Here is a 144179-nt window from a genome sequence, read left to right as displayed (position 1 = left end):
CGCTGATTGGATCCTGATCCCCACTAGAAGTCTGCCGGAGACTTCCGTTTCACGTGCTGAGGGTGTCGCGTGACTCGTTAGTAAAATAGTGGGAGCATATTAAGATAGAAGTCCATATCTTGATAGTTTATTTCTTGCAAAATCTGCATGTTATTCATTTTTGCTACATCTTTATTTTCAGAAAATGTCGCTTTCAAATCCCTTACGTGGCATACTTGATGTCAACCGCCTCACTGGTCCAAATTATACGGATTGGCTCCGTAACTTGAGAATTGTTCTCACAGCGGAGAAAATCGTGTACGTCCTTGATACAGTGATGCCTACGCCCGAAGAAGGGGCAAGCGAGGATGAGATCGCTCGCTACGTGAAGTACATTGATGACTCCACTCTTGCTCAGTGCTATATGTTGGGCTCTATGACTCCAGAGTTACAGAGACAACATGAAAAGATGGATGCCAGATCCATTCTCCTACATGTCCGTAAATTGTTTGAGGAACAGGGAAGGACTCAACAATATGAGATATCCAAGAGCCTTTTCCGCGCTAGGATGACTGAGGGGACACCGGTTCAGAACCATGTCCTAAAGATGATTGAGTGGATAGAGAAACTCACAGGTCTAGGAATGGTCCTAGAGGATAACTTGTGTGTGGACATTGTGCTTCAGTCCCTATCAGATTCCTTTTCACAGTTCATAATGAATTTTAATATGAACAAGCTTGAGGTGACTCTCCCAGAGCTCCTCAATATGTTGAGGGAGGCAGAGAGTACTATTAAGAAAGAGAAGCCAGTTCTCTACACTGGTGAGACCAGAAAGAAAAGGAAAGCAGAAAGGTCCCTTAAGAAGGGAAAGGGCAAGGGCAAACAAGGTAAAGCAAAGGTTGCTAAGAAAGACCCAACAAAGGACAAAGGCCAGTGCTTCCACTGTGGTAAAGATGGGCACTGGAAGAGAAACTGCAAAGAGTAGCTTGCAGAAAGGGCGAAACAAAAGCTTGATGAAGCTTCAGGTACATTCATGATCAGTCTCCATTTGTCAGACTCTTATGATAACACATGGGTATTAGATACCGGTAGTGCTTATCATATATGCAATTCGTTGCAGGTTCTGGCAAGGCCTAGGAGACTAGAGAGAGGCGAGATGGACCTCAAGATGGGTAATGGAGCAAAAGTTGCTGTATTAGCTGTTGGCGAGGTCGCCCTACATCTGCCTAGTGGAGCTTTTATTGCATTAGATGCATGTTATTTTGTTCCTTCTATTATCAAAAACATTATCTCCATTTCATGTTTAACAGTTAGTGGATATAAATTTGTTTTTGAGAACAATGGTTGTTCGATATTATTAGATGATAAGATCATCACGAAAGGAACATTGCATAATGGTTTATTTATGTTAGACACCACTCCACATATCATGAATATAAATGTGTCCAAAAGGAAACGAGATGAGTTGAACAGTGCATACCTGTGGCATTGTAGGCTAGGTCACATCCATGAAAGAAGGATTCAAAAGTTGCTAAATGATGGATATCTAGATCCATTCGACTATGTGTCATATGCAACTTGTGAGCCTTGCATTCGTGGAAAACTGACCAACTCTCCATTTAGTGGAACTGGAGAGAGAGCCACTGAGTTGTTGGAACTCATACATAGTGATGTATGTGGACCCATGTCAACTCATGCCATTGGAGGTTACTCCTACTTCATTACATTTACTGATGATTTCTCAAGGTATGGATATGTGTACTTAATGAAGTACAAGTCCGAGGCCTTTGAGAAATTCAGAGAGTATAAGAATGAGGTGGAGAACCAGACTGGAAAGAGTATCAAAAACTCTTCGATCAGATCGAGGAGGTGAGTACTTAAGTACAGAGTTTACTCACTTCCTCAAGGACCATGGGATATTATCCCAATGGACACCTCCTTATACACCTCAGCTCAATGGTGTCTCAGAAAGGAGAAATCGTACATTATTAGATATGGTACGGTCCATGATGAGTTTCGCTGACCTACCCATCTCATTCTGGGGATATGCCCTAGAAACCGCAGCTTACCTTCTGAACAGAGTTCCAACTAAGTCGGTGGTGTCTACACCATATGAGATATGGAAAGGGAAGAAGCCTGATCTTAAGGTTGTTAAGATTTGGGGCTGCTCTGCCCATGTTAAAAGACACAACCCCGATAAGTTAGAATCAAGGACAGGGCGATGTAAATTTGTGGGATACCCCAAGGAAACTTGTGGGTATTACTTCTATCATCTCGAGGACCAAAAGGTCTTTGTAGCTAAGAGAGCAGTGTTCCTTGAGAAGGAACACATTCTTGACGGAGACAGTGGGAGAATGATAGAATTGAGCGAGGTTGGAGAACCAAGCTCAAGCACCACTCTACAGCCCGAGTCTGTTCAGGTATCTAATACACAAGTTTCAACTTTACGCAGGTCTGATAGAGTATCCCATCCTCCTGAGAGATATGTGGGACATATTAGAGCAGAGGATGTAGAGGATATTGATCCTCAGACCTACGAGGAGGCTATTATGAGTATAGACTCCGGGAAGTGGAAAGAAGCCATGAATTCTGAGATGGATTCTATGTACTCCAATAAGGTTTGGAACCTAGTTGATGCACCCGAAGGTATTGTACCCATCGGTTGCAAGTGGATCTTTAAGAAAAAGATCGGAGTAGATGGAAAGGTAGAGACCTATAAAGCAAGGCTAGTGGCTAAGGGGTATCGTCAAAGGCAAGGTGTTGACTACGACGAAACTTTCTCACCCGTAGCAATGCTAAAATCCATCAGAATTCTATTGGCTATTGCAGCACACTATGATTATGAGATCTGGCAGATGGATGTGAAAACCGCATTCCTCAACGGGAACCTGGAGGAGGAGGTGTATATGATGCAACCTGAGGGATTCGTGTCCAAGAACTGCCCAGATAAGGTGTGTAGGTTGCTTAGATCCATTTATGGACTAAAGCAAGCTTCCCGAAGTTGGAACATAAGATTTGATGAGGCAATCAGATCTTATGACTTCGTTAAGAACGAAGATGAGCCTTGTGTATACAGAAAGGTAAGTGGGAGCGCTATTAGCTTTTTGGTGTTATATGTGGATGACATCCTCATCATTGGGAATGACATAGGAATGCTATCCACAATAAAGGCTTGGTTATCTAGACACTTCTCCATGAAGGACTTAGGAGAAGCATCTTATATCTCGGGGATTAGAATCTATAGAGATAGATCCAAGAGGATGCTTGGCTTGTCCCAGTCCAGGTACATAGAAACCATTGTCAAAAGGTTTGGCATGGAAAATTCCAAGAGAGGTCTCATACCGATGAGACATGGGATATCGCTTTCTACGAGTATGTCTCCAAAGACTCCAGAAGAAAGGGCGAACATGGATATGATACCTTATGCCTCAGCAATAGGGTCTATCATGTATGCCATGCTATGTACTAGGCCTGATATAGCGCATGCTCTGAGTGTCACGAGCAGGTATCAGACGGATCCAGGCTTGGAGCACTGGAAAGCAGTAAAGTGTATCCTTAAGTACTTGAGAAGGACTAAGGATCTTTTACTAGTATATGGAGGTAATAGCCTTAAGGTTGAAGGCTACACTGACTCAAGTTTTCAGTCTGATGTCGATGATAGCAAGTCGAATTCAGGGTATGTGTACACCTTGAATGGAGGAGCAGTGTGCTGGAAGAGTTCCAAGCAAGATACCACTGCTGACTCGACCACAGAGGCGGAGTACATTGCTGCATCAGATGCAGCAAAGGAGGGAGTCTGGGTGAAGAAGTTCATCACATATTTGGGAGTCGATACAGATAGCGACAAGTCGACTTCCTTATATTGCGACAACTATGGGGTGATTACTCAAATAAGGGAACCCGGGTCTTATCAGAAGTGTTTTGAGGAGGTTCCAGCTTATAAGAGAGATCGTAACCCGAGGAGATGTAGCAGTGGAAAGAGTTCCATCCGAAGATAACATTGCAGATCCACTGACAAAGCCGTTGTCTCATTTTGTCTTTGAGCATCACAGGGGTCTGATGGGGATCAGACACATAGGTGATTGGCTTTAGGTCAAGTGGGAGATTGCTAGTCATAAGTGCCCAGCAAGCCAATCACGTGAGTGATGGCACGTGTGACTTGATACAGAATCTTTTTGCTTATTATATTTTGCCGTATATCACTTTATAACTATTGCATAAATGCATATATATTGTGATGTCCTTGGATTTGTGCAATGGGAATCGGATCGTGATGAGATCACGATAATGAGATCGATTCACCTTTAAACACATATCCTAAATAATCCCGGTCATAGGTTACTCGAGAGGGACATCGTGATAACCGGATAGACTGGTGTGCTGTATACCCGTCCATATGATGGATGCAGCTGGTCTCATAGCTGCTCGTGTAGGGACACTAGGGATACAGTACAGGTGCTCATTGGAGAATGAGTTCACTGATTGATCCGCTTACGGAATGCTGGATGGTTGATGATGCCTTATTGTCAGACAACGATTCCGTAGTCCTAGTGGTGTATCTGGTTCTTAGACTTGAGACACCAAGGATGTCCTGTATGAGTGCTCCACTCTTTGATACCAGACTTATAGGTTTGGCTGTTCCCAGATCTAGTACAGCTGGTCATTGGGAGTGGTAGTCGACCTTACGAGGGCTATTGAGTGTCGATAGAGGATCATCCACTCTCGGTATCATGAGAGGAATATCCCATGTGTTCTTGCTCAGACAAATCCCTGGCTAGGGTCATTCGGGTTGAGAGAGAAAGAGTTCCCCGGGAGAATCCGATTAGAGCAAGACTCGAGTAGAAACCGTATGGGTCTGACAGCACCATGCTCGATATACGGTCTCTGGGATATTAGATGGATGAGGGACTATAGGTACATGGTAACTGAGGACAGACAGGTCCAATGGATTGGATTCCCCTGTATCGTCTGGGGACTACGGCGTAGTGGCCTAGTACTTCCGTAGTCGATGAGTCGAGTGAATTATTACAGAGATAATAATTCACTGAGTTAGAAGGAGTTCTGACAGGTATGACTCACGGCCAGCTCGATATTGGGCCTAGAGGGTCACACACATATGGTAGGCATTGCGATGAGTAGAGGTTCGGATATGAGATATCCGACGGAGCCCTTGTCTTATTGGATGCAGATCCAATACCCACCAGGGAAAGGACCCATTAGGGTTTTGACACGGGATCTCTATAAATAGGAGGGATTCACAGCCTCATAGGCTAGAGTCTTTGCTTGCCCTTCCTATTCTCCTCTCCCTCTCCACCTCAGAGTAGGCCTGGAGTTTTGAGGAGCGTCGTCGCAACCCTGCTGTGTGGATCACCGCTAGAGAGGAGGACGCTTGACCTCCTTCACCCTCTCCTAAGGATCTGCAAGGAAACAGGGATATACGATCTCCCTAGGTAACACAATCTCTATACGCAGTTTTGTGTTTTTGCGGATTTTGCGCACCAATCTTCGCACGACGATGAACATCTTTTTGGGAATCGGGGATTTTTGTTTTCTTGTTCTTCCGCTGCGCATATGATGTCGCCCCCTATGATTTTCCAACATTTATAGGCTTCAAGTTTATTCAAACTTAGAGCCTAAAAACATCTCATCCTAGGTTTCCCGGGTACGGGCAGTACCGCTACCAGTGTTAGACTGACATTAGGCGGTACCACCACTTGACAGAGCTCGGAGACCGAGCTCTGGCGGTACCACTGCCTGACAGGGGTGGTACCACTGCCTGACAGGGGTGGTACCACTACCTACAGCATTTGCTACCGACGATACCACCGCCCAGACCACCTGGGAGACTAAGTCTCCCAAGTGGTGCCACTGCCGGCTAGGCTTTCAGCATCCTAGTTGGGCCTTGAATCCAAACCAAACTAGCCCAACTTCGGGCCCAGTTGACCCCTAACAGAGTTGATGGGATTACCTCCCAATCCCAACTCCAATTATTTGCTTACTACGATTCCTAAGATATATTCTAAGCATTCTAGTTCCAGTACGTCAATTGCTCTTCCAACGAGCTTCCAACGATCTTTCAGCGAACTTCCGACGAACTCCCAGCAATATTCCGATGGACTCCTGACAAGCTCCTAGACTCACGACGATCTTCTTGGTGAGTTCCGATGAGTTTCTTTAGCAAACTCCTGAACTTCTTGGTGGTTCTGGTGGAACTTCCGATGAACGTCCGGACTTCCGATGAACTCTCGAACTCCCAACGAAATCGTGTTCTTGACTCCAAAACTTTATTTTGCTTTATGCCTTGCTATCATAGTTAATCTTGCATACATAAAAACACACTATGATCTAGACAATTACTACTAAGCATGAATCATGTCATCCGGCGTGTCATTGGTCCATCGACGCTTCTTCTGATTCTTTGATGCATCGTCCTCTCTTGCGGCCTATTGCCCAATCAGCTAGTTGACCTCTACAACTCCGATATCCTTAGCACAATATGCCCAAAGCCTTTTGTCGATACATCGACCGATCCTCCGGCCTGACATCCAATCTTTTGACATGTTTTCCTCCGGCCCAACATGATTTTTCTGCTTTAATTGTCTCTCCCTGATCGAAGAATCTTGCGTCACTCAAAATGCAAATCAAATCATAAATACTTATTAATTGGTTTTATCATCAAAATCCTAGATTCAATATCAACTACCCTTGTTACAACTATTTCTGCATTTCACAAGCCTAGGAGAGAACCCTTACACCCCTCTTTTACAAAAGACCTCACATCTCCCTTAGAATGACTTCTAAACTCAATAAGGAAGAGACTCAACACTTTTCAAGAGTTCACAATACTTTAAAATCATAAGCTTTTCATTGTTTTATCAAGCAATCATAAGAGGGGTATTTGTAGGCCTTAAATGGCTTTAGAAATGGAGTTGAAAATTCAAATCCTTGGGTTTTCGGGGTACTATCGATATCACCACCTAACAGCTTGAGCACTGGCAGTACTACCGCTTGCTTGGGTGGTACCACCACCTACTTGGGTGATATCATCGCTTGACATAGCTTGAGAGACTGAGTTCTAGCAATACCACTACTAGTTTGGGTGGTACTACCACCTGATACTTGATGGTACTACCGTTGACCTTGGCAATACCACCGTCAGGTTTTTTGGAAAAGTATATTCCATACTTTTCAACTCACAAGCGGTTCCACCGCTTGGCCTGTCGATGCCACTGCCTAGTCCAACCTCAGGTCACTAAATTGGCCTTCGAATAGGCTCAATTCAACCCTGATTTAGGATCAATGGGCTCCTAATTAAGTTGGTATAGTTAGGCCCAAACCAACTCAATTAGACACTTAAACTACTTCGATCATGACACAACAATTATAATCATGAAGCCTATATTATCCGGCATGTTATTAGTTCATCCAGCACTTTGTTCGAACTTCCGATACGTCATCCTTTCATTTGGCGTATTGCTCGATCCATCGACTTGTTAATCTCCTGCAATGTCCAATCCTTTTGACCCAATGCCCAATCTTTAACATGATACACTCCGATCCAATGTTCAATTCTCCTCCTTCACTGGTTTGCCTTTCTATGATCGAAGTTTCTCCTACGTCACTTATCTTAAGTGATCATTAGTTCATAAACTCATTAATTGATTTTATCATCAAAATTCAGAATTCAACAAGCAGATAAGCTAACATGGGGCAAAATAATCCTTATCACACACCTTTTATGGTTTTATTTACTACGATCTCCCAAAATCTAGAAGAAAGAATGGTTTTTTTCATTTTTTTTCATCGCTCAATCTCGAATGCTTATAATCAAACCATTCCTGTGAGGTGACCATTGTCTTGAGGCCTTGTCTCTTTTGTTGTAACAATTTAAAGTAATGAAATTAGTAGCAAGCCAACTCTAGGTCGGAATATCTCATCGTTACATACTTTTGCATTAAAGAGTGGACCTAATAATGATTATAAATAAACTTTATAATTGATTGTGCTCGAGCTACATACTTGTTGATTGATGCTAACTCCTCAATATCCTTCAGCATTAGATCCATACAATGAGCTATACATTGAGTCAAAAATAATATTTTTTTTCATCAATTATAAATTGGCCCTCTTGAAATTTGCTACATTGTCGGTGACTATATGGATAATGTATTGTGGTCCAATCTCCTCTACTATTATGTCCATCAAGTTTTCAATATAGTTTATATATTGGATCTTATTATAAGCATTAACTGACTTATAAAACACCATTCTGTTGAATCTCAGATTTTGATGATGAAATTAATTACAAGTATTTATGATTTGATCTGCATTTTAAGTGACGTAGGATGCTTCGATCAGGGAGAGACAATTAAAGCAGGAAGAATCATATTGGGCCGGAGGAAAACATGTCAGAAGATTGGACGTCGGGTCGAAGGATCGGTCAACGTATTGACAAAAGACTTCGGGCTATGGATTCGGGCATCGGGCCAAGAAGATCGGATATTGTGCCAAGGATATCGGAGTTGTGGAGGTCAACTAGCTGATTGGACAATAGGTCGCAAGAGAGGACGATGTGCCGAAGAATCGGACAAAGCGTCGATGGACCAATAATATGCCGGACGACATGATTCATACTTAGTAATAATTGTTTAGATCGAAGTGTGTTTTTATGTGTGCTGGATTAACTATGATAGCAAGGCATAAAGCAAAATGAAGTTCCGGAGTCAAGAACGTAATTTTATTGGGAGTTCGAGAGTTCATCGGATGTTCGGACGTTCATCGGAAGTTCTACCGAAACCAACCGAGAAGTCCAAGAGCTTGTCAAAGAAGCTCATCAGAACTCACCAAGAAGATCATTGTGAAGTCCAGAAGCTTGCCGGAAGTCTGCTAGAACATTGCCGAGAGATCGTCGAAAGTTCACCAGAACATCATCGGAAGCTCGCCAAAAGAAATCAGACTAATCTTATGTAGAATATGTCTTAGGAATTATAGTTAGCACATAATTAGAGTTGGGATTGGGAGGTAATCCCATCAACTCAGTTAGGGGCCAACTGGGCCCGAACTTGGGCTAGTTTGGGCCGGATTCAAGACCCAACCAGGGTGTTGAAAGCTTGGCCAGCGATAGCACCGTTAGGGCCGATGGTGGCACTGCCTAGGGAATAGCGCCCTAGGAATTTTGGGCCATGGTACCACCTAGGCTAGGCAGTGGTACTGCTAGCAATGAATGCTGCCAATAGTGGTACCGCCCTTGTCAGGCGATGGTACTGCTCAGTGGCAGATCCTACGGTGATAGTACTACCTAGGAACGATGATGGTACCACTAGTACCCAGGAAACCTGGGATGAGACTTTTTTAGGCTCCAAGTTTGAATCAACTTGAAGCCTATAAATACTCCTCTCATCCCTGGTTAACTTACATAAGCACAAAGAATTTAAAAAGGAAAAAATGCTATCGTAATCTCTTGTGAGAATCCTTCTCTTCTAGTCTAAGTGTTAGTATAGTTTAAGATAGGAGTGAGTGCTTGTAAAGGTTGTCTCCTAAACCTATGAAAAAGAGAAAAGGGGTGTAAGAAGGAGATTGATCTTCGCCTATTAAAGGAAGATTGATAGTGGATGTCGGTGGCCTCGACGGAAGAGGAATCGATGGAGTGGATGTAGGTCAGGACGACCAAACCAGTATAAAACTCAGTTTACATTTTTGTTTGAGCAATTTATCTTTACTGCAAACTATACTTGCTTATTATTTCCAATACATTTATGAACGTGTTTCAAGTTAAGATCTTTACGAAATGGTTTTCATCAGAATCGGTTTTAATGTACGAAGATTTTCGAACCGAGGTAATTCTTACCGCTGCACTAATTCACCCCCCCCTCTTAGTGTCGACTCATTCCTAACAATTGGTATCAAAGCCTCATATTTCTTATTTGGTTTAATACCCAAGAGAAATGGCTCATTTCGGCTTTCAAGAGGGTCACTCTCTCATTTGTCCTCCCTTGTTCAATGGGATGGACTATACATATTGGAAAACTCGAATGAGAGTTTTCTTGCTTTCGTTGGATTTGAACTTATGGAATATTATCGAAAGTGGTTTTCAAAGGTCTTCTCTTCCAATGAACCATTAGAATAATTTGGAGAAGAAGACTTTTTCTTTAAATGCGAAAGCTATGAATGCTTTATTTTGTGCTTTGGATAAAACTAAGTTTAATTGGATTTCTACTTGTGAAACAGCTTTTGATATATGGCACACTCTCGAAATCACACATGAAGGCACTAGCAAAGTTAAAGATTCGAAAATCAACTTTTTAATACATGATTTTGAACTTTTTTGAGTGAAGCCAAGTGAAACCATTGTTAACATGTATACCCGTTTTACGGATGTCGTCAATGGTTTAAAAGCACTTGGTAGAAGTTTTTTGGATTTTGAACTTTTAAACAAGATTTTACGTTCTCTTAATAAGAGTTGGGATTAAAAAATAATGACTATTCAAGAATCAAAAAATTTAAACCATTTACCAATTAAAGAACTTATACGGTCTTTAATGACCTATGAAATGACGTGCAATGCACGTGACGAACTTGAGAACTACCTTCCAAAGAACAAGAAGGATTTCGGATTTAGAACAATTGAAGACCACTCGAGCATAAGCTCAAGTGATGGTGAACTTGAACTCCTCATGAAATTTTTAGAACAAGAATTGAAAATTAAAAATAAACTTAAAAAAAAGAAGAAGGCGACTTGGGACAAATTGAGTGCATCCGAAGATGAGGAGGAAACCGTTGAAGAAGAAACGACGAACTTCGCTTTGGTGACTCTCAACAATGAGGTAAACAACTCAAATGAAACTCCTTTAATTTATTTCAAAATTACATAATGCTTTTCATGAGTTGTTCTTAAATTAGATTGGATCATGCTTACCTTTCTAGTGATTTTAAAAATAATCATATTTTATGATAAACAAATAAAATAATTTTGATTAAAAAATACCTTATCATGATGAATGTTTGAAAATAAATATTTGTATCATACTTGATGATTTTTATGCATGAGGACTTGAAGCAATGATTTGAAATCATATGTTTTGGAATTATGTGTTACACTTTTTGATCTTGATGATTTTTTATCTTTCCGTTTTAAACATTGATGCATGGTTTTGACATAAGAATAAATATTTGAGCATACTAATATAAAGTCCATCACACAAATTGAAACTAAAGAAGTTTAGATATCTTCAAGAATTATTAAACATTATGTTCAACGAAACCATGCTTGATGTCTTAATGAAAATATTAAGAGGTTTGATATCATGCTTAATGTGAAATTATGCATGATGATTTTTGTGATTCATGACCTATTGATCTTTGTCACGATGAAAATTGTTTTTTTAGTTATAAACAAGATGGATGGTTTTTATAACGAAACTTATTTTTCGGCCCTAAACATTGATGCATGTTTTTTTTTTTGGCATAAATGAAAAAGGCATGCTTCTATGAAACCAATCTTATTAATTGAATCACTAAAAAGAAGAAAGCATTCTCCTTGAAAAATTTCTTTTTCTCTACTTCATCAATTTTCAAAAAGAAGAGATTGATAAATCTATTTATAATATTTTGAATCTCTTGAACTATGAAAGTGATTTTGATAATTTAAATTTGAATAAATTTTTTTTATCCAAATCATGATCTTGATTCCTTGATATTTACAAATTAATATTTATTATGAATCAAGATTTTTTATTAATTGTTCTCCTACGATTCTATATGGTATTTTCTTAAGAGGAAATTTTTCTAAATGAATCATGATTTTTCTTGTGAGTTCTTGGATTTATTACTTGAGATATATTTTTTAATCAAGATCTCTTCTTTGTACTCCTATGATTTTTCTTGGTATTTTACTAAAGAGGAGATTTTCTATGTGAATCATAAGATTTTATATGCATGAATTGAGATCTTGTTTTCCTACAAGATTAAATGAATTTTATCTATATCATGATCTCCTAAGAATTATTTTCGTTAATTATTTAAGAGGAGATTTGTTAAAATGAATCATGGTTTCTCTTGATTTCTTGAATTTTCATATTTAATGATGCACAAGCATATTGAAATAATAATTGAAACATTGATGTAATTATAAATGATGATTTGATATTATGCATGCAATACTTCAACTTATGATAATGATGCATGCAATTAAAAAATATTCATGATGAAAAATTGTTTTGACATTCATAACTTGATTTTTCATTCATCCTTTGTCATGATTTGAAAATTATTGTAAAGGGGAAAAAGAGATACAAAATTGTATTCTTCCCTTCTTTTTGACAATGACAAAGGGGGAGATACCTAGCTTGCTAACTAGCTTGTACAAGTCAAGAAGATGCAAAACATGTTAAACTTGCACATCTAGCAAAATTTACAAACTTACAAAACTCAAGAAACATTACTAGCTTGAATGATGATATATGGAGAAAAAATTGCTAGAAACACAAAAATGCTAGCTTGCACACTTTAAGTAGATGCAAAAACATGCTATCTTGCATATATCAAAAGGTGTAAAAAGTTTACAAAAAACTCACTATCTTGCATAATGCAAAACTTGTTAGCTTGTTTCATATAAAACATTGTATCTTGCTAGCTTGTTATCTTGCATTATTTTTCAAAAACTTGTTAGCCTTCATACTTCAAAGAGAAGTAACACTTGCCAAATTGCTAGCTTGCATATTGTAAAATAATGTAAAATTTTGCTAGCTTGCACTTTACGAAGGAAGCAAAAATGGCACTTCTCAAAAGAGAAGAAAGAGCTTGCTATCTTGCACATCACCAAAAAAAATTGATAGATTGCCTATCTTAAGAAGCAAAAATGTAAACTTGCATAATTTGTAATCTTGCACATCTTTAAAATTAATTATGATTAGGTGATTATGCATGTTGTTAAGTGATGAAAAATTTACTAGCTTGCATGATGTAAAACTTGCTAAATTTTCTAGCTTACAAATTGCATGATGATAAAACATGATATTATGATTTTTATGCAATGTTTGACATTATATCTCTAAACACTTGATAGTTGCACTTCTCCTTTTTGTTGATGACAAAGGGGGAGAAGTATGATATTATGCATAAGTTTATGATAACATGTTGCTTGGATTTTTGAATCCAAGAGTTCTATCAATATGACATATTGATAGGGGAAGTTTGTTTAAACTTCGGGAGTTAAGGTTAACTCCATAATCAATTGGTTGTCATTATAAAAAAGGGGGAGATTGTTGAATCTCATATTTTGATGATGAAACCAATTGATAGTATTTATGATTTGATCTGTGTTTTGAGTGATGCAGGATGCTTCGATCAGGGAGAGACAATTAAAGTAGGAAGAATCATGTTGGGCTGGAGGAAAACATGTCAGAAGATTGGACATCAGCCCGGAGGATCAGTCGACGTATCGATAGAAGGCTTCGGGCCATGGATTCGGGCATCGGGCCAAGAAGAGCAGATATTGCGCCAAGGATATCAGAGTTGCATAGGTCAATTGGCCGATTGGGCAATAGACTGGAAGAGAGGACGATACGCCGAAGAATCGGACGAAGCGTCGATGGAACAATTACATGCCGGATGACATGATTCATGCTTAGTAATAATTGTCTAGATCGAAGTGTGTTTTTATGTGTGGAGTATTAACTATGATAGCAAGGCATAAAACAAAATGAAGTTTCGGAGTCAAGAACACGATTTCGTTGGGAGTTCGAGAGTTCATCGAATGTCCGGATGTTCATCGGAAGTTCACCGGAACATTGCCGAGAGATCGTCGAAAGTTTGTCGGAAGCTCACCGGAAGAAATCATACTTATCTTGCTTAGAATATGTCTTAGAATCGTAGTTAGCATATAATTAGAGTTGGGATTGGGAGGTAATCCCATCAACTCTATTAGGGACCAACTGGGCCCGAACTTGGGCTGGTTTGGGCCAGATTCAAAGCCCAACCAAGGTGCTGAAAGCCTGGCCGACGGTAGCACCGCTAGGGCTGACGGTGGCACCACTTGGGGAATAGCACTCTAGGAATTCTAGGTGGTGGTACCACCCAAGTTGGGTGGTGGTACCATCGACAATGAATGTTGCCAACGGTGGTACCGTCTAGTGGCAGATCCTACGGTGGTAGTACCGCCCATGAACGTTGGTGGTATTGCAAGTACCTAGGAAACGTAGGATGAGACTTTTTAGACTCCGAGTTTTAATTAACTTGAAGCCTATAAATACCCCTCTCATCCCTGGTTAACTTATACAAGAGTAAAGAATTTAAAAAGGGAAAAACGATGTTGTAATCTCTTATGAGAATCCTCCTCTTCTAGTCTAAGTGTTAGAATAGTATGAGAGAGGAGTGAGTGCTTGTAAAGGTTATCACCTAAACCTGTGAAAAGGAGAAGATGGGTGTAAGAAAGAGGTTGATCTTCGCCTATTAAAGGAAGATCAATAGTAGATGCCGGTGGCCTCGATGAAAGAGGAATCTGCGGAGTGGATATAGGTCATGACGATCAAACCACTATAAAACTCGGTTTATATTTTTATTTGAGCAATTTATATTTACTACAAACTTTACTTGCTTACTGCTTCTGATACATTTATGAACGTGCTTCAAGTTAAGATCTTTACGAAATAGTTTTCGTCAGAATCAGTTTTAACGTATAAAGATTTTTGAACCGACGTAATTTTTACCGCTGTACTAATTCACCCCCCCCCCCCCCCCCCCCCTCCCTCTCCCTCTTAATGCCGACTCCTTCCTAACACATTCATCTATTGCAATAAATAAAAAAATTAATGACACTCATTCTTGTTGGCCCTATCCAACACTTACACATTAGTGTCACCTCATATTCATCCAATTATCTCTTCAAGGATTTAATCCAATCCTTCAGTTATGCCACCTCCTCATCTAAATACACCAATGATTTAAAAAGCATTAGATGCCAAGGTCCCAAAATGCCCGAGGCACTAGGTGCTCGCCCGAGCGAAGTGATGTGCTTTGAAATATCAAAATATAAAAAATATATAATATAATTATTTAAATAAAAATATGATATTAAATTAAAAATATACTATTAACAGTATATTACTTGCTATTAATATTAGTTAGAGGGGGAGAAAATAATTGTTAACAGTAACAAAGGGGGATAAAAGGGTCACTAACAATGGAAACTAATGAAAAGTGGTAGTAACATCGATGAGAAGCCGGCAACAATAACGAAAAAGGATTAGTTTAAGACAACTATGACAGCGCTACGAACGATAACAATGGTAGAAGCTATAGATAGCAACACCGGTAGCGGTAGAAGCTGCGGACAATAGCAACAATATCGACGAAAGTTGCGAACAACAACAGCAACAACGACAATGATGAAAGCTGACAACAATAGTGACAGCGATGGAAGCTACGAATAGCAATAGCGACAACAGTGGAAGCTCTAGAGGGCATCCATTAGTGGCAAAGAAACTTACGGTCCTCTCCCTTGATAGTGGAAGGAATTGTACACGGAGCGATAGCAGAAGGAAGTTATGGGCTATTACTAGGTCATTGGACTTGTCCGTCGATGACAAAGGAAGGCTCGATCCATTGTGTCCATAACAAAGGCAGAAGCAATGCTAGGGTTGGCTCGGGGTCACACGGGCATGAAGGTGGCTTTTAAGGGTAATAAATTACATTATTGAACTGAACTAGACTTAAATATTTGGTTTGATTCACTTATTTGAATCGGGCACTTGCTCGAAGCGCCCAGCACCTAGCTTCGGGTGAGCACCCAGGCGGCGCCTCACTAAAGCACGCCGCCTAGTCCACACACAAGATGCTCGGGCCTCGCCTCACCTCACCCAAGTGCCTATTTAAATTATTGAAATACACATCGTGAATCTCCCTCGGTGTTGGAGGTTGGATCCCTATGCTAAACTTTTGAATAGAGGAGACCATGGTAATTTGGACCTTGGGCTGTGTTTACTGGAATCCTATAGAAGTTGAACCATTTTGAAATTGTCTTCCCAATATCCCGCTTCTTTTCTTTTGTATATGCATCATCAATCCGTTTTTTTTTTTTTTTTGTGGAGGATAGGCTTATGGATCAATATTGATAATATTTGGTGCGAACCTCCTACCAAGACCTCTTATAAAATCATGGGTCCATCATGCCTCATGTTACTAGTTCGACTTAACTAAGGACCAATTGGCTACCTCATTCTGACTGACCTCTGGATTTCACTACCATCACCATGCTCCCATTGTGAGTTAAGTTGTCAATGCCTCATTGCTTCATTATACATATACTGATACTCCAGTGATATATGAATATAACTGTAAGATCCAGGTTGATTTCATCGTTGCGACCCTCATAGGCATCATAAACTAGTTCTTGTGTAGTCCTACAGTATTCTTTCTCAACTCGTACCTTTTTTTTATTGTATTTTCTCTTACTTATTGTAACTTGTTTTGAAATGATTTATGGACCTCCAAAGGAATCTTCTTACATTCAACAACATTGAGATACTTGTCGGCCAAATGCGTCATCACCTGAGTGATTCCTCCACCCTTGCCAATATAGTTACAATAAATACGTTACCAATGATGACGGTTCTCATCCATCTTTCAGACATGAGCCCAAGCGTCATCATATGATTGTTCCTTTGGTGTCATGTTCCTACCAAATTTAAATCAAATAAGCTATAAACGTATAAAGCACCCTAATATGTATTAAGGATATTGAATTGACCTAATATTAATCAAATTTTGATTAAATCATTATTAAAATCACTAATCATAGTATTAAAAAACTATATTAAAAGCTAATTAAACCTATTTTACCATCATAAACATGTTAAACACATAAGTATTGAATACATAGTTTTGATCTAACATAGGTCAAAAAAATCATCATTAGATACACAAATTATACTATTAACATAGTTAATTACTCATTAATTATTTCTCTTTCATCATTGTAAATATGTCAAACACCTATTAAAAATATTAAATTGACCCAATATCGATTAAAGTTCAATTAAATCATCATTAAAACTACTTATCACATCATTAAAAAATTTATTAAAACCTAATTAAACTTATTTTACCACCATAAACATGTTAAACATAAAAAAATATTGAATGCATAATTTTGATTCAATATAAGTTAAATTAGAATAAAATCATCATTAGATATATTAATCATACTATTAACATAGTTAATTACCCACTAATTATTTTTCTTTCGATATTATAAATATGTCAAACATTCTGATAGGTATTAAAGATATTGAATTGACATAATATCGATCAAATTTTAATTAAATCATCATTAAATCAGTAATCATTATATTAAATAACTTTACTAAAACCTAATTAAACCTATTTTACCATCATAAACATATTAAACACATAAAATAAGTATTAAATACATAATTTTGATCCATAGGTCAAATTAAGATGAAATCATCATTAAAAACACTAATCACATAATTAATATAGTAAATTACCCACTAATTACTTCTCTTTCAATACTACAAACATGCCAAACACCCTAATAAGTATTAAAGACATTGAATTGACCCAATATCAATCAAATTTTGATTAAATCATCATTAAAACTATTAATCTAGTATTAAATAATTTTATTAAAACCTAATTAAACCTATTATACCATCACAAACATAATATGCATGAAATATAATCCAATACATAACATGCATGAAATATAAACATTTGACCTGTTAAGTGTCTAATTTTTAATAAATCAATATTAAACACACTATCACAACATTAAAGACCTTAATTACTCCCTAATTAATACTATTCTATCATCAAAAGTATATCAAATAATATATTAGATATTAAGTCATACATCATATAGGATAGGTTTAATCATCTCATAAATCAATAAAAAATCTAGAAAGAGAATACAAACCTCTTGATTAAAAGGTTTTTCCTTTTAATCCTCCAAAATTACCTATCTAAATTTGATTCAATCCATAAATCTTTGCTTTGTTGAGTTTAGAAGAGTGAAAATGTGAGAATAAGAAAGAGATTATGAATAAAAATGAGTTTAAGAGAGTTTAAAAGTGAAATAGATTGAAAGATGATGAAGAAAAGGATTTAAAAACTCTTTAAGATGCCTCGAATGATCAAATTGATCATTGGAAAACCATTATCAATCGGTAACAATCGGTTCCAACCGTTACCGTGCAATACATGTCGATAACGATCGAAATCGATCGATATTGCTTGGTACAGATTGGTAACGATCAAAATTTTGATCGTTATTGTCCGACAACCCCGTATCGCTCGATATGAGGCCAAAAACCTAATACTGCCCAATAATGAGTGGTCCGCATGTTGGTCTATTGATGGACCAATATGTACCACCCATATCAGTGGTACGATACGAAATTAAAAACATTACTATTTATTCCTTAGCTACAACTAAAATTTCTAATAAAATTATAGACCAAATATATTTTTTTTTTGGGTGATAAAAACTCTACTAGAGGTCTTGGTCTTCGTGATATCTATTTACTCAAACTCTCTATTGGTGCCCATTGAATTATTCTTATTCTTAATAAAGATCAATCGTTGCTATGCTCTATTCTTACTACAAAATATGGTAGAAAAGAGAACGTTCTAATTCATCTAGCTATTGGAAATCTTTTTGTCCCTCTCTTTTCTTTGCAAGAGATTGGCTCTGGTCAATATATCAACCTCTTGTAGGATCCTTGGTTAAAATTATAAACCAAATAACTTAATATCTCTAACAGTTTCTTTTGGGGTGATAAAAACTCTACTAAAAGACTAAGATTGGTAAGTTGGAATACCATTGCATTTCTCAAAAATGTTAAAGGTGTTGGTCATTGTTGATAGCAGATAAATTTTTTCCAATTGTACGAAGAAATCTTACTGCTTTATTGAGGAAAATTCTCCCTCCTAACCTATATATATAGGGAGAACATCTCAACGAGGAATATAGCTTCTATAATTTCTATCTTTTATCTTCTATCTTCTTCATTTAATTCCTTACGTGGTATCGTAGCCGCTTGCCTAGTCTATCTTCTCACTATCCGACTCCTCACCAACCTCGTTAGCGGAGGTGCTTGATGCCGCTGCCACTTTGCGCTAGTGCCTCTAGTGTTGCAGACACCGGTGCTTCTTCCCTCATCGACGCTACTACTTCATCCTCGCCATCATCCTCACTAGCAACAACAAACCACCTCCCTACCATCGTTGTCGATCCGGTCTCCAGATCTAATTCCCCTTGAGACTCTGCCGACGACCACCGAATCACTACTGGTAGATCTCCCCACCGCAGCCCTTGTTCATGTGGGACTTTCCCTATTTCGTTGGTCTGCTTAGTGGCCTGTTCTCTTCGCTGTCAACCAAATCACAGCTTCATTCACCGCTGCCAGTGTTCTCCTACCTGAGCCGGCGGCTTTTCTTTGTGGCCGCCTATCATTTCCTCTGCCTCGGCGCACCTCCGGCAACATTAATCTAAAGCAACAAAGGCATTCTTCCTCTCTATGGCACATCTACTTCTTCCTGTCTACGCTGGTTCCTGTAGACCGACAGAGTGATGACCAATTCTTCATGGCCATCCTCACTCTAGCGGTCACCTCTCGCTATGGCCCCACGATTGCTTCCTGACTACAGTCCACCGCCTTCCCTTGGGTCGCAGCCATAGCCGCAGCAGCTCGATCATCCTCCTCATGTCGACGTCTCCACCCCTCAGTCGCACCACAACAACTTCATCTCAAATAATACTTAGTGAACAGCGATTGTCTTCTTCTCTCGCTACCGTTGTCTATTTGTTGCAGCCTATCGCAGCACTTACGGCTGCTGGTATCAGATCGCACCCGTCGCAACAGTAGAGATTGAGACAACAGTGGTGCCGCCGCTGCTGTAGTCGTTGTTGCTTGCAGCAGCATCATCAACAACAACAACAGTGACAGCATGGATCTCATTGCTTGCTTGAAATTAATGCCCATGTCAAGACTTGTCAAGGAGAAACCATCATATGACAAATACAAGAAGACCCTTTTGCTTAAAGTTGGAAAGTGGCGTACAGATCCTGTCCAAATCTTCTTTAAGATTCTTGAAGGTTGGAGCTGTGATCGGTACAGGAGGCCTCCTCGCAACAGAATAGAACTGCTCTTCTTGCAACCCCTCTCAGTCGCTATGCCCACTGCATCGACACTTCTTCCAGCCTGATGACCATGCGCCACTGCATCTAAAACCCCAAGACTAAGCCACCACGGAAGCAGCGTCGTCTTCTCTTCTGATCAAGCGCCTCTTGAAGCGGTTGGAATGGTTGGCATAGTTGTGGATGCCGCAAGAGCAACACAAGTCACCAAGCTTCACATCCCAGCTCCAGCTTCTGCATTGGCGCATCCACAAACGTCATCAACTCAGCCGCCGAGCCACGACCCATGCCTCCGACCGCAACGTAAACGTAGGAGGAGCGCCCCTACTGCAACCCCATTCCCGCTAATGCTGTTGTAGTCCACCCTCTCCACGCCCAGCTTGAGCTCGCTGCATCGATAGCACGAGTCCCGCGAACACTGCTGCAAGCTCATTCCCCAGGCTTCTGACAGCTGCATCTTGCTGCACTTCGCTATTGCTTACCGCTAGCCTCCTGTCACTGTTGCTATCCAGCGGAAGCATGGTGGGCTCCTGTGCTCACCTATATTCTACTCTATATAGTGAGGACACCCATCTCTTTCTCCGGCGGGTATGCTTCTCTGATCATAGGCTGCACCTTCATCCACCATCCACGACTCGGCCTCGGATCAGTACACGTCCTCAAGGATGTCTTCATTTTCTTTTTCTAATATTTTAGTTATTATTTTTTAAGAAATTATAGTACTTCTCCACGGAACTTATCTCATCAAAGTTGCCACGTTAATCCTTTTTAAGTTATCCAAAGGTGGTAATTGCACATCCTGACAAGACCAGTTTTCTAATCTCCTATTTGGATATGACTTACTAGGCTACATTGATGGTTCTCTTAGTTGTCCACCAGCTATGATCAATATCCCTGAAGAACCTAGTCCAGTACTAAATCTAGCTCACAAACTATGACTACATCAAGATCATCTCACCCTCCCAGCTATTCAAGCCTTAGTTGCTGGATCCATCGCTCCATTGATATCTTTACGTGCGATTGCTGTAGAAGCATGGTGTAAGCTGCAAACAACCTTCGTGAATCGTTCGCGTACTCGCAAGTATTGAATCTTAGATTTTGATGATGAAACCAATTGATAATGTTTATGATTTGATCTGCGTTTTGAGTGATGCAGGATGCTTCGATCAGGGAGAGACAATTAAAGCAGGAAGAATTATGTTGGGTCTGAGAAAAACTATTGAATCTCAGGTTTTGATAATGAAACAAATTGATAGTGTCTATGATTTGATCTATGTTTTAAGTGACGTAGGAAGCTACGATCAGGGAGAGACAATTAAAGTAGGAAGAATCATGTTCGGCCGGAGAAAAAATATCAAAAGATTAGACATCGAGCCGAAGGATCGATCGACGTATCGATAGAAGGCTTTAGGCCATGGGTTCGGGCATCGGGCCATGAAGAGCAGAAATTATGCTAAGAAAATCGGAGTTACGAAGGTTAACTAACCGATTAGGCAATAGGTCGCAAGTAAGGACGATGCACCGAATAATCGGACGAAGTATCGATAAACCAATGACATGCCAAACAACATTTAATTAGCTTTATAATAATTGTCTTGATCGAAGTGGATTTTAAATGTGTAGGATTAAATACAATAGCAAGGCATAAAGCAAAATCAAGTCCCGGAGTCAATAACGAGATTTCATTCAAAGTTCGAGAGTTCGTCGGTGTTGAATCTCGGATTTTGATGATGAAGTCAATTGTCATTTGTTATCTAATCTATATGTTGAGATAAGTGTGCAGGATTAACTACGATGAGATTAAGACAAGCAGCAGGAGTTGCGCCGGAGTCAAGATCAGGATCACGTTGGGAGTTCGAGAGTTCGACGGAAGTTCGGACGGTCGTCGGAGGTTCAGAGAGAACAGATCCGAGAAGTCCAGAAGCTTGCCAAGCGAAGCTCGTCGGAACTCGCCAAGTGGATCGTCGCAAAGTCCAGGAGTATGCCGGATGTCCGCAGAAGGATCACCGAAGGTTATCGGTTGATCGACGGAAGTTGGCCGGAAACTCGCTGGAAGAAGCGATTGACGCATCGGTGCAAAGCTGCAGAAGTTGTCTTAGAGATAATCGTAGTTAGCACGATGATTAAGCATGAAAATGGGAGGTGATCCCATTAGCTTAATCTTGGGGCAATTGGGCCCCTGAAAAGATTCAAAGTGGGTCGAATGGAGTGAACCATTCGGACCCTGATTGCACCAGGAGGTGCAACCGCCCCAGCCAGGAGGTGCAACCGCCTGGGCTGAGGGGCTGGGAGGTGCAACCGCCCCAGCCAGGAGGTGCAACCGCCTGGGCTGAGGGGCTGGGAGGTGCAACCGCCCCAGCCAGGAGGTGCAACCGCCAGGGCTGCACGGCTGGGAGGTGCAACCGCTCCAGCCAAGAGGTTGCACCGCCAGAGCTCAAGTTCCGAGCTCTGCCAGGCGATGCAACCACCAAGCTCAGTCTTCGAGCTTTGGCAGAGTGGTGCATCAGCCTGAGCTCAGTCTCGAGCTTTGCCAGGTGATGAATTCACCAAGCTTGGTCTTCGAGCTATGGCAGAATGGTGCATCAGCTTGAGCTCAGTTTGGAGCTCTGCCAAGTGATGCAACCACCAAGCTCAGATTTCGAGCTCTGCCAGGTGATGCAACCACCAAGCTCAGTCTTCGAGCTCTGCCAGGTGATGCAACCATCGAGCTCAGTCTTCGAGCTCTGGCAGAGAAGAAGCAATCGGCAGAGCTCAGTCTTCGAGCTCTGCCAGGCGGTGCCACCTCTCCAGTCGAGAGGTGCAACCGCCTGATCCCAGAAATTCTGGGATTGGATCGATTTGATCGATTTGAGCTCGAATTTTGAATTGGGTTGGGGCCTATAAATACCCCACCCATTCAGCACTGAAAAGAAACAGACACATACCAAAATTGTGATCTTTTCTGTGATTCTAAAGAGCTCAAACGTGTTGTAAAGCCTTGAGTCTCCTCCTTCTGTTCTTCAAGTTTTCAACTGTAAAGTGAGGAGAGAAAGGTCTGTAAAGGTTGTCTCCTAAGCCTGTCAAAAGGAGAGAAACTGTAAGAGGGAAGTTTGGCCTTCGCCCATTGAAGGAAGGCAGCTAGTTGACGTCGGCAACCTCATCGGTAGAGGAAGCCAAAAGTGGAGTAGGTCAAGGCTGACCGAACCACTATAAATCTCTGGTTTGCGTTTAATTTCGAGCACTTTATCATTACTGCAAACCTCCCTCATCACTACTGCTCTCTGCGCTTTCACGAACAAGTTCTAAGTGCTGTTCTTCCAAATCTGGATTCAGACGTAAACTCGTATTTTCGTACATTACAGTTTACGTTTACGTTTGATTCTGCAGAACTGTTTTCTGCGCTTCTACGAACGAGCTTCCTTGCAGTTTACGCTTGCATTTTAATCCTATTAATAACTGCAATCTGTCCTCTACGATTTTACGAACGAGTTTCAACATTTAGACGTAAAACTGCATTCGGACGTAAATCGGCTTTCTTCGCTCAATCATCAGATTTCAGTTTACGTTTATGTCTTGATTTCAACTGCATACTGCCTTCTGCGAATATACAAACGAGTTTCAAAGTTTAGACGTAAATCTGCGTCTAGACGTAAAACTGCGTTTAGACGTAAAACTGCGTTTAGACGTAAATCTGCGTTTAGACGTAAAACTACGTTTAGACGTAAAACTGCGTTTAGACGTAAAACTGCGTTTAGACGCAATCTGCGCTTAGACGCAAACTGCACTTAGATACAAACTGAGAATTTGCTTTTGCATCATAATCGTTTTTGAACGAACGCAGCTTTTTGTTTTTAAATTATTATAAGATTTCCGCTGCACTAATTCACCCCCCCCCCCTCTTAGTGCTCTTGATCCTAACAGGCGGAAGTCCGGGCATTCTGTCACAGACAAACTTCTAAACAGGATGTTTGATGTAATGTTTATGTATGTTTGTGTCTTTTGGTATGTTCATGCTTTGCACAGTATGTAGAGGGACGACCGAAGGCTTAATTGTCACGGCCCCCAAATTATCATATTCAGGAGGTGTGACCATGTCTAAAATCAATAATATTATAATTCATCATCAATTCAATCCAGGATCCAATCTAACAATTTGAGGATACTAAGAATCATTCAAAATCGATATTCACAATTCATAAACCTGTACGTTACATAAATCATAATCCACTTGACTTAGAGATTCAAAAAATATAAAGGCAACTTAACTAAACATCAACCACAACACAAATCCATAATCGTAGAAATATATACAATCATAAAAAGATAATTATTTACCATGAGTTCTTATCCTTATACAACTTAAACGTATCATTCCATAAACATGAGCGGTCCTTTAAACTTTTACAACACATATGTATCAACATATCTTTAACATTACATCAGTAGTAAAGTATACTATACAACAAAAAATCCTATCATCCAACAAAGATTAGCTCAAAAATCTTCTAGCCTTGCATTGCTTCAATCCCAATTCTAGCTTTTCAGTGCGTGACAAGCTACCCTGAAAAATTTATATAGCAACGGGGTGAGCATAAAGAGCTCAGCAAGCGACTAACGCATCCATGGCGATAGGAGAAGTTCAAGCAGGCTTAGTATCAAGATAACAAAAGTAGAAATACAAGCGTTTATTTGGAATCATCTCATTAGATATAAAAAAATCACAAAGGGTTACCTCATTCGAAAATAGGCATTAGACATAACAATAGGAGAAAAAAATTGGAGCATTTCATTGGCAAAAGAAGCATTTAGGCATGTATCAAATGACACATGAAGCATTTAGGAGCATATCAAAGGTGTAAGAGTGTTTGGGAGCATAACAATGACATATGAAACACTTCAAAGTATAACAAGTGAACCGAATAATAAACACAAACTTGTATGTCATTTTTGATGTCGCATGCATTCCAATTTTTTTTTTATCCAAAGCATAAATATAAACTCATAAGCAAAGCTTTGGATATCATATCAAAAACATAGAGGGCCTTGTGGGACCACATAAATAATGTGATTCATCCATTTCTGGATGACCACCAAGCATAAGTCTCCCATGTCTGAGAGCTCCATCCACCCACGTTTGAGTGAAATCAATGGGGCCAGTAGAGCAATTGCGGGCTCTAAGCATAACTCCCTTTACCATTTCTGGCAAAGGTTCACAATATCCCATAAGATACCAGAGTACAAAAGGGTAGTATGTGTTGAATCTCGGATTTTGATGATGAAGTCAATTGTCATTTGTTATCTAATCTATATGTTGAGATAAGTGTGCAGGATAAACTTGTTGAATCTCGTATTTTGATGATGAAACTACTTGATATATGTTTATGATTTAATCTGCGTTTTGAGTGACGCAGGATGCTTCGATCAGGATGAGACAATTAAAGCAGGAACATCATGTTGTGCCGGAGGAACATGTCAGAAGATTGGACGTCGGGCCGGTGGATCGGTCGACGTATCGACAGAAGGCTTCGGGTCGTGGACTCGGGCATCGGGCCAAGAAGAGCGGGTATTGTGCCAAGGATATCGGAGTTGCGGAGTCAACTGGCCGATTGGGCAATAGGCCACAGGAAAAGACGATGCGCCGAAGAATCGGACGAAGCGTCGAGGGACCAATGACATGCCGGACAACTTGGTTAATTGCTTAGAACTAATTGTCTCGATCAAAGTTTTTGTTTTGTTGTGCAGGATTAACTACGATGAAAGTTAGACAAGCAGCAGGTGTTGCGCCGGAGTCAAGATCATGATCACGTTGGGAGTTCTAGAGTTCGACGGAAGTTCGGACGGTCGTCGGAGGTTCAGCGAGAACAGATCCGAGAAGTCCAGAAGCTTGCCAAGCGAAGCTCATCGGAACTCGCCAAGTGGATCGTCGCAAAGTCCAGGAGTTTGCCGGAAGTCCGCAGAAGCATCACCGAGGGTTCATCGGATGATCGACGGAAGTTCGCCGGAAACTCGCCGGAAGAAGCGATTGACGTACCGAAGCAGAGCTGCAGAATTTGTCTTAGATTTAATCGTAGTTAGCACGGTGATTAAGTTAGAAATGGGAGGTGATCCCATTAGCTTAATCCTGGGGCAATTGGGCCCCTGAAGAACTCAAGTTGGGTCGAATGGTTCAACCCATTCGAACCCAAGTAGCTGTGGGAGGTGCAACCGCCCAGGCAGGGAGGTGCAACCGCCCAGGCTAAGTCTCCCAGCGAGACTGGGCGGTGCAACCGCTCCAGCCAGGAGGTGCAACCGCCCACGGCTCAGTCTCCAAGTGAGACTGGGCGGTGCAACCTCCTCTGTCAAGAGGTAGCACCGCCAGAGCTCAAGTTCCGAGCTCTGCCGAGAGGTGCAACCACCGAGCTCGGTCTTCGAGCTCTGGCAGGGTGATGCAACCTCCTTGGACAGGTGATGCATCACCTGAGCTCGGTCTTCGAGCTCTGGCAGGAAGGTGCAACCACCCCTGACAGAGAGGTGCATCCGCCTGAGCTCAGTCTTCGAGCTCTGCCAGGCGGTGCAACCTCTCCAGTCAAGAGGTGCAACCGCCTGATCCCGGAATTCGGGGATTTGATGGTTTTGAGCTCGAATTTTGAACTGGGTTGGGGCCTATAAATACCCCACCCATTCAGCACTGAAAAGATACAGACCTACACCGAAATCTTGATCTTTTCTGTGATTCTAAGAGCTCAAAAGTGTTGTAAAGCCTTTAAGTCTCCTCCTTCTGTTCTTCAAGTTTTCAGTTGTAAAGTGAGGAGAGAAAGGTCTGTAAAGGTTGTCTCCTGAGCCTGTCAAAAGGAGAGAAATTGTAAAAGGGCAGTTTGGCCTTCGCCTATTGAAGGAAGGCCCCTAGTTGACGTCGGCAACCTCGTCGGTGGAGGAAGCCAAAAGTGGAGTAGGTCAAGGCTGACCGAACCACTCTAAATCTCTGGTTTGCGTTTATTTTCGAGCACTTTATCATTACTGCAAACCTCCTTCATTACTACTGCTCTCTGCGCTTTCACGAACAAGTTCTAAGTGCTGTTCTTCCGAATCTGCATTCAGACGTAAATTCGTATTTTCGTACATTACAGTTTACGTTTACGTTTGATTCTGCAGAACTGTCTTCCGTGCTTTTACGAACGAGCTTCTTTGCAGTTTACACTTACATTTTGATCCTATTGATAACTGCAAACTGTCCTCTACAATTTTACGAACGAGTTTTAACATTTAGACGTAAAACTGCATTCAGACGTAAATCGGCTTTCCTCGCTCAATCATCAGATCTCAGTTCACGTTTACGTCTTGATTTCAACTGCATACTGCCTTCTGCGAGTATACAAACGAGTTTCAAAGTTTAGACGTAAATCTGCATCTAGACGTAAAACTGCGTTTAGACGTAAATCTGCGTTTAGACGTAAATCTGAGTTTAAGACGTAAATCTGAGTTTAGACGTAAATCTGAGTTTAGACGTAAATCTGCGTTTAAACGTAAAACTGCGTTTAGACGTAAATCTGCGTTTAGACGTAAATCTGCGTTTAGACGTAAAACTGCGTTTAGACGTAAATCTGAGTTTAGACGTAAACTGCGCTTAGACGCAAAACTGCGCTTAGACGCAATCTGCGCTTAGACGCAAACTGCACTTAGATACAAACTGAGAATTTGCTTTTGCATCATAATAGTTTTTGAACGAACGCAGCTTTTGGTTTTTAATCGCTGTAAGATTTCCGCTGCACTAATTCACCCCCCCCCTCTTAGTGCTCTCGATCCTAACAATTGGTATCAGAGCGGGGTATTTCTCATTTCGGATTTACACCCGAGAGAAATGACTTTTCAAGAGGGCTGTTCGGTCTTTCGTCCACCGTTCTTTAACGGATTGGACTACACTTATTGGAAAACTCGAATGAGAGTTTTCTTAATTTCTCTAAATCTGGATTTATGGAATATCATTGAAAACGGTTTTCAACTTCCCTCCAAACCGATGAACGAATGGTCGGATTTGGAGAAGAAGAATTTTTCTTTAAACGCAAAGGCTATATTCAGCCTTATTTTGCGCATTGGACAAAAATGAGTTCAATCGGATTTCTACGTGTGAAACGGCTTTCGATATATGGCGCACTCTTGAAATCACGCACGAGGGAACTAGTAGAGTCAAAGACTCGAAAGTTAATATTTTACTGCTTGATTTCGAGCTTTTTCATATGAAACCAAGCGAAACCATTGTTGACATGTACACCCGATTTACGGATGTCGTCAATGGTTTGAAATCACTTGGTAAAAGCTTTTCGGATTTTGAACTCGTTAACAAAGTTTTGCGCTCACTTTCTAAAACTTGGGATTCAAAAGTAACTGCTATTCAATAATCGAAAAACTTGAACCAATTTCCACTTGAAGAACTAATTGGTTCATTGATCACATATGAAATGACGTGCAATGCACGTGAAGAACTTGAGAGCCACCTTCCAAAGAACAGGAAGGATTTGGGACATAGAACATTTGAAGACCACTCGAGCATAAGCTCAAGTGATGGTGAACTTAAACTACAAATGAAACGAAAATTAAAAAGCAAAAAGAATGGAATTACTTGCTTTAAACGCAAGAAGAAGAACAAAAATTGGGATGAATCGAGCTCATCTGAAGACGAGAAAGTCAACAAAAGCGAGGCGGCAAACTACGCCTTACTAGCCTACGACATTGAGGTAATTAAAATGCCTTTGGTTTATTTTGAAATTACTTGATGCTTTCATGATATATTTTCTTTTTTAGTTTAGAATTAATTTTCTTGAAAATTACATGTTTAAAAATAAAAATACAAAAATTATGATCATGCTGATAATTTTGAAAATAATATTGCATATTTTATGATAAACAAACAAAATGATTTTGATCATGGTTAAGAAGTAATAATGTATCATGTTTGATTAACATTGTTGAATGAAATCACGTTTGATTTAAAGTAATGCATAAAAATGTAATATGAAATGGTTATTAACAATCTTATGCATGTGATTTTAAGTTATCCATGATCATGAGCTTGTTTGATCTTCTTGACTTAATTTCAAGATCTATAGCAAAAATCATGTTTGAATATATGAAAGTGTTAATTTCATTTTCGGATTCACTTAACAATTGCTATCATAACAATCAGATTTTCTCATACACTTATGAAAAATATTTTTCTAAAATGGATTTGATGAAATGATTCCTGCTTATAAATTCCATCTTGAAATATGAATGATAGTGTTTTTTTTTTTTTCTTACAAAGATTTGTTTCACGTTCATATCTCCTATGATTCATGTGCAGAAAAAGAATCTCTTAAAAAATGCTTTTCCCATCTGATCGAGATTAATGATTTCATGATATTTTATGAATCTCGAAATTAATTTTAATGACTTGATTATGAACTTCAAGTTAATGATTTAATTTGAATAAGTTTTATCTAAATCATAATCTTGATCTTGCAAAATTGAAGTCACAAATAATATCTCATGGTATTCATGAATTGATACTCACAATATGAAAGCATTGATATTCATGACTTGAATTGGATTGAAACATTGTATGCTTAATTTAATCATTCTCCTATGTTTCAAAGATTCCTTAAATGCCTTATGTGATGATTGAAAACTAATCTGCTTTATGATGAATTACGAATCATGACTTGATCTATGATATAAATGCCTTGAAATGATTGAAATATTTAACACTTTTATGCTCTACCCCCTATTTTCTTCTTGTTTTCAATGATAAAATGGGGAGAAGTTTTGATCATGCATGGTAGGATATAATTTGACAAAATTGATACCATCATGATATGAAACATTTATGATGTACAAATATGCATGCAATACTTGTGCTTTCTAATTATGATGTGATGTATTGCATATCATGATTTAAAATGCTATGAGTGCCAAGTTACACATTTTGAGAAGAAATTGTTATATTGAAATATTAATGTAATTATGAATGGTGATATGATATCATGCATGTAATACTTCAATTTATGATAATGATGCATGCAATGATAAAATATTCATGATGAAAAATTGTCTTGACATTCATAACTTGATTATTCATCATTTGTCATGATTTTAAAATCGTTGTAAAAGGAAAAGAGAACTACAAAACTGTATTCTCTCTTTCTTTTTTACAATGACAAAGGGGGAGATAGCTAGCTTGTACAAGTCAAGGAGATGCAAAAACTTGATTGCTAGCTTACCTATTTTAAGAAGCAAAGATTGCTAACTTGCTTATTTCAAGAAGAAAAATTGTCTTCTTGAACATCACTATCTTGAATATCTCAAGAAGCAAAACTTGCAATTTGCACATTGCAATAGGAAGCAAGAATCATGAGCTTACACAAGAAATTTATCTTGCATTTGCTTTCGAAATTTTTGCTAGCTTATATATTGTGAAACTTGTATATCATAAAAATTGCTAGCTTGTTGGTCTAAAGAGAAGCAAAAAGTTGCTATCTCAAAAGAAGCAAATGTGCTATCTTGCTTATCTCAAGAGGCAAAAATGCTAACTTGCGCATCTAGCAAAGTGAGCAAAATTTTCAAGAAGCAAGAGTTGCCTTCTTGAACATCTCTAATTTGCTAGCTTGCATGATATAGAACTTGCTATCTTGAACATTACCAAAAGTGCTATCTTATATGTTATAAAACTTGAATATCTAAAACTTGATAGCATGAATGTTCTAAGCATGATATAACACTTGCTAAATCTTCTAGCTCCAAGATTGCATGATGATAAAACTTGATACTATGTTTTTCATGCAATGAGTTGAACCAATTTCACACACACTTGATAGTAGTACTTCTCCTTTTTGTTGATGACAAAGGGGGAGAAGTATGTTGATGACATGACATGTGATGCATAAGTTTATGCATAAGTTCATGTTGACGTGTTGCAAGTATTTATGATGAATATTGCAATGACTTGAATTCAGTTTGAATTCAAGGTTCTATCAATATGGCATATTGATAGGGGGAGTTTGTTTAAACTCCGGGAGTTAAGCTTAACTCCGTCATCAAGTGGTTGTCATCATCAAAAAGGGGGAGATTGTTGAATCTCGTATTTTGATGATGAAACTACTTGATATATGTTTATGATTTAATCTGCGTTTTGAGTGACGCAGGATGCTTCGATCAGGATGAGACAATTAAAGCAGGAACATCATGTTGTGCCGGAGGAACATGTCAGAAGATTGGACGTCGGGCCGGTGGATCGGTCGACGTATCGACAGAAGGCTTCGGGTCGTGGACTCGGGCATCGGGCCAAGAAGAGCGGGTATTGTGCCAAGGATATCGGAGTTGCGGAGTCAACTGGCCGATTGGGCAATAGGCCACAGGAAAAGACGATGCGCCGAAGAATCGGACGAAGCGTCGAGGGACCAATGACATGCCGGACAACTTGGTTAATTGCTTAGAACTAATTGTCTCGATCGAAGTTTTTGTTTTGTTGTGCAGGATTAACTACGATGAAAGTTAGACAAGCAGCAGGTGTTGCGCCGGAGTCAAGATCATGATCACGTTGGGAGTTCTAGAGTTCGACGGAAGTTCGGACGGTCGTCGGAGGTTCAGTGAGAACAGATCCGAGAAGTCCAGAAGCTTGCCAAGCGAAGCTCGTCGGAACTCGCCAAGTGGATCGTCGCAAAGTCCAGGAGTTTACCGGAAGTCCGCAGAAGCATCACCGAGGGTTCATCGGATGATCGACGGAAGTTCGCCGGAAACTCGCCGGAAGAAGCGATTGACGTACCGAAGCAGAGCTGCAGAATTTGTCTTAGATTTAATCGTAGTTAGCACGGTGATTAAGTTAGAAATGGGAGGTGATCCCATTAGCTTAATCTTGGGGCAATTGGGCCCCTGAAGAACTCAAGTTGGGTCGAATGGTTCAACCCATTCGAACCCAAGTAGCTATGGGAGGTGCAACCGCTCAGGCAGGGAGGTGCAACCGCCCAGGCTAAGTCTCCCAGCGAGACTGGGCGGTGCAACCGCTCCAGCCAGGAGGTGCAACCGCCCACGGCTCAGTCTCCAAGTGAGACTGGGCGGTGCAACCTCCTCTGTCAAGAGGTAGCACCGCCAGAGCTCAAGTTTCGAGCTCTGCCGAGAGGTGCAACCACCGAGCTCGGTCTTCGAGCTCTGGCAGGGTGATGCAACCTCCTTGGACAGGTGATGCATCGCCTGAGCTCGGTCTTCGAGCTCTGGCAGGAAGGTGCAACCACCCCTGACAGAGAGATGCATCCGCCTGAGCTCAGTCTTCGAGCTCTGCCAGGCGGTGCAACCTCTCCAGTCAAGAGGTGCAACCGCCTGATCCCGGAATTCGGGGATTTGATGGTTTTGAGCTCGAATTTTGAACTGGGTTGGGGCCTATAAATACCCCACCCATTCAGCACTGAAAAGATACAGACCTACACCGAAATCTTGATCTTTTCTGTGATTCTAAGAGCTCAAAAGTGTTGTAAAGCCTTTAAGTCTCCTCCTTCTGTTCTTCAAGTTTTCAGTTGTAAAGTGAGGAGAGAAAGGTCTGTAAAGGTTGTCTCCTGAGCCTGTCAAAAGGAGAGAAATTGTAAAAGGGCAGTTTGGCCTTCGCCTATTGAAGGAAGGCCCCTAGTTGACGTCGGCAACCTCGTCGGTGGAGGAAGCCAAAAGTGGAGTAGGTCAAGGCTGACCGAACCACTCTAAATCTCTGGTTTGCGTTTATTTTCGAGCACTTTATCATTACTGCAAACCTCCTTCATTACTACTGCTCTCTGCGCTTTCACGAACAAGTTCTAAGTGCTGTTCTTCCGAATCTGCATTCAGACGTAAATTCGTATTTTCGTACATTACAGTTTACGTTTACGTTTGATTCTGCAGAACTGTCTTCCGTGCTTTTACGAACGAGCTTCTTTGCAGTTTACACTTACATTTTGATCCTATTGATAACTGCAAACTGTCCTCTACAATTTTACGAACGAGTTTTAACATTTAGACGTAAAACTGCATTCAGACGTAAATCGGCTTTCCTCGCTCAATCATCAGATCTCAGTTCACGTTTACGTCTTGATTTCAACTGCATACTGCCTTCTGCGAGTATACAAACGAGTTTCAAAGTTTAGACGTAAATCTGCGTCTAGACGTAAAACTGTGTTTAGACGTAAATCTGCGTTTAGACGTAAATCTGAGTTTAAGACGTAAATCTGAGTTTAGACGTAAATCTGAGTTTAGACGTAAATCTGCGTTTAAACGTAAAACTACGTTTAGACGTAAATCTGCGTTTAGACGTAAATCTGCGTTTAGACGTAAAATTGCGTTTAGACATAAATCTGAGTTTAGACGTAAACTGCGCTTAGACGCAAAACTGCGCTTAGACGCAATCTGCGCTTAGACGCAAACTGCACTTAGATACAAACTGAGAATTTGCTTTTGCATCATAATAGTTTTTGAACGAACGCAGCTTTTGGTTTTTAATCGCTGTAAGATTTCCGCTGCACTAATTCACCCCCCCCTCTTAGTGCTCTCGATCCTAACAAAACTACGATGAAAGTAAGACATGCAGCAGGAGTTGCGCCGGAGTCAAGACAATGATCACGTTGGGAGTTCAAGAGTTCGACGGAAGTTCGGACAGTCGTCGAAGGTTCTGCGGAAATAAATCCGAGAAGTCCATAAGCTTGCCAAAGAAGCTCGTCGGAACTCGCCAAGTGAATCGTCGCAAGTCCAGGAGTTTGTCGGAAGTCCGAAGGAGCATCACCGAGGGTTTATCGGATGATCAACGGAAGTTCGCCAGAAGCTCGCCGGAAGAAGCGATTGACGCACCGGAGCAAGTTGTAGTAAATGTCTTAGGAAAAATCGTAGTTAGCACATTAATTAACTTGGAAATGGGAGGTGATCCCATTAACTTAATCTTGGGGCAATTGAGCCCTTGAAAAACCCAAATTGGGCCGAATGGATCAACCCATTCGGACCCTGATTTCTGCCAGGCGGTTGAACCGCCCAAGGCAGGAGGTTGCACCGCCTGGGCTCAGTCTTCGAGCGAGACTAGGAGGTGCAATCGCCCCAGCCATGCGGTGGCACCGCTTGGGGCTCAGTCTCCGAGCGAGACTGGGTGGTGCAACCTGTTGAATCTCGGATTTTGATGATAAAATCAATTGATGAGTTATTTAATCTAATCCAGATTATTGAGTTAAGTGTGCAGGATTAACTACGATAAACAGAAAACACAAAGCAAGTATGCCGGAGTCAAGTTCGATGAACGTTTAAGAGTCCGAAGAATCATCGGAGATGCTGCCGGAACCAACCGAGAAGAAATCGGGAACCTGTTGGAAGTTCGCCGAAGAGATCGTCGGAGGTTCACAGAGATCACCGAGAAGTCTCAGCTACTCATTAAAGTCATCACAAGTTCGGGAGCGTGCTTGGACCCCGTCGGAAGAAGTTCGTCGGAAAGCTCGCCGGAACAAGACTTGACGTTCGCGGTTGATAAATTGCTTAGGACGTGTTTTGTTATGTAGTTAACTTATAATTAGGTTTAGGATTAAGAAGATAATCCTATATCCTGGTTAGGGGCCAACTGGGGCCAAAGTAAAATTTGGTTTGAGCTAAAAGCAAGCCAAACTAAGTGAACCGGAGAGCCAGGCGGTGGCACCGCCTGGTTGGGCGGTGGCACCGTCCAACACCCGAGTGCTGGGCGGTGACACCTCCTGGGCTGGGCGGTTGCACCGTCCAGCACTCGAACGCTGGGCGGTGGCACCGCCAGCATCGGAAAACCCAAAGAGAATTTGAATTTTGGAGCTCAAATTTTGGAGCCCAAATTTGAATCCTCTTGAGGCCTATAAATACCCCTCAAATCTCAGCAGAGATCACAACTTTTTGTGTAGCAAAAGTTTGAGAGAAAAGTCTTAGAAAAGTGTTAGCTTGTCTTCATTTCAATTTGCTAGTGTTCACCTCATCTCTTCTCGAAAATCTGTAAGAGAGTGAACCGCTTGTAAAGAGTTGTAAGAGGGGTATTTACCCTTCCATTTCAAGAGACTTGCTAGTGGAAGGAGGGAGCCTCATCGAAGAGGGGCCTCGCAAGTGGAGTAGGTCATTTGACCGAACCACTCTAAAATCGGCGTGATTCTTGGTTTGCATTTCATTATTGCTATTTACATTATTGCAAACCTTCTTATATGCTTTAAGTTCCTTATTACTTTTGCTGCACATATTTAAGAATACGCTTTCAAGATTATGCTTTTCAAGTTCCGTTCTTATTGTACGAAAGTTTTTCTAAAACCAAAGTTTTAATCCGCTGCACTAATTCACCCCCCCCTCTTAGTGCCGCTTCGATCCTAACAATTGGTATCAGAGCAAGGTTATCTCTCATATTTGGTTTAATACCCAAGAGAGATGGCTTACTCCGGCATGCAAGAGGGCCATTCTATTGCACGACCACCTTTCTTTAATGGGTCGGATTACACATATTGGAAGACTCGCATGAGGATCTTCCCCATTTCTATGGACTTTGAGCTTTGGTCTATTGTCGAGAATGGATTTCAAAAATCTTCTCTTCCGATGAGCGAATGGAATGAATCGGAGAAGAAGGTTTTTGCTTTAAATGCAAAGGCTATGAATGCCTTGTTTTGTGCACTAGACAAAAACGAATTTAATCGTGTCTCAATTTGTGATTCGGCTTTTGATATTTGGAGAACTCTTGAGGTCACTCATGAAGGCACTAGCCGAGTGAAAGAGTCCAAAATCAACATCCTTGTGCACTCTTACGAACTTTTCCGAATGAAACCAAGTGAGTCCATCGGAGACATGTACACCCGGTTTACGGATGTCATCAATGGACTCAAAGCTCTTGGTAAAGATTTTACTAACTTTGAACTAGTAACTAAAATCTTAAGATCCCTCCCTAAAAGTTGGGATCCAAAAGTCACGGCCATTCAAGAGGCCAAAGACCTTAAAGTATTCCCTCTTGAAGAACTCATTGGGTCTCTAATGACCTACGAAATGACATGTCAAGCTCATGATGAGCTCGAGAACCCCCTTCCAAAGAACAGGAAGGATATGGCACTCAAATCACAAGAAGACCACTTGAAAGGAACATCAAGTGATGAGGACAGTGACAATGACATTGCACTTTTGACTCAAAAATTCAAAAAATATTTAAGGAAGAACAAATTTAAAAATAATACAAAAAATAAATTTGAACAAAAGAAGGACCAAGTGATTTGCTATGAATGCAAAAAACCGGGACACTACAAGAACGATTGCCCTCAAGCCAAAAAGAGAACATCAAAGAAGAAGGCGCTAAAGGCAATGTGGGATGATTCAAGTGCATCCGAAGAAGAGGAGTCCAACACCGAGCAAGTTGCTCATTACGCGCTAATGGCTTTAGGAGAAGAGGTATGTGATTTACTTAATGAAGATTTATCTTTTGAAGAACTCTCTATCGCTTTTCATGAATTATTTGATGAATGTAGAACTGTTAGCAAGAAGTTAAATATCTTAAAGAAAGAGCATGCTTTGCTACAAGATAAGTTTGATAATATTCAAACTCCTCCATGCTCTAAGTGTGAGCATTTAGAAGCAATAAAAAATAAAAATTTGCTTCTTAAAGAAACCTTAAACAAGTTTAAGGTTGGTAGCAAAGGATTAGATATGATCCTTGCACACAAGGGTCACATCGTAAATAGAAATGGAATTGGATTTGTAAAAGGATTACATCAAAATCCTACCACTTTCATAAAAGGACTTACATTACATGTTTCCTCTTATATGCAATGCAACTTCTGTTGCAAATCCGGACATATTGCCTACAAATGTCCATTTAGGAAAATGAGTTCACAAAAATTAATATGGGTTCCTAAATGAACTATAAAGGATTCGATAATAAATAACAAAGTTAGTGGATCAATTTTTGAGGCACCCAAAATCAAATGGGTACCTAAAAATCATCCTCTTTTGTAGACAAACCCATAAGCTAGGAGCAAGAGATGGTATCTCGATAGTGGATGCTCAAGACATATGACTGGAGATCCATCTCATTTCTCTATGCTCACTAGCAAAGAAGAAGGGTACGTCACCTTCGGAGACAACAACAAAGGCAAAATCATTGGCAAGGGAACTATTGGTAACAAATTTAGTTTTTCCATTGATGATGTTTTACTAGTTGATGGATTGAAACACAATCTCTTAAGTATAAGTCAACTATGCGATAAAGGTTATATCGTTAGGTTTGAATCAAATATGTGCATTATTGAAAAACCAAATCATAACATGACTATGATTGCGTTAAAATAAAATAATGTCTATACCATCAATCTTGATGAACTAAGTAATGAAATGTGTTTCTCCGCCGTAAATGATGATGCTTGGCTTTGGCATAGGAGATTAGGTCATGCAAGCATGAAAACAATATCTAAAATCTCATCTCAAAAACTAGTACGAGGGATTCCGAATATGAAGTTTATTAAGGATAAGGTATGCGATGCATGTCAACTAGGGAAACAAATAAAAACAAGCTTCAAACCAAAAAATCAAATTAGCACCACTAGACCGTTACAATTGATCCATTTGGACTTATTTGGACCAATTGATACAACAAGTCTAGGTGGAAGCAAATATGCTTTTGTGATTGTGGATGACTACTCTAGATACACTTGGACCTATTTCTTAACTCACAAAAGTGATTGTTTCAAGTGTTTCTCTAAATTTTGTAAACTCACTCAAAACGAAAAAGGTTTCATGATTTCATCAATACGAAGTGATCATGGTGGCGAATTTCAAAACCATGACTTTCAAAATTTTTGTGAAGTTAATGGATACAATCATAACTTCTCCACTCCGAGAAATCCCCAACAAAATGGAGTAGTTGAAAGAAAAAATAGAAACCTACAAGAAATGGCAAGAACTATGTTAAATGAACATAGTTTACCTAAGTATTTTTGGGCCGAAGCCGTAAATACGACTTGCTACATCATGAATAGAGTCCTAATAAGACCTTCCTTATCAAAAACTCCCTATGAATTATGGAATAACAAAAAACCAAATATTTCCTATTTTAAAGTTTTCGGTTGTAAATGCTTTATTTTAAATGAAAGGGATGCCTTAGGAAAATTTGATGCTAAATCCGATGAAGGCATCTTTCTTGGTTACTCTTCCGTTTCGAAAGCTTTTCGGGTTTTTAATAAAAGAACCTTAGTAATTGAAGAGTCTATTCATGTAGTCTTTAATGAAGTCTCAAATTTTAAGAAAAATGACTTTGACGATGATCTTGGTTTTGATAATTTGAATTTAAATGAACCCCTTCCTCAAAATAGCAACTTGGATGCACCTTCTTCCGAAATTTCCTTACCTAAGGAATGGAAGTATATAGATGCTCATCCAAAGGAGCTAATTATAGGGGATACATCTAAAGGGATTCAAACTCGTTCCTCTTTCAAGAATTTTTGTGCTAATGCCGCCTTCCTCTCTCAAATCGAACCTAAGTGCATTGACGAGGCCATAAAAGATGATTTTTGGGTTATTGCAATGCAAGAGGAATTAAATCAATTTGAGAGAAATAAGGTGTGGGAGCTTGTTCCTAGACCTAGTGACCATTTAGTCATTGGTACTAAGTGGGTCTTTAGAAACAAGCAAGACGAAAATGGTATCGTGGTTAGAAACAAGGCTAGACTAGTGGCCAAAGGTTTTAACCAAGAGGAAGGTATCGATTACGAAGAAACCTTCGCTCCCGTGGCTCGATTAGAAGCCATAAGGATGCTCCTTGCCTATGCTAGTAGTTATAATTTTAAACTATTTCAAATGGATGTCAAAAGTGCCTTCTTGAATGGTTTTATTTCCGAAGAAGTATATGTCGAACAACCTCCCGGATTTGAAAATACTCTTTTTCCTAATCATGTATTCAAATTGACTAAGGCTCTCTATGGCTTGAAACAAGCTCCTAGAGCTTGGTATGAAAGGCTTAGTTCCTTTCTTATTTTAAATAATTTTACCAAAGGCAAGGTTGATACTACATTGTTTATTAAACATTTTGAAAATAATTTTCTTATTGTGCAAATTTATGTTGACGATATTATTTTTGGCTCTTCGGATGAATCACTATGTGAATCATTTGCCAATTTTTAGGACATGCACTTGTTTCTTGGACTTCCAAGAAACAAAATTCAGTTGCACTATCTACGGCGGAAGCCGAATACATTGCTGCGAGTGCATGCTGTGCACAAGTTGTATGGATGAAAAATACATTAGAAGACTATGGAATTCACTTTAGAAATATTCCCATAAAATGTGATAATACTAGTGCCATATGTCTTACTAAAAATCCAATTCAGCATTCTAGAACTAAGCACATCGACGTTAGGCATCATTTCATACGCGATCATGTCCTTAACAATAATGTTGTTCTAGAATTCATTGACACAAAGCATCAATTAGCAGATATATTCACAAAAGCTCTGAACGAAGATCAATTTGAATTCATTAAAAGGGAATTAGGCATGTTAAATTGTCCCTAAAATGAGCTTCACGAAAAATGACTCGTCCTTTTCCTTTCTTTTGTGGATTTGATTTCTTCTTCAATTCAAAATGATCCATTAAAGTATAACTTATTATCTTGAGGGAAGCAAACAAAAAAAAAAAAAAAAAAAAGGGAGGGGGAGGAAGAAAATTTTTTTTTCTTTCCTCCACGGGATGCTAGCGGTGGCACCGCTAGATTTGGCGGTTGCACCGCCTGAGCGCTCGGGCACCAGGCGGTGACACCGCTCGGTTTGGCGGTGGCACCGACCGAGCAACCCTTATTAACCCGAGGGGTTAGGGCCGGCGGTGACACCGCCCCCAACCCGAAGAGAGAGCTCTCAAAACCCTCTCCCATTTCCTCTAACCCTCATTCTACCTCTTAGAAGCATTGGAGAAGGATTCTTGGTGGTCCAAGCCTTCCATCTCTCAACATAATCTCCATAAGGTAACACTTGAAATCCCTCTTTTTGGTATCTCATTCCCTCTTTTCCTTTCTCTTTCCCTTGCTTATTTTTCATCATCTTGTCTAGATAATGGCTCCTAAGAGATCAAAAGGAAAAAGGATTGAAGGAGATTCATTTGACCATGATCTTTTTAGATCAAAAGAGGTAGCCCTTAGTTTTCCAAAATTTGAAAAACGAGTTATCCATAAGGGAAAATATGTTGATTTGGATGAACTAGAAGACTTAGATCCCATTAGGTGTTTTGCACACCTAGAAGCTCTACCTCTACTACAATTAGATGAACCAATCTATCCGCGATTAGTTAGATTGTTCTATGCCAACCTATATGAGGACGATGATAGCCTAAGCACTTACCTTCTAGGAACACCCATTAGAATATTTGACAGCACCATTTGTGAGCTAATTGGCATAACTGAAAAAAATAGAGGATGCTATTTTAAAGGTAAATGGGACATCAACTCAATAGGAGCAACCTATACCGAAGCCGTAGAAACAATTTTTGAAAATCCAAACCTTGACTTCCTACCCAAGAGCTGTGAACACTTACTGCCTTTCAACTCTAAAATTCTTCATCACATTATCACAAGCATCATATTCCCCAAACAATTTCATCTTGACGAAATAAGTCAAATAGAGCTGAGTACCATGTATTGGATAATGACCGGTCAGCATAATTATTTTGGGTACTCAATTCGGCAACACATGCAGGATATTATGGGCAAGGATACTATGTTGCCATATGGGAGGTTAATCACTAGATTTCTTCATGCCTATGACATTTGCATCCCACCTGATGAAGAATCTATTCAAAATGATAGATATAACATAATAAATAAAAACCTGCTGAAAAGACTTAGGTGCACCTTTAGCAATGGCATATGGGTTAGGCAGCCTAGAAGGACGGATCCAATTCCTCCACAAATAGAACACCCCGAAACACCAATTCTTGTGGGAAATGAATCTCCTCCTCCTAGTCCTTTTGGTGCAGCACCTTCAGCTCCTATTTCCTTCTCTGAAGATCGCATAATGGCGGAACTATCTCAGATCAAATCACAGCAAGAACAAATTCAAAATCAACAAGTTGAAATTTTGAAGACACTACGACAAATGAATGAAAAAATAGATATCATGTATCAGCACTGTGGATTACCTCCTAAGGATTAAATTGATGTATCTTTTTATTCTGTTCTGTTTGCTTTTAGATATCAGCACTATGGATTACCTACAACAAGTTTGTCATCTATTAAACGATACGTGATCCTTCCTTTTAGATAACTACTGTTTTGATCTACATGATTTCCTTTGGATAAACTATTTCTGGCAAATTTAAATGATGAACCTTGTTTACTGTTAAATGCTAATTTTTTTATGATCATAAATTCGCTGGCTTGTCTCTTTTTGTTGATGACAAAGGGGGAGAAGTGATGACTAAGTGATGACCTACACCATAATGATAGCATGACTTATATGGATCACAAAAACTTATGTGATATGAATGACTTATATGCCTTGCAAAATCCTTGAAAATATCACAAGAATGATTGATCATATTGAAAGTATGCCTTACATCTACATCATAAAATTTATATTGAAAATCTTTATCTTCTGTCGTAGTAAAATTCATCCCTCTTCATTTAACTTATGATTTTCATAGAAGTTTCGTACTCACTATTGTTTATTAAGGATCACGATAAGCTCTATGGTTAGAACTTATCGGGTTATGCTTGAATCCAATGGGATGGAATTCAAGTATTGTTTATCTTCTCATAATATGGCATATAAATAGGGGGAGTTATGTTTAACTCCGTCATCAATTGATTGTCATCATCAAAAAGGGGGAGATTGTTGAATCTCGGATTTTGATGATAAAATCAATTGATGGTTTATTTAATCTAATCCAGATTATTGAGTTAAGTGTGCAGGATTAACTACGATAAACAGAAAACACAAAGCAAGTATGCCGGAGTCAAGTTCGATGAACGTTTAAGAGTCCGAAGAATCATCGGAGATGCTGCCGGAACCAACCGAGAAGAAATCGGGAACCTGTTGGAAGTTCGCCGAAGAGATCGTCGAAGGTTCGCAGAGATCACCGAGAAGTCTCAGCTACTCATTAAAGTCATCACAAGTTCGGGAGCGTGCTTGGACCCCGTCGGAAGAAGTTCGTCGGAAAGCTTGCCGGAACAAGACTTGACGTTCGCGGTTGATAAATTGCTTAGGACGTGTTTTGTTATGTAGTTAACTTATAATTAGGTTTAGGATTAAGAAGATAATCCTATATCCTGGTTAGGGGCCAATTGGGGCCAAAGTAAAATTTGGTTTGAGCTAAAAGCAAGCCAAACCAAGTGAACCGGAGAGCCAGGCGGTGGCACCGCCTGGCTGGGCGGTGGCACCGTCCAGCACCCGAGTGCTGGGCGGTGACACCTCCTGGGCTGGGTGGTTGCATTGTCCAGCACTCGAACGCTGGGCGGTGGCACCGCCAGCATCGGAAAACCCAAAGAGAATTTGAATTTTGGAGCCCAAATTTTGGAGCCCAAATTTGAATCCTTTTGAGGCCTATAAATACCCCTCAAATCTCAGCAGAGATCACAACTTTTTGTGTAGCAAAAGTTTGAGAGAAAAGTCTTAGAAAAGTGTTAGCTTGTCTTCTTTTCAATTTGCTAGTGTTCACCTCATCTCTTCTCAAAAATCTGTAAGAGAGTGAACCGCTTGTAAAGAGTTGTAAGAGGGGTATTTACCCTTCCATTTCAAGAGACTTGCTAGTGGAAGGTGGGAGCCTCATCGAAGAGGGGCCTCGCAAGTGGAGTAGGTCATTTGACCGAACCACTCTAAAATCGGCGTGATTCTTGGTTTGCATTTCATTATTGCTATTTACATTATTGCAAACCTTCTTATATGCTTTAAGTTCCTTATTACTTTTGCTGCACATATTTAAGAATACGCTTTCAAGATTAAGCTTTTCAAGTTCCGTTCTTATCGTACGAAAGTTTTTCTAAAACCAAAGTTTTAATCCGCTGCACTAATTCACCCCCCCCCTCTTAGTGCCGCTCCGATCCTAACACAACCTCCCCTGAAAGGAGGTGGCACCGCCTAAGCTCAGTCTTCGAGCTTTGCTAGGTGGTGTAACCGCCTCAATCAGGAGGTGCAACTGCCTGAGCTCGGTCTTCGAGCTCTGTCAGGAGGTGCAACCGCCCTTGACAGGAGGTATCACCGCCCAGAGGCTTAGTCTTCGAGCTCGTAAGCAAGATAGCGAATCGCGATATAGGTGAGTCTCGAGGGACTCGACCAACTCAACCTACACCGGGAATCGGTTCCTACTTATAACGATGGAAGGCCATGTGGGTCAATCTAATTGCCTCACGTTTACCGACTTAATATTATCGAGAGATGTTTCTAAGATTTGGTCTCCTAATATGACATGTCACACATATATATATTTAATATATATCTACATCGCATGCAAATATATATACTTATCTAGTATATGTATAATCAATTACACCAGATGATCATGGACCACAACCTAATGTGATTAGGCCTGAGCCAGTAGGCCTAATCACTCACATCAAGATCTATGTGTGCAACGGTGCATCTCCATACCCTGTGATCGTTTATCTCATCCTCGTCGGTTCCGTCGACATCTTGATGCATCTTCATGCATCGCGATCGTCCGTCTCGTGGGTCCCGCTATCGCATCCACGCTCCCGCTGTGCCTCCTCATGTGATTACAACTTAATCATAGGCACGCAAGCCCGACAATAAACGAGAAATATAATGGAGGCTCGCAGACCTCAATAATAATAATCACAAGTACACACATCACACGGTCCATTATCATCCGTCCACACATCATACATTACATGTATAAATAATCATCATCATGTAAGACTACTAGATAATAATAAAAATAATAATCAACTAAACCTTTTAATTAATTAATATTTTCTGAAATCAGGGATATGTAGGGAATTTCTGAATTTATAGGGGTATTTACGTAATTTGGACAAAAGATAAAAATTGGAATTTCTCAAATTCCGAGGGGCAAAACTATCTTTTGCCCAGAAATCCTTAATGCCCTTTCCCCTTTCGCTGGTGCCGCCGCCGCCACCCTGCCGGCGGCAAACTATGCGGCGAATGAGGGCACTACCCTCGCCTACATGCGGCACGCCCGCTGGCGGCGCTGCCGCTGCGGGTGGGCTTCCCCTTCGGGCGCTGCTACCTCCGCAGGGGGTGCTGTCCCGCCGGGCGACCGCCCCTTCGGCCACCCTGCCGGCGGCAAACTATGCGGCGAATGAGGGCACTACCCTCGCCTACAGGCGGCACGCCTGCTGGAGGCGCTGCCGCTAGGGGTGGGCGCCCCCTTCGGGCGCCGCTGCCTCTGCAGGGGGTGCTGTCCTGCCGGGCGGCCGCCCCTATGTGGGAGTTTCGCCCGCGGGAGCAGCGGCGGTAGGCGCCACTGCCCTACGGCGCCTCTGCCTGTGGGCTGCCAGCCCCGCCAGCAGCAAGCCTGTTGCAAGCAGGCCGTTGGCCGGCTAATGCAGACGCAGCCCTTGTGCTGCCCACCTTCGGTTGCGCTTCACGCACGCAGATCGAGGGCATCAACTGTTGCTGCCCTTTCTCACTTTTGCGTCAACGATTTTGACGTCAAAATTCTTCCTAAACACAACACACGCAGTTCAAAACCAATCATTCACACGAACAACCTGGCTCGGATACCACTGTTGGGAAATCATGGGGGCGACATCACATGCGCAGCGGAAGAACAAGAAAACAAAATCCCCGATTCCCAAAAAGATGTTCGTTATCGTGCGAAGATTGGTGCGCAAAATCCGCGAAACTCAAAACTGCGTATAGAGTAGATTGTGTTACCTAGGGAGATCGTATATCCCTGTTTCCTTACAGATCCTTAGGAGAGGGTAAAGGAGGTCAAGCGTCCTCCTCTCTAGCGGTGATCCACACAGCAGGGTTGCGATGACGCTCCTCAAAAACTCCAGGCCTAATATGAGGTGGAGAGGAAGAGGAGAATAGAAAAGGCAAGCAAAGGCTCTAGCCTATGAGGCACTGAATCCCTCCTATTTATAGAGGTCCCCTGTCAAACCCTAATGGGTCCTCCCCTAGTGGGTATTGGATCTGCGTCCAATAAGACAAGGGCTCCATCGGATATCTCATATCTGAACCTCTACTCATCGCAATGCCTACCATATGTGTGTGACCCTCTAGTCCCAATATCGAGCTGGCCGTGAGTCATACCTGTCAGAACTCCTTCTAACTCAGTGAATTATTATCACTATAATAATTCACTCGACTCATCGACTACGGACGTACTAGGCCAGTACGCCGTAGTCCCCAGACGATACAGGGGAATCCAATCCATTGGGCCTGTCTGTCCTCAATTACCGTGTACCTATAGTCCCTCATCCATCAAATATCCCAGAGACCGTATATCGAGCATGGTGATGTCAGACCCATACGGTTTCTACTCGAGTCTCGCTCTAATCGGATTCTCCCGGAGAATTCTTTCTCTCTCAACCCGAATGACCCTGGCTAGGGATTTGTCTGAGCAAGAACACATGGGATATTCCTCTCATGACACCGAGAGTGGATGATCCTCTATCGACACTCAATAGCCCTCGTAAGGTCGACTACCACTCCTAATGACCAACTGTACTAGATCTGGGACAACCAAACCTATAAGTCTGGTATCAAAGAGTGGAGCACTCATACAGGACATCCTTGGTGTCTCAAGTCTAAGGACCAGATACACCACTAGGACTACGGAATCGCTGTCTGACAATAAGGCATCATCAACCATCCAGCATTCCGTAAGCAGATCAATCAATGAACTCATTCTCCATTGAGCACCTGTACGGTATCTCTAGTGTCCCTACACGAGCAGCTATGAGACCAGCTGCATCCATCATATGAACGGGTATACAGCACACCAGTCTGTCCGATTATCACGATGTCCCTCTCGAGTAACCTAGGACCAGGATTATTTAGGATATGTGTTTAAAGGTGAATCGATCTCATTATCATGATCTCATCACAATTCGATTCCTATTGCACAAATCCAAGGACATCACAATATATATATATATATATATATATATATATATATATATATATATATGCATTTGTGCAATAATTATAAAGTGATATATGCCAAAATATAACAAGCAAAAAGATTCTGTATCAAGTCACACGTGCCATCACTCACATGATTGGCTTGTTGGGCACCTATGACTAGCAATCTCCCACTCGACCTAAAGCCAATCACCTATGTGTCTGATCCCCATCAGACTCCGATGACGCTCAAAGACAATCTAAGATAATGACTTTGTCAGTGGATCTACAATGTTATCTTCGAATGGAACTCTTTCCACTGCTACATCTCCTCTCGTTTCCTCTTAGACACATTTACATTCATGATATGTGGAGTAGTGTCTAACATAAATAAACCATTATGCAATGTTCCTTTTATGATGATCTTATCATCTAATAATATCGAACAACCATTGTTCTCAAAAACAAATTTATATCCACTAACTGTTAAACATGAAATGGAGATAATGTTTTTGATAATACAAGGAACAAAATAACATGCATCTAATGCAATAAAAGCTCCACTAGGCAGATGTAGGGCGACCTTGCCAATAGCTACTACAGCAACTTTTGCTCCATTACCCATCTTGAGGTCCATCTCGCCTCTCTCTAATTTCCTAGGCCTTGCTAGAACCTGCAACGAATTGCATATATGATAAGTACTACCGGTATCCAATACCCATGTGTTATCATAAGAGTCTGACAAATGGAGACTGATCATAAATGTACCTGAAGCTTCATCAAGCTTTTGTTTCGCCCTTTCCGCAAGGTACTCTTTGCAGTTCCTCTTCTAGTGCCCATCTTTACCACAGTGGAAGCATTGGCCTTTGTCCTTTACTGGGTCTTTCTTAGCAACCTTTGCTTTACCTGGTCTGCCCTTGCCCTTTCCCTTCTTAAGGGACCTTTCTGCTTTCCTTTTCTTTCTGGTCTCACTAGTGTAGAGAACTGGCTTCTCATTCTTAATAGTACTCTCTGCCTCCCTCAACATATTGAGGAGCTCTGGGAGAGTCACCTCAAGCTTGTTCATATTAAAATTCATTATGAACTGTGAAAAAGAATCTGGTAGGGACGGAAGCACAATGTCCACACACAAGTTATCCTCTAAGACCATTCCTAGACCTGTGAGTTTCTCTATCCACTCAATCATCTTTAGGACATGGTTCTGAACCGGTGTCCCCTCAGTCATCCTAGCGCGAAAAAGGCTCTTGGATATCTCATATCGTTGAGTCCTTCCCTGTTCCTCAAACAATTTGCGGACATGTAGGAGAATAGATCTGGCATCCATCTTTTCATGTTGTCTTTGTAACTCAGGAGTCTTAGAGCCCAACATATAGCACTGAGCAAGAGTGGAGTCATCAATGTACTTCACGTAGCGAGCGATCTCATCCTCGTTTGCCCCTTCTTCGGGCGTAGGTATCATTGTATCAAGGATGTACACGATTTTCTCCGCTGTGAGAACAATTCTCAAGTTACGGAGCCAATCCGTATAATTTGGACCAATGAGGCGATTGACATCAAGTATGCCACGTAAGGGATTTGAAAGCGACATTTTCTGAAAATAAAGATGCAGTAGAAATGAATAACATGCAGATTTTTGCAAGAAATAAACTATCAAGATATGGACTTCTATCTTAATATGCTCCCACTATTTTACTAACGAGTCACGCGACACCCTCAGCACGTGAAACGGAAGTCTCCGGTAGACTTCTAGTGGGGATCAGGATCCAATCAGCGTCTTAGTGTAACCTCGAGGGACTCGACCAATCACACTAAGCCTAAAAGGTAGGCAACTCTTGCCCATCACAACTCCTTGTGATTCCTGTCCTGTTCGGCCTCCGAATCACCATGGCCTCGAAGGACTCGACCAACCATGATGCTCGGTTAAGTCAACACCTTCGTTACAAGATGAGTCTGATTTGATGATATACCTCGAGGGACTCGACCAAGTATACCATGCCCTCAGGTCACCGGTGACATCTCTATGTCGTAAGCAAGATAGCGAATCGCGATATAGGTGAGTCTCGAGGGACTCGACCAACTCAACCTACACCGGGAATTGGTTCCTACTTATAACGATGGAAGGCCACGTGGGTCAATCTAATTGCCTCACATTTACCGACTTAATATTATCGAGAGATGTTTGTAAGATTTGGTCTCCTAATATGACATGTCACACATATATATATTTAATATATATCTACATCACATGCAAATATATATACTTATCTAGTATGTGTATAATCAATTACACCAGATGATCATGGATCACAACCTAATGTGATTAGGCCCTAGCCAGTAGGCCTAATCACTCACATCAAGATCTATGTGTGCAACGGTGCATCTCCATGCCCTGTGATCGTTCATCTCATCCTCGTCGGTTCCATCGACATCTTGATGCATCTTCATGCATCGCGATCGTCCGTCTCGTGGGTCCCGCTATCGCATCCACGCTCCCGCTGTGCCTCCTCATGTGATTACAACTTAATCATAGGCACGCAAGCCCGACAATAAACGAGAAATATAATGGAGGCTCGCAGACCTCAATAATAATAATCACAAGTACACACATCACACGGTCCATTATCATCCGTCCACACATCATACATTACATGTATAAATAATCATCATCATGTAAGACTACTAGATAATAATAAAAATAATAATCAACTAAACCTTTTAATTAATTAATATTTTCTGAAATCAGGGATATGTAGGGAATTTCTGAATTTATAGGGGTATTTACGTAATTTGGACAAAAGATAAAAATTGGAATTTCTCAAATTCCGAGGGGCAAAACTATCTTTTGCCCAGAAATCCTTAATGCCCTTTCCCCTTTCGCTGGTGCCGCCGCCGCCACCCTGCCGGCGGCAAACTATGCGGCGAATGAGGGCACTACCCTCGCCTACATGCGGCACGCCCGCTGGCGGCGCTGCCGCTGCGGGTGGGCTTCCCCTTCGGGCGCTGCTACCTCCGCAGGGGGTGCTGTCCCGCCGGGCGACCGCCCCTTCGGCCACCCTGCAGACGGCAAACTATGCGGCGAATGAGGGCACTACCCTCGCCTACAGGCGGCACGCCTGCTGGAGGCGCTGCCGCTAGGGGTGGGCGCCCCCTTCGGGCGCCGCTGCCTCTGCAGGGGGTGCTGTCCTGCCGGGCGGCCGCCCCTATGTGAGAGTTTCGCCCGCGGGAGCAGCGGCGGTAGGCGCCACTGCCCTACGGCGCCTCTGCCTGTGGGCTGCCAGCCCCGCCAGCAGCAAGCCTGTTGCAAGCAGGCCGTTGGCCGGCTAATGCAGACGCAGCCCTTGTGCTGCCCGCCTTCGGTTGCGCTTCACGCACGCAGATCGAGGGCATCAACTGTTGCTGCCCTTTCTCACTTTTGCGTCAACGATTTTGACGTCAAAATTCTTCCTAAACACAACACACGCAGTTCAAAACCAATCATTCACACGAACAACCTGGCTCGGATACCACTGTTGGGAAATCATGGGGGCGACATCACATGCGCAGCGGAAGAACAAGAAAACAAAATCCCCGATTCCCAAAAAGATGTTCGTTATCGTGCGAAGATTGGTGCGCAAAATCCGCGAAATTCAAAACTGCGTATAGAGTAGATTGTGTTACCTAGGGAGATCGTATATCCCTGTTTCCTTACAGATCCTTAGGAGAGGGTAAAGGAGGTCAAGCGTCCTCCTCTCTAGCGGTGATCCACACAGCAGGGTTGCGATGACGCTCCTCAAAAACTCCAGGCCTAATATGAGGTGGAGAGGAAGAGGAGAATAGGAAAGGCAAGCAATGGCTCTAGCCTATGAGGCACTGAATCCCTCCTATTTATAGAGGTCCCCTGTCAAACCCTAATGGGTCCTCCCCTAGTGGGTATTGGATCTGCGTCCAATAAGACAAGGGCTCCATCGGATATCTCATATCTGAACCTCTACTCATCGCAATGCCTACCATATGTGTGTGACCCTCTAGTCCCAATATCGAGCTGGCCGTGAGTCATACCTGTCAGAACTCCTTCTAACTCAGTGAATTATTATCACTATAATAATTCACTCGACTCATCGACTACGGACGTACTAGGCCAGTACGCCGTAGTCCCCAGACGATACAGGGGAATCCAATCCATTGGACCTGTCTTTCCTCAATTACCGTGTACCTATAGTCCCTCATCCATCAAATATCCCAGAGACCGTATATCGAGCATGGTGATGTCAGACCCATACGGTTTCTACTCGAGTCTCGCTCTAATCGGATTCTCCCGGAGAATTCTTTCTCTCTCAACCCGAATGACCCTGGCTAGGGATTTGTCTGAGCAAGAACACATGGGATATTCCTCTCATGACACCGAGAGTGGATGATCCTCTATCGACACTCAATAGCCCTCGTAAGGTCGACTACCACTCCTAATGACCAACTGTACTAGATCTGGGACAACCAAACCTATAAGTCTGGTATCAAAGAGTGGAGCACTCATACAGGACATCCTTGGTGTCTCAAGTCTAAGGACCAGATACACCACTAGGACTACGGAATCGCTGTCTGACAATAAGGCATCATCAACCATCCAGCATTCCGTAAGCAGATCAATCAATGAACTCATTCTCCATTGAGCACCTGTACGGTATCTCTAGTGTCCCTACACGAGCAGCTATGAGACCAGCTGCATCCATCATATGAACGGGTATACAGCACACCAGTCTGTCCGATTATCACGATGTCCCTCTAGAGTAACCTAGGACCAGGATTATTTAGGATATGTGTTTAAAGGTGAATCGATCTCATTATCATGATCTCATCACAATTCGATTCCCATTGCACAAATCCAAGGACATCACAATATATATATATATATATATATATATATATATATATATATATATATATATGCATTTGTGCAATAATTATAAAGTGATATATGCCAAAATATAACAAGCAAAAAGATTCTGTATAAAGTCACACGTGCCATCACTCACATGATTGGCTTGTTGGGCACCTATGACTAGCAATCTCCCACTCGACCTAAAGCCAATCACCTATGTGTCTGATCCCCATCAGACTCCGATGACGCTCAAAGACAATCTAAGATAATGACTTTGTCAGTGGATCTACAATGTTATCTTCGAATGGAACTCTTTCCACTGCTACATCTCCTCTCGTTTCCTCTTAGACACATTTACATTCATGATATGTGGAGTAGTGTCTAACATAAATAAACCATTATGCAATGTTCCTTTTATGATGATCTTATCATCTAATAATATCGAACAACCATTGTTCTCAAAAACAAATTTATATCCACTAACTGTTAAACATGAAATGGAGATAATGTTTTTGATAATACAAGGAACAAAATAACATGCATCTAATGCAATAAAAGCTCCACTAGGCAGATGTAGGGCGACCTTGCCAATAGCTACTACAGCAACTTTTGCTCCATTACCCATCTTGAGGTCCATCTCGCCTCTCTCTAATTTCCTAGGCCTTGCTAGAACCTGCAACGAATTGCATATATGATAAGTACTACCGGTATCCAATACCCATGTGTTATCATAAGAGTCTGACAAATGGAGACTGATCATAAATGTACCTGAAGCTTCATCAAGCTTTTGTTTCGCCCTTTCCGCAAGGTACTCTTTGCAGTTCCTCTTCTAGTGCCCATCTTTACCACAGTGGAAGCATTGGCCTTTGTCCTTTACTGGGTCTTTCTTAGCAACCTTTGCTTTACCTGGTCTGCCCTTGCCCTTTCCCTTCTTAAGGGACCTTTCTGCTTTCCTTTTCTTTCTGGTCTCACTAGTGTAGAGAACTGGCTTCTCATTCTTAATAGTACTCTCTGCCTCCCTCAACATATTGAGGAGCTCTGGGAGAGTCACCTCAAGCTTGTTCATATTAAAATTCATTATGAACTGTGAAAAAGAATCTGGTAGGGACGGAAGCACAATGTCCACACACAAGTTATCCTCTAAGACCATTCCTAGACCTGTGAGTTTCTCTATCCACTCAATCATCTTTAGGACATGGTTCTGAACCGGTGTCCCCTCAGTCATCCTAGCGCGAAAAAGGCTCTTGGATATCTCATATCGTTGAGTCCTTCCCTGTTCCTCAAACAATTTGCGGACATGTAGGAGAATAGATCTGGCATCCATCTTTTCATGTTGTCTTTGTAACTCAGGAGTCTTAGAGCCCAACATATAGCACTGAGCAAGAGTGGAGTCATCAATGTACTTCACGTAGCGAGCGATCTCATCCTCGTTTGCCCCTTCTTCGGGCGTAGGTATCATTGTATCAAGGATGTACACGATTTTCTCCGCTGTGAGAACAATTCTCAAGTTACGGAGCCAATCCGTATAATTTGGACCAATGAGGCGATTGACATCAAGTATGCCACGTAAGGGATTTGAAAGCGACATTTTCTGAAAATAAAGATGCAGTAGAAATGAATAACATGCAGATTTTTGCAAGAAATAAACTATCAAGATATGGACTTCTATCTTAATATGCTCCCACTATTTTACTAACGAGTCACGCGACACCCTCAGCACGTGAAACGGAAGTCTCCGGTAGACTTCTAGTGGGGATCAGGATCCAATCAGCGTCTTAGTGTAACCTCGAGGGACTCGACCAATCACACTAAGCCTAAAAGGTAGGCAACTCTTGCCCATCACAACTCCTTGTGATTCCTGTCCTGTTCGGCCTCCGAATCACCATGGCCTCGAAGGACTCGACCAACCATGATGCTCGGTTAAGTCAACACCTTCGTTACAAGATGAGTCTGATTTGATGATATACCTCGAGGGACTCGACCAAGTATACCATGCCCTCAGGTCACCGGTGACATCTCTATGTCGTAAGCAAGATAGCGAATCGCGATATAGGTGAGTCTCGAGGGACTCGACCAACTCAACCTACACCGGGAATTGGTTCCTACTTATAACGATGGAAGGCCACGTGGGTCAATCTAATTGCCTCACATTTACCGACTTAATATTATCGAGAGATGTTTGTAAGATTTGGTCTCCTAATATGACATGTCACACATATATATATTTAATATATATCTACATCACATGCAAATATATATACTTATCTAGTATGTGTATAATCAATTACACCAGATGATCATGGATGACAACCTAATGTGATTAGGCCCTAGCCAGTAGGCCTAATCACTCACATCAAGATCTATGTGTGCAACGGTGCATCTCCATGCCCTGTGATCGTTCATCTCATCCTCGTCGGTTCCATCGACATCTTGATGCATCTTCATGCATCGCGATCGTCCGTCTCGTGGGTCCCGCTATCGCATCCATGCTCCCACTACGCCTCCTCATGTGATTACAACTTAATCATAGGCACGCAGGCCCGACAATAAACGAGAAATATAATGGAGGCTCGCAGACCTCAATAATAATAATCACAAGTACACACATCACACGGTCCATGATCATCCGTCCACACATCATACATTACATGTATAAATAATCATCATCATGTAGGACTACTAGATAATAATAAAAATAATAATCAACTAAAACTTTTAATTAATTAATATTTTCTGAAATCAAGGACATGTAGGGAATTTTTGAATTTATAGGGGTATTTTCATAATTTGGACAAAAGATAGAAACTGGAATTTCTCAAATTCCGAGGGACAAAACTATCTTTTGACCAGAAAACCCTAATGCCCTTTCCCCTTTCGCTGGTGCCGCCGCCGCCACCCTGCCGACGGCAAACTGTGCGGCAAATGAGGGCACTGCCCTCGCCTGCAGGCGGCACGCCCGCTAGCGGCGCTGCCGCTGCGGGTGGGCGCCCCCTTCGGGCGCCGCTGCCTCCGCAGGGGGTGTTGTCCCGCCGGGCGGCTGCCCCTGTGTGGGGGGTTTCGCTCGCGGGAGCAGTGGCGACAGGCGCCGCTGCCCTGCTGCGCCTCTGCCCGTGGGCTGCCAGCCTCGCCGGCCGGCTACTGCAGACGCAGACCCTGTGCTTGTTAGGATCGAGAGCACCAAGAGGGGGGGGGTGAATTAGTGCAGCGGAAATCTTTCAGCGATTAAAAAGGAAAGCTGCGTTCGTTCGATAAACACTAGCCGATCCTAGTTTACTTATTATTAAGTGCAGTTTACGTTTAAACACAATTAGCGTCTAAACGCAGTTTGCGTCTAAATGCAGATTGCGTCTAAATTCAGATTGCGTCTAAGCGCAGTTTGCGTCTAAGCACAGATTGCGTCTATGCGCAATTTGCGTCTAAGCGCAGTTTGCGTCTAAGCGCAGATTGCGTCTAAATTCAGATTGCGTCTAAGCGTAGTTTGCGTCTAAGCGCAGATTGCGTCTATGCGCAGTTTGCGTCTAAGCGCAGTTTGCATCTAAGCGCAGATTGCGTCTAAGCGCAGTTTAAGCAGAAGTATAAAGAAAATGTGCTGCTATTCAAAAAGTAATCTACAAAAAGCAGATTTACGTCTAAACGCAGATTTACGTCTAAACTTTGAAACTCGTTTGTATACTCGCAGAAGGCAGTATTCAGTGGAAATTAAGACATAAATGTAAGTTGAAATCTGATGATTGTACGAGGAAAGCCGATTTACGTCTGAATGCAGTTTTACGTCTAAATGCAGTTTTACGTCTAAATGTTGAAACTCGTTCGTAAAGTCGCAGAAAACAGTTTGCAGTTATAAACAGATTCATGATGTAAATGTAAACTGCGAGGAAACTCGTTCGTAAAAGCTCAGAAGACAGTTCGCAGTTATAAACATATTCAAGACGTAAATGTAAGCTGCAAAGTAATGATCGTACGAAAACACGTATTGACGTCTGAATCCAGATTCGAAAAGATTAGAGCTTAGAAACTTGTTCGTAAAAGCGCAGAGAGCAGTAGCTATGTAGGAGGTTTGCAGTAATGATAAAGTGCTCAAAATAAACGCAAACTAGAGATTTAGAGTGGTTCGGTCAGTCTTGACCTACTCCACTTTTGGCTTCCTCCACCGGCGAGGTTACCGACGTCAACTAGGTGCCTTCCTTCAATGGGCGAAGGCCAACTGCCCTTTTACAGTTTCTCTCCTTTTGACGGGCTCAGGAGACAACCCTTACAGATCCTTTCTCTCCTCTCTTTACAACTCAAGACTTGAAGAACAGAAGAGAAGAGAACTTTTGGACTTTACACAAGTTTGAGCTCTTAGAATCACTAAAAAGATCAAGAATTCGGTGTGGATCTGTATCCTTTCAGTGTTGAATGGGTGGGGTATTTATAGGTCCCAACCCAATTCAAATTTGGAGCTCAAAACGATCAAATCCCAGAATTTCGGGATCAAGCGGTTGCACCTCTTGACTGGAGAGGTTGCACTGCCTGGCAGAGCTCGAAGACCGAGCTCAGGCGGTGCCACCTCTCTGTCAGGGAGGTTGCACCGCCCAGTCTTGCTCGAAGACTGAGCTCAGGCGGTGCCACCTCCTGGCTGGGGAGGTTGCACCGCCCAGTCTTGCTCGAAGACTGAGCTCAGGCGGTGCCACCTCCTGGCTGGGGAGGTTGCACCGCCCAGTCTCGCTGGGAGACTTAGCCCAGGCGGTGCCACCTCCTGGCCTAGGCGGTTGCACCTCCTGGTGCAATCAGGGTCCGAATGCTTAGCTCCATTCGGCCCAATTTCATTCTTTTCAGGGGCCCAATTGCCCCAAGATTAAGCTAATGGGATCAACTCCCATTTTCCAACTTAATCAATGTGCTAACTACGATTAAATCTAAGACAATTTCTGCAGCTTTGCTCCGATGCGTCAACCGCTTCTTCCGGCGAGTTTCCGGCGAACTTCCGTCATTCAACCGATGTACCCTCGAAGATTCTTCTGCGGACTTCCGGCAAACTCCTGGACTTTGCGACGATCCACTTGGCGAGTTCTGACGAGCTTCGCTTGGCAAGCTTCTGGACTTTTCGGATCTGTTCTCGCAGAACCTCCGACGACCGTCCGAACTTCCGTTGAACTCTCGAACTCCCAACGTGATCATGAACTTGACTCTGGCGTAACTCCTGCTGCTTGTCTAACTTTCATCGTAGTTAATCCTGCACACTTATCTCAACACATAGATTAGACAACAAATGACAATTGACTTCATCATCAAAATCCGAGATTCAACAATCTCCCCCTTTTTGATGATGACAATCAATTGATAATGGAGTTATCCTTAACTCCCCCTATCTATATGCCATAGTTGAGATAAGTCAACCTTGAATTCAAGACCTAAGAATTCAAGTGACGTATTGATAAGTTAGATCAGTTAAACTTATCAATACTCCCATCATGATACTCATCATGATGTATCTCTTCAAAGATGATGTCAAGGCTTGACATACATCATCAAGTTTGTATGATTGTGTTTGTAACTATTCATCATGTAGTTTGAACATTATCATATAAAGCTGTGAAGCGCTATTACATGATGCACATATTTGAAATATTCTAGCAAGTTTTGCATTTTCTTCATATGATAAGATATCAACTCAGGGCAGAATGCAAACTATAGCACACGTTCATATATCTCTTGGTGATGCAAGGATGGCATAATCATAACATTGTTTATAGCATCACTCAAGTATTTTGCAAGAAGTATGACATGATCATGGCAGTTTTTATCAATTCATATGTTTCTCCCCCTTTGTCATCAACAAAAAGCATGGTAATTATGATACCAGGAAAATAATGATAGCAAGCTTATAGAGGAATTTTTTACATAGATTGCTTTACTACTTCTTCCCTTTTTGTTATAAGCCATTGTCTATGTAAAGATTTAGCAGGATGGAATACATACACATGAATCACTTCATCAAATCTATTTCAGAAACTTATTTTTCATGAAAGTGTACGAGAAAATTTGTTTTACAGCATTCGAATAAATAAGATGCATTCGGACAAGATTTTGTTTGCAGATTTTCACATGGCAATCAAGTGATTTGATCATTCAACATAGTCCGAAAAATAATTTTAACAAATTCATCTATTCGGACACATCAACATTCCTAAGTCTCTTTTAATGAAATCAAATTGTTCTTCACTTAGTGGTTTTGTAAAGATGTCAGCTAGTTGATGTTTCGTATCAATGAATTCTATGATTACATCATGATTCGTAACATGATCTCGTATAAAGTGATGTCTGATATCAATATGTTTTGTTCTCGAGTGTTGTATAGGGTTTTTTGTTAGGCATATTGCACTTGTGTTATCACATTTAATGGGAATGTTCTTGAGATGAACTTTATAATCTTCTAAGGTATTTTTCATCCAAACAACTTGTGCACAGCATGCACTTGCTGTAATATATTCAGTTTCGGTTGTTGATAGAGCAACCGAGTTTTGTTTCTTAGATGTCCAGGAAACAAGGGCATGTCCTAAGAATTGACATGTTCCTGATGTACTTTTTCTATCTAATCTACAACCAGCGAAGTCCGCATCAGCATAAGCAGTTAACTCAAACTTCTCTGATTTTGGGTACCATAATCCTAGATTTGTGGTACCATTAAGATACCTGAGTATTCTTTTAACTGCTTTGAGATGAGATATCTTAGGGTTTGATTGAAATCTAGCACAAAGTCCTACACTAAACATTATGTCTGGTCTAGTTGCAGTGAGGTAAAGTAAACTTCCTATCATACCCCTATAGGTTTTTTGATCGAAGCTTTCTCCACTTTCATCAATTTCTAACTTAGTGGAGGTGCTCATAGGAGTGTTAATAGCTTTTGAGTTATTCATATTAAACTTCTTTAGTAAACTCATAGTATATTTACTTTGGCTAATAAAGATGCCATTGCTTAGTTGTTTGATTTGTAGACCTAAGAAGAATGTTAATTCTCCCATTAGACTCATTTCGAATTCACGACTCATAGTTTTAGCAAAGGACTCACAAAGAGATTCATTCGTAGAACCAAAGATAATATCATCAACATAAATTTGAACAATGAGAAAATTATTTTCAAAGTCTTTGATGAATAATGTAGTATCAACCTTGCCTTTTATGAAATTATTTTCAATAAGAAAGGAACTAAGTCTCTCATACCACGCCCTTGGGGCTTGTTTTAAGCCATAGAGAGCTTTAGTTAATCTAAACACATGATTAGGGAGGCTATTATTTTCAAATCCAGGAGGTTGTTCAACATAAACTTCTTCGGAAATAAAGCCATTTAGAAAAGCGCTTTTAACATCCATTTGAAATAACTTAAAATTATTATAACTAGCGTAGGCAAGGAGCATCCTTATGGCTTCCAATCGAGCCACAAGTGCGAAGGTTTCTTCGTAATCGATACCTTCTTCTTGGTTGAAACCTTTGGCTACTAGTCTAGTCTTGTTTCTAACCACAATACCATTTTCATCTTGCTTGTTTCTAAAGACCCATTTAGTACCAATAACTAAATGGTCATTTGGCCTAGGAACAAGCGTCCATATCTCATTTCTCTCAAATTGATTCAATTCATCTTGCATTGCGATAATCCATGAATCATCTTTCATGGCTTCATCAACACATTTGGGTTCAATTTGCGAGAGAAAGGCGGCGTTGCCACAAAAATTCTTAAAAGAGGATCGTGTTTGAACCCCCTTTGATGTGTCTCCTAAGATTAGCTCCTTAGGATGAGCATCTACATACTTCCAATCCTTGGGTAAGGATGCATCCAAGTTGCTAGTTGGAGACGGGGTTTCGTTTAAATTCAAAGAATCAAAGTTAACATCATCATCAAGATCATTCTTCTTGATTTCAGAAATCTCATTGAAAACAACATGGATGGATTCTTCAATAATTAATGTTCTTTTATTGAAAATACAAAAAGCTTTAGAAACCGAAGAATAACCAAGAAAGATTCCTTCATCAAATTTAGCATCGAATTTTCCTAAGTTATCCTTTTCATTCAAGATAAAACACTTACACCCAAAGACTTTAAAATATGAGACATTGGGTTTTTTGTTATTCCATAACTCATAAGGAGTTTTGGAGAGTAAGGGTTTTACTAGAACTCTATTCAAAATATAGCAAGCAGTGTTTACAGCTTCGGCCCAAAAATATTTGGGTAGGCCATGTTCATTCAACATGGTTCTTGCCATTTCTTGTAAATTTCGATTTTTTCTTTCTACTACCCCATTTTGTTGAGGATTTCTTGGAGTAGAGAAATTATGGTTGTATCCATTGAGTTCACAGAATTCTTTGAAATCATGGTTTTGAAATTCTCCACCATGATCACTTCTAATCGACGAAATCATAGATTTCTTCTCATTTTGAACAAGTTTACAAAACTTGGTAAAATATCTAAAGCATTCATTTTTCTGTTTTAAGAAGTAGGTCCATGTATATCTGCTGTAGTCATCAACAATGACAAAGGCGTATTTGCTACCTCCTAGACTCGATGTAAAGATTGGTCCGAACAAGTCCATATGGATCAATTGTAAGGGCCTAGAGGTGCTTATTTGATTCTTAACTTTGAAACTACCCTTAATTTGTTTACCTAATTGGCAAGCATCACATACATTGTCTTTGATGAACTTGATATGAGGAATTCCTCTTACAAGTTCTCTAGATGATACTTGAGTGATTAGTTTCATGCTAGCATGGCCTAATCTTCTATGCCATAGCCAGGCATCCTCATTTATAATCGCAAAACATATTTCATCACATAAGTCATTGATGTCAATAGTGTATACGTTATTTTGTTTTAATGTAATCATAGACACATTTTTATGTGGTTTTTCAATGATGCAAGCATTAGATTCGAATTTGACAGTGTATCCTTTATCACATAATTGACTAATACTCAAGAGGTTATGTTTTAAACTATCAACTAGCAGAACATCTTCAACAAAAAGGTTGGATTTGTTACCTATGGTTCCTTTGCCAATGATTTTACCCTTGTTGTTGTCTCCGAAGGTGACATAGCCTTCGTCTATGCTAATGAGCTTAGAGAAATGAGATGGATCTCCGGTCATATGCCTTGAGCATCCACTATCAAGGTACCATCTCTTGCTCCTAGCTTGCGATGGTGTGGGTTTCTACAAGAAAGGATGATTTTTAGGTACCCATTTGCTTTTGGGTGCCTCACAAATAGATCTGCATTGTTTATCATGTTGCATGGAGTTTATTGTGGTTCCTTTAGGAACCCAAATCAATTTGTTTGGACTAATTTTCCTGAATGGACAGTAATGCGTCCTGTGTCCAAACTTGCAACAAAAGTTGCAAGTGGTTTGATGTCTAACATGTAAGATGGAGCCTTTTATGAAGGTGGTTGGATTTTGGTGAGGACTTCTCACGAATCCAATACCACTTCTTTTCGGAACATGACCCTTGTTTGTAAGGATCATGTTCAATGACTTGCTACCAACCTCGAATTTCTTCAAGGTGTCCTTAAGTAGCAAGTTTTCCTTTTTGAGAGTTTCTAGATCATGGCATTTTATGCATGGGCTTAAACTATCATGATGTTCAGCATTTAACTTTTCGAAGTTACAAATAAGACTATCATGCTCCTTTTTTAGCAATTTGTATTTACTACTGATAATCTTACACTCATCAAACAATTCATGGAAAGCATTTAATAATTCATCGAATGATAAATCTGCATCTATTGAATTTGTTACCTCATCTTCGATGGCCATTAAGGCGTAATGAGCAACTTGCTCGGTGTTGGACTCCTCTTCTTCGGATGCGCTTGAGTCATCCCATGTTGCTTGAAGCGCCTTTTTCTTTGAAGTTATCCTTTTGACTTGGGGACAATCACTCTTGTAGTGTCCCGGTTTTTTGCATTCATAGCAGATTACTTGGTCCTTCTTGGGTTCAAGTTTATTTTTTGTATCATTCTTAAACTTGTTTCTTTTAAAGAACTTTTTAAACTTTCTTGTTAGAAGTGCCAAGTCATCATCACAGTCCTCATCACTTGAGTTTTCTCTCAAGTGGCATTCAGAAGTTTTGAGTGTCATATCCTTCCTGTTCTTTGGAAGGATGTCTTCTTGCTCTTCATGAGCTTTACAAGTCATTTCATAGGTCATTAATGACCCGATTAGTTCTTCAAGAGGGAAATTTCGCAAATCTTTTGCCTCTTGAATAGCAGTGACTTTAGGATCCCAATTCTTAGGAAGGGATCTTAGTATCTTATTAACAAGCTCAAAATCCGAAAAGCTCTTTCCGAGTCCTTTTAGACCGTTGACGACATCCGTGAAACGGGTAAACATGTCGCCAATGGTTTCACTCGGTTTCATCCGAAAAAGTTCGAAAGAATGTAACAGCAAATTGATTTTTGACTCTTTTACTCTACTTGTGCCCTCATGGGTCACTTCGAGTGTGTGCCAAATATCAAATGCAGTTTCACAAGTTGAAACACGGTTAAACTCGTTTTTATCAAGTGCACAAAACAAGGCATTCATAGCCTTTGCATTAAGAGCGAAAGCCTTCTTCTCCAAATCATTCCAATCGATCATTGGAAGAGAAGACTTCGAAAATCCGTTTTCGACAAGATTCCACAGTTCAAAATCCATAGAAATAAGAAAGATCCTAATTCGGGTCTTCCAGTAGGTGTAGTCCGTCCCACTGAACATGGGTGGACGTGTAATAGAATGCCTCTCTTGATTTCTGGCGTATGCCATTTCTCTTTGGGTTTTAATCCGTTAGAGAGTTAACCTTGCTCTGATACCAATTGTTAGGATCGAGAGCACTAAGAGGGGGGGGGGGTGAATTAGTGCAGCGGAAATCTTTCAGCGATTAAAAAGGAAAGCTGCGTTCGTTCGATAAACACTATGCAAAAGCCGATCCTAGTTTACTTATTATTAAGTGCAGTTTACGTTTAAACACAATTAGCGTCTAAACGCAGTTTGCGTCTAAATGCAGATTGCGTCTAAATTCAGATTGTGTCTAAGCGCAGTTTGCGTCTAAGCGCAGATTGTGTCTATGCGCAGTTTGCGTCTAAGCGCAGTTTGCGTCTAAGCGCAGATTGCGTCTAAATTCAGATTGCGTCTAAGCGCAGTTTGCGTCTAAGCGCAGATTGCGTCTATGCGCAGTTTGCGTCTAAGCGCAGTTTGCGTCTAAGCGCAGATTGCGTCTAAGCGTAGTTTAAGTAGAAGTATAAAGACAATGTGCTGCTATTCAAAAAGTAATCTGCAAAAAGCAGATTTACGTCTAAACGCAGATTTACGTCTAAACGCAGATTTACGTCTAAACGTAAATTTACGTCTAAACTTTGAAAGTCGTTTGTATACTCGCAGAAGGCAGTATGCAGTTGAAATTAAGACGTAAATTTAAGCTGAAATCTGATGATTGTGCGAGGAAAGCCGATTTACGTCTGAATGCAGTTTTACGTCTAAATGTTGAAACTCGTTCGTAAAGTCGCAGAAGACAGTTTGCAGTTATAAACAGATTCAAGATGTAAATGTAAACTGCGAGGTAACTCGTTCGTAAAAGCGCAGAAGACAGTTCGCAGTTATAAACAGATTCAAGACGTAAATGTAAGCTGCAAAGTAAGGATCGTACGAAAACACGTATTGACGTCTGAATCCATATTCGAAAAGATTAGAGCTTAGAAACTTGTTCGTAAAAGCGCAGAGAGCAGTAGCTATGTAGGAGGTTTGCAGTAATGATAAAGTGCTCAAAATAAACGCAAACTAGAGATTTAGAGTGGTTCGGTCAGTCTTGACCTACTCCACTTTTGGCTTCCTCCACCGGCGAGGTTACCGACGTCAACTAGGTGCCTTCCTTTAATGGGCGAAGGCCAACTGCCCTTTTACAGTTTCTCTCCTTTTGACGGGCTCAGGAGACAACCCTTACAGATCCTTTCTCTCCTCTCTTTACAACTCAAGACTTGAAGAACAGAAGAGAAGAGAACTTTTGGACTTTACACAAGTTTGAGCTCTTAGAATCACTGAAAAGATCAAGAATTCGGTATGGATCTATATCCTTTCAGTGTTGAATGGGTGGGGTATTTATAGGCCCCAACCCAATTCAAATTTGGAGCTCAAAACGATCAAATCCCGGAATTTCGGGATCAGGCGGTTGCACCTCTTGATTGGAGAGGTTGCACCGCCTGGCAGAGCTCGAAGACCGAGCTCAGGCGGTGCCACCTCTCTGTCAGGGAGGTTGCACCGCCCAGTCTTGCTCGAAGACTGAGCTCAGGCGGTGCCACCTCTCTGTCAGGGAGGTTGCACCGCCCAGTCTTGCTCGAAGACTGAGCTCAGGCGGTGCCACCTCTCTGTCAGGGAGGTTGCACCGCCTAGTCTTGCTCGAAGACTGAGCTCAGGCGGTGCCACCTCCTGGCTGGGAAGGTTGCACCGCCCAGTCTTGCTCGAAGACTGAGCTCAGGCGGTGCCACCTCCTGGCTGGGGAGGTTGCACCGCCCAGTCTCGCTGGGAGACTTAGCCCAGGCGGTGCCACCTCCTGGCCTAGGCGGTTGCACCTCTTGGTGCAATCAGGGTCCGAATGGTTAGCTCCATTCGGCCCAATTTCATTCTTTTCAGGGCCCCAATTGCCCCAAGATTAAGCTAATGGGATCACCTCCCATTTTCCAACTTAATCAACATGCTAACTACGATTAAATCTAAGACAATTTCTGCAGCTTTGCTCCGATGCGTCAATCGCTTCTTCCGGCGAGTTTCCGGCGAACTTCCGTCGATCAACCGATGTACCCTCAGAGATTCTTCTGCGGACTTCCGGCAAACTCCTGGACTTTGCGATGATACACTTGGCGAGTTCCGACGAGCTTCGCTTGGCAAGCTTATGGACTTTTCGGATCTGTTCTCGCAGAACCTCTGACGACCGTCCGAACTTCCGTTGAACTCTCGAACTCCCAACGTGATCATGAACTTGACTCCGGCGCAACTCCTGCTGCTTGTCTAACTTTCATCGTAGTTAATCCTGCACACTTATCTCAACACATAGATTAGACAACAAATGACAATTGACTTCATCATCAAAATCCGAGATTCAACAGTGCTGCCCGCCTTCGGCTACGCTTCACGCGCGCAAATCGAGGGCATCAACTGTTGCTGCCCTTTGTCGCTTTTGCGTCAACGATTTTGACGTCAAAATTCTTCCTAAACACAACACACGCAATTCAAAACCAATCATTCGCACGAACCACCTGGCTCTGATACCACTGTTGGGAAATCATGGGGGCGACATCACATGCGCAGCGGAAGAATAAGAAAATAAAATCCTCGATTCCCAAAAAGATGTTCGTCGTCGTGCGAAGATTGGTGCGCAAAATCCGCGAAACTCAAAACTGCGTATAGAGTAGATTGTGTTACCTAGGGAGATCGTATATCCCTATTTCCTTGCAGATCCTTAGGAGAGGGTAAAGGAGGTCAAGCGTCCTCCTCTCTAGCTGTGATCCACACAACAGGGTTGCGATGACGCTCCTCAAAAACTCCAGGCCTAATCTGAGGTGGAGAGGAAGAGGAGAATAGGAAGGCAAGCAAAGGCTCTAGCCTATGAGGCTCTGAATCCCTCCTATTTATAGAGGTCCCCTGTCAAACCCTAATGGGTCCTCCCCTAGTGGGTATTGGATCTGCGTCCAATAAGACAAGGGCACCGTCGGATATCTTATATCTGAACCTCTACTCATCGCAATGCCTACCATATGTGTGTGACCCTCTAGGCCTAATATCGAGCTGACCGTGAGTCATACCTGTCAGAACTCCTTCTAACTCAGTGAATTATTATCTCTGTAATAATTCACTCGACTCATCGACTACGGATGTACTAGGCCACTACGCCGTAGTCCCCAGACGATACAGGGGAATCCAATCCATTGGACCCGTCTGTCCTCAGTTACCGTGTACCTATAGTCCCTCATCCATCTAATATCCCAGAGACCGTATATCAAGCATGGTGCTGTCAGACCCATACGGTTTCTACTCGAGTCTCGCTCTAATCGGATTCTCCCGGAGAACTCTTTCTCTCTCAAACCGAATGACCCTGGCCAGGGATTTGTCTGAGCAAGAACACATGGGATATTCCTCTCATGACGCCGAGAGTGGATGATCCTCTATCGACACTCAATAGCCCTCGTAATGTCGACTACCACTCCCAATGACCAGCTGTACTAGATCTGGGACAGCCAAACCTATAAGTATGGTATCAAAGAGTGGAGCACTCATACAAGACATCCTTGGTGTCTCAAGTCTAAGGACCAGATACACCACTAGGACTATGGAATCACTGTCTGACATTAAGGCATCATCAACCATCCAGCATTCCGTAAGCGGATCAATCAGTGAACTCATTCTCCAATGAGCACCTGTACTGTTTCCCTAGTGTCCCTACACGAGCAGCTATGAGACCAGCTGCATCCATCATATGGACGGGTATACAGCACACCAGTCTGTCCGGTTATCACGATGTCCGTCTCGAGTAACCTATGACCGGGATTATTTAGGATATGTGTTTAAAGGTGAATCGATCTCATTATCGTGATCTCATCATGATCCGATTCCCATTGCACAAATCCAAGGACATCACAATATATATATATATATATATATATATATATATATATATATATATATATATATATATATATATATATATATATATATATATATATATATATATATATATATATATATATATATATATATATATATATATGTAATAATTATAAAGTGATATACTCCAAAATATAATAAGCAAAAAGATTCTATATCAAGTCACACGTGCCATCACTCACGTGATTGGCTTGCTGGGCACCTATGACTAGCACGAACCACTCTAAATCTCGGTTTGCATTTACTTTGAGCATATTATCTTTACTGCAAACCTCCTCAGAAGCTTACTGCTTTCTGCGCATATACGATCGAGTTTCAAGCCTTTCACTTTCCGAATCAGCGTTTAGAAGTAAATCTATTTTTTCGTATGATCATCATATTTCAGATTACGTTTACGTTTTGAGCTCTACCATAACTGCAAATTGCCTTTATACTCTTGCTTAAACTGCATCTTGCCTAATCAAGTGATTTACGAATCAGCATTTAAACGTAAATCAGTTTCTTCGTATGAACGTCGTATTTCAGTTTGCGCCTATATTCTGGTTTTGATCATAGCTTCAAACTGCCTTCATAGATTGACTTTAACATCATATTGCTTAGAATCGGCTTTCACACAGAAATCGTTTTTATCGTTCGAACGCAGTTTCGTTTTAATCGCAGAAAGTTTTTCGCTGCACTAATTCACCCCCCCCCTCTTAGTGCTCTTGATCCTAACAATTGGTATCAGAGCGGGATTAACTCTCTAACAGATTAAAACCCAAGAGAGATGGCATACGCCGGAAACCAAGAGGGCCATTCTATTACACGTCCACCCATGTTCAGTGGGACGGACTACACCTATTGGAAGACCCGAATGAGGATCTTTCTTATTTCTATGGATTTTAAACTTTGGAATCTTGTCGTAAATGGATTTTCGAAGTCTTCTCTTCCAATGATCGATTGGAATGAATTGAAGAAGAAGGCTTTCACTCTTAATGCAAAGGCTATGAATGCCTTATTTTGTGCACTTGATAAAAACGAGTTTAACCATGTTTCAACTTGTGAAACCGCATTTGATATTTGGCACACACTCGAAGTGACTCACGAAGGCACAAGTAGAGTGAAAGAGTCAAAAATCAATCTTCTGTTACATTCTTTCAAACTTTTTCGGATGAAACCGAGTGAAACCATTGACGACATGTTTACCCGTTTCACGGATGTCGTCAACGGTCTAAAAGGACTCGGAAAAAGTTTTTCAGATTTTGAGCTCGTAAATAAGATTCTAAGATCCCTTCCTAAGAGTTGGGATCCTAAAGTCACTGATATTCAATAGGCAAAAGATCTACATAACTTCCCTCTTGAAGAACTAATCGGGTCATTAATGACCTACGAGATGACTTGTAAAGCTCATGAAGAGCAAGAAGACATCCTTCCAAAGAACAGGAAGGATATGACACTTAAAACTTTAGAAGGCCACTTGAGAGAAAACTCAAGTGATGAGGACTGTGATGATGACTTGGCACTTCTAACAAGAAAATTTAAAAAATTCTTTAAAAGAAACAAGTTTAAGAATGACGCAAAAAGTAAACTTGAACCCAAGAAGGACCAAGTTATTTGCTATGAATGCAAAAAGGCGGGACACTACAAGAATGATTGTCCCCAAGTCAAAAAGAGAACATCAAAGAAGAAGGTGCTCAAAGCAACGTGGGATGACTCGAGCGCGTCCGAAGAAGAGGAGTAAGTTGCTCATTATGCCTTAATGGCCATCGGAGATGAGGTAACAAATTTAATAGATGCAGATTTATCATTTGATGAATTATTAAATGCCTTCCATGACTTATTTGATGAATGCAAGATTATTAATAGAAAATATAAATTGCTAAAAAAGGAGCATGATAGTCTTACTTGTAATTTTGATTAGTTAAAAACTGAATATCATGATAGTTTAAGTTCATGCATCAAATGACATGATCTAGAAACTCTCCAAAAGGAAAACTTGCTACTTAGGACACCTTGAAGAAATTCGAGGTTGGTAGTAAGTCATTGAACATGTTCCTTGCAAACAAGGGTCACGTTCCCAAAAGAAGTGGAATTGGATTTGTGAGAAGTTCTCACCAAAATCCAACCACCTTCATAAAAGGCCCCATCTTACATGTTCAACACCAAAACAAATGCAACTTTTGTTGTAAATTTGGACACAAGACGCATTATTGTCCATTCAAGAAAATTAGTCCAAACAAACTGATTTGGGTTCCTAGAGGAACCATGATAAAATCTATGCAACATGATAGACAATGTAGATCTATTTGTGAGGCACCCGAAAGCAAATGGGTACCTAAAAAATCATCCTTTCTTGTAAAAACATAAAAAAATAATAATAATAAGCTGGAGCAAGAAATAATATTATGCTCCTTGGATTCTCGATATTCATGACCCAAGATCCAAAAAGGAACTCGCAATGCTCTCTAGCCTAAATAATAGATGGAGATTATAAATTTAAAAATCACAAATGCGATTTAGATACAATCCTATTTGACTTTTCAGAATTAGAAACGTATGATTCTCAATTCACATATCCTCTGGATTTTCGAACCCATCAACTTCATCCGTTCATAACTTTCGAATCCAACTCTGTATCATGAACTGACTAAGTCTGTCATGAACTTGCAAGGCTTACCAACTTGAACAAACTGTCACAAACATGTGTACGACATTGAGAGTATGCACGTTAAAAGATCTATCTTGATCGTGCAAAAGTTCTTGACTTAAAATGAAAACTCTTACGTAATTACGTAAGTAAAGTTGATTGCTCTGAATGAAAATTCTTCTCAAGACAAAAACTCTCAAATTAGATTACACTGCGATCAGAACAAGTGCTCACCGCCTGCAGGCGGTGGCACTGCCCTAGCTGGAGGTAGCACCTCCAATTGTCACGTGTTGCAAGCGGTTGCACCGCTCCAACCAGAGGTGCAACCGCCCGCAACTCTGCCCTTTTTAACCCAAGCTAGGGCCGGCGGTGAAACCGACCCCAACTCACTCCCTTCCCCTCTCTACTCTTCCAAGCCTCCTCCATCCCCATTTCTCCCCTCATAGCATCCCAAATACCCCTCATTTCGGAGCAAAACATCAATAATCCTTCCCTCTCTTGAATATCTCACTAAGGTATTCTTTAAGAAGCCCTTAAACTCTATTTTTTTTTATTCATTTACTCTTGCTCATCACTATTCTTCTAAACAGTAGTAGTTATGGGATCTAGAAGATCCTCGAGGGACAAAGGAAATAGGAGATTAGTAGAAGATTTTGATTGCACCCTTTTCGATTCAAAATACCATGCTGAAAAATTTTCCTCTTTCGAACTTAGGAGTGTCAATAAGGGAAAATATGTAGATTTAAATGAACTAAGAGACTTAGAGACAATCCAATGGTTTGCAAACTTAGATCTACTTCCTATTTTGTAAATTAACGAACTCATCTATCCAAGACTTGTTAGATTGTTTTACAACAACATACAAATAGATGAAGAAGAAAGAATGTCTACCTATCTTTTAGGACAACACATCTCAATTACGGATAAATTCATTTGCAACATGATAGGCATTCCCATGAAAAGTAGAGGACTTTACTTTAGAGGATCATGGGATGATGAAACTGTTGGAACAACATATGTTGAAGCCTTAGGAACAAATTTTGCCATTCCCAACTTAGCATTTGTTCCTAAAAGTTGTGAACATCTACTGCCTTTAAACACTAAGGTACTTCATCATATCCTAACTAGCATCATTCTCCCTAAACAATACCACCATGATGAAGTAAGCCAATTAAAATTAGGAACTATGTATTTGATCATGAAAGGACATGACATCTGTCTTGGTTATCTTATCCAACAAAACATGTTAGAACTATCTAAGAAAGACATGATGCTCCCATATGGTGGTATAATCACTAGAATAATGAAAGCCTACGATATTCTAATACCACCAGAAGAAGAAGTAATAAAAGTAGATAGATTTAGCATAATAAATAAAAATCTACTTCACCGATTAAGATGTTTTTATAGAAACGGTAACTGGGTTAGAATGCCATGAAGAACCGATCCCACTCAACTTGAACCAGAACTGGAAACACTAGTCTTTAGGGGTACCCAATGTCCTCCGATCTGTCCCTTTGAGGAAACACATCCATTTGAACCAACTCATACATCATCTGTCGAAGATATTGGGATTCGGATGGACCGATTCGAACAAAGATAAGAACGGCTTGAACATTGACAAGATCAAATCCTATCTGAGCTGCAGCAAATTCATCGACAATTTGACTCTTTGTTTAGGCACTTTAATTTTCCACCTCATGAATGAGCTTGTATAAACACAATCATCTGTTGTTATTGTAAACTCCTTATGTTACTCACCATGATGAACTTTGCCTTGATCCTTGATATGGTTACCTGATATATTTTGAGCATATGCAGAGTTGTAAACATCTATCGTTGTTTATCTCGGATTTTACATTGAAACTAAACGTTTTGAAAACCTTGTGCCTTGATTTCCATGATAAATATAGTTTGAAAAAGTGATATACCAATGCAGTTGATAAGTCAATACCATTGATACTAAACATCAACTAGCTGACATTTTTACAAAACCTCTAAGTGAAGAACAATTTGATTTCATAAGAAGAGAATTATGAATGTTGATGTGTCCGAATAGATAAACTAGTTAAAATTATTTTTCGGACTTTATTGAATGATCAAATCACTTGATTGCCATTACATAACATGTGTTGAAATGTTTTGTCTTCATGATTGTATTTGAAAATCTGTAGCATAGTCTTGTCCGAATGCATGAAAGAGTTCATCTCATTTTTGGATTCGCTTAACAGTTGGAATGCTAAAAATCAAATTTTCTCATACACTCTTATGAAAAATATTTTTTCTGAAATGGATTTGATGAAATGATTCATGCTTATGAATTCCATCTTGAAATATGGATGATAGTATTTTTACTTACAAAAAGCTGTTTCAAACACATATCTTGACTCAAAGTAAACTCACAAATAGCTGAAATCATAAATGGCTTTCCTCCTTCATGCACAAAGGATTATAACAAAAAAAAAAAAAAGAGGAAGGAAGAAGTATTCAAAGCAATCTACGTATCATGCCTTCCTTTATATGCTTGATAACTTGCTTATATTGTTCTCCTGGTATCACATCTACCATTCTTTTTGTTGATGACAAAGGGGGAGAAATATATGAATTGATGCTATAAACACTAATGCTATGATTATGCCATGCTTGCATCACCAAGAGATATATGAACAGATGCCATGCATTAATTTGCATTATGCCTTGAGTTGATATCTTACCATGTGAAGAAATGCAACACTTGCTAAAATATTTGAAATGTGTACATCATGTAATGATATATGAATTGATGCTATAAACACTGATGCTATGATTATGCCATGCTTGCATCACCAAGAGATATATGAACAGATGTCATGCATTAATTTGCATTATGCCTTGAGTTGATATCTTACCATATGAAGAAATGCAACACTTGCTAAAATATTTGAAATGTGTACATCATGTAATGATATCAAAATCTTACTTCACAGCTTTACATGTTGATATCTTACAATATGATGAATTGCTATAATTACCATCATTCAAAATTGTTATGTAAAATTTGAAAATGAATGTCAAGCCTTGATATCATCTTTAGAGAGATACATCATGATGGGAATCATGATGGGAGTATTGATAAGTTCAAATGATTTAACTTATCAATATGTCGCTTGAATTCTTAGGTCTTGAATTCAAGAATGACTTATCTCAAGTATGGCATATAGACAGGGGGAGTTAAAGTTAACTCCATTATCAATTGATTGTCATCATCAAAAAGGGGGAGATCGTTGAATCTCGGATTTTGATGATGAAGTCAATTATCATTTGTTATCTAATCTATATGTTGAGATAAGTGTGCAGGATTAACTACGATGAAAGTAAGACATGCAGCAGGAGTTGCGCTGGAGTCAAGACAATGATCACGTTGGGAGTTCGAGAGTTCGATGGAAGTTAGGACAATCATCGGAGGTTCTGCGGGAACAAATCTGAGAAGTCCATAAGCTTGCCAAAAAAGCTCGTCAGAACTCGCCAAGTGAATCGTTGCAAGTCCAGGAGTTTGTCAGAAGTCCGCAGGAGCATCACCGAGGGTTCATTGGATGATCGACGGAAGTTCGCCGGAAGCTCGTCGGAAGAAGCGATTGACGCACCGGAGCAAGTTGCAGTAAATGTCTTAGGAAAAATCGTAGTTAGCACATTGATTAAGTTGGAAATGGGAGGTGATCCCATTAACTTAATCTTGGGGAAATTAGGCCCCTAAAAAACCCAAATTGGGACGAATGGATCAACCCATTCGGACCCTGATTTCTGCCAGGCGGTTGAACCGCCCAAGGCAGGAGGTTGCACCGCCTAGGCTCAGTCTCCGAGCGAGACTGGGAGGTGCAACCACCCTAGCTAGGCGGTGGCTCCGCTTGGGGCTCAGTCTCCGAGCGAGATTGGGCGGTGCAACCTCCCCTAACAGGAGGTGGCACCGCCTGAGCTCAGTCTTCGAGCTCTGCCAGACTGTCACGACCTTAGCTGGTTTTGCCTAAGGCGTGCGGCACCCTCGCGCGTCCGTTCGCAAAGGTCAGCCTCCCCGAAGCCTCCCATTGTCCCTTAGGACCAACAAAAGAGAGAACGGGTTAAAGAGAACGCCTCAATCGGGATCCACAAGCAAACATGTCCAAAAAACACTTCATAGACAATGCAAATTACAAACAGACTTTACAAGCTCTGAACAGTGGCACAACAAAGGGTAAAATGGTCCATTACAGACCGAAAAGCTCTCGCACGTGTCCACATGACACAACCTTTATTTACAAGCCTAAAGAGGCCACCAACCCAACTAACATGAGACTATTTAGCCTTCGGGCGCCCCTCTACCTGCTGTACAAGGCATGAACATGCCAAAAGACAACGGACATACATAAGCATTACATCCAACATCTTGTTTAGAAGTTTGTCCGTTACATTCTCCCCCACTTATCCCTTCGACGTCCTCGTCGAAGCCTTTGTGAACACTGCAACTCTTCGCCTTTGCTGAGTCTTCAATCTTATGCTCCAGTTGCAATGCGCCTCCTGGCTCCCAACTGTTCTCCGCTGCTGTTTCTGAGTAGTCGAACCTTTGATCCGCCATGCTGCTTCAACTCGCCAATGACTCTGACTCTGGTGTGGGGTTGGCTGAGTTGTATTGATCCTCGTTGATTCCTGCGGATCCACCAAATGAAAGAAAAGACCATCCTTACTGCGCTAGTCTCTCAAAATTTCCACATGCTGCTTGAACTGGGTGGATGCTTGTTGGAGCTTTAACGAGCATCGCCTCGCAAACTTCTGAAGTTTTGGGTCCTTCCTCCACAAAATCTGCTCATTGACTCTTCTTTCAGTTAGTTGCCACATCCAAGTAGGTTCGCATCACTTCCGCTTTCGATTGGCATTTCGTTGGGAAATGAGGCGGACAATCTACTCTCAGTAGCACTGATCACCGTTGGTGAGGATTTGACAACTATTGTCTTCCATTATCTTCGAAGGGTCTTTGAACTTGTGCAGCGCTCCTCTGCTGGATAGATAAGAGAATTGGGGTACTCAGTTTCGCCCATTCTCTTAAGAGTTGAGAAGGAAAAAGTTACTTGACTTCGCCCGCCTCCTCGAGGTTGTACTTCATGCATCGAGCTGGTTACTGGTCTTCGCTTGCTCTTTGCTCACACTTCTGAAGCACTTGAAGTGTTTGCACTCTTTGCGTTGAGTTAGCTACTGTGATTCACCTTCTCAATGCCATCAAACTTCTGGAATGCGGGAAGTTTTCACCCCAACTTGGAGTAATTCTCTGATAGATGAGGTCGCCTCTGGGATTGTACCGTCTTCTCCATCAACCCTGCCGCCTACTCCACTGAGTAGCAAAGGTACAGCACCGCATACTGCCTGCTTCGTTCCTTGGTCGTGCACTCTTGCATGACCCGAAGTCCTTCACTTACGGCTATCTTGATGAGAAACTTGTTGACACCGGTCTTACGAAGTTTCTTGGCCTCTGCCCTTCAGCCTTGTCTCGGTACTTGGAGATTGCCTCTGCATGCTCCACCTCCTCTGCCCCTTTCACGACCAAGCGCTCTCCCTCCATGAGAGCAAGGGATCAATGACTTGCACGGAAGTCCCGCCTCTGCGGTACCATGGCGCTGCCATGCCCATGGCCCTACTATCCGTCGCCTCGCCTCTGTATCCCTTTTCTTCACAATCAGTAGAGATGTCTCCATGGCACTCCTTTGAGTCCACCTCCATTCTAACTAATGCTTGATTTTGGGTAGTTAAGTCCCTCTGGACTCGTCGTCGCTTCCTCGCCCCTTTCGACCCCCTGCTTCAACACTTCTGTGTTCTCCAAGCAGTCCGTTTGGTCGATGGAAAGACAGACTGCAACTCCCATGCATAGCCTCTGCCATCACGTTGTAGAGTTTGCACCGATTCTGTTCTCCTTAGCTTCCTTGGTAGCAACGTTCGCTTACTCGACCTTGTCCTCTGACTTGTCGGGCTCCCTTAAGCGAATATGAGCTCTGGAGAAGTCCAACTCTCCAGCTGCTTCGATCATACCTCTGCATGATCAAGTCCCTCCCATGGAACTCACTGGTACTTGCATTCGAACTTTTCCCTTGGTGGAACCCAGCCCCCATATGCTGATGACCAAGGTTTTCATCCGATGCAAAATTTGGTGCACGCCCGGAAGACCCGCCTCTGCGGTACCATGGCCTTCACTCCTTGAATCCATAGCCCTTCTTGCCGTCATGTTGTTCACCAAAGCGGAGCTCCCAGTAGCTCCCGATCATACCTCCATATGATCTCATCCCTCACGGGACAGATTGTGTGTATCGCATTGCCACGAACTGTTCCACCACGATCCACTGCACCATGTCGCCTCCTGGTGACATCTCCATTGCATTCTGATCCTTGTGGAATAAACTCGAATTGTGAACCCTCCATGTGTGGCCTCTGCCAGTACATCGCAGGGTCCCTTCCACCTTCGATTTTGTTCGCTCCTCTAGCAATCGACCTTCATCCACCCACTCCTGGGTCACACCTAGATGAAGCACCACTCTAGGACAGTCCATCGCCTAGTAGCTCTCGAAGTCCACCGACTTCACTGTAATCTGTGCACCATTGTCTGGATCCTGGGCCTCTGCCCCTACTAGCACAATCTCCGCTGTGCACTGCTTCCTTCATAGCAACTCAAATGGCAACACTGTGGCATATTCTTCAAGAGTACCCGCCTCTGTGTCCTCTTGCCCCGTGCTAAGGCCCTTCTGAACCCAACTTCGCCTCCGCAAATTGAGTCGCCTTAGTTCCTCCATCAAATGCTTCTCCGAGTTAAGGTGCATGTGCCGCGAAGCTCCCTTCATCTTTGGCACCATGCAAGATGAGTCCGCTCCATTAAAAAGAAGGACCCATGGAACAACATGATCCTACTCTTGCCTCTGCAAGAGTTCATGTCCTTGACCTCTGTCTAAGGAAAGCACTGTGCCTCTGCTCCATGTTCCAACTTCTATGCTGGCTCCCTTCATGCGGCTTGGGTACTTCGCCAAGTTACACCCAAGTTGTTCCGCTCCTCGTTTTTGCATTGAGTCGATGGTGGCCCTCGCGCCCACCATTCCACAGGTCAGCCCTCCCTTGAGTCCGATCTCCACATCGACTCCAAGTGTACCTTCATAAGTTGCTTTAGGTCGCTCCCCCACTTGATCTCGCAATGCATCCACCAATGCATTCTCTCGAGCGAGATAATGCGACAACTCCTCGCCGCTTGCTCAGTCCATCGAGCTTCATGAAGTTGTTGTTTGTGAGGTACTCCTCCTCAACATGTAAAGTCCGTCTCACATGATTCTCCCTCTGGAGTGCCGAGACTTATCCCTCCTAGATAACTGTCCCATTGGAGCAACATCTCTCTTCATTTCGGAGACCACCATCCCCTTGGACTACTCCGATCTGCTGAACAAACTGTGCATTATTCTGCCTCCTGCAAACGCACTTGCTAGATTGCGACTCCACGTCCATACAGCCCTCGCTGCACCCCTCAAGGCCTAGCAACATGCTGAACTCATTGCACACTTCAGCCTCCTACGGACGTATCCTTCACATGCCGAAGAGAAAGTTTCAATGCTCCATGGCGCCGAGTCTCAATCGCCTTAGGATGGCCACGAACATTCCATCGTCCGCATACATGACCATGCATGAGTACCGAATTCTTTGAGTTAGCAATTCCCCTCACCTCTGTGAGCTTTGCACAACTCTTTCGGTCGTTGAGCAACTCATTCCACCTTGGATGGTCTCATTCTTGCCAAGCGTCTCGCTTGCCTAGAGCACCATCAAGTATAGTTGTCAACGTTGAGCCGTAGCTCAAACTCAGCCATCCCAACCTTTGTGCGCTCCAAATTCTTCCAAGCTTGCTTGTTCTCGTGGTGCCTCTTGCGCGAAGGGTTGGCCATTCCTCTGAATGCCAATCTCAGATGCTCGCTCCTTTGAGCGACTCTTTTCCCTACATCTCCATGCACATTTTCCCTCAAACGGTCACGCGTGTGCTGACTGCCCTCAACGCAGCCCCGCTAGGTCCCCCATGTTTGCATGTTAAGTGTTTCTATGAGTGCTTGTCCTGCTCTGATACCATAATGTCACGACCTTAGCTGGTTTTGCCTAAGGCGTGCGGCACCCTCGCGCGTCCGTTCGCAAAAGTCAGCCTCCCCGAAGCCTCCCATTGTCCCTTAGGACCAACAAAAGAGAGAACGGGTTAAAGAGAACGCCTCAATCGGGATCCACAAGCAAACATGTCCGAAAAACACTTCATAGACAATGCAAATTACAAACAGACTTTACAAGCTCTGAACAGTGGCACAACAAAGGGTAAAATGGTCCATTACAGACCGAAAAGCTCTCGCACGTGTCCACATGACACAACCTTTATTTACAAGCCTAAAGAGGCCACCAACCCAACTAACATGGGACTATTTAGCCTTCGGCCGCCCCTCTACCTGCTGTACAAGGCATGAACATGCCAAAAGACAACGGACATACATAAGCATTATATCCAACATCTTGTTTAGAAGTTTGTCCGTTACAAGGCGGTGCAACCGCCTCAGTTAGGAGGTGCAGCCGCCTGAGCTCGGTCTTCGAGCTCTGTCAAGAGGTGCAACCACCCTTGACAGGAGGTAGCACCGCCCAGAGGCTCAGTCTTCGAGCTCTGCTAAGCGGTGCAACCGCTCCAATCAGGAGGTGCAACCGCCTGATCCTGGAATTCCGGGAATTGATAGTTTTTTTAGCTCCAAATTTAAATTGGTTTGGGGCCTATAAATACCCCACCCATTCAGCACTGATAGGCAGCAATTTAACACCGAAATCTTGATCCTTTCTGTGATTATTAGAGCTCAAAATTGTTGTAAAGGCCAAAAGTTCTTCTCCCTCTGTTCTTCCAAGTTCTGAGTTGTAAAGAGAGGAGAGAAAATTTCTGTAAGGGTTGTCTCCTAAGCCTGTCAAAAGGAGTTAAACTGTAAAAGGGTGGTTGGCCTTCGCCTATTGAATGAAGGTCTCTAGTTGACGTCGGTGACCTCGTCGGTGGAGGAAGCCAAAAGTGGAGTAGGTCAAGATTGACCGAACCACTCTAAATCTCGGTTTGCATTTACTTTGAGCATATTATCTTTACTGCAAACCTCCTCTGAAGCTTACTGCTTTCTGCGCATATACGATCGGGTTTCAAGCCTTTCACTTTCCGAATCAGTGTTTAGACGTAAATTTATTTTTTCGTACGATCATCATATTTCAGATTGCGTTTACGTTTTGAGCTCTACCATAACTGCAAACTGCCTTTATACTCTTGCTTAAACTGCATCTTGCCTAATCAAGTGATTTACGAATCAGCATTTAGACGTAAATCAGTTTCTTTGTACGAACGTCGTATTTCAGTTTACGCCTATATTCTGATTTTCGTCATAGCTGCAAACTGTCTTCATAGATTGACTTTAATATCATCTTGCTTAGAATCGGCTTTCACATAGAAATCGTTTTTATCGTTCGAACGTAGTTTCGTTTTAATCGCAGAAAGTTTTCCGCTGCACTAATTCACCCCCCCCCCTCTTAGTGCTCTTGATCCTAATAGTATGAACAATAACATTGACACATATCAGAAGCATATGCGGAACAACGAAGATATGCATGTGTCTTTATCAAACAAGGAAATGCAAACAAAGCATTACATAATAAATTTCATATATGCAATAATTTCAGGATGAACAATATAACAACTTCAAAGGATTAATATAAAGCTCAATTGAATAAGAATTTAGCAGAAATCATATTTCTAATAGGATGAAAATTGAATAGGCAAAACCCAACAAAGTTTTCAATTATGATAGAATTTGAATGATACATTTTCTGAATTGTTTGAGTGATCAAACATACTCTAAATCACTAGTTACCTTGAACCTCGCTTTACTGAACTCGACCCTTGCTTGCTGGGAATGTGACTATCCTCCCGCTCTCCGGGCTACTGCCTAACAGACTCAAAACAGTGCTTCTACAACTTTAACTCAACCCCGGGAACTCAACTCTCAACTGGTGCCTACGAGCCTGCCTTTACTGATGCAAATTCTTATGCGCGTGTTATGGCCTTCCTTCTTTGTTTCGAGTTCAATGATTTTTCATTTGAGTCTAATGCTCTTACTGGCGCTACTCTGTATTCTATCCATTAAATACGCTATTCGGAAATCAGTATTCATTCTCTATATTATGAGTCAAAGCCTTAATGCCGCTAGGTCCATTCTGAAAAGCTTTAGTTATCAGCGAGAAGCTTTAACCAAGAGGCAATAAGTATTAAACAAACAAGTAAGGCTTCAATTTCCGGGTGTCAGACTAACCTCTGAGAGTTCTGGGGCAGACTATAAGGCAGGGCAATAAGGCTTGACATGTTGAATAACTAATAAGCCTCTAACTCGAACTAACAGATGAAGCTAACGAGGGGAAGTTTGAAGCTAGCTAACAATAAGGCTGACAATCGAACATCAGAAGTAGCGGATGGAGTATAAGAAACTCCGCAAACAAGCAAGAATGAAATAAGTAAGTATAAGGCTTCCACTTTCATATCAGAATTCAAATAAGTAGTATAAGTTTTCAACAGGGGGATAAGGAATGCCAGTAGGGAGTGCCAGAATAAGAAACAGGATTGGTGGTTTCCGTTTTCGCCAAGTAACTGCCAAGCTACAACTACTATAGAGGTTTAGTTCTTTATCGCCACTTTCCAGCCCCATACCACTACCAAAATGAGTCTTATACAGATATGAGTTATCTTCTGTATTTACTACTCCGTGGGTTATGCCCGATAGTTAGTAATTGAAGAAGAAAAGTGAGCATAGCAAGCAAGCCTATTTGTAAGTAGCTCGCTTCTTTTTAGTAGTCACTCAATTCCTGTGCACTAGAGAATCGAATCGAACAGTGCCTAATTACTTTAACTCAAAACTAGTACTTAAACTAAGGAACCGGAATCTGACTTTATTGCCTTGCCTATGAGCCTGCTACTCCCGTTTTAAGCCCAATACTACCTTATAGAATTCTCCAACCATCACTTCACTTTAACTACTATCAGTACAGATGGAACAAGCGCTAACAAGACCTGAGCTAGCAACCGGGAATTCAAATACGAGCTCTAATACTTTAACTAATAACTGGGCTATCAACTGTGCACAACGAGGCTAAAACACTGCACAAAGAAACAAGGAATACAACCAACGACAACAAGTCTGACTTTACTGCATATCGTTCCGCTACTATGCACACAACTATAAGATTTTGAGTTGTTCTTTTCATTCTCTAACTACTGATACCAAGGCTACCTTTCTTTGCTTTCGTTCTCAATACCTCGATTATTGGTCTGTTACTAATTACTTAAATCAAGCTCGTAGGCAGGAAATAAATACTAGTAGGCAGGTCAGACAGGCGAATAGGGCAATAAGCAAGGTGCGATCCTAGTTAGTGGAAGGTTTAAAGCAAGGGTAGGGTAGTAAGAGCGAACCCAGGCAAAGACAGACTCATAAGAAGCAAAGCAAGCATCGGTGTCGGTGTTTTTAATCTTCTAGTTTACAGTTTCATTCCCCTTGTTCCGAGTTGTTCTCTTATTAATAAATAGTTGTAGGATTCCCATAGCTGTCTTTGATAGTAAGGAAGGGAATACTTACCCAAGAGAGTCAGAAGAAAAGTGAAGTAGTTACGGAATGAAAGCAAGGGAAGGCTTTGGGATCACTAGCTCCATTCCTATTAGTATTGGCTTCACTCTATTACTTAGCTTATTTGCATTCTTTCGAGTATGAGTTCGAACCTGGGGTTGAGCAGCTCAGTTCTATTCTTATAAGTAGGAATAGTATTGAATCATAGTTGGATTTGATTCTTATGAGTAAAGGTTTGTTAGCAGCGAAGGTAGTTAGTTGTTTTTCTTCTTTTATAGCAGTGGTTGCTTGTCTGGGTTTTCATTCTATTACTTATCAATGAAATTCTTGTTATCTGTAGTTGGATCCTATCTTAGCAAGGGTGCGTCCAGCGAGTCAAATTCTTCTCCATCGTGTTAGCTTACCATTCTTTTGATTACTACCTTTGGATCACTAGCTTGGTTATTACTTTAAGCTGTTACTCGCCTGTTTCACTCTGTATTATTCCCACACCCTCTCTTAGACTAATGAGCTGAAATTATGTTACTTATTATTCTTCGCCTTAGCCCGGGATCCTGACTTGATAGATTGAGTATACCCACCCCTCCTTTGAGTCTTGCTTGACTAACCAGGCTACTACTGGAAAGAATCAAACACATAACTCATACTTTGTTCTAGTAGCTCACATACCATAGGTGCCTAAAAAGACTTAACCATACAAGTGAGAATTCCGCTCTTATTGCCCGACCCTAGTCCTCTTCCTTGCCAACCCTAAAGCGAGTTCCATTTCTTGACAACCCTCATAGGTACTCTTTCTGAAAAGTATAGATTGAAGTAAATAGACTGCTGCTAATCCAACTAATTTGATCGTTGCCAACACACACTCACGAGACTGGTTTACTTGAATTGCTGCTCTGATAACCTTACTTTTGCCAAGCTACGTGGGCAGTTTATATGGATATTAGTATAGATATAGGATTCTAGTCCAACAGAATGGAATTGCACTAGTTATTCTTTTGCCGAACTATACCGTTTGCTGCTGACTTGCCAAAGAGAGAGACGAGATTGATTCACTGACAGCAAATACCTTAAAGAGTGGATTCGGCTTACTTATACAATGAAACAGAAACAGGGTTCGGGTCCGGGAAGAATAGAGTGCAAGGCTTGGTATTAACTTAGTTTCTCTACCAGAACTAGCTAATGGAGCTACACTGTAACAAGCAAGGGACCCAGCAGGCGTAGTTCTACTTTCATCGTATTATTATTATCGTATTATTCTCATACCCGAAATAGGGACTTGTTATTAGCATCGGTGAACAAAGGACTTCTACTTGAGAGCACTAGGGTTTGGTTACCCTCTTCTATCTCTTCTTTGTATTGAAAAGTTTGAAGTCACTTCTCATACTTATACCCCCATCTGTTCTCTCCTCTTCTCTTGCTTCTCTCGTAACACCAGATTTAGAGTAGCTTGGGGCTCTTCTTATTCATATAGGATAACTGATTCAACTCCGGGGTATAAAGGGAACTAGACTTTGACGAAGCAAGTCCTGTCTTTGGCGCAAGAACAAGTGCTAAGGCGTCAGTGAGTGAGGGTTCCGCTGGAGCAAATAGGAATTCGTCGGTGCTGTAGCTCTTAGTCGTGGAGAGAGGAGAGGATCTTGTGTCGGTGCTTGTTGGGTTTCAAGCCCTGAGCTAAGTAGTGGAGTGGTGGGTTCCGTAAATAAATCAAGGGGCAAAAAACATTACTTGCGCATGGCAACTGACTAACGCCGATACGATGAAGACAGGAACTCTTATAACTCTGTAAGCGAAAGGAATAGTTGTAAGATAGTGCACCCGCAATCGGCACTGACTTGACATCGAGCAGCGCATAAAAAGAGGTGGAATTGACTTTCGACTTCTCAAGCATTAACCGAACACGCAACTAACCGGTACCCTCCCATCTACAAGCAAGAGGAAGAGCAATGGCGCCAAAGGGAATAAGTAAAGTAAGTACCATAGTCTAGCCTTCAATGTGCCAATCGACATTCTGAAAGTCAATAAGCACGGACGCTAATAAGTTTTGAAACAAAAGGGAAGCCATCAAGTCATAATAAATAAGCCATAGGAAAGCTGTCAAGTTAAGTCATAATAAAGAAGCAATGTTGTGTGTTAGTGAATTACAACAGTAAGGTTACACTTTCTTACATAAGTTGTCGTGCATGTATCCTTGCATGAGATGAGTGGGGTTTGCCCTTGTAGGTAGTTGATCTTCTTACCCCATATTTTTTTTCGGGTTTGTTGTAATATCCTGGGATAGGAATCTCACTGCAAAAGGATAGGTCTTTTAGTGCTCTTCTGAATGCAGCATCCTTGCACTCTGCTTCTAAATATTTGTAGGAGAAGAGAATCCTTGGGATTACCCCTATGGTGTTTCCCCTATATTTTGCTTCAAATGCCTCTTTGATCCTCTTTCCTAGTTCCCCTGACATTTTGGACCATAACTTTTCGGATAATTCTGGTCCTAAGAACATCCTTCCTGTTTTGGATGCCAACCTCATATAATCATTTAAGAATTGAATAATATGTTTGAGGTTAGTGCAAGATAACCTTTCGAGATCTCTGTAAACTTCTTCTTGTGTTGTCGTAGATCCTTGAAATGGGTCTTCTAGTATAAAAATCGTCCTCAGTTGTGAGAGGATATTTTGTGTCCCTCCCATTCCATCCGCATTGGCTAAAAGTAGTTGGTACTCTTCTGGGTAGGCCATCCGCCATTGGATCCAGCTAGTTTCTCTGCTTCTCCGAGCAGATTTTCAATAAATTCCATTTTTGCTAGAGGATCTGTGAATCCTTGTAAAGATACCAGATTCTTTGTTATTGATTCCCATCTCATAAATACTTCATCGAACATTCCCAATTGGGATGGGATTATGAATATCGCCCCTTGTTGTTGGAAAGCCGAAGGGAGGTTCCAGGCTCTGTGAAAGTCGTAAGGCTTCTTCCTCAAAGAGTTTGGGTTGCTTAGTTATTTCTAGCACCAATTTTTGAACATCAGCTTGAGTAAGAGGCTTGTTCTCGATGAGTAAGGAAGACAGCGTTGTTATTGAGGATTCGAGGTTCTTAACTCTATGCTCAAGGTTGCGGTTTTCTTCGAGCAAAAGTTTGAAGTTTCTCAGATTTACTCTGCTTGATAGACAAGTTCGGTCGTAAATGACAGAGATGTTGTGAGCTAGTTCTTTCTTAGTGGGTTTTGAAGTCTCCGCTAGGTTTAGGTAGTCCAGATGGGAGGTATGGGAGTCTGTATACCATTTTTGAATAGCTTCTTCCCAAAGCTTAGACATATGCTAAATATGCATTGTTTTAGATCTACTTACGTTCTTAACTTCGAGGGCTTGCGTCAAAGGTCTTACTGTGGTTCCTTGACCTGGTTGCCTTCCTCGGGCTCCCCTATTCATATTCTATGGAATTTCTCTTTCTTGAGAGTGGAATTTCACAGTGTTGTTACTTTGACTCTTTCTTACTTATATAATATGAATAGGGGAGTATATGCACGCACCATCTTATAGCTATCATACCTGGCGAAAGCAACAAGCTTAGGAACAGGCAACTAGAACAAGCAACATTAGGAGTTCAATCAGGTTACTTGTTAGCGCGTTAGGCTTATTGTGCTTGCGGGGGTGCTCACTTTGCCCTCACGCCCAGAGACCGACCTTTGTTTTTGGACCGCGCTTCAACGCCCTATCATACTTAGGCTTCCTTGAGATTTCTTCCTTCCCACTTCTACTGAGCTTCCTTGAGATTTCTTCCTTCCCGCTTGCTTTCTTTAGACTTGTTTCTTTCTCGCTTATCTTATACAGATTGATTTCCCGCTTATACTGAGCTTCCTTCACGCTTCTACTTCTTTCTTTCCCTTGAAACGGATTCCTTTCGACTTATTTATTCTCGGATTCTCTCGTATATGGAGATGCCACTGATTGCCTTACCGCAACAAACAAGCTACTACTAAAGCGCTAACGAGAACGTTGCCGCTCTCCACAGATTGCCTTAGACAGCAGAAAGAAGAATGGGTTTCAAGTGACTTTATGATGTAGAACAGGTGTACTCACATTCAACAATAAGAATCAATTCCTTACGCATGACTTCACACAGACCCTTTACTTATGGTTAATTCAAATAGCAAGTAATGTCTCTTTAAGGGAGTTTCTTAGTATTCAAGGGTTAATTCAAATATCAAGTAATGTCTCTTTAAGGGAGTGTTTAGTATTCAAGCAGTAAACAGTTAGGTTATAGGTGACTTTATTCTATTGTAAGTCGGTCATATGATTTGTCAACAAGTATTATTAGTCGGTCATATGATTTGTCAACAAGAACAAACAAGCAAACAAGTAGAACTCGCCTTAGCACAAAGGAACTAGCAATGGCAATTGTACTAGACGTATAGCATGCAGATGCCCATATGATTCTTAAAGTGAAAGCAACGGAACAAACAAGGGAACCTGTTCCAGAAAGAGAAAGTATTCACATGGAATATAACATATGAATGATAAGGTATTTTAGAGAGACAGGTGTAAGGAAGACAGGGCCACACTAAAGTCTCCTCAGGCGAAGAAAAGCATTAGAAAAAGATCAAGCTACTACAACAGCAACTGCTACTAAGGAATGAGATGCAGAATGAACACAAGCACCAACATCCACTACATGCACTACAAGAATATCCAAATATGGAATCAGCCGAAAAGAATATCTAAATATGGAATCAGACGAACTTCAAGTCAAGTGAGTTTCTGGTGTTAGGTTAACAATTTCTACAAGTATAAAAGATGCGCAAGCTTTTTTCGAGAAGCAAGCGTCAATGCCGTATCAGAGCAATTAGGGGCATTCCATTACGCGTAAGCCATAAGAGTCATTTCATCCATGTGAAACGACGATAAATAGGGTCATTGTACCTAAGTCAAGTTTAAGAAACAACAAGCTACTAAACAATAAAACTCCACTCTATAAGCAACAGAAACAACAAGCTACGGCTTTCACACAAGGGCTTCTGCAACGGCTGCTAACTCACTAACGTCCGGCTTGGCTTTTGAATGGAACTAGTCGCGCTAACGCTTGAAACTCCTTTACTATAGAAGCAAGCTGGTCCAAAGAGCATTGAAGAATCGAATTGTTAACCGCACGTTAGGGAGTTCGAAGCATCAGCAAAGCAAAGATGTTAGGCAAAAATGCATTATCACAGTCGATCGGGATATTAAATGGGTCTTTTCCTATCATATGAGTTTCCCGGGGGCAAAGTAACTACGTCAGACCAAGCTTAGTATAATGACCAAGCCGACTAGCGGGCAAGAAACTAAGTAAATAGCGCGGCAGCATGAGAAATAGGAAGTTCTAACTGATTATAACCAAGTCCTTTGTTTTAGAGTCCGTAGAGTTATGAGCAAGTCCGCCAAGCAACTACTAATGTTGCGCGGCAGCAACCAATAGTATGTTATAACGAAGTTATAACAATTCCTTTGTTCGTCCGCCAAGTCCTTTATACTGGGCTAAAGTTAGTTCCCGTTGCGCGACAGGGCAGCTAAGTTTAGTTAAGTCGCTTGTTCCTTGCTTGTTTATTCTGTTTCTTTCTTATTTATACCCTCTTGCTTGTTGAGTTAAGTGAACCCTGCACTCTGTACAATAGACTAAAGCAATAATAGGCCCATTCGCTCTGTACAATAGACTAAAGCAATAGGCATTGTACTTACTGTTTCTAGGTAGGAAACTCCCCTGCTTTTTTACTTTTAGTTAGAATCTCGACGTAAGAATCCTATTAAAGGAAGGATAGAGATAGAGACTGAAGTCAAAGGCATAGGTAAGAGGTCAGTGTGCTTAGACAGAGGCAGAGTGGAGGTCAGTGTGTTGGGAAAAACATGTTAAAACAAAATATTCTTTTTCTTTTTTTATATCAAAATAGATTTTTCATCAAAATACTAACTTGATATCCAAATGAAAATATCAACTAGTACAGTATAAACAATAGAACAAAAAACCAATCACATAGTGAGACCAAATCTTTTTAACGTGAAAAACTCAATGTGGAAAAAATCACGGGACCGTAGTCCACCTCAAACTTCCACTATCAATAATAATGATAACAGGTTTACAGTATGTCTTCTCTAGAATAACCAAATGATCATAATAATATCAAGATAATAGATCTTGGCTCAAGAATAACCTATCTTCGTCACATAGGGTGGATATCCTCGTAAGAGAATTCTCGGTCTCACAAAGTGAATATAGCAGAAAAGTACGTTAGAGAGGGTAAATTGTAGATCAACACCGTTAGGATTGTAAAGTTTGCTGTAAGGATTCTCCACATAAAATTTGGGCCAAAACTGACAACGTTTGGCCACCGATCGTCAAACAGAAAACTCAGAAACCTTACTTTCTCTCTCTATTTCTCTCTCCTCTTTTCTCTGCACGTCGTCGCACGTTGCAATCTGATCTATTTTCCTCGCCTTCTCTCTCCTCTTTTTAATTTCTTTCATTTGGGCTCAAACTGCCCAATATGTCCAAGCCCACATATGGGCTGGACCCAACAATTTTCCCCCTCCAACTCATATGGTGGGCTGTACCAAGCTCTTCGCCTACATACTTCAAACTTCTCCTTAGGCAAAGACTTTGTCAACATATTTGAACAATTATCGTTGGTATGTATTTTTTCAAATTGTAATTCTTTCATCTCAAGCACATCACGAATCCAATGATATCTCACATCAATATGCTTGGATCTAGAATGATATGTTGAATTATTGGAGAGGTGAATGACACTCTAACTGTCATAGTAAATAGTATATCCTTCTTGTTTCAAGCCCAATTCCTATAGAAACTTTTTCATCCATAAAACTTCCTTGCAGGCTTTAGTAATTGCTATATATTCTGCTTCTGTGGTTGATAGAGCAACACACTTTTGTAACTTAGACTACCAAGAGATTGTTCCTCCTGTAAAAGTCATCAAGAATCCCGAAATAGATTTCCTGGAATCAATATCACCTGTCATATCTGCATCTGTGTAACCTTCTAACACAGGTTCATCATTGTCAAAACATAAACACAACCTGGAAGTACCTCTTAGATATCTTAATATCCATTTTACTGTTGCCCAATGTTCCTTTCTAGGATTTGAGAGAAATCGGCTGATAACTCCAACTGCATGAGCTATATCTGGCCTAGTACAAATCATAGCATACATCAAACTGCCTACTACAGATGAGTAAGGCACTCTGGACATTTCTTCTTTTTCTTTCTCACTTGTAGGACATTGTTTCGAATTAAGCTTGAAATGACCTGCAAGTGGGGAACAAACTGCTTTGGCTTTACTCATGTTGAATATTTCAAGAACCATTTCAATGTAAGTCTCCTAAGATAGCCAAATCTTCCTTTTCTTCCTATCGCGAAGAATCTTCATGCCAAGTATTTGTTTCACTGATCCCAAGTCTTTCATGGCAAAAGACTTACTTAGCTCTCTTTTAAGCTTTCCAATTTTTCCAACATCATGATCAACAATCAGCATATCATCAACATATAGCAGTAAAATAATAAAATCATCAACTAAAAATTTCTTCATAAACACACAATGATCAGATGTAGTTCTATCATACCCTTGGCTCATCATAAAAGAATCAAACTTCTTGTACCACTGTCTAGGTGCCTATTTGAGTCCATATAAGCTTTTCTTAAGCTTACATACTAGATTTTCGTTTCCCATGACTTTAAAACCTTCTGGTTGCTCCATGTAAATTTCTTCTTCTAAGTCACCATGAAGAAATGCTGTTTTTACATCAAGTTGCTCAACTTCTAAATTCAAGCGGGCAGCCAAACCAAGAACAACTCGGATAGAGGACATTTTCACAATTGGAGAAAATATTTTTTCAAAGTCAATACCTTTCTTCTAACTGAATCCTTTCACAACTAGTCGTGCCTTGTATCTTTGTTGTGAGCTATTATTTTCAGTCTTCAATTTATAAACCCACTTATTCTTGAGAGCTTTCTTCTCTTTAGGCAACTTTACTAAGTCATAGGTGTGGTTCTCAAGCAAGGATCTCATCTCTTCTTACATGGCTTTAACCCACTCATTCTTATTCTCATGTAGAATAGCTTCTTAGTAAGTTTCTGGCTCTCCCCCATCAGTAAGCATAACATACTCATGTGGAGGATATCTGGTAGATGGTTGTCGCTCTCTAGTGGATATTCTCAATGGAATCTCAACTAGTGGTGGAGGTGCTTGTTTAGTTGGTTCAGCATCATCAACTGTAGGTGTATCATCACTTATATTCTCACCATGATCTTCTTATTCATCTCCCCCATGATCATCATGAACTATAGGTGAAGGAACTGGACCTAAACTCCAAGGAATATAAATAGAGGTTTTTGGCAATAGATGCTGTAAATAGGTGCTTGGAGACAGCCCACCTAAGCCGACCCCTATTAAAGAGGTGAAGTGGCCGGCTAGGGTTAGGAGGTTATTTCTTAGAGAAGAATAAGGAGTTGTAAAGGAATAGGAGTCTTGAGTAAGAGTCCTATTAGGAGTTGGTTATAAGTAGGAGTCTTGAGTAGGAGTCCTATTAGGAGTTGGTTAGAAGTAGGAGTCTTAAGTAAGAGTCCTATTAGGAGTTAGGGTTTAGAAGCCCTATAAATAGTCATGTATTCCACCTTTTTTCATAAGCAATAGATGAATCTTTTCTGCAGCCTTTGAGCAGCAACTTGGAGGGAGGAACCCCTATAGAGTTTCCAAGGAGGCCGATCCCCTTAAGAGATCAACTCCAATTTTAGAATCTGCAAGGGTTCTAACACCTGGTATCAGAGCAGTGATCTTGGCATCTCGCTGCCCTTCCACTGCCATCCATCAGCCCTCCACAACCGCCCAAAGTAAATCCCATAATTGCTTAAAAGATCGTCGCCGAATTCCACCATCATCTCCACCACCGCGGATCATCCTTTGATCTCCCCGTGAATTGCAACAGGTTCTGGTTTCCTACCTTACTGCTACTGTAATTTAATTATCCTTATTCAAAAATCCAAAAAAAAAAACTGTTCCTATATTGCTGCATAAACCTTTCGTCACAAAGTTTTCATCTCTACGACGAAAGATACATTGCAGAATTCCAACCGCATAGTACCATCTGTTTGATCTTACTATAATGATTTTTCTATCTAAATTTCTATGAAATTTTTATGACATCTTTGACACTTCCTAACAGCAGATTTCCCTTTGGTTTTTTCAAAAAATTCTCAATATAAACTATTGATCTTTTACATCAAATCTGCTATACTTGAAAATCTGCACTGTAAAATTTCAGCCGCATAGCACTGTTTGTTTGATCTTGATACTACATTGTTTCTATCTAAATCTCTACGAAATTTTTATGATAGCTTTGACACTTCCTAACAGTGGATTTTCTTTGGTTTTATCAAAAAATTCTTAATATAAACTACTGATCTTTTACATCCAATCTGCTATACCTAAAAATCTGTGCTGCAGAAAATTTCAACCGCATATTGTTGCCTTAACCCATCTATTTGCAATCTTTTTTGAATGAAATATTTTATACACTTCATAGATCATCTTGGCTTCCATCTAAGATTGATCTAGTAAGAAATTCAATTCTAAAAACGATTTTATGTTGCTGCAAATTTTCGTCGTAACCCGCTGAAATTTTTCGACGAGAATTCTGCAATCGCAACTTGCACCAATTTCCTTGCTATTATACTGCAGAAATTTTCTTGATTAAATTAGATATCCTTGCTGTCATATAAACTGTGATTTTGCTATCAATTCCCTCCTCAATTCTCTCAAGTTTTTGGTGGAAATTACGTCAAGAAACCGTTGTTTCTTCGACGATAATTCTACTCTTACAAGACAGCACATACTTGCTGCAACTTCCACTGATTTCTATCAAACCTTTGCTACCATCTACCACGGATCCAAAATATTCATCCACCGCCCTAAAACTCCACTAAACCACACCCTTAAACTACACCCAAAACAGCCACAAAACAAACCTAAATCATAGCCTACATCTATCGATCCACCAATCCTTTCGACCATCACTTCTCTCAGCTATACATGCCTTTAACCTGACAAAAAGAGAGATCTTAACATCATAGATTTGGAGGCATATACTATGGCATCTAAGGAAGCAATCAATGCTAAATTCGAAGCCTTGGAGGAGCGAATGGAGGATAAGATTCGGACGCTCTTTACCAAACTCAGATTGGGCCGACCACTAAGCCCGAAAAAATCATATCACGGAGAGAGCTTTGCCCAATCGCACTAGGCTCGAAGAGATGAGTTCTAAGGGAGGGGAGGCTCTATGACTGAACCCAACTATCCATGCATGAGAGTGGACTTCCCTAGATGGGAAGAAAGAGACCCGATTGGTTGGATCTCGCGCGCGAAACGATATTTTCAGTACCACAAAACCGCGGATGCATTTATGGTAAAAATTGTAACTATACATCTTGAAGGGGATGCTATACAGTGGTTTGACTAGTTTGAACATACTTATGGAGTCCTTTCATGGCAACAATTCAAAGAATGACTGCTGATCCGCTTCAGACCAACCGATTACGAGAATATTGATGGACAACTAGCAAAGATCCGACAAACTTCCACCATTCAGGAGTGCCAAACCAGGTTTGAAATATTATCTAATCAAACTCATGATTGGTCTCAAAAACAGCTATTGAGGACCTTCATTGAGGGCTTAAAGCCGGAGATCCGAGGAGAAGTTAAAGCGCGACAACCGTATAAGCTTATGGCAGCCATCTCTTTCGCACGACATCAAGAGGAGCAATTAAACCATGAAGCTCAGAGGACTAGGGTCGCTCCTCAATCACTAATATTGAAGCCCTTAGCTCCCCCTACTATCGACCAAGTCCCTACACCAAAGAGGTTAACAAGAGAAGAGCTTCGGGAGCGATATGCGAAGGGGTTATGTTGGCATTGTGACGAGCCGTGGAGCCGTGAGCATCGCTGTAGTAAAGGAGGACTTCTTATGATTGAACCGATAGAAGAAGAGGTCATTGAACATCCAAAAGAGAGCCTTGAACATGAAGAAGAAGATGTAGAAGAAGAGCCACAACCGATCGAAGTTACGGTACATACACTAGCTGGCTACTCAAACCCGCAAACGATGAAAGTTGGAGGCCTTCTCAAACAACATCCGATCACTGTTCTCATCGACACGGGCAGCACTAATAACTTTCTAAACAGTAAGGTTGCTGTCCATATGAACTTACCTATTGGGAATTACAGCAGGTTTGTCGTTAAGGTCGCCACGGACGGATTTTGAAGTGTGATAATAGGTGCCCGCAAGTGAAACTGTTGCTGCAGGACCAAGAGATAATTGCATATTTCTTCCTCCTCCCTCTTGATGATCATGAGGCCATACTCAGAATTAAATGGTTGATGATATTAGGTGATATTTCTTGGAATTTTATGCAACTAATTATAAAATTTTACAGTAAGGAGAAACAGGTGATACTGCACGGGAAACGTGAGGGCGACGTAATGACGATTTGCACACAACAAATGGAGAAGGTTTTGCATAAAGCATGCAGTGGCTCTTTGGTACAACTTGAGCAGCAAACTAAGGGAGAGCCAACAAAATTTGAAGATCCAAATCTACTTCCTTTGCTTGCTGAATTTTTAGATATATTTGATGAACCGCGCAACCTACCTCTAACCCGTCGGCATGATCATTGTATAACGATTCTTCCAGGAAAATCTCCAACAAATGCTCAGCCATATCAGTATCCACATCTCCAGAAGGATGAAATAGAAAGGATTGTAAAAGAGATGCTCAAAACAGGAGTTATTCAGCTATGTTGCAGCCCCTACTCTACACCGGTGCTCCTCATACGAAAGAAGGATGGAATATGACGATTATGTGTTGATTACCGAGCTCTCAATGGCATAACCATCAAGGATAAATACCCTATTCTAGTAGTAGATGAGTTTCTAAGGGAGCACAAATCTTCACAAAGCTGGACCTTCGATCCGGGTATCATCAAATACGAGTATGCGAAGAAGACATACCGAAAACCACCTTTTGAACACACAACAACCACTATGAATTTTTGCTTTCTTCAAAAGAATGTGGAATATCTTGGGCATATCATATCAGAGGAAGGTGTGGAAGTAGACCCCTTCAAAATTGGAGCAATGCAAAACTGGCTGACCCCGAGGAACATAAAATTGCTATATGGCTTTCTGGGTTTAACAGGCTACTACTGCAAGTTCGTGAAAAACTATGGAGAGATCAGTGCACCACTTACTTCCTTACTGAAAAAAGATGTCTTCCAATGGTTGGACAGAGCCTCCGCTGCTTTCGACAAAATTAAGGCAGCCATGACGACAATACCGGTGGTAACACTACCAGATTTCAACCGACCCTTCATTATTGAGGCCGACGCATCTAGAGTCGGAATTGAAGCCATTCTCATGCAAGATGGTCGATCACTCACATACACTAGCAAGGCATTATCTTCCTCCCATCAAAATAATTCAACATATGATAAGGAGATGCTCGCCATTGTGCGCGCAGCAACGAGGTGGAGACCCTACTTGATTGGTTGACGATTTCAAATTAAAACCGACCATAAAAGCCTCAAGTACTTTTTGGAGCGAAAAATATCATCCCCTGAGCAGCAAAAAAGGGTAATAAAACTTCTTGGATTTGATTATGAAATAACTTACAAAATGGAGAAAGAGAATGTTCTTGCAAATGCGCTTTCGCAGCTACCCGAGCAAGTTGAAGTTTCGGCCATTTCACTTCCGACCAGTGACTTTCTTAAGGATATTAAGATGGAATGGTAGGAAGATTATAAAAAAATTGGATGAAGCACCAAGCCCCATGGCTCATTACAATTGGGACTCAAAAGAATTACACTATAAGGGACGCATTGTGCTTATGATAAATTCTACCTGCATCTTCACGAGCAGATTTTGGACAAAGTTATTACATATGCAGGGTACTAAATTGAAAAGGAGTATGACATATCACCCACAAATCGACGACCAGACGGAAGTTGTAAATAGGTGTTTGGAGACAGCCCAAAGCCACCCACCAAATATGACTACCCAAGAAGAACTTCAGACTCAGCCAAGTGCCATTATTGATCGACGGATCGTGACTCGACGATGACGATTCACTACTGAATTGCTAATACAGTGGGCAAACCTACTAACAGAAGATGCCACTTGGGAGAACTATGATGACTTGAAGATTAAATTCCCAAAATTCATGAATCGTCAGCCTCGAGGACAAGGCTGATTTGAAGAGGACGGGTTTGTTAGGACACTAGCTAGGAGAGTCCTAATTGAGAGGGACATTCATATAAAACCTACCTAAGCCGACCCCTATTATAGAGGTGAAGTGGCTGGCTAGGGTTAGGAGGTTATTTCTTAGAGAAGAATAAGGAGTTGTAAAGGAATAGAAGTCTTGAGTAGGAGTCCTATTAGGAGTTGGTTATAAGTAGAAGTCTTGAGTAGGAGTCCTATTAGGAGTTGGTTAGAAGTTGGAGTCTTAAGTAAGAGTCCTATTAGGAGTTAGGGTTTAGAAGCCCTATAAATAGTCATGTATTCCACCTTTTTTCATAAGCAATAGATGAATCTTTTCTCCAGCCTTTGAGCAGCAACTTGGAGGGAGGAACCCCTATAGAGTTTCCAAGGAGGCCGATCCCCTTAAGAGATCAACTCCAATTTTAGAATCTGCAAGGGTTCTAACACCTGGTATCAGAGCAGTGATCTTGGCATCTTGTTGCCCTTCCACTGCCATCCATCAGCCCTCCACAACCACCCAAAGTAAATCCCATAATTGCTTAAAAGATCGTCGCCGAATTCCACCATCATCTCCACCACCGCGGATCATCCTTTGATCTCCCCGTGAATTGCAACAAGTTCTGGTTTCCTACCTTACTGCTACTGTAATTTAATTATCCTTATTCGAAAATCCAAAAAAAAAAACTGTTCCTATATTGCTGCATAAACCTTTCGTCACAAAGTTTTCATCTCTACGACGAAAGATACATTGCAGAATTCCAACCGCATAGTACCATCTGTTTGATCTTACTACTATGCTTTTTCTATCTAAATTTCTATGAAATTTTTATGACATCTTTGACACTTCCTAACAGCAGATTTCCCTTTGGTTTTTTCAAAAAATTCTCAATATAAACCATTGATCTTTTACGTCAAATCTGCTATACTTGAAAATCTGCACTGTAAAATTTCAGCCGCATAGCACTGTTTGTTTGATCTTGATACTACATTGTTTCTATCTAAATCTCTACGAAATTTTTATGATAGCTTTGACACTTCCTAACAGTGGATTTTCTTTGGTTTTATCAAAAAATTCTTAATATAAACTACTGATCTTTTACATCCAATCTGCTATACCTAAAAATCTGTGCTGCAGAAAATTTCAACCGCATATTGTTGCCTTAACCCATCTATTTGCAATCTTTTTTGAATGAAATATTTTATACACTTCATAGATCATCTTGGCATCCATCTAAGATTGATCTAGTAAGAAATTCAATTCTAAAAACGATTTTATGTTGCTGCAAATTTTCGTCGTAACCCGCTGAAATTTTTCGACGAGAATTCTGCAATCGCAAATTGCACCAATTTCCTTGCTATTGTACTGCCGAAATTTTCTTGATTAAATTAGATATCCTTGCTGTCATATAAACTGTGATTTTGCTATCAATTCCCTCCTCAATTCTCTCATGTTTTTGGTGGAAATTACGTCAAGAAACCGTTGTTTCTTCGACGATAATTCTACTCTTACAAGACAGCACATACTTGCTGCAACTTCCACTGATTTCTATCAAACCTTTGCTACCATCTACCAATGATCCAAAATATTCATCCACAGCCCTAAAACTCCACTAAACCACACCCTCAAACTACACCCAAAACAGCCACAAAACAAGCCTAAATCATAGCCTACATCTATCGATCCACCAATCCTTTCGACCATCACTTCTCTCAGCTATACATGCCTTTAACCTAACAAAAAGAGAGATCTTAACATCATAGATTTGGAGGCATATACTATGGCATCTAAGGAAGCAATCAATGCTAAATTCGAAGCCTTGGAGGAGCGAATGGAGGATAAGATTCGGACGCTCTTTACCAAACTCAGATTGGGCCGACCACTAAGCCCGAAAAAATCATATCACGGAGAGAGCTTTGCCCAATCGCACTAGGCTCGAAGAGATGAGTTCTAAGGGAGGGGAGGCTCTATGACTGAACCCAACTATCCATGCATGAGAGTGGACTTCCCTAGATGGGAAGAAAGAGACCCGATTGGTTGGATCTCGCGCGCGAAACGATATTTTCAGTACCACAAAACCGCGGATGCATTTATGGTAAAAATTGTAACTATACATCTTGAAGGGGATGCTATACAGTGGTTTGACTAGTTTGAACATACTTATGGAGTCCTTTCATGGCAACAATTCAAAGAATGACTGCTGATCCGCTTCAGACCAACCGATTACGAGAATATTGATGGACAACTAGCAAAGATCCGACAAACTTCCACCATTCAGGAGTTCCAAACCAGGTTTGAAAGATTATCTAATCAAACTCATGATTGGTCTCAAAAACAGCTATTGAGGACCTTCATTGAGGGCTTAAAGCCGGATATCCGAGGAGAAGTTAAAGCGCGACAACCGTATATGCTTATGGCAGCCATCTCTTTCGCACGACATCAAGAGGAGCAATTAAACCATGAAGCTCAGAGGACTAGGGTCGCTCCTCAATCACTAATATTGAAGCCCTTAGCTCCCCCTACTATCGACCAAGTACCTACACCAAAGAGGTTAACAAGAGAAGAGCTTCGGGAGCGATATGCGAAGGGGTTATATTGGCATTGTGACGAGCCGTGGAGCCGTGAGCATCGCTGTAGTAAAGGAGGACTTCTTATGATTGAACCGATAGAAGAAGAGGTCATTGAACATCCAAAAGAGAGCCTTGAACGTGAAGAAGAAGATGTAGAAGAAGAGCCACAACCGATCGAAGTTACGATACATACACTAGCTGGCTACTCAAACCTGTTGGGAAATTATTGGGGGCGACATCATATGCGCAGCGGAAGAACAAGAAAACAAAAATCCCCTTTTCCCAAAAAGATGTTCGTCGTCGTGCGAAGATTGGTGCGCAAAATCCGCAAAAACACAAAACTGCGTATAGAGATTGTGTTACCTAGGGAGATCGTATATCCCTGTTTCCTTACAGATCCTTAGGAGAGGGTGAAGGAGGTCAAGCATCCTCCTCTCTAGCGGTGATCCACACAGCAGGGTTACGACGACGCTCCTCAAAACTCCAGGCCTACTCTGAGGTGGAGAGGGAGAGGAGAATAGGAAGGGCAAGCAAAGACTCTAGTCTATGAGGCTGTGAATCCCTCCTATTTATAGAGATCCCGTGTCAAAACCCTAATGGGTCCTTTCCCTAGTGGGTATTGGATCTGCATCCAATAAGACAAGGGCTCCGTCGGATATCTCATATCCGAACCTCTACTCATCGCAATGCCTACCATATGTGTGTGACCCTCTAGGCCCAATATCGAGCTGGCCGTGAGTCATACCTGTCAGAACTCCTTCTAACTCAGTGAATTATTATCTCTGTAATAATTCACTCGACTCATCGACTACGGAAGTACTAGGCCACTACGCCGTAGTCCCCAGACGATACAGGGGAATCCAATCCATTGGACCTGTCTGTCCTCAGTTACCATGTACCTATAGTCCCTCATCCATCTAATATCCCAGAGACCGTATATCGAGCATGGTGCTGTCAGACCCATACGGTTTCTACTCGAGTCTCGCTCTAATCGGATTCTCCCGGAGAACTCTTTCTCTCTCAACCCGAATGACCCTGGCCAGGGATTTGTCTGAGCAAGAACACATGGGATATTCCTCTCATGATACCGAGAGTGGATGATCCTCTATCGACACTCAATAGCCCTCGTAAGGTCGACTACCACTCCCAATGACCAGCTGTACTAGATCTGGGAACAGCCAAACCTATAAGTCTGGTATCAAAGAGTGGAGCACTCATACAGGACATCCTTGGTGTCTCAAGTCTAAGAACCAGATACACCACTAGGACTACGGAATCGTTGTCTGACAATAAGGCATCATCAACCATCCAGCATTCCGTAAGCGGATCAATCAGTGAACTCATTCTCCAATGAGCACCTGTACTGTATCCCTAGTGTCCCTACACGAGCAGCTATGAGACCAGCTGCATCCATTATATGGACGGGTATACAGCACACCAGTCTATCCGGTTATCACGATGTCCCTCTCGAGTAACCTATGACCGGGATTATTTAGGATATGTGTTTAAAGGTGAATCGGTCTCATTATCGTGATCTCATCACGATCCGATTCCCATTGCACAAATCCAAGGACATCACAATATATATGCATTTATGCAATAGTTATAAAGTGATATACGCCAAAATATAATAAGCAAAAAGATTCTGTATCAAGTCACACGTGCCATCACTCACGTGATTGGCTTGCTGGGCACTTATGACTAGCAATCTCCCACTTGACCTAAAACCAATCACCTATGTGTCTGATCCCCATCAGACCCCTGTGACGCTCAAAGACAAAATGAGACAACGGCTTTGTCAGTGGATCTGCAATGTTATCTTCGGATGGAACTCTTTCCATTGCTACATCTCCTCGGGTTACGATCTCTCTTATAAGCTGGAACCTCCTCAGAACACTTCTGATAAGACCCGGGTTCCCTTATTTGAGTAATCACCCCATAGTGGTCGCAATATAAGGAAGTCGACTTGTCGCTATCTGTATCGACTCCCAAATCTGTGATGAACTTCTTCACCCAGACTCCCTCCTTTGCTGCATCTGATGCAGCAATGTACTCCGCCTCTGTGGTCGAGTCAGCAGTGGTATCTTGCTTGGAACTCTTCCAGCACACTGCTCCTCCATTCAAGGTGTACACATACCTTGAATTCAACTTGCTATCATCGACATCAGACTGAAAACCTGAGTCAGTGTAGCCTTCAACCTTAAGGCTATTACCTCCATATACTAGTAAAAGATCCTTAGTCCTTCTCAAGTACTTAAGGATACACTTTACTGCTTTCCAGTGCTCCAAGCCTGGATCCGCCTGATACCTGCTCGTGACACTCAGAGCATGCGCTATATCAGGCCTAGTACATAGCATGACATACATGATAGACCCTATTGCTGAGGCATAAGGTATCATATTCATGTTTGCCCTTTGGAATTTTCCATGCCAAACCTTTTGACAATGGTTTTTATGTACCTGGACTGGGACAAGCCAAGCATCCTTTTGGATCTATCTCTATAGATTCTAATCCCCAAGATATAGGATGCTTCCCCTAAGTCCTTTATGGAGAAGTGTCTAGATAACCAAGTCTTTACAGTGGATAGCATTCCTACGTCATTCCCAATGATGAGGATGTCATCCATATATAACACCAAAAAGGTGATAGCGCTCCCACTTACCTTTCTGTATACACAAGGCTCATCTTCGTTCTTAACGAAGTCATAAGATCTGATTGCCTCATCAAATCTTATGTTCCAACTTCGGGAAGCTTGCTTTAGTCCATAAATGGATCTAAGCAACCTACACACCTTATCTGGGCAGTTCTTGGACACGAATCCCTCAGGTTGCATCATATACACCTCCTCCTCGAGGTTCCCGTTGAGGAATGCGGTTTTCACATCCATCTGCCAGATCTCATAATCATAGTGTGCTGCAATAGCCAATAGAATTCTGATGGATTTTAGCATTGCTACGGGTGAGAAAGTTTCGTCGTAGTCAACACCTTGCCTTTGACGATACCCCTTAGCCACTAGCCTTGCTTTATAGGTCTCTACCTTTCCATCTACTCCGATCTTTTTCTTAAAGATCCACTTGCAACCGATGGGTATAATACCTTCGGGTGCATTAACTAGGTTCCAAACCTTATTGGAGTACATAGAATCCATCTCAGAATTCATGGCTTCTTTCCACTTCCCGGAGTCTATACTCATAATAGCCTCCTCGTAGGTCTGAGGATCAATACCCTCTACATCCTCTGCTCTAATATGTCCCACATATCTCTCAGGAGGATGGGATACTCTATCAGACCTGCGTAAAGTTGAAACTTGTGTATTAGATACCTGACCTGACTCGGGCTGTAGAGTGGTGCTTGAGCTTGGTTCCCTAACTTCGCTCAACTCTATCATTCTCCCACTGTCTCCGCCAAGAATGTGTTCCTTCTCAAGGAACACTGCTCTCTTAGCTACAAAGACCTTTTGGTCCTCGAGATGATAGAAATAATACCCACAAGTTTCCTTGGGGTATCCCACAAATTTACATCGTCCTGTCCTTGATTCTAACTTATCGGGGTTGTGTCTTTTAACATGGGCAGAGCAGCCCCAAATCTTAACAACCTTAAGATCAAGCTTCTTCCCTTTCCATATCTCATATGGTGTAGACACCACCGACTTAGTTGGAACTCTGTTCAGAAGGTAAGCTGCGGTTTCTAGGGCATATCCCCAGAATGAGATGGGTAGGTCAGCGAAACTCATCATGGACCGTACCATATCTAATAATGTACGATTTCTCCTTTCAGAGACACCATTGAGCTGAGGTGTATAAGGAGGTGTCCATTGGGATAATATCCCATGGTCCTTGAGGAAGTGAGTAAACTCTGTACTTAAGTACTCACCTCCTCGATCTGATCGAAGAGTTTTGATACTCTTTCCAGTCTGGTTCTCCACCTCATTCTTATACTCTCTGAATTTCTCAAAGGCCTCGGACTTGTACTTCATTAAGTACACATATCCATACCTTGAGAAATCATCAGTAAATGTAATGAAGTAGGAGTAACCTCCAATGGCATGAGTTGACATGGGTCCACATACATCACTATGTATGAGTTCCAACAACTCAGTGGCTCTCTCTCCAGTTCCACTAAATGGAGAGTTGGTCAGTTTTCCACGAATGCAAGGCTCACAAGTTGCATATGACACATAGTCGAATGGATCTAGATATCCATCATTTAGCAACTTTTGAATCCTTCTTTCATGGATGTGACCTAGCCTACAATGTCACAGGTATGCACTGTTCAACTCATCTCGTTTCCTTTTGGACACATTTACATTCATGATATGTGGAGTGGTGTCTAACATAAATAAACCATTATGTAATGTTCCTTTCGTGATGATCTTATCATCTAATAATATCGAACAACCATTGTTCTCAAAAACAAATTTATATCCACTAACTGTTAAACATGAAATGGAGATAATGTTTTTGATAATAGAAGGAACAAAATAACATGCATCTAATGCAATAAAAGCTCCACTAGGCAGATGTAGGGCGACCTCGCCAACAGCTAATACAGCAACTTTTGCTCCATTACCCATCTTGAGGTCCATCTCGCCTCTCTCTAGTCTCCTAGGCCTTTCCAGAACCTGCAACGAATTGCATATATGATAAGCACTACCGGTATCTAATACCCATGTGTTATCATAAGAGTCTGACAAATGGAGACTGATCATGAATGTACCTGAAGCTTCATCAAGCTTTTGTTTCGCCCTTTCTGTAAGGTACTCTTTGCAGTTTCTCTTCCAGTGCCCATCTTTACCACAGTGGAAGCACTGGCCTTTGTCCTTTGTTGGGTCTTTCTTAGCAACCTTTGCTTTACCTGGTTTGCCCTTGCCCTTTCCCTTCTTAAGGGACCTTTCTGCTTTCCTTTTCTTTCTGGTCTCACTAGTGTAGAGAACTGGCTTCTCTTTCTTAATAGTACTCTCTGCCTCCCTCAACATATTGAGGAGCTCTGGGAGAGTCACCTCAAGCTTGTTCATATTAAAATTCATTATGAACTGTGAAAAGGAATCTGGTAGGGACTGAAGCACAATGTCCACACACAAGTTATCCTCTAGGACCATTCCTAGACCTGTGAGTTTCTCTATCCACTCAATCATCTTTAGGACATGGTTCTGAACCGGTGTCCCCTCAGTCATCCTAGCGCGGAAAAGGCTCTTGGATATCTCATATCGTTGAGTCCTTCCCTGTTCCTCAAACAATTTACGGACATGTAGGAGAATGGATCTGGCATCCATCTTTTCATGTTGTCTCTGTAACTCTGGAGTCATAGAGCCCAACATATAGCACTGAGCAAGAGTGGAGTCATCAATGTACTTCACGTAGCGAGCGATCTCATCCTCGCTTGCCCCTTCTTCGGGCGTAGGCATCACTGTATCAAGGACGTACACGATTTTCTCCGCTGTGAGAACAATTCTCAAGTTACGGAGCCAATCCGTATAATTTGGACCAGTGAGGCGGTTGACATCAAGTATGCCACGTAAGGGATTTGAAAGCGACATTTTCTGAAAATAAAGATGTAGCAAAAATGAATAACATGCAGATTTTGCAAGAAATAAACTATCAAGATATGGACTTCTATCTTAATATGCTCCCACTATTTTACTAACGAGTCACGCGACACCCTCAGCACGTGAAACGGAAGTCTCCGGCAGACTTCTAGTGGGGATCAGGATCCAATCAGCGTCTTAGTGTAACCTCGAGGGACTCGACCAATCACACTAAGCCTAAAAGGTAGACAACTCTTGCCGATCACAACTCCTTGTGATTCCCGTCCTGTTCGGCCTCCGAATCACCATGGCCTCGAGGGACTCGACCAACCATGATGCTCGGTTAAGTCAACACCTTCGTTACAAGATGAGTCTGATTTGATGATATACCCTCGAGGGACTCGACCAAGCATATCATGCCCTCAGGTCACCGGTGACATCTCTATGTCGTAAGCAAGATAGCGAATCGCGATATAGGTGAGTCTCGAGGGACTCGACCAACTCAACCTACACCGGGATTCGGTTCCTACTCATAACGATGGAAGGCCACGTGGGTCAATCTAATTGCCTCACGTTTACCGACTTAATATTATCGAGAGATGTTTCTATGATTTGGTCTCCTAATATGACATGTCACACATATGCATATTTAATATATATCTACATCGCATGCAAATATATATACATATCTAGTATGTGTATAAGCAATCACACCAGATGATCATGGACCACAACCTAATATGATTAGGCCCGAGCCAGTAGGCCTAATCACTCACATCAAGATCTATGTGTGCAACGGTGCATCTCCATGCCCTGTGATCGTCCATCTCGTCCTCGTCGGTTTCGTCGACATCTTGATGCATCTCCATGCATCACGATCGTCCGTCTCGTGGGTCCCGCTATGGCATCCACGCTCCCGCTGCGCCTCCTCATGTGATTACAACTTAATCATAGGCACGCAGGCCCGACAATAAACGAGAAATATAATGGAGGTTCGCAGACCTCAATAATAATAATCACAAGTACACACATCACACGGTCCATGATCATCCGTCCACTCATCATACATCACATGTATAAATAATCATCATCATGTAGGACTACTAGATAATAATAAAAATAATAATCAACTAAACCTTTTACTTAATTAATATTTTCTGAAATCAGGGATATATAGGGAATTTCTCAATTCCTAAGGGTATTTTCGTAATTTGGACAAAAGACAGAAACTGGAATTTCTCAAATTCCGAGGGGCAAAACTGTCTTTTGACTAGAAAACCCTAATTCCCTCTTTCTGCTGCCGCTGCCGCCGCCGCCACCCTGCTGGCGGCGGCCTGTGCGGCGGGGCGAGGGCGCTGCCCTCGCCTGCAGGCGGCACGCCCGCTGGCGGCGCTGCCGCTACGGGTGGGCGCCCCCTTCGGGCGCCGCTGCCACCGCGGGCAGTTCTGCCGGCGAGGCAGCGCCCGCAGGCGGTGCTGCCTCGCTGGCGGCCGCCCCTGCGGGGTTTTTGCCCGTGGGAGCAGCGGCCACAGGCGCCTCAGCCCTGCGGTGCCTCAGCCCGCGCTGTTGCCCCGCGGCGCCTCTGCCCGCGGCGCTGCCCTGCGGTGCCTCAGCCCGCGCTGCCAGCCCCGCCGGCCGCAAGCCTGCTGCAAGCAGGCCGCCGGCCGGCTGCTGCAGGCACAGCGCTTGCGCATGCGCCGGCGCTGTGCTGCCTGGCTGCGGCTGCGGATGCCGCTGCAGGTGGCTGCAGGCATGCAGATCGAGGGCAGCAACTGTTGCTGCCCTTCCTCGCTTTTGCGTCAACGATTTTGACGTCAAAATTCTTCCTAAACACAATACACGCAGTTCAAAACCAATTATTCGCACGAACAACCTGGCTCTGATACCACTGTTGGGAAATTATTGGGGGCGACATCATATGCGCAGCGGAAGAACAAGAAAACAAAAATCCCCTTTTCCCAAAAAGATGTTCGTCGTCGTGCGAAGATTGGTGCGCAAAATCCGCAAAAACACAAAACTGCGTATAGAGATTGTGTTACCTAGGGAGATCGTATATCCCTGTTTCCTTGCAGATCCTTAGGAGAGGGTGAAGGAGGTCAAGCGTCCTCCTCTCTAGCGGTGATCCACACAGCAGGGTTGCGACGACGCTCCTCAAAACTCCAGGCCTACTCTGAGGTGGAGAGGGAGAGGAGATTAGGAAGGGCAAGCAAAGACTCTAGCCTATGAGGCTGTGAATCCCTCCTATTTATAGAGATCCCGTGTCAAAACCCTAATGGGTCCTTTCCCTAGTGGGTATTGGATCTGCATCCAATAAGACAAGGGCTCCGTCGGATATCTCATATCCGAACCTCTACTCATCGCAATGCCTACCATATGTGTGTGACCCTCTAGGCCCAATATCGAGCTGGCCGTGAGTCATACCTGTCAGAACTCCTTCTAACTCAGTGAATTATTATCTCTGTAATAATTCACTCGACTCATCGACTACGGAAGTACTAGGCCACTACGCCGTAGTCCCCAGACGATACAGGGGAATCCAATCCATTGGACCTGTCTGTCCTCAGTTACCATGTACCTATAGTCCCTCATCCATCTAATATCCCAGAGACCGTATATCGAGCATGGTGCTGTCAGACCCATACGGTTTCTACTCGAGTCTCGCTCTAATCGGATTCTCCCGGAGAACTCTTTCTCTCTCAACCCGAATGACCCTGGCCAGGGATTTGTCTGAGCAAGAACACATGGGATATTCCTCTCATGATACCGAGAGTGGATGATCCTCTATCGACACTCAATAGCCCTCGTAAGGTCGACTACCACTCCCAATGACCAGCTGTACTAGATCTGGGAACAGCCAAACCTATAAGTCTGGTATCAAAGAGTGGAGCACTCATACAGGACATCCTTGGTGTCTCAAGTCTAAGAACCAGATACACCACTAGGACTACGGAATCGTTGTCTGACAATAAGGCATCATCAACCATCCAGCATTCCGTAAGCGGATCAATCAGTGAACTCATTCTCCAATGAGCACCTGTACTGTATCCCTAGTGTCCCTACACGAGCAGCTATGAGACCAGCTGCATCCATCATATGGACGGGTATACAGCACACCAGTCTATCCGGTTATCACGATGTCCCTCTCGAGTAACCTATGACCGGGATTATTTAGGATATGTGTTTAAAGGTGAATCGGTCTCATTATCGTGATCTCATCACGATCCGATTCCCATTGCACAAATCCAAGGACATCACAATATATATGCATTTATGCAATAGTTATAAAGTGATATACGCCAAAATATAATAAGCAAAAAGATTCTGTATCAAGTCACACGTGCCATCACTCACGTGATTGGCTTGCTGGGCACTTATGACTAGCAAAACCCGCAAACGATGAAAGTTGGAGGCCTTCTCAAACAACATCCGATCACTATTCTCATCGTCACGGGCAGCACTAATAACTTTCTAAACAGTAAGGTTGCTGTCCATATGAACTTACCTATTGGGAATTACAGCAGGTTTGTCGTTAAGGTCGCCACGGACGGATTTTGAAGTGTGATAATAGGTGCCCGCAAGTGAAACTGTTGCTGCAGGACCAAGAGATAATTGCATATTTCTTCCTCCTCCCTCTTGATGATCATGAGGCCATACTCAGAATTAAATGGTTGATGATATTAGGTGATATTTCTTGGAATTTTATGCAACTAATTATAAAATTTTACAGTAAGGAGAAATAGGTGATACTGCACGGGAAACGTGAGGGCGACGTAACGACGATTTGCACACAACAAATGGAGAAGGTTTTGCATAAAGCATGCAGTGGCTCTTTGGTACAACTTGAGCAGCAAACTAAGGGAGAGCCAACAAAATTTGAAGATCCAAATCTACTTCCTTTGCTTGCTGAATTTTCAGATATATTTGATGAACCGCGCAACCTACCTCTTACCCGTCGGCATGATCATTGTATAACGATTCTTCCAGGAAAATCTCCAACAAATGCTCAGCCATATCAGTATCCACATCTCCAGAAGGATGAAATAGAAAGGATTGTAAAAGAGATGCTCAAAACAGGAGTTATTCAGCTATGTTGCAGCCCCTACTCTGCACCGGTGCTCCTCATACGAAAGAAGGATGGAATATGACGATTATGTGTTGATTACCGAGCTCTCAATGGCATAACCATCAAGGATAAATACCCTATTCTAGTAGTAGATGAGTTGCTAAGGGAGCACAAATCTTCACAAAGCTGGACCTTCGATCCGGGTATCATCAAATACGAGTATGCGAAGAAGACATACCGAAAACCACCTTTTGAACACACAACAACCACTACGAATTTTTGCTTTCTTCAAAAGAATGTGGAATATCTTGGGCATATCATATCAGAGGAAGGTGTGGTAGTAGACCCCTTCAAAATTGGAGCAATGCAAAACTGGCTGACCCCGAGGAACATAAAATTGCTACATGGCTTTCTGGGTTTAACAGGCTACTACTGCAAGTTCGTGAAAAACTATGGAGAGATCAGTGCACCACTTACTTCCTTACTGAAAAAAGATGTCTTCCAATGGTTGGACAGAGCCTCCGCTGCTTTCGACAAAATTAAGGCAGCCATGACGACAATACCGGTGGTAACACTACCAGATTTCAACCGACCCTTCATTATTGAGGCCGACGCATCTGGAGTCGGAATTGGAGCCATTCTCATGCAAGATGGTCGATCACTCACATACACTAGCAAGGCATTATCTTCCTCCCATCAAAATAATTCAACATATGATAAGGAGATGCTCGCCATTGTGCGCGCAGCAACGAGGTGGAGACCCTACTTGATTGGCCGACGATTTCAAATTAAAACCGACCATAAAAGCCTCAAGTACTTTTTGGAGCGAAAAATATCATCCCCTGAGCAGCAAAAAAGGGTAATAAAACTTCTTGGATTTGATTATGAAATAACTTACAAAATGGAGAAAGAGAATGTTCTTGCAAATGCGCTTTCGCAGCTACCCGAGCAAGTTGAAGTTTCGGCCATTTCACTTCCGACTAGTGACTTTCTTAAGGATATTAAGATGGAATGGTAGGAAGATTATAAAAAAATTGGATGAAGCACCAAGCCCCATGGCTCATTACAATTGGGACTCAAAAGAATTACACTATAAGGGACGCATTGTGCTTATGATAAATTCTACCTGCATCTTCACGAGCAGATTTTGGACAAAGTTATTACATATGCAGGGTACTAAATTGAAAAGGAGTATGACATATCACCCACAAATCGATGACCAGACGGAAGTTGTAAATAGGTGTTTGGAGACAGCCCAAAGCCACCCACCAAATATGACTACCCAAGAAGAACTTCAGACTCAGCCAAGTGCCATTATTGATCGACGGATCGTGACTCGACGACGATGATTCACTACTGAATTGCTAATACAGTGGGCAAACCTACTAACAGAAGATGCCACTTGGGAGAACTATGATGACTTGAAGATTAAATTCCCAAAATTCATGAATCGTCAGCCTCGAGGACAAGGCTGATTTGAAGAGGACGGGTTTGTTAGGACTCTAGCTAGGAGAGTCCTAATTGAGAGGGACATTCATATAAAACCTACCTAAGCCGACCCCTATTAAAGAGGTGAAGTGGCTGGCTAGGGTTAGGAGGTTATTTCTTAGAGAAGAATAAGGAGTTGTAAAGGAATAGAAGTCTTGAGTAGGAGTCCTATTAGGAGTTGGTTATAAGTAGAAGTCTTGAGTAGGAGTCCTATTAGGAGTTGGTTAGAAGTTGGAGTCTTAAGTAAGAGTCCTATTAGGAGTTAGGGTTTAGAAGCTCTATAAATAGTCATGTATTCCACATTTTTTCATAAGCAATAGATGAATCTTTTCTGCAGCCTTTGAGCAGCAACTTAGAGGGAGGAACCCCTATAGAGTTCCATGGAGGCCGATCCGCTAAAGAGATTAACCCCATGTTTAGAATCTGCAAGGGTTCTAACACAGAGGAACTGATGGAGAAAGATTTATCAGGTCAACTGTAGTTCTCATAGCCTCCCCCCAAAATGACTTTGGTAACTTGGTGTGAGAAAGCATACACCTAATCCTTTCTTCAATGGTTATGTTAATACTTATTGCCACACCGTTCTGCTAAAAGTTTTAGGAACTATTTTCTTAAGCCTGATTCCATGAAATCTACAATAATTCTCAAAAGGACCCCTGTACTCGCCACCATTATCTAATCGAACACACTTTAGCTTTTTGCCAGTTTCTCTTTCAATACTGACATGAAACTCATTGAAAACATCGAGTACCTGATCTTTAGATTTTAAAGCAAAAGCCCAAACTTTTCTAGAATAGTCATCAATAAAAGTAACAAAATAAAAAGCACCTCCAAGAGTTCTAGTTTGCATAGTACAAACATCAGTATGAACTAAATCAATAACATCTGATCTTCTAGATGATGGATAGGTCTGAAATGCAACTCTATGTGTTTTTCCAACTAAGCAATAATCACAGGATTTAAGAGATGTACCTTGCAACTCTGGTAAGAACTGCTTTCTAGCAAGAGTTTGAAGTCCCTTCTCATTGATATGTCCAAGCCTCTTATGCCAAAGATCTATACTTTCACCTTTTCAAATTGCATTAATCTCTCCTTTGTGTAGTTTAGCTTCCATGACATAAAAAGAGTTAATCTTCTTTCCTTTTGCCACAATTAGAGAACCTTTAGTGAGTTTCCATTTACTTTCACCAAAATAGTGTGCAAAGCCCTCATCATCAAGTCTTCCTGTAGATATCAAGTTAAGACGAATATCTGGGACATGCCTTACATCTTTGAGTATTAATTTGCTCCCAATACTGGTCTCCAAGCAAATATCTCCAATACCCACAATCTTAGATGTACCACTATTTGCCATTCTGACATTACCAAATTCACCAGCAGTGTAAGATCTAAAGAAATCACTATGAGAAGTGATATGAAATGAAGCACCAAAGTCAATTACCCAATTACTATCCTGAGCTACAAGACTAACACAACCTTCATCACAGACAATAGTGATATTACCTTCAACAGCAACTGTATTGGTCTCTTTTTCATTTTTCTTCATTTCATTATGTTCTTGCTTCCAAAACCTATACTCTTTCTTCATATGACCTAGCCTGTTATAGTAAAAACATTTGATATCTCTTCTAGACTTGGATCTTCCTCTATAACTATATGGATTTCTACTATAACTTCTTCCACGTCTTTCGTGTTTTTCAGTAACAAATGCCCTAGAAGAAGATTCACCCTGTTTTTTCCTTCTAGCATCTTCATTTAGCAAACTGTCTTTAACCATATCAATAGTTAGAGTCCCCTCTGGCGTGGAGTTGCAAATAGTCATCACATACGTTTCCTAACTTTCTGGTAAAGAGCTGAGAAGTAATAATCCTTGCATCTCATCATCTATATTCATTTTCATAGTAACCAACTTGTTTGCAAGACTCTGAAATAGGCTTATGTGCTCAACAATGTTACCACCATCTTTATACTTCAAATTTACAAGCCTTCTGAGGAGAGAAATTCTATTTCCCACTATCTTTTTCGCAAAGAGGTTTTCTAACCTTTGCAAAACAACATCAGCTCTGGTTTCATCTGAAATATGCTCATGCATGTTTATATCCATCCATCTTCTAATATAGGCAATAGCTTTTCTATGTTGAACTTCCCATTCTTCATTGTCCATAGTAGAAGGTTTATCTTTAACCTTGATAGGCTTATACAAATCTTTGCAATAGAGCAAATCTTCCATCAGACGCCTCCAAGTGGAATAATTTGATGAGTTCAATTTAATCATACCATCAGACTTCGTTTCAATCATATAAGAAAAACTAGCACCAAACAAACTATTGCTTTGATACCACTTGTTGGGAAAAACCTGTTAAAGCGAAATATTCTTTTCCCTCTTTGTGTATCAAAATGGGTTCCTCATCAAAATACCAACTTGATATCCAAATGAAAATATCAACTAGCACAGCATAAACAATAGAACAAAAAACCAATCACACAGTGAGACCAAATCTCTTTAATGTGGAAAACTCAATGTGGGAAAAACCACGGGACCGTAGTCCACCTCAAACTTCCACTATTAATAATAATGATAATAGGTTTACAGTAGGTCTTCTCTAGAATAACCAAAGGATCACAATAACATCAAGATCATAGATCTTAGCTCAAGAATAGCCTATCTTCATCACATAGGGTGGATCTCCTCGTAAGAGAATTCTAGGTCTCACAAAGTGGATATAGCAGGAAAGTACCTTAGAGAGGGTAAATTGTAGATCAACACCGTTAGGATTGTAGAGTTTGCTATAAGGATTCTCCACTTAAAATTTAGGCCAAAACTGACAACGTTTAGCTACCGATCATCAAACAGAAAACTCAGAAACCTTACTTTCTTTCTCTATTTCTCTCTCCTTTTTTCTCTGCACGCCGCCGCACGTTGCAATCTGATTTACTTTCCTCGCCTTCTCTCTCCTCTTTTTAATTTCTTTCATTTGGACTTAAACTGTCCAATATGTCCAAGCCCACGTATGGGCTAGACCCAACACAGTGTGCTTAGGCTGAGGCGAAGCAGAAGAGGTAAGACAGAGGTCAGTGTGCTTAGGCTGAGTAAGTAGGTACAACTCAATTAGATTATTATTGCGTTAAGTAGGTGCACCTCGTAGTTACTCTCCCTTATATTAAAGCTCCTTGTCGGACTTGCTACTTTCTACTTTACTTCTAGCGAGCAGTGATTACTTAACTTCACTTCGAGCAGTAGGGCGAGAGTCAACCTTTCATGGAATAAAAGAAATCGAGAGAGAAGATATGATCCACAACTATAGAAGAGGTACCCCGCAAACACAATAAGACTACATGTTAGCGCGCTGCTTACACCTAAGCTTGTGTTGGGAAGAAACCTATTAAAGCGGAATAATCTTTTCCCTCTTTGTGTATCAAAATGGGTTCCTCATCAAAATACCAACTTGATATCCAAATGAAAATATCAACCAGTACAGTATAAACAATAGAGCAAATAATCAATCATACAGTGAGACCAAATCTTTTAACGTGGAAAACCCAATGTGGGAAAAACCACGGGACCGTAGTCCACCTCAAATTTCCACTATCAATAGTAATGATAACAGGTTTACAATAGGTCTTCTCTAGAATAACTAGAGGATCAGAATAACATCAAGATCATAGATCTTGGCTCAAGAATAGCATATTTTTATCATGTAGGATAGATCTCCTCGTAAGAGAATTCTATGTCTCACAAAGTGGATATCACAGGAAAGTACCTTAGAGAGGGTAAACTGCAGATCAACACCATTAGGATTGTAGAGTTTGCTGCAAGGATTCTCTACATAAAATTTGGGCCGAAACTGACAACGTTTAGCCATCGATCATCAAGCAGAAAACTCAGAAACCTAATCTTTCTCTCTCTATTTCTCTCTCCTCTTTCCTTTGCACGCTGCCACACGCTACACACTGCAATCTCACTGCACACGCTACAAGATCTGATCTATTTTCCTCACCTTCTCTCTCCTCTTTTTAATTTCTTTCATTTGCTGATTTGGGCTCAATGGGCCCAATTGTCCAAGCCCACATATGGGCTGGACCCAACAATTCTCCCCCTCCAGCTCATATGGTGGGCTGTACTAAGCCCGCTCTTCACCTATATTCTTCAAGCTTCTCTTTAGGCAAAGACTTTGTCAACATATCTGAATCATTCTCATTAGTATGCACTTTTTCCAACTGTAATTCTTTCATCTCAAGAACATCATGAATCCAGTGATATCTCACATCAATATGCTTGGATCTAGAATGGTATGTTGAATTCTTGGAGAGGTGAATGACGCTTTGACTATCACAGTAAACAGTATATACTTCCTGTTTCAAGCCCAATTCCTATAGAAACTTTTTCATCCATAAAGTTTCCTTACAGGCTTCAGTAACTGTTATGTATTCTGCTTTTGTGGTTGATAGAGCAACACACTTCTGTAACTTAGACTGCCAAGAGACTACTCCTCCTGCAAATGTTATCAAGAATCACGAAGTGGACTTCCTGGAATCAGTATCACCTGCCATGTCTGCATCTGTGTAGCCTTCTAACACAGGTTCATCACTGCCAAAACATAAACATAACCTAGAAGTACCTCTTAGATATCTTAATATCCATTTCACTGCTGCCCAAGGTTTTTTTCCAGGATTTGAAAGAAATCGGCTGACAACTCCAACTGCATAAGCTATATCTGGCCTAATACAAACCATAGCATACATCAAACTACCTACTGCAGATGAGTAAGGCACTCTGGACATTTCTTCTTTTTCTTTCTCACTTGTAGGATATTGTTTCGAACTAAGCTTGAAATGACCTACAAGTGGGGAACAAACTGCTTTGGCTTTACTCATGTTGAATCTTTTAAGAACCTTTTCAATGTAAGTCTCCTGAGATAGCCAAATCTTCCTTTTCTTCCTATCACGAAGAATCTTCATGCCAAGTATTTGTTTCACCGATCCCAAGTCTTTCATGGAAAAAGACTTACTTAGCTCTCTTTTAAGCTTTCCAATTTTTCCAACATCATGACCAACAATCAGCATATCATCAACATATAACAGTAAAATAATAAAATCATCATCTGAAAATTTCTTCATAAACACACAATGATCAGATATGGTTCTATCATACCCTTGGCACATCATAAAGGAATCAAACTTTTTATACCATTGTCTATGTGCTTGTTTGAGTCCATATAAGCTTTTCTTAAGCTTACATACTAGATTTTCTTTTCCCTTGACTTTGAAATCTTCTGGTTGCTCCATGTAAATTTCTTCTTCTAAGTCACCATGAAGAAATGTTGTTTTTACATCAAATTGCTCAACTTCTAAATTCAAGTGGGCAGCCAAACCAAGAACAACTCAGATAGAGGACATTTTCACAATTGGAGAAAATATTTCTTCAAAGTCAATACCTTTTTTCTGACTGAATCCTTTCACAACTAGTCGTGCCTTGTATCTCTATTGTGAGCTATTATTTTCAGTCTTCAATTTATAAACCCACTTATTCTTGAGAGCTTTCTTCTCTTTAGGCAACTTTACCAAGTCATAGGTGTGGTTCTCAAGCAAGGATCTCATCTCTTCTTGCATGGCTTTAATCCACTCATTCTTATTCTCATGTAGAATAGCTTCTTGGTAAGTTTCTGGCTCTCCCCCGTCAGTAAGCACAACATACTCATGTGGAGGATATCTAGTAGAGGGTTGTCGCTCTCTAGTGGATCTTCTCAATGGAATCTCAACTGGTGGTGGAGGTAGCTGTTCAGTTGGTTCAGCATCATCAACTGTAGGTGTATCATCACTGGTATTCTCACCACATTCTTCATGTTCATCTCCCCAATGATTATCATGAACTACAAGTGAAGGAACTGGACCCAAACCCCAAGGAATATAAATAGAGGTTTCTGGCTTCTCAATATTATCACCATCATCAAAAAATTGGTATTCAAGAAACATAACATCTCTGCTTCTAATAATCTTCTTGTTCACTGGATCCCATAATCTGTACCCAAACTCTTCATGACCATATCCCAAGAAGATACATGCTTTTGCTTTATTATCAAGCTTGGACCTCTCATCTTTGGGAATATGAACAAATGCTTTACACCCAAAGACTCTCAAATGATTATAAGATGTATCTTTTCATCTCCATACTCTCTCTGGAACATCACCTTGTAGAGGAATTGATGGAGAAAGATTTATCAGGTCAACTGTAGTTCTCATAGCCTCCCCCAAAAATGACTTCGGTAACTTGACGTGAGAAAGCATACACCTAATCCTTTCTTCAATGGTTCTGTTCATCCTTTCTGCTGCACCGTTCTATTGAGGAGTTTTAGGAACTGTTTTTTCAAACCTGATACCATGAAACCTGCAATAATTCTCAAAAGGAACCCTGTACTCGCCACCATTATATGATCGAATACACTTTAGTTTTCTGCTAGTTTCTCTTTCAACACTGACATGAAACTCCTTGAAAGCATCGAGTACCTGGTCTTTAGATTTCAAAGCAAAAGCCCACACTTTTCTAGAATGGTCATCAATAAAAGTAACAAAATAAAGAGCACCTCCAAGAGTTCTAGTTTACATAGTACAAATATCAGTATGAACTAAATCAATAACATCTGATCTTCTAGATGATGGATATGTCTGAAATGCAACTCTATGTGTTTTTCCAGCTAAACAATTATCACAAGATTTAAGAGATGTACCATGCAACTCTGGTAAGTACTGCTTTCTAGCAAGAGTTTGAAGTCCCTTCTCGCTGATATGTCCAAGCCTCTTATGCCAAAGATCTATACTTTCACCTTTTCGAATTGCATTAATCTCTCCTTTGTGTAGCTTAGCTTCCATGACATAAAAAGAGTTAATTTTCTTTTCTTTTGCCACAATCAGAGAACCTTTAGTGAGTTTTCATTTACTTTCACCAAAATCGTGTGCAAAGCCCACATCATCAAGTTTGCCTGTAGATATCAAGTTAAGACGAATATCTGGAACATGCCTTACATCTTTGAGTATCAATTTGCTTCCAATACTAGTCTCCAAGCAAATATCTCCAATACCCATAATCTTAGATGTACCGTTGTTTCCCATTCTGACATTACCAAAATCACCAGCAGTGTAAGATCTAAAGAAATCACCATGAGAAGTGACATGAAATGAAGCACCAGAGTCAATTACCCAATTACTATCCTGAGCTACAAGGCTAACACAACCTTCATCACAGACAATAGTGATATTACCTTCAGTAGCAATTGTATTGGTCTCTTTCTCATTTTTCTTCATTTCATTCTGTTCTCGCTTCCAAAACCTACACTCTTTCTTCATGTGACCTGGCCTATTACAGTGAAAACATTTGATATCTCTTCTAGACTTAGATCTCTCTCTATAACCATGTGGATTTCTGCTATGACTTCTTCCACGTCTTTCTTGTTTTTCAGTAACAAATGCACCAGAAGAAGATTCACCCTGTTCTTTCCTTCTAGCATCTTCATTTAGCAAACTATCTTTAACCATATCAATAGTTAGAGTTCCCTCTCGCGTGGAGTTGCAAATAGTCACCACATATGTTTCCCAACTTTTTGGTAAAGAGCTGAGAAGTAACAATCCCTACATCTCATGATCTATATTCATTTTCATAGCAACCAACTTGTTTGCAAGACTCTGAAATAGGCTTATGTGCTCAACAATGTTACCACCATCTTTATACTTCAAAATTACAAGCCTTCTAAAGAGAGAAATTCTATTTCTCACTGTCTTTTTCGCAAAGAGATTTTCTAACCTTTGCCAAACAACATCAGCTCTAGTTTCATCAGAAATATGCTCATGCAAGTTTATATCCATCCATCTTCTAATATAGGCAATAGCTTTTCAATGTTGAACTTCTCATTCTTCATCGTCCATAGTAGAAGGTTTATCTTTAACCTTGATAGGCTTATACAAATCTTTGCAATAGAGCAAATCTTCCATCATACGTCTCCAAGTGGAATAATTTGATGAGTTTAATTTAATAATACCATATGACTACTCCATTTCAATCACACAAGAAAAACTAGCACCAAACAACCTGTTGCTCAAATACCACTTGTTGGGAAGAAACCTGTTAAAGCGGAATAATCTTTTCCCTCTTTGTGTATCAAAATGAGTTCCTCATCAAAATACCAACTTGATATCCAAATGAAAATATCAACCAGCACAGCATAAACAATAGAGCAAATAATCAATCACACAGTGAGACCAAATCTTTTAACATGGAAAACCTAATGTGAGAAAAACCACGGGACCGTAGTCCACCTCAAACTTCCACTATCAATAGTAATGATAACAGGTTTACAATAGGTCTTCTCTAGAATAACTAGAGGATTAGAATAACATCAAGATCATAGATCTTGGCTCAAGAATAGCATATCTTTATCATATAGGATAGATCTCCTCGTAAGAGAATTCTAGGTCTCATAAAGTGGATATCGCAGGAAAGTACTTTAGAGAGGGTAAACTGCAGATCAACACCGTTAGGATTGTAGAGTTTGCTGCAAGGATTCTCTACATAAAATTTAGGCTGAAACTGACAACGTTTAGCCACCGATCGTGAAGCATAAAACTCAGAAACCTAAACTTTCTCTCTCTATTTCTCTCTCTTTTTTCTCTGCATGCCGCCGCACGCTGCACACTGCAATCTCACTGCGCACGCTGCAAGATCTGATCTATTTTTTTTTTTTTTTTTTAATTTCTTTCATTTATTGATTTGGGCTCAACGGGCTCAATTGTCCGAGCCTATGGATTGAATCCAACAGCTTGTATACTCTACTTGTTGAATAGGATTGAGTTAACCCTAAGCTAACATTACTCCTTTTATCCTGGAAAGTCAAAGAATAACGGCACGGCACCCCGAGTTGCTTGAATATAAAGAAATTCTGGAGATACACATATAGAAGAAAGTCAAAAACATGAGAAACTATAGTATTGAATAAGAAGATAGTGTACAACTTATAGAAGCACAGTAACAACACTTAGAAACTGATGCGGAACAAACGCACCACACCTTATTGGAGTATCTAAGCACAGAGGCATAGGTCAAACTTAGAGTGTTAAAGCCTAAAACTCCTAATCTGGTAGATCAGAATCAATATAAAGATCTGCATGAGCTGGATTAGTGTCAGGTGAGTAAGCAGTTAAAAGATAAGTATCCGGACATTAGTAGGAGAAGGTTCATCGGCAGAAGATGGAAAGCCGACAAGATAACTTATTGGCAGAGCGGTCAGCGGTGGATGCACTTTCCAGTGTCCTGTTCTCTTACAAACAACTTCTATACTTCACCGAAGCAGCCTTTGTCTACGGATTGTCTACTTCCCGATCTTATGCTTCGTAGCAAGAAAGATCTTTCTCTTTCTTTTTGTCATCGGCTGTTGTTTAGTTCTTTGAATGGAATTGTGTGAACTCAACTCGCTTGTTGAATTTAGTGCACCCACTCCTTTGTTGAATTTAGTGCACCTAGGAGCAGAGCTGGTCTATCATTCTAAGCGGAAATTGATTATACTAGCCGAGCCGATAGGGGCCCCTGTTTGTCATTTGCCATAAGATTAGGTTCCCCGTTGCTTGTCGGACGAAAAAGGGTATACTTTCTGGGCCTTGACTTTGATAGCCTTCTTCAGTGAGGTGCCGTGTTTTGAGGTGCGTTAGTGAGCTCGGGCTCGGTTAACGCTTAAATCCTTATTTCTTTCCCGATTCCTAGGGCCTGAAAATGCATTTAAGTCTAATATGTTTGATTTCGAGTTCCTGGCACAGCATAGAAGAAAGTATTGGATTGAGCTTTGAAGCGAGGATTCTTGAGCAATAAGTAAATGCAAATCGAGATTTAGAGTAGTTTGATCAATCTTGACCTATATCCACTTTTGGCTTTCTCCTCCGACGAGATCATCGACGTCCACTAGAAGCCTTCCTTCAATAGGCAAAGGCCAATCATCTTTTACACCCCTCTTCTCCTTTTACTGGGTTTATGAGATAACCCTTATAAGCACTTCTCCTCTCTAAACAGAAATCTAACACTTAAACTTAGAGGAGGGAATTCACTTATGATCGCAACAGCGTTTTCTCTCTTTTAATCTCTCTGTGCTTGCATGTTTTAACGAGGGATGGGAGGGGTATTTATAAGCTTCAAGTTGATTCAAACTTAGAGCTTAAAACTTTCCCATCCCGGGTTCCCCGGGCACGGGCGTACGCCCAGTGTAAGTTTGACTGACACTGTCTTGAGCGATGGTACCGCCCAGTGTCAGTTTGACTGACACTGTCCTGGGTAGTACCACCGCCCAAGTCTGGCGGTACCACTGCCTGGGGCACAGTGCTAGGTGATACCACTGCCCAGACTAGCGGTATCACCACCTGACATAGCCTCGAAGACTGTGCCACGACGATGAGATTTCTTAGGGTACTATTTAGGCTTCTTATTGGGCCCAACATAGTTCTTACATGGGCCTAGCTGGCTCCTAATTGGGTTGGCCCAAATCCAATCCTAATTACATGCTAACTACGATTCCTAAGACATATTCGATGTTAAACCAAGTCCGTAAGTCTATTCTTCTGACGAGCTTCCGGCGAACTTCCGACGATCTCTCAGCAATGTTCCAGCGGACTCCCAGCAAACTCCTAGACTTCATGATGATCTTCTTGGCGAGTTCCGATGAGCTTCTTTGGCAAGCTCCGAGACTTCTCGGTTGGTTCCGCTAGAACCTCCGACGAACGTCCGAACTTTCGACGAACTCTCGAACTCCCAATGAAGTCGCGTCCTTGACTTCGGGACTTCATTTTGCTTTATGTCTTGCTATCGTAGTTAATCCTGCACATGTAAAACACACTTCGATCTAGACAATTAATACTAAGCATTAATCAAGTTGTCCGGCATGTCATTGGTCCCTCGACGCTTCGTTCGATTCTTCGGCATATTGTCCTCTCTTGCGGCCTATTGCCCAATCGGCCAGTTAACTCCGTAACTCCGATATCCTTGGTGCAATATCCGCTCTTCTTAGACCGATGCCCAAATCCATGGCCTGAAGCCTTCTATCGATACGTCGACCATTCCTCCCGACGTCCAATCTTCTGACATGTTTTCCTCCGGCATAACATGCTTCTTCCTACTTTAATTGTCTCATCCTGATCGAAGCATCCTACGTCACTCAAAACGTAGATGAAAACATAAACACATATCGATTTGTTTCATCATCAAAATATGAGATTCAACGATCTCCCCCTTTCTGATGATGACAACCAATCGACGATAGAGTTAACCTTAACTCCCGAAGTTTAAACAAACTCTCCCTATCAATATGGAATATTGATAGAAACACTTGGATTCAAAAATCCAATCAAATGTCATGATCAAATCAAGCATGACATCAATATACTTCTTCCCCTTTGTCATCAACAGAAAGGAGAAGTTCCAACTCTTATGTGTTTAGGATATCTAAGTTTAAATCGTTGCATGAAAAATATAATATCAAGTTTTATCATCTTGCAATTTGTAAGCTTGAAAATTTAGCAAGTGCTGCATCATGCTTAAAACATTCAAGCTATCAAGATTTAGCAAAGGTAGTAAGATAGCATGTTCTACTTTATACAAGCTAGCAAATTAGAGATGTGCAAATTTAGCATGTTTTGCTTCTTGAGATAGGCAAGATAGCACTTTTGCTTCTTTTGAGATAGGAATTCTTTGCTTCTCTTTAGATCACAAGCTAACAATTCTAGTAAATTTTACATCATGCAAGGTAGCAAATTTTTGGTGATGTTCAAGATAGCAATTTTTGCCTATTCTTGAAATGAGTAACTTAGCACATATTACTTCTCTTGAGATTTGCAAGATAGCACTTTTTGCATTTTCTTGAGATTTCAAGCTAACAATTATCGGTGATGTTCAAGATAGCAATTTCTTTTTTTTTTAGAAGTGCAATTTTTGCTTTCTTTTTTAATTATACAAGCTAGCTATCTCCCCCTTTGTCATTGTCAAAAAGAAGGGGAGACTCTTTACGTCAATTTCTAAATCAAGACAAAGGTAAGTAATCATTCTTATTTCAAAATTTCGTAATTGAGATAAACCTTAAATTCAAATTAAAGCAATTTTAATCATGATTCACATCATATATAATACATCACATATATCATAATAAAAAACATAAGTATTGCACGAATCATTCCAAATCATAAATATTTCACATCATCATGGTACCAATTTTGTCAAATTATATCCTACCATACATGATCGAAACTTCTTATTTGTACATTTCAAAATAAATTCATGAATATTTCATGCATTCATATCATCACATAAGGAATATCAAAAAGAATTTAGTGATGAGATATTACTTCATGAATACAATAAAATTCATACAACATATCATGGTTTATTAGAATTAGTCTTCTTTTTAGTGAATAGCAAAAAGAATAGTAGGAGAGCAAGATCTCAATTCATGCATATCAAATATTCAATCATCAAAATCATGATTCATCTAGAAAATTCTCCTCTTTAAATATTCAAAGAGAGATCTTAGGAGATCAAATAATAAGATATTTTCAAATGAAATTTCAAGTCATGAATTTTTAAAAAAGATATTCTCTTTAGTAAATCATAAAAGGAAACGTAGGAGAAAAAGATTTCAATTCATGCATAAGAACTCTTATGATTCATATTGAAAATTTTCTCAAAATGTAAGAGAATAAAGAGTAAAAAATCTTGATTCATAAAGGATTTCATGTTATAAATGTTGAGAAATCAAGATCGTGATTTCGATAAAATCCATTAGATTCATACCATCAAAATCAATTTCATGGTTGACAAAATTCATAAATAGATTCATGATTTTAAATCCAATAATTAATATATTTTCCTTTTTATGTGATAATTTTTAAGTGATTGATTTCATATAAGCATGCTGAAGTTTTTCGTTCTTGTGTCAAAACCATACATCATGTTTGAAAAACAAAGACAAGGTTCATAAAAAAAATATCAAGCCTTCCATACAAAAGCCATCCATCATCATTGAAAAGCAATATGGAAATCATCAAAATACACATTCTTGCTTCTCAAGCACATAAGATTAATCTTACTAGGTGTACAATCATTAGATCTATATCTAACATTTTATTGCATGAATATAAAACATGTAATTTTTATTATCATTTTCAAAATTACGAGCATGATCATATTTTTGTATTTTCATTTTTAAACATTTAATTTTTAAGAAAATTAATTTAAAACTAAATTATAAAAAAATACATCATGAAAAACATCATGTAATTTCGAAGTAAATTAGGGGGATTTCGGTTATCTCATCGTTGAAAGCGGTTAAGGCATAGTTTGTCATCTCGCCTTTCTTGATTTTCTCCTCATCTTCGGAGGAGCTCAGTTCATCCCAATTTTTGTTCTTCTTCTTGTGTTCAAAGCAAGTAGTTCCATTCTTTTTGTTCTTAAATTTTTGTTTCATTAACTTTTTAAATTTCTTTTGTAATTCAAGTTCACCATCACTCGAGCTTATGCTCGAGTGGTCTTCAAATGTTCTATGTCCCAAATCCTTCCTGTTTTTTGGAAGGTGGTTTTGTTCATCATGTACATTGTGCACAATTTTAAATGTCATCAATGAACCAACAAGTTCTTCAAATGGAAAAATATTTAAATATTTTGTTTCTTATATTGCTGTTACTTTCGATTCCCAAGTTTTAGAAAGTGATCTTAAGATTTTATTAACGAGTTCAAAATTTGAAAAGTTTTTACCAAGTCCTTTTAGACTATTGACGACATATGTAAAATGGGTATACATGTCTCCAATAGTCTCTCTTGGTTCCAGACAAAATATCTCAAAATCGTGCATCAAAAAATTTACTTTAGAATCTTTTACACTACTTATGCCTTTGTGTGTGATTTCAAGAGTGCGCCAAATATCAAAAGCCGTTTCGCACAAAGAAACACGATTAAACTTCGTTTTATCTAAAGCGCAAAATAGAGCATTCATAGCTCCAGCATTTAGATAAAACATCTTCTTCTCCAAATCATTCCAACGGTTCATTGGAAGAGAAGACATTTTAAAACCAGATTCGATAATATTCCATAAGTTCAAATCCAAAGAAAGCAAGAAAACTCTCATTTGAATTTTCCAATAAGTATAGTCCGTCCCACTAAAAAAGGGAGGACGAATGAGAAAGTGACCATTTTGAAAGACGAAAAGAGCTATTTCTATTTGGGTGTTAAACCAAAGTAGAAAACCATGGCTTTGATACCAATTGTTAGGATCAGGGTCGACACTAAGAGGGGGGGGGGGGGGGGTGAATTAGTGCAGCGGTAAGATAATGACGGTTTAAAAATTTTCGTACGATAAAATCGTTTCCGACATAAAACTATTTTTGGAAACTTAACTTGAAAGCAAGTTCATAAAGGAGTGCAACAAAAGTAATGAGGAAGTAAACCACATATGGAGGTTTGCAGTAAGGTAAATAGTAATAAGTAAATGCAAACCAAGATTTAGAGTGATTCGGTCAATCTTGACTTACATCCACTTTAGGCTTCCTCCTTCGATGAGCTCACCGACATCCACTAGAGGCCTTCCTTCAATAGGCAAAGGCCAATCACCTTTTACACCCCTCTTCTACTTTTACTGGGTTTAGGAGATAACCCTTACAAGCACTTCTCCTCTCTAAACAGAAATCTGACACTTAGACTTAGAGGAGGGAATTCACTTATGATTGCAAATAGAATTTTCTCTCTTTTAATCTCTCTATGCTTATGTGTTTTAACCAAGGATGGGATGGGTATTTATAGGTTTCAAGTTGATTCAAACTTGGAGCCTAGAACTTTCCCATCCCGGGTTCCCCGGGCACGGGCAGTACCACCGCCTGTGTTGGGCGGTACCACCGCCCAGTGTCAGTTTGACTGATACTGTCCTAGGTAGTACCACCGCCCAGGTCTGGCAGTACCACCACTTGGGGCGTAGTGCTGGGCGGTACCACCGCCCAAACTAGCGGTACCACCGCTTGACACAACCTCGAAGACTATGCCACAATGGTGAGATTTCTTGGGGCATTGTTTGGGCTTCTTATTGGGCCCAACACAGTTCTTACATGGGCCTAGCTGGCCCTTAATTGGGTTGGCCTAAATCCAATCCCAATTACGTGCTAACTACGATTCCTAAGACATATTCTAAGCTAAACAAAGTTCGTAAGTCTATTCTTCCGGCAAGCTTCTGGCGAACTTTCGACGATCTCTCGGCAATGTTCCGGTGGACTCCCAGTAAGCTCTTGGACTTCACGATGATCTTCTTGGCGAGTTCCAACGAGCTTCTCTGGCAAGCTCTGAGACTTCTCAACTGGTTCCGCTAGAACTTTCGAACTTCCAACGAACTCTCGAATTCCCAACGAAGTCACGTCCTTGACTTCGAGACTTCATTTTGCTTCATGTCTTGCTATCATAGTTAATCCTGCACATATAAAACACACTTCGATCTAGACAATTAATGCTAAGCATTAATCAAGTTGTCCGACATGTCATTGGTCCCTCGATTCTTCATCCAATTCTCTAGCACACCGTCTTCTCTTGCGGCCTATTGCCCAGTCGGCCAATTGACTCCGCAACTCCAATATCCTTGGTGCAATATCCGCTCTTCTTGGCTCGATGCCCAAATCCACGGCCTGAAGCCTTCTATCGATACGTCAACTGTTCCTCCGGCCTGACGTCCAATCTTCTGATATGTTTTCCTCCATCACAACATGATTCTTCCAACTTTAATTATCTCATCCTGATCGAAGCATCCTGAATCACTCAAAATGCAGATTAAAACATAAACACATATCAATTGGTTTCATCATCAAAATATGAGATTCAGTAAGAAGATTAGACGTTGAGCCCAAGGATCGGTCGAGTTATTGACAGAAGGCTTCGGGCCATGTGTTCGGGCATCGGGCCAAGAAGAATGGAAATTACGCCAAGGAAATCAGAATTACGGAGGTCAACTGACTGATTAGGTAGTAGGTCGCAAGTGAGGACGATGCACCGAGTAATCGGATGAAGCATCGATAAACCAATGACATGCTGGATAATATTTGATTAGTTTTATAATAATTGTCTAGATCTAAGTAGGTTTTAAGTGTGCAGGATTAACTATGATTGCAAGGCATAAAGCAAAATGAAGTCCCAAAGTCAAGAATAAGATTTCGTTGGGAGTTTGAGAGTTCATCGGAAGTTCTATCGGAATTAACAAGAAGTCTAGGAGCTTGTTAGAGAAGCTCATCGGAACTTGCCAAGAAGATTGTTGTGAAGTTCAGGAGCTTGCCGGGAGTGCGTCGGAACATTACCGAGAGATCATCAGAAGTTCGCCGGAAGATCATCGAAAGCTCACCGGAAAAAACCTAGACTTATGGACTTATTTAGCTTAGTAAATGTCTTAAAATTCATAGTTAGCACATAATTGGGTTGGAATTGGGCCAACTCAATTAGGGGCCAATTGGACTAAGTTTGGGTTGTGTTGGGCTAAGTGAAAAGGCCCAAACAATGACCCAACAGATGGAATTGACGTGGCATAGTCTCCGAGAGTGTGTCAAGCAGTGGTATCGCGAGTCTGGGTGGTGGTACCACCCAGACTCAGTCTCCGAGATTGTCAGGTGATGGTACCACTAGTCTGGGTGGTGGTACCGCCTAGTGTTAGACTGTAGGCGGTAGTACTACCCGTACCTCAAAATTTTGGGGATTTAAATTTTGGCTCCAAGTTTTGAAGTCATTTGGGGTCTATAAATACCCCAGCTATTCATGCATAGAGTAGAAAGAAAGATGATCAAAAACTCTATGTTTCTAAAGTTAAAAACCCATGTAAAGTGTAGAGTCCCTCCTTCTAAAGTTTAGATACCATTGCAAGGGAGAGTGTGAGGGAAGCTTTGTAAAAAAGGAGTTATAAAGGTTCTCTCCAGAACCTGTCAAAAAGATAATCAAGTTATAAGGGTTGTTGATATTCGCCCATTGAAGGAAAATCGTAAGTGGATGCCGGTGGCCTCGACGAAAGAGGAATCAGTGGAGTGGATGTAGGTCACGATGACCGAACCATTATAAAAATCTAGTTTACATTTATTTCCTACTATTTACCTTTATTGCAAATGAAATACTTACTTTCACTATACTTACGCATGCTTTCAAGTTAAGCATTTCTAAGATCGGATTTTATTGTATGAAGAAATTTCAAACTGATTTTTTATCCGCTGCACTAATTCACCTCCCTCCCCCCCCCCTCTTAGAGCTGACTCGTTCCTAACAAAAACATGTTAGAAGATTAGACGTCGAGCTGAAAGATCAATCGATGTATCTACTAGTCATAGGTGCCAAGTAAGCCAATCACATGAGTAATGACACGTGTGACTTGATACAGAATCTTTTTGCTTGTTATATTTTGGCATATATCACTTTATAACTATTGCATATATGCATATATATATTGTGATGTCCTTGGATTTGTGCAATGGAAATCAGATCGTGATGAGATCATGATAATGAGATCGATTCACCTTTAAATACAGATCCTAAATAATTCCGGTCACAGGTTACTCGAGAGGGACATCGTGATAACTGGACAGACTGGTGTGTTGTATACTCGTCCATATGATGGATGCAGCTGGTCTCATAGCTGCTCGTGTAGGGACACTAGGGATACAATACAAGTGCTCATTGGAGAATGAGTTCACTAATTGATTTGCTTACGGAATGTTGGATGGTTGATGATGCCTTATTGTCAGACAGCAATTCCATAGTCCTAGTGGTGTATCTGGTCCTTAGACTTGAGACACCAAGAATATCCAGTATGAGTGCTCCACTCTTTGATATAAGACTTATAGGTTTGGCTGTCCTAGATCTAGTACAACTGGTCATTGGGAGTGGTAGTCGACCTTACGAGGGCTATTGAGTGTCGATAAAGAATCATCCACTCTCGGTGTCATGAGAGGAATATCCCATGTGTTCTTGCTCAGACAAATCCCTAACCAATGTCATTCGGGTTGAGAGAGAAAGAGTTCTCTAGGAGAATCTGATTAAAGCGAGACTCGAGTAGAAACCGTATGGGTGTGACAACACCATGCTCGATATACGGTCTCTAGGATATTAGATGGATGAGGGAATATAGGTACACAGTAACTGAGGACAAACAGGTCCAATGGATTGGATTCCCCTGTATCGTTTGGGGACTACGGTAGAGTAGCCTAGTACGTCCGTAGTCGATGAATCAAGTGAATTATTACAGAAATAATAATTCATTGAGTTAGAAGGAGTTCTGACATATATGACTCACGGCCAGCTCGATATTGGGCCTAGAGGGTCACACACATATGGTAGGCATTGCGATGAGTAGAGGTTCGGATATGAGATATCCAACGGAGCCCTTGTCTTATTGAATATCCAATAAGCCGTTGAATTATTGGATCCCATGAACGAGATCCAATAAGAGCCCATAAGAGATTATTGGATAGAGATCCACTAATCTAAAAGGCTTGGGTTATTGGATGCAAATCCAATACCCACTAGGCGAGAATCCATTAGGGTTTGATAGGGGACCTTTATAAATAGGAGGGATTTAGAGCCTCATAGGCTAGAGCCTTTGCTTGTCTCTCATATTCTCCTCCCCCTCTCTACCTCAGAGCAGGCATGGAGTTTTGAGGAGCGTCGTCACAGCCCTGTTGTATGGATCACCGCTAGAGAGGAGGACGCTTAACCTCCTTCACCCTCTCCTAAAGATCTACAAGGAAACAGGGATATATAATCTCCCTAGGTAATATAATATATTCTATACACAGTTTTAAGTTTCACGGATTTTGCGCACCAATCTTCGCACGACGACGAACATCTCTTTCGGAATCGTGGATTTTGTTTTCTTGTTCTTCCGCTGCGCATATGATGTCGCCCCCAAGATTTCCCAACAATGGTATCAAAGCCAGGTTGTTCGTGCGAATGTATGGTTTTGAACTGTGTGTGTTGTGTTTAGGAAGAATTTTGACGTCAAAATCATTGATGCAAAAACAAGGAAGGGTAGCAACAGTTGCTGCCCTCGATCTACGTGTCTGCAGCGGCAGCCGCAGCTAGATAGCATAGCGCCGGCGCATGCACAAGCACTGTGCCTGCAGTAGGCTTACGGTGTTAGAACCCTTGCAGATTCTAAACTTGGGGTTGATTTCTTTAGGGGATCGGCCTCCTTGGAAATCTATAGGGTTCCTCCCTCCAAGTTGCTGCTCAAAGGCTGCAGAAAAGATTCATCTATTGCTTAAGAAAAGAGAAGGAATACATGGCTATTTATAGGGCTTCTAAACCCTAACTCCTAATAGGACTCCTACTTAAGACTCTTACTTCTAACCAACTCCTAATAGGACTCCTACTCAAGACTCCTATTCCCTTACAACTCCTAATTCTTCTCTAAGTAAAAACCTCCTACATGAATGTCCCTCTCAATTAGGACTCTCCTAGCTAGAGTCCTAACAGAATGTCCCTCTCAATTAGGACACTCCTAGCTAGAGTCCTAATAGAGTCCTAACAGAATGTCCCTCTCAATTAGGACTCTCCTAGCTAGAGTCCTAACAGACCCGCCCTCTTCAAATCAGCCTTGTCCTCAAGGCTGAGATTCCATGAACTCAGGGAACTGGGTCTTCAACTCCTTATATGGTTCCCATGTGGCGTCTTCAAGTGGTAGATTATTCCAATGCACTAGTACTTCAGTAGAGGGATGTCGGCGACGCATCACGATCCTGCGATCGAGGATGGCTTGTGGTTGGGCTTGAATAACTCCATCCTCAATTGTGTTGGGCAGTTGGATCTGGGGTGACTCCTGTTCTCCCAACTTAGGCTTTAGGCATGATACGTGGAAGACAGGATGAATTTTGGCATCCTCAGGTAATTTAAGTTTGTACGCCACAGCTCCAATATGCTCTGTGATCTGATAGAGCCCATAAAAACGTGGGGATAGCTTCATGGAGGCTCGAGTGTTGATAGAGAGTTGCTTGTATGGTTGTAGGCGAAGATAAACCCAATCTCCCACTAAAAATTCTCTTTCACTTTGTCGTGTGTCGGCTTGCTGCTTCATTCTGGCTTGAGCGGCAGAGAGATTATCTTTTAATAGTTGTAAGAGTTTATCCCTATCAATCAATTCTTGGTCAACCTGATCTTCCTTGGCCGAGCCAATTACATACTTTGGAATCACAGGGGCTAGTCGACCATACAATGCTTCATAAGGGGCACATTTTGTAGATGAATGATATGTAGTATTATACCACCATTCAGCCTAGGGAAGCCATTTCGCCCACTCTTTTGGTCGGTCGCTAGCAAAACACCGGAGGTACGTCTCTAAGCACCTATTTACCACCTCTGTTTGGCCGTTAGTTTGTGGATGATACGCTGTGCTCATCTTGAGTTTGGTGCCTTGTAATTAAAATAACTCGGTCCAAAATTTACTAGTGAAGATCCTGTCATGATCACTTACGATGGACCTTGGCATCCCATGTAGTTTAACAATATTTTCTATGAAAATCTGGGCAATACTAGCAGAAGTGTAGGGATTTCTCACAGCACAAAAATGAGCATATTTCATAAGTCGATCAACCACCACGAGAATCGTGCTTTTACCTTTGGAAGATGGCAGCCCTTCAATGAAGCCCATGGAGATATCAGTCCACACTGAGTCTGGTATGGGTAGTGGTTGTAGCTTCCCTGGATTTGCCAGGGTTTCACCCTTGTGCTATTGACATACATCACATTATGCCACATATTCAGCAATAATTTTTTCATCCCTCTCCAATACAAAATTTGTTTCACTCTTTTGTAGGTTCTTAGGAATCCAGAGTGCCCTACTGAAGGTATGGAGTGCATTTCATGCAAGATGATTGTGATGCAAGGGGAGTCAGGTATAAGCACAATGCGACCTTTGTAGCGTAGATCCCTCAAATCCCAGGTGTAATGGGCTATTGCACTTGGATCCTCCTCCAATTTTTTTATGATGTTGCTGATCTCTGGATCCTTCTTCCATTCTTCCCTAATGTCCTCGAGGAGACCATTGGTAGGAAGGGAGATGGCTGAAACCTTAGCTTATTCAGGTAGCCGTGAGAGTGCATCTGCAACAACGTTTTCTTTACCCTTTTTGTAAATAATTTCATAATCAAATCCAAGAAGTTTGATTACCCATTTTTGCTGCTCAGGGGATGATATCTTTTGCCCCAAAAAGTACTTGAGGCTTTTATGGTCAGTTTTAATTTGAAATCACCGGCCGATCAGGTAGGGTCTCCACCTCGTTACTGCGTGTACAATGGCAAGCATCTCCTTATCATATACTGACATGTTTTGATGGGAGGGAGATAATGCCTTACTAGTGTATGTCAGTGGTCATCCATTTTGCATGAGAACGGCTCCAATTCCGACTCCAGATGCGTCGGCCTCAATGATAAAGGGTCTATTGAAATCTGGTAGCGCAAGCACCAACGTCATTGTCATGGCTGCTTTAAGTTTGTCGAAGGCAGCAGAGGCTTTGTCCGACCATTGGAAATCATCTTTTTTCAGTAAAGAAGTGAGTGGTGCACTGATCTTCCCTTGGTCCTTAACAAATTTTCGGTAGTAGCCCGTTAGTCCAAGGAACCCTCGTAGTAATTTCACGTTTGTAGGTTTCGGCCAGCCTTGCATTGCCTCAATTTTTGTTGGGTCTACCTCCACTCCTTCTGATATTATATGCCCAAGGTACTCTACTTTTTGCTGGAGAAAGCTGCACTTTGGTTGCTTAACAAAAAGAGTATTCTCCTGAAGGATCGTCAAAATAATCCGTAAATGCTGAAAGTGAGTCTCAAGAGAAGGGCTGCAAACGAGAATATCATCGAAAAATACCAGCACAAATTTACGAAGAAAGCTCCGAAATATATCATTCATGAGACTTTGAAAGGTTGAAGGAGCATTAGTGAGTCCAAAAGGCATTACCAAGAATTCATAATGGCCATCATGTGTGCGAAATGCAGTTTTTGGAATGTCATCGTCACATACCCGAATTTGGTGGTAACCGGATCGGAGGTCCAACTTCGTGAAGACTCGAGCTCCTTTCAATTCATCAAGAAGTTCATCCACTACTGGTATTGGGTACTTGTCCTTAACGGTGATGCCATTTAAAGCTCGGTAGTCGATGCACATCCGTCAAGTTCCGTCCTTCTTGCGTACAAGTAGCACCGGTGAGGAATAGGGGCTGCAACTTGGCCGAATCACCCCTGTTTCAAGTATCTCCTTTACAATCTTTTCAATTTCATCTTTTTGGAGGTGAGGATATCGGTACGGTCGAGTGTTCACTGGTGGCTTGCCCGAAAGGATTGGAATTCCATGGTTCAGCAAATATGTCGGAAAATTCAGTAAGCAATTGGGCAAGATTTTGATCTTCAATTTCTATTTTCTTCTCTTCTGGTTGTGGCTGGAGATGCATAAAAAAGCCACCATTTACGTTGTGCAAAACTTTCTCCATTCGTTGGGTCGAAATAGTAGTAACGTTGCTTCCGCGCTTCCCACGTAGGATGAGCTGTTTGCCCTTACAGTAGAATTTCATAATTAATTTAGAAAAGTTCCAAGAGACATCACATAGTGTAGTCAGCCATTCTATACCAAGCACTGCCTCATAGTCATCGATTGGTAGGAGGAAGAAATTGGTAATAATTTCTTGGTCTTGCAGTAATAGTTTCACCTGCGGGCATCTTTGGTCGCACTTTAGGATTCTGCCGTCGGCAACCTTTACATCGAACTTGCTGCAATCTTCAATATGTAGTGTCATACGAGCAACAACCTTACTATTCAGGAAGTTATTAGTGCTACCCGTGTCGATGAGAACAGTGATCGGCTGTTGTTTGAGAAGGCCTCCAACTTTTATCGTTTGCGGATTTGAGTAGCCGGCTAGTACGTGTACCGTAATGTCGGTCGGCTGTGGCTCTTCTTCCATATCTTCTTCTTCATGTTCAAGGCTCTCTTCTAGATGTTCAATGACCTCTTCTTCTATTGGTTCAATCATAAGAAGTCTACCTTTTTTACAGCGATGCTCGCGGCTCCATGGCTCGTCGCAATGACAACATAACCCCTTCGCAGATCGCTCCCAAAGTTCTTCTCTTGTTAACCTTTTCGGTGTAGGGAATCAGTTGATAGTAGGGGGGGCTGAGGGCTTTAGTATTGTAGGTTGTGGAGTGATCCTAGTCCTCCGGGCTTCATGGTTCAATCGCTCCTCTTGAAGTCGTGCGAAAGAGATGGCTGCCATAAGCGTGTACGGTTGTGGCGCCTTAACTTCTCCCCGGATCTCCGGCTTTAAGCCCTCAATAAAGGTCCCCAATAACTGTTTTTCAGACCAATCACGAGTTTGATTAGATAACCTTTCCAACCTGGTCTAGTACTCCTGAATGATGGAGGTTTGTCGGATCTTTGCTAGTTGTCCGTCAATGTTCTCGTAATAAGTTTGTTCGAAGCGGATCAATAGTCCTTCTTTGAATTGTCGCCATGAAAGGACTCCATAAGTGTGTTCAAACCAGTCAAACCATTGTATGGCATCCCCTTCAAGATGTATAGCTGTAATTTCCACCATGGATGCATCCGCAGTTTTATGGTACCGAAAATATCGCTCCGCGCGTGAGATCCAACCAATTGGGTCTCCTTCTTCCTATCTAGGAAAGTCCACTCTCATGCGCGAATAGTTAGGGTCGGTCATAGAGCCTCCCCTCTCTTGGAAGTCATCTCTTTGGGCATGATGTGATTGGTTAGAGCTCTCTCCTTGATGTGATTTCTTCGGGCTTGGTGGTCGGCCCAAACTGAATTCAGTAAGGAGAGTCCAAATCTTATCCTCCATTCGTGCCTTAAAGGCTTCAAATTTAGCATTGATTGCCTCCTCAGATGCCATAGTATATGACTCCAAATCTGTGATGTTAAGATCTCTCTTTTGTTGACGGGTTAAAGGCATGTATAAGTTTGATAGAAATCGGTGAAAGTTTGCTGCAGAATTGTGTTGTCTTATAAGAGCAGAATTATCATCGAAAAAACAACGATTTCTCGACGAAATCTCCACAAAAAATTTGAGAGATTTGAGGAGGGAATTGACAACAATATCTCAGTTTATATGACAGCAAGGATGTCTAATTTAATCAAGAAAATTTTGGCAGTAACAACAAGAAAATTGGTGTAAGTTGCGATAGTAGAATTCTCGTCGAAAAATTTCAGCAACTTACGATGAAAATTTACAGCAATATAGGAACAAATTTTTTTTTTTTTGGATTTTCGAATAGGGATAACTAAATTGCAACAGCAGTAAGGTAGGAAACCAGAACCTGTTGCAATTCACGGAGAGATCAAAGGATGATCTGCGATGGTGGAGATGATGGTGGAATTTGGCGACGATCTTTTAAGCAATTATGGGAATTGCTTTGGGCGATTGTGGAGGGTTGATTGATGACTGTGGAAGGGCAGCGAGACACCAAGAACGCTGCTCTGATACCAGGTGTTAGAACCCTTGCAGATTCTAAACTTGGGGTTGATCTCTTTAGGGGATCGGCTTCCTTGGAACTCTATAGGGGTTCCTCCCTCCAAGTTGCTGCTCAAAGGCTGCAGAAAAGATTCATCTATTGCTTAAGAAAAGAGAAGGAATACATGGCTATTTATAGGGCTTCTAAACCCTAACTCATAATAGGACTCCTATTTAAGACTCTTACTTCTTACCAACTCCTAATAGGACTCCTACTCAAGACTCCTATTCCCTTACAACTCCTAATTCTTCTCTAAGAAAAACCTCCTACATGAATGTCCCTCTTAATTAGGACTATCATAGCTAGTCCTAACAGAATGTCCCTCTCAATTAGGACTCTCCTAGCTAGAGTCCTAATATGCGACCGACGGGGCTAGCAGCCAGCGAGCAGAGGTACTGCAGGGCAGCGGCGCCTATGGCCACTGCTCCCGCGGGCAAAACCCCGGCGAGGCAGCACCGCCTGCGGGCGTTGCCTCGCGGGCAGAATCGCCCGCGGAAGGGGTGGTGCCCATTCGCGGGGGCAGCGCTCGCCCATGGGGGTAGCGCTACCCACGGGGGCGCCCACCTGCAGGGGCGGCGCCCCGGCCCCGTTGCACCTACCGCCGCCGGTAGGGTGGCGGCGGCAGCAGCACCAGCAGCAGCGAAGAGGGAGAGGGGCTTAGGGTTTTTGGGCAAAAAGATAGTTTTGCCCCTGTGAATTTGAGAAATTTAGTTTCTATCTTTTATCCAAATTATGAAAATACCCCTATAAATTCAGAAATTCTCTATATATCCCTGATTTCATAAAATACTAATTAATTAAAAGGTTTAGTTGATTATTATTTTTATCATTATCTAGTAGTCCTACATGATGATGATTATTTATACATGTGATATATGATGTGTCAACAGATGCTCATGGACCGTGTGATATGTGTACATGTGATTATTATTATTGAGGTCTGCGAGCCTCCATTATATTTCTCGTTTATTATTGAGCCTGCGTGCCTATAATTAAGTTGTAATCACATGAGGAGGCGTAGCGGGAGCATGTATGCGATAGCGGGACCCATGAGACGGACGATCGTTATGCATGAAGATGCATCTAGATGTCGACAAAACCGACGAGGACGAGTTGGACGATCACAGGGCATGGAGATGCATCGTTGCAAACATAGATCTTGATGTGAGTGATTAGGCCTACTGGCTCGAGCATAATCACATTAGGTTGTGGTCCATGATCATCTGGTGTGATTGCTTATACATATACTAGATATGTATATATATTTGCATGCGATGTAGATATATATTAAATATGTATATGTGTGACATGTCATATTAGGAGACCAAATCATAGAAACATCTCTCTCGATAATATTAAGTCGGTAAACGTGAGGCAATTAGATTGACTCACGTGGCCTTCCATCATTATAAGTAGGAACCGATTCTCAGTGTAGGTTGAGTTGGTCGAGTCCCTCGAGACTCACCTATATTGCGATTCGCTATCTTGCTTACGACATAGAGATGTCACCGGTGATCTGAGGACATGGTATGCTTGGTCGAGTCCCTCGAGGGTATATCATCAAATCAGACTCATCTTGTAACGAAGGTGTTGACTTAACCGAGCTTCATGGTTGGTCAAGTCCCTTGAGACCATGGTGATTCCGATGCCGAACAGGACGGGAACCACAAGGAGTTATGATCGGCAAGAGTTGCCTACCTTTTAGGCTTAGTGTGATTGGTCGAGTCCCTCGAGGTTACACTAAGACGCTGATTAGATCCTGATCCCCACTAGAAGTCTACCGGAGACTTCCGTTTCATGTGCTAAGGGTGTCGCGTAACTCATTAGTAAAATAGTGGGAGCATATTAAGATAGAAGTCCATATTTTTATAGTTTATTTCTTGTAAAAATCTGCATGTTATTCATTTTTGCTGTATCTTTATTTTTAGAAAATATCACTTTTAAATCTTTACGTGGCATACTTGATGTCAACCGCCTCACTGGTCCAAATTATACGGATTGGCTCCGTAACTTGAGAATTGTTTTCACGGCGGAGAAAATCGTGTACGTCCTGTTAGGAAATCTTTGGGCGACATCACATGCGCAGCGGAAGAACAAAAAAACAAAATCCCCGATTCCCAAAAAGATGTTCGTCGTCGTGCGAAGATTGGTGCGGAAAAATTCGCGAAACATAAAACTGCGTATAGAGTAGATTGTGTTACCTAGGGAGATCGTATATCCCTGTTTCCTTGCAGATCCTTAGGAGAGGGTGAAGGAGGTCAAGCGTCCTCCTCTCTAGTGGTGATCCACGCAGCAGGGTTGCGACGACGCTCCTCAAAACTCCAGGCCTGATCTGAGGTGGAGAGGTAGAGGAGAATAGGAAAGGCAAGCAAAGGCTCTAGCCTATGAGGCTCTGAATCCCTCCTATTTATAGAGGTCCCCTGTCAAACCCTAATGGGTCCTCCCCTAGTGGGTATTGGATCTGCATCCAATAAGACTAGGGCTCCGTCGGATATCTCATATCCGAACCTCTACTCATCGCAATCCCTACCATAGGTGTGTGACCCTCTAGGCCCAATATCGAGCTGGCCGTGAGTCATACCTATCAGAACTCCTTCTAACTCAGTGAATTATTATCTCTGTAATAATTCACTCGACTCATCGACTACGGACGTACTAGGCCACTACGCCGTAGTCCCTAGACGATACAGGGGAATCCAATCCATTGGACTTGTCTGTCCTCAGTTACCGTGTACCTATAATCCCTCATCCATCTAATATCCCAGAGACCGTATATTGAGCATGGTGTTGTCAGACCCATACGGTTTCTACTCGAGTCTCGCTCTAATCGGATTCTCCCGGAGAACTCTTTCTCTCTCAACCCGAATGACCCTGGCTAGGGATTTGTATGAGCAAGAACACATGGGATATTCCTCTCATGACGCCGAGAGTGGATGATCCTCTATTGACACTCAATAGCCCTCGTAAGGTCGACTACCACTCCCAATGACCAGCTGTACTAGATCTAGGATAGCCAAACCTATAAGTCTGGTATCAAAGAGTGGAGCACTCATATAGGACATCCTTGGTGTCTCAAGTCTAAGGACCAAATACACCACTAGGACTACGAAATCGCTGTTTGACAATAAGGCATCATCAACCATCCAGCATTCCGTAAGCGGATCAATCAGTGAACTCATTCTCTAATGAGCACCTGTACTGTATCCCTAGTGTCCCTACACGAGCAGCTATGAGACCAGCTGCATCCATCATATGGACGGGTATACAGCACACCAGTCTATCCGGTTATCACGATGTCCCTCTCGAGTAACCTATGACCGGTATTATTTAGGATATGCATTTAAAGGTGAATCGATCTCATTATCGTGATCTCATCACGATCCGATTCCCATTGCACAAATCCAAGGACATCACAATATATATATGCACATATGTAATAGTTATAAAGTGATATACGCCAAAATATAATAAGCAAAAAGATTCTGTATCAAGTCACACTTGCCATCACTCACGTGATTGGCTTGCTGGGCACCTATGACTTGCAATCTCCCACTTGACCTAAAGCCAATCACCTATGTGTCTGATTCCCATCAGGCCCCTGTGACGCTCAAAGACAATCTGAGATAACGACTTTGTCAGTGGATCTGTAATGTTATCTTCGGATGGAATTCTTTCCACTACTACATCTCCTCGGGTTACGATCTCTCTGATAAGTTGGAACCTCCTCAGAACACTTCTGATGAGACCCAGGTTCCCTTATTTGAGTAATCATCCCATAGTTGTCGCAATATAAGGAAGTCGACTTCTCGCTATTCGGAACGACTCCCAAATCTATGATGAACATCTTCACCCAGACTCCCTCCTTTGCTACATCTAATGTAGCAATATACTCCGCCTCTGTGGTCGAGTCAGCAGTAGTATCTTGCTTGGAACTCTTCCAACATGTTGCTCCTCCATTCAAGTTGTACATATACCTTGAATTCGACTTGCTATCATCGACATCAGACTGAAAGCTTGAGTCAGTGTAGCCTTCAATCTTAAGGCTATTACCTCCATATACTAGTAAAAGATCCTTAGTCCTTCTCAAGTACTTAAGGATACACTTTACTGCTTTCCAGTGCTCCAAGCCTAGATCCGCCTGATACTTGCTCGTGACACTCAAAGCATGCGCTATATCAGGCCTAGTACATAGCATGGAATACATGATAGACCCTATTGCTAAGGCATAAGGTATCATATTCATGTTTGCCCTTTCTTCTGGAGTCTTTGGGGACATACTCGTAGAAAGCGATATCCCATGTCTCATCGGTATGAGACATCTCTTGGAATTTTCCATGCCAAACCTTTTGACAATGGTTTCTATGTACCTGGACTGGGACAAGCCAAACATCCTCTTGGATCTATCTCTATAGATTCTAATCCCCAAGATATAGGATGCTTCCCCTAAGTCCTTTATGGAGAAGTGTCTAGATAACCAAGCCTTTACTGTGCATAGCATTTCTACGTCATTCCCAATGATGAGGATGTCATCCACAAATAACACCAAAAAAGGTGATAGCGCTCCCACTTATCTTTCTGTATACACAAGGCTCATCTTCGTTCTTAATGAAGTCATAAGATCTGATTGCCTCATCAAATCTTATGTTCCAACTTCGGGAAGCTTGCTTTAGTCCATAAATGGATCTAAGCAACCTACACACCTTATCTGGGCAGTTCTTGGACACGAATCCCTCAGGTTGCATCATATACACCTCCTCCTCGAGGTTCCCATTGAGGAATGCAGTTTTTACATCCATCTGCCAGATCTCATAATCATAGTGTGCTGTAATAGCCAATAGAATTCTGATGGATTTTAGCATTGCTACGGGTGAGAAGGTTTCGTCGTAGTCAACACCTTGCCTTTGACGATACCCCTTAGCCACTAGCCTTGCTTTATAGGTCTCTACCTTTCCATCTACTCCAATCTTTTTCTTAAAGATCCATTTGCAATCGATGGGTACAATAACTTCGAGCGCATCAACTAGGTTCCAAACCTTGTTGGAGTACATAGAATCCATCTCAGAATTCATGGCTTCTTACCACTTCCCGGAGTCTATACTCATAATAGCCTCCTCGTAGGTCTGAGGATCAATATCCTCAACATCCTCTCCTCTAATATGTCTCACATATCTCTCAGGAGGATGAGATACTCTATCAGACCTACGTAAAGTTGAAACTTGTGTATTAGATACCAGAACAGACTCGGGCTGTAGAGTGGTGCTTGAGCTTGGTTCTCCAACCTCGCTCAATTCTATCATTCTCCCACTGTCTCCGCCAAGAATGTGTTCTTTCTCAAGGAACACTGCTCTCTTAGCTACAAAGACCTTTTGATCATCGAGATGATAGAAATAATACTCACAAGTTTCCTTGGGGTGTCCCACAAATTTGCATCGCTTTGTCCTTGATTCTAACTTGTCGGGGTTGTGTCTTTTAATGTGGGCAGGGTAGCCCCAAATCTTAACAACCTTAAGATTAGGCTTCTTCACTTTCCATATCTCATATGGTGTAGACACTACCGACTTAGTTGGAACTCTGTTCAGAAGGTAAGCTGCGGTCTCTAGGGCATATCCCTAGAATAAGATGGGTAGGTTAGCGAAACTCATCATGGACCGTACCATATCTAATAACGTACGATTTCTCCTTCCAGAGACACCATTGAGTTGAGGTGTATAAGGAGGTGTCTATTGGGATAATATCCCATGGTCCTTGAGGAATTGAGTAAACTTTGTACTGAAGTACTCACCTCCTCGATCTGATCGAAGAGTTTTGATACGCTTTCCAGTCTGGTTCTCCACCTCATTTTTATACTCTCTGAATTTCTCAAAAGCCTCGGACTTGCACTTCATTAAGTACACATATCCATACCTTGAGAAATTATCAATAAAGGTAATGAAGTAGGAGTAACCACCAATGGCATGAGTTAACATGGGTCCACATATATCACTATGTATGAGTTCCAACAACTCAGTGGCTCTCTCTCCAGTTCCACTAAATGGAGAGTTGGTCAGTTTTTCACGAAGGCAAGACTCGCAAGTTGCATATGACACATAGTTGAATGGATCTAGATATCCATCATTTAGCAACTTTTGAATCATTCCCTCATGGATATGACCTAGCCTACAATGCCATAGGTATGCACTATTCACCTCATCTTATTTCCTCTTAGACACTTACATTCATGATATGTGGAGTAGTGTCTTGCATAAACAAACCTTTATGCAATATTCCTCTCATCAATCTCTCCTTAGCTTTGCTAGAATTTACAATAAATTGTAGATGTAATAAGTAATACTGGTATCCAATACCAATGCACTATCACAAAAATCTGCCAATTGAAGATTGATCATGAATGTACCTGAAGCTTCTCCAAGCTTCTATTTTGCCCTTTCTGCAAGGTACTCTTTGCAGTTCCTCTTCCAGTGTCCATCTTTACCATAGTGGAAGCATTGGCCTTTGTCCTTTACTGGGTCTTTCTTAGCAACCTTTGCTTTACCTGGTTTGCCCTTGCCCTTTCCCTTCTTAAGGGACCTTTCTGCTTTCCTTTTCTTTTTGGTCTCACCAGTGTAGAGAACTGGCTTCTCATTCTTAATAGTACTCTCTGCCTCCCTCAACATATTGAGGAGCTCTGGGAGAGTCACCTCAAGCATGTTCATATGAACTGTGAAAAAGAATCTGGTAGGGACTGAAGCACAATGTCCACACACAAGTTATCCTCTAGGACCATTCCTAGACCTGTGAGTTTCTCTATCCACTCAATCATCTTTAGGACATGGTTCTGAACCGGTGTCCCCTCAGTCATCCTAGCACGGAAGAGGCTCTTAGATATCTCATATCGCTGAGTCCTTTTGTCACGGCCCTCAAAATATCGACAATATTTAAAATTTTCATTGCAACAAATCCAGGATTCAAACACACATTTGAGGTCACTAAGAAAACATTCAGATCAAAATTTCACCTCTATAGTCTACAAATTCATAACCCTGTGCAGTTCATAAACATACCACACATCACTCGATAATTCAAACAAACTGAACTCAACTCATCAAAATAATAACCACAACGTAATTTCACAAGTGGGGAAGTCTATGCAGTCACCAAACCAACGATTACCATAAGTTCATATCATTACATGAATTTAACTTAACATTCTAAAATCCTAAACATGAGGGATCCTTTAACTTACACAAAATCCACAGGTTTAGATTCATCGTCACCATTTCATTAGATGCAGAGTGGCTTATACAACAAATACATATATGCTAACAAAGATCTACCCAAAATCTTCTAACTTTCCACTGCCTCAGCCCAATCTTAACATTTAAGCAAGCGATACGCTATCCTGAAAAATTTATCAACAAACGGGGTGAGCATATAGAGCTCAGCAAGTGACTAACATATCCATATCAAAATAGGACAATTTCCAAAGAGATAAAATTTCAGAATACGAAGCAGAATATACGAATTCGTGGACATAATATCATTAGGTGCAGAATCACAATTGTCCTTTCAATCATACATATTTGGTTCATAACATATGGGGCATAGAGTAATTGGAGCATATCAAAAACGAATGAAACGTTTTGGAGCATACTATAACAAATGAAACATAACTGAGCTTATCAATGGCATATGAAATGTTCCGGAGCATATCAATGGCATATGGAACATTTCGAAGCATATCCACAATGAATGAAACATTTCGGAGCTTATCAATATCACATACCAAACAGAAGCTCAAACATCGTCTTTGACGTTGCATTCATAACATTCTTATCCAAAGCATGTATAAAAACACATAACCAAAGCTTTGGATATCATATCAAACATACAGAAGGTGTAGTGGGATCTCAAACAGAGTGTGATTCATCCATTTCTGAATGACCACCAGACAGAAGTCTCCCACGTTTGGGAGCTCCATCCACCCACGTCTAGGTGAAGCTAGAGGGGGCCGGCAGAACATCGCAGGCTCTAAACACATACCCTTTACCATTTCTGGCAAATGTCCAGACAATCCCACAAACACCAGAGTACAAGAGGGTAGTTTTAATAATAAGTAGCATATATCGGAAGCACACGCGGAACAACAAATCGTACATGTGCCTTTTCGAGACAATACGATGTAAGGAACAAATCTCTCACAAATGTATTCAAATTTGGAATGAAATGAAAGCAAGAGTATATAGGGATTCTAAGCAATCATTTTTAGCTCAATTCAAATAAGAAGGTTGGATGAATTCAATATCCAAAGGAATGGAATAGAATACACGAAATTGACCAAAGCTCGATTTCTGATAGAATTCTAGTGGCACATAGAACAAATACTTCAGATTATTAATTATGCCCCAATACCCTTAAGAAAGCTAATTTTGAAAGATATATCAATCTATTTTCTATTGAAACAAGTTTCGTATGAATCATGGTTTCCAACAAGGAGTTACCTTTGATTTGGTAACACAAGGTTAAAAACACAATCACTGTTTTGCAGAATTCATAGGGTCGGATTCAACAGATAATAGAGTAGGAATTTGAATTCCAAATTTTTCAACCTATATGCCAAAAGAAAGGTCTACAAGCCTTGTTTCGGGCGAAGTCAGTTTGGTACAAATCAGAATTTCCAACAGGGACTTATAGGTATTTTAGTATCGAAAGGTCAGAAATTTTGGTCCCTGTTCTGCAGCATCTATAGGCTCCTTTGAAACAGATGTTTGGGTAAGTATTCGGTGTCCAAAATCTACAAAATCAGTGTCAAAAGAAAGTTATAAGAGTCTAATTTCAGTGAACTAGGTCCTGCCTAAAGCCACCTTTGGTGCTAAAAATTATAGCTGAAGCAGTGTCTAGGGGTCAGTTTACCAAAAAATTTCAGAATCCATGGTTCTATGTCCAAGGAGAGACATATCAGTTTCTAAATAGAAATCCTTCAGTTTATTTTGAATCAACATAAAAACAGAGACTAATTTTCTATAGGATGGGGTTAGAACACTTGCCTTTGAGAATTTTGACCCCCAATTGAGAATATTGAGTAAGAAACCTCAAAGCCCCAATTTTTTTTCTTCTTCTTCTTCCCCCTTTCTTTTCTCTTCTTCTTTCTTTCTCTTCTGTTCTTCCACACCGCAGCTGCCTTCTCTGGTTCCTTAAGAACGAATGCAGAGAGGCTTAAGCGGTTGGATTTGTTATTTTGTGTGTTTTGCAGTTTAGTCCTTGTTTTTATTATATTCACGATTAGGTCCTCAGGGTTTACATATAGGTCCTCAGATTCTTTTTTTTTTTGAACAGATCTCCCAAATCTTAAAAATAAGTTACCTCTGATTCATACTCTATTTCTTTTGTCAATTTAAAATAGATGCTTACATTATCACCAGAAATTTATACGAAAATTCGGAAATGAGGGGTGTTACACCTCCGCCCCCTTAAAAGAAAATTTTAGTCCTCTAAATTTATCGTACCTCTATCGACGAAAAGACGGGGGTACACCTTTTTCATTTCCTCCTCTAGCTCCCAAATTGTTTCCTCTCCAGAATGATGTCTCCAAATTACTTGAACCAGTGGGATGACCCGATTCCTTAGGATTTTTTCTTTCTTATCAACAATCTGAATAGGCTCTTCCACATAAGATAAATCTCTATCGATCTCCATCAGCTCATACACAATGATATGATAAGGGTCATATATATACTTCCTAATCATCGAGACATGAAATATATCATGGACATGGCTAAATGCTGGTGGCAAGGCAATCCTGTAAGCGACAGAACCAACCCTCTCAAGAACCTCAAAAGGTCCAATAAATCTTGGGCTTAACTTTTCTTTCTTCCCAAACCTTATAATGCCTTTGGAAGGGGAGACTTTTAAGAATACAAAATCTCCGATTTCAAACTCAATATCTCATCTCCTATTGTCGGCATAACTCTTTTAACGACTCTAAGCAGTTTTTAACCTTTTCCTTATAACTTGAATTTTCTCGGTAATTTCTTGTACTTTGTCCGGTGCTAACAGCTTTCTGTCACCAACTTCCTCCCAACATATAGGTGTTATGCACTTTCGCTCATATAAAGCTTCATAAGGAGCCATCTGAATACTTGAATGATAACTATTATTATAAGTGAACTCAACAAGTGAAATATCCTTATCCCATTCACCTTTCTAATCCATAACATAGGCTCTAAGCAAATCCTCAAGTGTTTGAATTGTTCTTTCTGACTGACCATCAGTCTGAGGATGATATGCAGTACTAAACTTGACTTTAGTGCCCATAGATTCCTGTAATCTTCTCCAGAATCTAGAGAGAAATCTGGAGTCTCTATCAGAGATGATCTCCTTTGGAATACTATGAAGTCTTACTATTTCATTAACATATAAATCTACAAGTCTATCAAGCGAATAAGTCATATTAATCGGTAGGAAGTGTGCAGATTTTGTTAACCTATCAATGATAACCCAAATAGCATCATGCTTTCTAGAGGTTCTGGGTAGTCCTGAAACAAAATCCATAGTAATACATTCCCATTTCCATTCAGGAATATCTAAAGGTTGCAACAACCCTCCAGGCCTTTGGTGTTCTACTTTGATTTGCTGACAAGTCAAACATTTTGAAACATACATTGCAATTTCCTTCTTCATTCCTTCCCACCAATAATGACTTTGAAGATCTCTATACATCTTAGTGCTCCCAAGATGTATGGTGTACTTTGAAGTATGACTTTCCTTTAGGATTTGATTCTTGATATCCGGTTCATTTGGTACACATACTCTCTCCCCAAATCTCAATAGGCCATCCTTTGAAACTTGAAATTGTGGCTTCAATTCCTTTTCTACTTCATTCCTCAAGTAGATTAAATGTGGATCTCGTAATTGTCCTATCTTAATTTGTTGAATAAGATCAGATTGCACTTGAATGAAGGCCATCAATATCATAGAGTCTTGCTCTTTCCTTAAAGCTTTCAAATCAAAAATTTCTTCTAATAACTTCCATTGCTTCACGACCGGACTAGCCATAAAACTTGTAGATTTCCTACTAAGTGCATCAGCTACAACATTGGCCTTGCCCGGGTGATAACGGATGGCACAATCATAATCCTTCAGAAGTTCTATCCATCTTCGCTGCCTCATGTTTAACTCTTTCTGAGTAAAAATATATTTTAAACTCTTGTGATCAGTAAAGATTTCAAACTGTCGTCCATACAAATAATGTCTCCAAATCTTTAGAGCAAAACTAATTGCTGCCAATTCCTGCATCAAAACACATCCTAGGCCCTTTCTTGAAGCATCAGTATAAACTACAAACTCATCACTACCACTTGGAATAGTGAGAATAGGGGCACTAGTCAATCTTCTTTTTAACTCTTGAAAACTTTGCTCACAATCATCACCCCATACAAATTTCATATTCTTCTTAGTGAGTTTGGTGAGAGGTTGAGCAATTCAAGAAAATCCCTCCATAAATCTCCTGTAATAACCTACCATGCGCAAGAAGCTTCTAACTTCCGTTACATTTGTTGGTACTTCCCATTCAACTACAGCTTCTATTTTTCTTGGATCAACAGATATACCCTTCCCTGAAATCACATGGCCTAAGAAAGCAACTTCATTTAACCAAAATTCACATTTGCTGAACTTTGCATACAACTTCTTTTCTCTTAGTGTGGACAATACATTTCTCAAGTGTTCCTCATGCTCTTAATTACTCCTTGAATACACCAATATGTCATCAATAAATATAATTACACAGATATCCAAGAGCGGTTGAAATATCCTATTCATTAGTTCCATAAAAGCTGCAGGGGCATTTCTCAAACTAAAAGGCATCACCAAGAATTCATAATGACCATATCGAGTTCTGAAAGCTATTTTTGAAATATCCTCCTCCTTGATCTTCAACTGATAGTAACCTAACCTCAGGTCAATCTTAGAGAATACTTGTGCACCCTGCAGTTGATCAAACAAATCATCAATTCTAGGTATGGGATACTTGTTTTTTATGGTCACCTGATTCGACTGTCTATAATCAATACAAAGCCTCAATGTTCCATCCTTCTTCTTCACTAATAGTACCGGAGCACCCCATGGGGATACACTGGGTCGTATGAAACCCTTATCTAATAATTCTTGTATTTGCTTCTTTAGTTCCTCTAGCTCGAGTGGTGCCATTCTGTAGGGAGGCTTAGATATTGGGGTTGTACTGGGGACCAGATCAATAGCAAATTCACCCTCTCTCTCTAGAGGTAAACCAGGCAAGTCATCTGGGAATACATCAGGGAATTCTTTGACCACTAGAATTTCATCTAGGTGGGTTTTCTGATTTGAATGCTCCTTTACACACACCATATAACAAAAACAACCTTTCTGTATAAGACGATAAACTTGAAGTGCTGATATCAAGCAAGGAGGCAAATCATGCCTAATGCCCTCAAAGAAAAATATAGGCTGATCTGATATGCAGAAAGTAATTATTTTTTTGTAACAATCAATACTAGCGTGATGAGAAGATAACCAATCCATGCCAAGTATAATATCAAAACCCTGGATCTCTAGGAGAATCAAATCAGCAAAGAGTTCGTGTTCTCCAATAGAGATCAAACAAGATGGGTAAACTAAGTTTGTTGCCAATGAATCTCCAACAAAAGTTGTTACATATAACATATAATCCAGGGGTCTAGGTAGAATATCCAAGTGACAAGTAATGTATCGTGAAACAAAAGATAAGTTGGAGCCGGGATCAAACAAAACTTTTGCATTTCTTTTAGAAACATGAAGAATACCTTCCACCACTGATTTAGAAGCTTTAGAATCTTGTTCAGTGATA

The sequence above is a fragment of the Musa acuminata genome, chromosome BXJ3-5, assembly GCF_036884655.1.
Source record: "Musa acuminata AAA Group cultivar baxijiao chromosome BXJ3-5, Cavendish_Baxijiao_AAA, whole genome shotgun sequence".
In the NCBI taxonomy this organism is placed as follows: Eukaryota; Viridiplantae; Streptophyta; class Magnoliopsida; order Zingiberales; family Musaceae; genus Musa; species Musa acuminata.
The sequence above is the reverse complement of the archived record's forward strand: the minus strand, read 5'-3'. Positions refer to the sequence as shown.